General features: G+C 39.2%; 8 protein-coding genes across 13 annotated transcripts; 3 read left to right on the top strand and 5 right to left on the bottom strand.

Annotated features, from left to right (window-relative positions):
- Nucleotides 1-489: 489 nt before the first annotated feature.
- ppp1r3g (protein phosphatase 1 regulatory subunit 3G) lies at nt 490-2,923 on the bottom strand. Its single transcript, XM_035942206.2, has one exon. The coding sequence runs from the start codon at nt 2,838-2,840 to the stop codon at nt 2,025-2,027; it is 816 nt and encodes a 271-aa protein (XP_035798099.1). The 5' UTR covers nt 2,841-2,923; the 3' UTR covers nt 490-2,024.
- Nucleotides 2,924-6,985: 4,062 nt separating this feature from the next.
- LOC111585897 (cytochrome b5) lies at nt 6,986-13,946 on the bottom strand. The gene is made up of 5 exons (XM_023295531.3): nt 13,684-13,946; nt 9,166-9,294; nt 9,048-9,077; nt 8,607-8,641; nt 6,986-7,837 (listed from the first exon to the last, which is right to left on the bottom strand). Exons 1-5 carry the CDS (start codon nt 13,819-13,821, stop codon nt 7,759-7,761), a joined length of 411 nt encoding a protein of 136 aa, XP_023151299.1. The 5' UTR covers nt 13,822-13,946; the 3' UTR covers nt 6,986-7,758.
- Nucleotides 13,947-15,830: 1,884 nt separating this feature from the next.
- LOC111585898 (uncharacterized protein C18orf63) lies at nt 15,831-37,218 on the top strand. Of its 2 annotated transcripts, XM_023295533.3 has the most exons (14): nt 15,831-16,108; nt 17,198-17,326; nt 17,430-17,508; nt 18,978-19,034; nt 19,203-19,314; nt 23,615-23,656; nt 23,762-23,838; nt 24,060-24,172; nt 25,369-25,465; nt 26,579-26,664; nt 26,788-26,974; nt 31,246-31,971; nt 33,041-33,118; nt 36,399-37,218. In XM_023295533.3, exons 2-14 carry the CDS (start codon nt 17,199-17,201, stop codon nt 36,519-36,521), a joined length of 1,905 nt encoding a protein of 634 aa, XP_023151301.2. In that variant the 5' UTR covers nt 15,831-16,108; nt 17,198; the 3' UTR covers nt 36,522-37,218. The 2 variants fall into 2 exon arrangements, with proteins under 2 accessions (XP_023151301.2, XP_023151302.2); XM_023295534.3 differs by lacking the exons at nt 15,831-16,108; nt 17,198-17,326; nt 17,430-17,508; nt 18,978-19,034; nt 19,203-19,314 and adding an exon at nt 19,777-20,237 and having other exon boundaries at nt 36,399-37,217.
- An 18,824-nt stretch (nt 37,219-56,042) lies between these two features.
- dipk1c (divergent protein kinase domain 1C) lies at nt 56,043-97,777 on the bottom strand. The gene is made up of 9 exons (XM_055006949.1): nt 97,637-97,777; nt 95,952-96,555; nt 71,710-71,913; nt 70,242-70,295; nt 69,438-69,628; nt 67,497-67,806; nt 63,642-63,806; nt 58,208-58,282; nt 56,043-57,988 (listed from the first exon to the last, which is right to left on the bottom strand). Exons 2-9 carry the CDS (start codon nt 96,171-96,173, stop codon nt 57,785-57,787), a joined length of 1,425 nt encoding a protein of 474 aa, XP_054862924.1. The 5' UTR covers nt 96,174-96,555; nt 97,637-97,777; the 3' UTR covers nt 56,043-57,784.
- LOC118471154 (histidine-rich glycoprotein-like) lies at nt 74,269-115,174 on the top strand. 4 transcript variants are annotated; one of them, XM_055006953.1, is made up of 8 exons: nt 74,269-75,288; nt 75,418-75,529; nt 77,693-78,929; nt 79,403-79,593; nt 84,664-87,025; nt 97,434-98,015; nt 110,317-110,590; nt 114,347-115,174. In XM_055006953.1, the coding sequence occupies exon 3, from the start codon at nt 77,815-77,817 to the stop codon at nt 78,916-78,918; it is 1,104 nt and encodes a 367-aa protein (XP_054862928.1). In that variant the 5' UTR covers nt 74,269-75,288; nt 75,418-75,529; nt 77,693-77,814; the 3' UTR covers nt 78,919-78,929; nt 79,403-79,593; nt 84,664-87,025; nt 97,434-98,015; nt 110,317-110,590; nt 114,347-115,174. The 4 variants fall into 4 exon arrangements, with proteins under 4 accessions (XP_054862928.1, XP_054862925.1, XP_054862927.1 ...); XM_055006950.1 differs by having other exon boundaries at nt 110,317-114,498; nt 114,574-115,174; XM_055006952.1 differs by having other exon boundaries at nt 86,928-87,025; nt 110,317-115,174.
- tubb6 (tubulin, beta 6 class V) lies at nt 104,860-111,681 on the bottom strand. The gene is made up of 6 exons (XM_023282346.3): nt 111,550-111,681; nt 109,717-109,825; nt 109,531-109,641; nt 108,836-108,951; nt 107,821-107,949; nt 104,860-107,744 (listed from the first exon to the last, which is right to left on the bottom strand). The coding sequence occupies exons 1-6, from the start codon at nt 111,604-111,606 to the stop codon at nt 106,935-106,937; spliced, it is 1,332 nt and encodes a 443-aa protein (XP_023138114.2). The 5' UTR covers nt 111,607-111,681; the 3' UTR covers nt 104,860-106,934.
- A 501-nt stretch (nt 115,175-115,675) lies between the features above and the next one.
- Nucleotides 115,676-119,734, bottom strand: cidea (cell death inducing DFFA like effector a). Its single transcript, XM_023282403.3, has 5 exons — nt 119,543-119,734; nt 117,667-117,805; nt 117,403-117,555; nt 116,657-116,829; nt 115,676-116,039 (listed from the first exon to the last, which is right to left on the bottom strand). Exons 1-5 carry the CDS (start codon nt 119,608-119,610, stop codon nt 115,937-115,939), a joined length of 636 nt encoding a protein of 211 aa, XP_023138171.1. The 5' UTR covers nt 119,611-119,734; the 3' UTR covers nt 115,676-115,936.
- A 2,022-nt stretch (nt 119,735-121,756) lies between these two features.
- On the top strand, nt 121,757-129,725 carry hus1 (HUS1 checkpoint clamp component). Of its 2 annotated transcripts, none has more exons than XM_023282388.3 (8): nt 121,757-121,914; nt 123,443-123,570; nt 124,181-124,357; nt 125,542-125,649; nt 125,793-125,867; nt 126,526-126,625; nt 127,256-127,390; nt 128,575-129,725. In XM_023282388.3, exons 1-8 carry the CDS (start codon nt 121,863-121,865, stop codon nt 128,655-128,657), a joined length of 858 nt encoding a protein of 285 aa, XP_023138156.1. In that variant the 5' UTR covers nt 121,757-121,862; the 3' UTR covers nt 128,658-129,725. The 2 variants fall into 2 exon arrangements, with proteins under 2 accessions (XP_023138156.1, XP_054863290.1); XM_055007315.1 differs by lacking the exon at nt 121,757-121,914 and adding an exon at nt 121,949-122,056.
- Nucleotides 129,726-143,174: the final 13,449 nt, after the last annotated feature.

Raw genomic sequence — 143,174 nt, 5'->3', positions numbered from 1 at the left:
ACTTTTGTATGTTAATATCCAGATTTTAGACTCTGTTGTTCAGTAATATCCAGGTTTTAGACTCTTTTGTTCATTATTATCCAGGTTTTAGACTATTTTGTGCACTAATACAGAACTTGTTTACACTTTTGTATGTTAATATCCAGATTTTAGATTCTGTTGTTCATTAATATCAAAGTTTTGACACTTAATTGCATTAACATCTATTTTTTTGACATTTTTGTCCACTAATATGAAGTTTATTGATGCTTTTGTTCATTAATATCCAGGCTTTAGACATTTTTGTGTGTTAATATCCAAATTATTTACAGTTTTTATGTTGCACGCAGTAAACACAAGTCAGTCAGTGTTAACAATTTCCCATCAAAGACCAAAGAAACACAAATATAAAAAAAAAGACAACGAAAACGAGCTAGCAGGCCCTTTTTTTGGTTTAAAAATGAAAAAAAATTAAAACTGGGTCAACAAGAAACAAGCTTCATTTTCCACTTTGTTATGTTTGAATTTTAGCTTTAATGGATGAAATGACAAACTACATTTTTAAAGGCACATTTTTTTCTCTCTCTCTTTGGTTAAAACAACAAAAAAATGAAAAAAATAGAACAAGTCCATTTTTCATCAGTTTTTTTTTGTTTAAACAGAAAAAATAATAAGAGAGTTTCTTTAATATCTGACATTTCAGTTGAAAAATGGGGAAAATGTTTTGGTTTTTGACGACTCTTTTCTTCCTTCTTTGTTTCTGAACCAAACATGGATTTATTTATTCTTTTTAATTCAGAAATGAAAAATAAAATCCTGGTGGTTCCAAACAAACAATCAGGAAGCAGAATTCAAAACATCATTTTAATTTGTTTGAAAATCACTGAATACGAACAGCGAGCAGCTTTATGATGCTTAGTTTGAACAAAATCACAGCGATTTTTGTGTTTTTTTCTAGCAGTAAATCAGCAGAACCTCATGAAGGATTTAATGTTTTCATCAAACTAACCTTCAGCTCAAAGAAAAATTAAACCAACAGAGAAGAAACCAGGAGAAACATCTGCAGCATCTTCAGTCACAAAACCAACAAACCGACTTTGTTCTGAGCTTCCAATGAAGATGAAGGAACTTCACGTGATTTATTCCAGAACCTGAGAACATCTTTAACCTGCTGGTGAAGAAGTCCAGGATGAAGATCAGCTGAAACCTCTGAGAGGAACCAAGACGTCTACAGGACGTTCAGAGATCAGAGGAGAAGCTGAACCAGGAACCATGAAGCCAAAGGTTCCTCCAAGAACCTCCAGCTGCTTCCTTCACATCTTGTTCACAGAAACGGGTTCTTTAAGGAACGTTTTCCACCTGCTTCTGTTCGGAAACGTGATTATTCAGAATAAAAGTCAAAGAACCTACAGCGTTTCTGGTTCCTCACTTTAAAACCTGAACTCCTGGTGAAGAAACACAAAGTTATTCAGACAATTTAATTCATTCACAACCAGTTAAATTTAATTTAAACCAATTAACAGCAAATACTCAGTTTAATTTAAAACAACAAAGAGCTGATTGATGCTTGGTCACCAGCGAATCAGAACATTTATCTTCTTTAATGGCAACAAGTTCCTGAATCACTGCTCAGTTTGTGGTTCTCTTTGTTCTGTCAGGAACCCAGATTTATCACTGATGTTTGAAAGGAACAATTAGTGCAGCTGGGATTTTACACCAAACCACAAACCTCCAATAAAACGAAGACGAACCTTTCAAGAACCTCTAGATGAAGAGGACCTTCAGCTGCTGGGGAACTTTGAAGAACCTTTAAGGAACCATTATTTTCCTGAGTGTTGATCATTTCTTTCAGCTTAAGGAGAGATTTTACGCACGGATGGAACACTTTTACGCACGGATGGAACACTTTTACGCACGGATGGAACACTTTTACGCACGGATTGAACACTTTTACGCACGGATTGAACACTTTTACGCACGGATGGAACGCTTTTACGCACGGATGGAACGCTTTTACGCACGGATGGAACGCTTTTACGCGCGGCTCAGGTGGCGTGGGAGGCTGCGGTCCCGGGCATGCTCTGGTACCGGAGGCTGTAGTTTTGCCCCCCGTTGTTGTCCCAGAACTCCCCCTCGTCACTCTTCAGGTACACGGCCAGGTGCACGGCCGAGCCGGGCTCCATGAAGGGCGGCGTGTACACCGTGAACACGTAGCGCTCCCCCACCAGGTCCGGCTGCTCCGCGGCCACGGGCACGGCCTGCGCGTCCACGTAGGACAGCCAGTCGTTGAAGGTGTACCTGACTCCGACCTCCTTGTCCTCGCGGCCGTCCAGGACCCGGATCTGCCCGCGCACGTCAAACTGCGTGATGGTCACGCGCTCCAGACAGACCCGCAGCTGCCGCACGCGCCGCTCCGCGTCCCGGAGCTCCGGGAAGCAGGCGACCAGCCGGTCGGTGTCCCGGCCGGCCTGCAGGCGGTGGCGCAGGTCGGTCAGGAGTTCGTGCTGCTGCGGCGGGAAGCTCCGGTGTCGGGACAGAACCTTGGACGGGATCTGCGGCTCCTCCAGCGCGCTGAAGTGCTTCACGCTCTCCAGAGTCAGGCCCATGGAGTCGGCGAACTTCACGCGCTTCCCGCCGCCGGACTCCGGCTCCAGCAGCACCACCGGGTAGGCGGGCAGGGACCGGGCCCTCCTCCGGTCCTTCAGGAACCTCTCCAGCCGGGACGCGTCCTGCTCGTCGTCCAGGTCTTCCTCCTCCTCCTCCTCCTCCTCCTCCTGCGGCTCCTCCAGGCCGTTCTCCGGTAACCGGCCCGGGGGGAGCGACTCCCCGCCGGTGGGGCAGCGTGGCGGTGAGCGGGACATGGGGCCCGGGGCCGGTGTGCTGCGGGGCGGTGAGGAGCCGCTTCTATACACTCCCGCCCCTCCGGTGCTGGACGAGCAGCGCGTGCAGCGCGTGCAGCGCGTGCAGCGGGAACACGCGCACCGTCACAACAACCGTCACCTGTCCACGTGCAGCACGTCACTGCTGTCACACACACACACACACACACACACACACAGTAACACACTTCAGCTTCAACTAAAACAAGAAGAAACTTTTGAGTTCAAAATGTTCTGAAAAAGTAAATAAAAAAATCTTATTTTTTAAAAAGATTTTAGCTTTTTTGGAACCATTTGTTGTTGTTTTGTAGATTTTCTCTGTTTTGTTAAATTACAGATAATATAAAATAAAATCACAGAAAAAAGTTAATCTACATGTTGACTGTAATAATTTTTTTAAATAGACCAAAATCATGAATAAAATTTTATATTTTAATATTTTGCTCTGACAGAACGCAGTCATATAAATACACAGTTTCACTGCATTTAAATCAGAAAAAATACCATAATTTTTTCTATTTTCTCTTTATTTTAAAGAAAAACTGTTTATTCAAGACTGAAAAATGAGGAATAATTTTTTAAACTGTTAATTTGAAAGATTTTTCCCCTTTTTCTTAAATTACAGATAAAATCCTTAAAAATTACAGAAAAATATGAATTCTTTGACTATTAAAACAGAAAAGACAAGAGTTAATAAAGTCCACATAAAATATGCAATTTCTACAAATAATAACTTATACTTTTGCAAAGTTTGATCATAAAATTCCAATTTTTACTGTATTTAAATCAACAAAAAAATTAAATCATGCATATTAAACAATAGTTTAAAAAATTCATAAATGGATAAATTAACTGTTAATTTATAGATTTTGTTCTGTTTTGTTGAAGATAATTTCACCTACAATCACAGAAAATAGTATTAATTTACATGTTGACTGTCATTTTTTTTTTATAATTAATTCAACAGGTTCAAACTTTTCATTATGTCCACATAAAATAATCTGTATTTTCACAGATAATAATGTTTAAAATCGTTTTGCTGTATTTAAATCTACTAAAACATAATTATTTTACAGATATTTGTTTCTATTTTTACCTTTTTTTTGAATGAGACAGTTTAATCTTTTTGTGTTGTAATTTCATTGTATTTTTAGTGTCTTTAATGAATTTCTATTACAGGAAACGTTCCTTTTCGGTTGTTTTTCTGTTGAATGAAGGTTTGCTCTTAGGAAATCCTCGGCTCCGTGAAAAGCAGCGTGACGTCAGCACGGTGACGGCGGTGACGTCACGTGTTTGTTGACGGACGGCGGTGTGACGCATTCAGGGCCACGTGGGAAAAGTGATTTACATAAGAGCAGCTTCAGCTTCAGGGAGGATTTAGACATAAATAAAAACGCTCAACTAGTCTGAATAACAGCAACAACAACAACAATAATTACAATAATAATAATTAAAGGACTTTTATAGGAATTAATTAAAGGAACAGAACCACATCCAGGGAACCACTGATTGTTTCTAGGACTCTATATAGACATTACACTGTTTAAACTACTTTACATCCCATAATACTGATGCTTGGAATTGGTTATAAAGTCACTTTGTATCAGGTTCAGGATTGTTGGATCATTTTCAGTTGATTCTAGCCTTTTTTTAGTCATTTTTAGTGACTTTTGACTCATTTAACATGATTTAAAACGTTTGAATCATTTTGTAAATAAAAATAAAAAGATTCCAGTAATTTCAGAAACACTTTGAGGCATTTTGGTCAATTTTTATTGATTTTGGGCATTTTTGTAGTAATTTTGGATAAATTATGTAAAGTATGAACAAGATTTAGTCTTTTTTTTTTGGTTAAATTTGAGTATTTTCTTTTTAATGATGATTTTTGTTGTTTTGTTTTCATCGTTGTCATTATTCTGTCATTTGGCGTCAGTTTTGTGTTGTTTTGTGTCTATTTTTTGTCATTTTGCATCTCTTGTTCTGTTTTGTGTCTCATTTGTCTTGTTTTGTGTCCAGATTTAGGCATTTGTGTCTTGTTTTTCATCATTTATGTAGCGTTTCAATTGTTTAGTGTCTCTTTGTGACACTAAACTATGATCTATCCCATAATATATCTGCACAAAGCTGACTACAAAAAAATTAACAAAATTTAGTCCAGACTGAGACACCTGGATGGATGTAAAACTGATCTGGTGTCAGTTTTTACCAGAACTCAGATGTTATTTTTATAAAAAATTGGTCAAATTACATGAAACTTGGCTAAAATGACACAAAAATTGTCCCAGATTTTTCAATATTTGTCAAAAATGGTTCAAAAAACTGTTGAAAATGACAAAAGGTGTTCAACATTACACTACATTGCCCCAAAATTATTAAAATGTGGCCCAAAAATGACCCAAAAAACCTTCTAAAATGACTCCGTATTTCCCCAAATTATTCAAAAAATGTTCTAAAGGACCTGAAATTTGTCCAAAATGACTTGAAGATTCTCGATTATCCTCAGACTGAGACACCTGATGGATGTAAAACTGGTCTGGTTGGATGTAATCAGATGGAAATAGAAGAAAAACTGTTTATTCCAGTAACTTTGTTGGTTGTTTATTTAAATGAGCTCATATTTTCTGACCTGAAGCCTCATTTTCCTCTAAACGTGTCGTTCTGTGCAGCAGAACATTCAGTAGATTTATGATTTCCATCAGAAAGCAGAAAATCTTCAGGCTGCTGTTGAGACTTTCCACCACTAGATGGCGGCATTTCTGTGTTTTTCCTCTCAGATTCTCTGGAAATTCCATCAAAAAGCAGATTTTCATCCTAAATAACAACCAGGAGGATAAATTTGAATCGAAATGTTCTAAAATCAGAAACAAATCAAGATATAAATGATTTCAGTGTTTTTCTGCTGCATCGTTTAGTGTTTAGATTATTCATAAATCTTCTGTTTCATCCACTGGGTGGCGCTGCAGCTGCTCTGTGCTAAAGTTCACCTTTATTTATCTGCAGCTGATAACCTTCAGCATAATTTCCTCCCTGATTAAAGAGCAGCAGAACACGCCTTCAGCACCTTCAGCCCACAAGAAGAAAACCAGTTCATCAGCAGCTCAATAATAATAATAATAATAATAATAATAATAATAATGTAAGCACTTCTACCTGCAGAGACGCTCAGTTAGGAGCCAATCAGAGCCTCCGACCTCCTCAGAACCACCTGATCCTTCATCTGCAGCACCTTTAGTTTATTCATGCAGCGTTTTATCTTCAGACTGGGTGTATTTCCAGACTTACAGGAACTTAAAGGTCCACATTTATCACTTTTTAAGGACCTTTTCCACCATTTCTGAGCCTCATCAGTGCAGCAGAGAGACACATTAAAAACTGACACCAGATCAGTTTTCCATCCATCCAGGAGTCGCACTCTGATGATAATCGAGAATCTTTGAGTCATTTTGGATACAATTTTAGGTTCTTTTGAAAAAAAAAATGTAATAATTTGGGGAAATATGGAGTCATTTTCTAAGTTTTTTTTCTCATTTTTTGGCCAAATCTTAATAATTTTGGAACAATTTAGTGGAATATTGGATATCTTTTGTCATTTTGAGCAGTTTTGAACCCAAAATCACCACAAAAAGGACCAAACCTACCACAAAGTAGGTGAAATTACCCTGAGACATTCAAATATGCCAGCAAAAACATGCAAAATCACCATGAAACTGGCCAAAATCACCACAAAAAAGCCAAAACTACCTTTTTTTGTCGCAATTTCACCAGTTTTGTGGTAATTTTGTTACTTTTTGTGGTGATTTTGGGTCTTTTTCCTGGCATATTTGAGCCTTTCAAGGTAATTTTGGCCATTTTTGGGGTCATTTTGTGTCTATTTGTGGTAAATCTTGGCTGGTTATCTTGAATATTTTTTGTGCCAAATTTGAGTTTTTGTTGCAATTTCACCTGTTTTATGGTAGTTTGGGTCCTTTCCGTGTTAAATTTGGCTGTTCTTGTGGCGATTTTCTTCCTTTTTTGGGGTTTTTTTGCACCAATTTGTGGTGAAAATAAAATAAACGTGTGCACAATTCCTCAACATTTAGAGGTTTCTGTGTCAGTCTGGGCTGCAGACAAACATCTGGACACAAACAACAGATTCTGAATCATTTTTATTGCATAAACAAGCAGCAGCAGGGTTACAGGTGGTTCTGGATCTGGATCTGGTTCTGGTTCAAGGACTCAAACCGCCCCTGAAAAGGCACTTTTTTTGTTGAAAATCTAAAAACTTTACCAGCAGTTTCTGTCCGGTCTGTGTTTTATTTGCATTTTGAACCAGCGATCAGGACCTCCAGGCAGGATTTTGCAAATTCGGTGTGTTTTTCTGTGATTTTCGACTAAAATATCAAAATCCGGAGAACGTTTCTAAATATATTTCAGGTTTTATTAATCCATCAGCTGCAGCTTGTTGAGAAACAGAAAAGCTGGATTCTGGTTTGTTGTTAGATCATTTCTTTTGACTCTGCAGCTTCAAACCAATGTGTCTTTACTCAGATTTCATCTTTTTCCTGCTGATTCATGATTAATTTCCTTCAATCAGAGCTGCGTTTTACATTCACTAAGATAGAAAAACAACAAATTATACATCCACTGCATTCACACGACTCCAGCTCAGACAGATTCTATAAACATCAGTGTTTCAAAAGGCAACAGGGTAAATGACTTCGTTAGCAGAATGCCGTGTGATTGGTTACAGGCTGAAATGGATTGTGGGTGTTTGTGGAGTAGACGCCTCCTCTGGATCCTCGTCTGCTCCTCAAACACCTCCTACGCTGGGAGGAGCCTCCGCCGCCTTCGCTCCAATCAGACGCCGGGACACGGGACCATAGTGCCTGTTGATGACATCACAGCTGCACGTCTGATGATGTCATTCTGATGTGTAGATGCGGTACATCAGCGTGATGATGGCTGCCACCAGAGCAGGAATCACCAGGTTAGACCACCAGCTGGAAGACAGGACAGATAGTTAACTAACTAACTAACTAACTAACTAACTAACTAACTAACTAACTAACTAACTAACTAACTAACTAACTAACTAACTAACTAACTAACTAACTAACTAACTAACTAACTAACTAACTAACTAACTAACTAACTAACTAACTAACTAACTAACTAACTAGACCACCAGCTGGAAGACAGGACAGATAGTTAACTAACTAACTAACTAACTAACTAACTAACTAACTAACTAACTAACTAACTAACTAACTAACTAACTAACTAACTAACTAACTAACTAACTAACTAACTAACTAACTAACTAACTAACTGACTAACTAACTAACTAGACCACCAGCTGGAAGACAGGACAGATAGTTAACTAACCCATATTAATACCTGAGTTAACAAACTGACTCGACTACCAGCAGACGGATAGTTAGTTAAATATCAAACAAACTGACCAACTAGTCCACCCACAGCAAAAGAGAGGCAGTTCGTTAACTGACTAACTATAGTTAGTTGGTTACTTAGTTAACTAACTGTGGGTGGTCTGCTTAGTTAGTTTTCTAACCACAAACAGACAGACAGTTGGCTGCAAAATTGGTCAGTCGGTTGGTTAGTTGTTTTGTTAGTTGGTCAGTGGGTCAGTCAGTTAGTTGTTTGGTTGGTTGGTTGGTTGGTTAGTTGGTCAGTTAGCTACTTGGTTTTTAGTTGGTCGGTCGGTTAATCGGTCAGTTGGGTGGTTGGTCGGTTGGTGTTTATGTGTACCTGTTCTCGTCCTTCAGAGTCGTCACCATACTTTCCTGTAAAACAAACAGTCGACGTCAGATTCGCTCATTGACAGTAAAAAGGAAGATATGAAGAGAAACCAGATTCAGTGTTCAGACTGAGACACCTGGATGGATGTAAAACTGATCTGGTGTCAGTTTTTAATGTATTTTTCCTCCTAAAATGTCATGTGTCTATCTGCAGGCTCAGAAATGATAGAAAAGGTCCATAAAAAGTGATAAATCTGGATGTTTGAGGGCCTGAAAGTCTGGAAATACTCACAGAATGAAGGTAAAACTCTCATCATTAATAACGTTAATGTGGATAAAGAACTAGACAGTTCTGAGAGCAGCTTTGTTCAGACTTAATTGTTTTTATATGAAATGACCGAACTCTTTCCATCCTTTTCCGCCTCTGTTTCCCATCATGCATCAGACTCACCGGAGGTTTCACCAGCTTGTGTCGGTCGTCCTGCAGAACATAAACAGAAAAACACAGCGTCAGCGTTTGAACCTCAGCAGGTGAAGTTCACAGCGACGCCTCCAGCCTCCGTACTGACCGGGTGGACCTCTCCGATCACCATGCCGCTCGCCATCTCACGGGCGTCCGTCGAGTGTCCCACGTCCTCGAAGCTCTCGGTGGCGTCTCCTCCCGCCTGCTCCCTCAGGACCTCCTCTCCTCCGGGGTGCTGGAGGGAAAAAAACACAACAAGTATGTAGTTTCAGATTTTAACTGGGATGGATTCAGACCAAACTTCCACCATGTAGCAGCCACAAGCAGCAGGAATTGTCAGACTTTCAGATTTCCAACAGTCCTTGAACTAATCATCTGTCATGTGCCATCAACTCGGGAAAAGGCACCAAATCCAAGTCTGACATTTTATCAAAATCGTTTTCTTCTACGAGTTAAAGATATGCAGAAATTAACTGTTTCCTCACATCAAAATTTGGAAAAACAAAACTAAATTAAAAAAATTCTGCTCTCAAAAGCGTTGAGCTACAACAAACAGTCATAAAAGACACAAAATGACCACAAAAATACACAACATGAACACAAAACTACACAAAATGACCATAAAAACACAAAAAATGATTATCATAATCATTATTATCTGTAACTGAACACAACAATCCTTCTAAAGTCATGATTGTTCCGTTTCCGTAGAGAGAAAAACACTCAGAAAGTGAGGATTACTGATGTGTAAAATCTGGAGTGTAAATAAATGTTGATGTCGTCCAGAGTTGGAGCTGAACCAGGTTTTACTGAGTCTGGTCCCGTTTCACACACTTCCTGCTGATGACTGACAGAGTTTACAGCTCAGACTGTGACCTGCAGTGAACCATGAAAACATCTGGATCCAGCTGTGACGTCTTCAGGCTTCCTGTCCTGACCTGATCTGGTGTCACCTCTGAACACACAACCTGCCCTCTGAACACACAACCTGCCCTCTGAACACACAACCTGCCCTCTGAACACACAACCTGCCCCCTGAACACACAACCTGCCCCCTGAACACACAACCTGCCCCCTGAACACACAACCTGCCCCCTGAACACACAACCTGCCCCCTGAACACACAACCTGCCCTCTGAACACACAACCTGCCCCCTGAACACACAACCTGCCCCCTGAACACACAACCTGCCCCCTGAACACACAACCTGCCCCCTGAACACACAACCTGCCCTCTGAACACACAACCTGCCCCCTGAACACACAACCTGCCCCCTGAACACACAACCTGCCCCCTGAACACACAACCTGCCCCCTGAACACACAACCTGCCCCCTGAACACACAACCTGCCCCTGAACACACAACCTGCCCCCTGAACACACAACCTGCCCTCTGAACACACAACCTGCCCCCTGAACACACAACCTGCCCCCTGAACACACAACCTGCCCCCTGAACACACAACCTGCCCCCTGAACACACAACCTGCCCCCTGCACACACAACCTGCCCCCTGAACACACAACCTGCCCCCTGAACACACAACCTGCCCCCTGAACACACAACCTGCCCCCTGAACACACAACCTGCCCTCTGAACACACAACCTGCCCCCTGAACACACAACCTGCCCCCTGAACACACAACCTGCCCCCTGAACACACAACCTGCCCCCTGCACACACAACCTGCCCCCTGCACACACAACCTGCCCCCTGAACACACAACCTGCCCCCTGAACACACAACCTGCCCCCTGAACACACAACCTGCCCCCTGAACACACAACCTGCCCCTGAACACACAACCTGCCCCCTGAACACACAACCTGCCCCCTGAACACACAACCTGACCCCTGAACACACAACCTGCCCCCTGAACACACAACCTGCCCCCTGCACACACAACCTGCCCCCTGAACACACAACCTGCCCCCTGACCACACAACCTGCCCCCTGAACACACAACCTGACCCCTGAACACACAACCTGACCCCTGCACACACAACCTGCCCCCTGCACACACAACCTGCCCCCTGAACACACAACCTGCCCCCTGAACACACAACCTGCCCCCTGAACACACAACCTGCCCCCTGAACACACAACCTGCCCCCTGAACACACAACCTGCCCCCTGCACACACAACCTGCCCCCTGCACACACAACCTGCCCCCTGAACACACAACCTGCCCTCTGAACACACAACCTGCCCTCTGAACACACAACCTGCCCTCTGAACACACAACCTGCCCCCTGAACACACAACCTGCCCCCTGAACACACAACCTGCCCCCTGAACACACAACCTGCCCCCTGAACACACAACCTGCCCCCTGAACACACAACCTGCCCCCTGAACACACAACCTGCCCCCTGAACACACAACCTGCCCCCTGAACACACAACCTGCCCTCTGCACACACAACCTGCCCTCTGAACACACAACCTGCCCCCTGAACACACAACCTGCCCTCTGAACACACAACCTGCCCTCTGAACACACAACCTGCCCCCTGAACACACAACCTGCCCCCTGAACACACAACCTGCCCTCTGAACACACAACCTGCCCTCTGAACACACAACCTGCCCCTGAACACACAACCTGCCCCCTGAACACACAACCTGCCCCTGAACACACAACCTGCCCCCTGAACACACAACCTGCCCCCTGAACACACAACCTGCCCCCTGAACACACAACCTGCCCCCTGAACACACAACCTGCCCCTGAACACACAACCTGCCCCTGAACACACAACCTGCCCCCTGAACACACAACCTGCCCTCTGAACACACAACCTGCCCTCTGAACACACAACCTGCCCCCTGAACACACAACCTGCCCCCTGAACACACAACCTGCCCCCTGAACACACAACCTGCCCTCTGCACAGCCTGAACTCAGAAACCAGCTGATCGACTCTCAGCTCAAAGGTTCAAACCTTTTGTTTGTCTTTATGATCCCAGATTTCTACATTAGTTGCTCACAGTTTTCTGTTCCCGCCCAGAGACTGGTGTCATACAACAATTCAGACTTTGTCATTTTCTGACTCTTTGAGGACACAACAAGACATAAAAGAACACTAAAGGCACAAAACTAAAACTAAATGACCACAAAGAGAGACACAATTAACACAAAGAGACACAAAATTACCATAAAAGACAAACAATGACATGAAAAAAGACCCATAACAACCATAAAAACACACAAAATGATAACCGAAGAATTAAAAATGACCACAAAAAGACAAAATCACCATAAAATGACCACAAAAATACACAATATGTCAATAAAAAGTCATTAAATGACCACAAAAAGACACAAAACTACCATAAGATGTAAAATGAATACAAAAAAATACACAGAATTACCACAAAAGACATGAGATGACAACAAAAAGACACAAAACGAACACAAGGAGACGCAAAACAAATGTAAAGTCTCAAGAGACACCACAAAAACATGCAAAGCAACCACAAAAAGATGTAAAATGAACACAAATCCTCAACATGAAGGACAATTCATGATGTCAACCACCACTGATGGCGTCCAAAACCAAACAAAATAAAAAAACAGTGAAACACAGTGAATGCATCGTCCTGACGATGAAGAACGGAGGCTTTTTGTGGGACTTTGTGGTCATTTTGTGTCACTTTGTGGTGGTTGTGTGTCTTTTTGTGGTCATTTTGTGGTTATTTCACGTCTTTCATGACAGAACATACCATGATTTCTAATACATAATAATGAGCTAAGAAGACAATAAATACACAACATAACCCAAAAGAGACATTAATTAACAAGAAAGATACATGACAACAAAAGAACACAAAATTACCAAAACAGTTATACAAAATGACCTCAAAAGGACTGAAAATGACCACAAAAGACAAAAAACTACACAAAATTAGCACACCAACATCACAAAATGATGAGAAAAAGATCAAATAACCACAAAAAGAAATAAAATACACTAAAGAGCACAAAAATTTCACAAAATTTCCACAAAAAGGCAGAAATAGACAGAAACTAACCATAAAAGGACAAAATATGATCACAAAATTTCAAAAAAAGACCACAACAAGACGAAATCACAACACAAGGACATAAAAGCATGAGAAGAAGCTGGAAGAAGACAAATATTCCAGCATGAAAACGGTCCAGAGTTTCTACGGTCAGATTATTAGATCAGATTATTGAACTGAATTTAACTCCAGTGCTGGGAAATCTGACTTCATCTAGTTCTACTGCTTAGAAATTAATTTAATGAGTTCACTGGTTGTTCAGTCGACTCCTTATTTTAGGTCAAAATGACTCAGGAAATGTAAGTAAAAGACTGTTAGAAACTATAAAAGCTCATTCGACTGGATTCCTGAGACAGAAAGTTCATCTTAACTTTGTTGTTTTTGGTCTAAATGAACACATTAATAAAGAGTGAACTGGTTCCTGTATTAATCTGAGCTGAGCCTTCAGTATTTCTCAGCTGATCTGTTTGTTTCCACCAGAACCAGAACTCCTAGAAGTCCCTGTTGGACCAACTTTTCCTTATTTCCGGTCCCGGATGGTTCTCTCTGTTCGGACCGGTCCTTTAAGAGCCTTCTGGAACCGGACCGGGATACTCACCTCCTCCAGGAACTTGGTCACATCATAGACCTTGTGGTGGACGATGATCCAGGTGGACTTGAAGGAGTTCTGCTCCTCGATCTCCGACAGTCGGAAGTACTTCACTCCGGCGGGGCTCTGCTGCTGCTGTTCCCCCATCTGTGCGCCTGGAAGTCGGCCTGTGTGGACGCGAAGAGCCGCGGAGAGCAGACGGACGGACGGACGGACTCACAGTGCGGTTATATAATCCGCCAGGAACGTCGACATTTACTCCACTAACTATCTGTCAGCGCTGCTCGGCTTATCAGGTAAATCACCTGAGCTCAGCACGGTCTGCTGCTGCCGCCTTCAAAATAAAAGTCTCATTTACGGAAGGACAAAAAATGATCACAAAAACAAAAAATGTGACAATAAAAAGACAGAAAATGGCCACAAAAAAGACACAAAACTACCACAAAAGACAGAAAATGTTCACTGAAGACACAAAAATTATCAAAAAAATCAAAATGACCACAAAACGGACACAAAATGATAGAAAAAGACCAAAAATACACAATATGACCATAAAAGACAAAAAATTACCACAGAAGACACAAAAATGATCAAAAAAGACCAAAAAAATCAACAAAATGACCACATAACAGATGCAAAATGATCAAAAAAAGAACAAAATATACAAAATGGCCACAAAAGACCCAAAATTTGGACAGAAAGACATAAAATGACCACAAATATATACAATATCACACAAATTATGAATTCACCTGACTAATTTAGTGTTGATGTTAAGTGGTTGTGCAAATTTACTGAACAAATCAAGATCCCACAACATTAAATAAATCTGGCTTTACCCAACTAAAGACTATAAAAATAATTATAATTTGTTAATCTAATGAAGTTGAATATTTAGATTAAAACCCCACATATCATCCAAACACTCTGCAATATTATAAAAAATACAAATACACTAGACTAGTTTAAATATTAAATTAATTAAATAATTAAAGCCCAGCAATGCTATTTATTATATAAAGTACTGAAATACACTACAATATTCAATAAATTTGAAACACACCTGTCTAATTATTTATTCACATTTATCTAACTAAATGAAATCAAGGCCATACTACATTATATAATAATCAAATTTAGCTGAATAGCGTCATTATTAAAGCAAAGACCCTCTAATATTAAATTATTGCATAAAATATGAATTTACCTCATTAATTTAAATGTTGAAGTTAATGGTAAAGATCACAGCAATAAATAATAAATACATTAAAAATACATTAAATTAAAACCAGTTCATATTCACTTAAATAATTTCAATTTAATTTTATTTTTTCTGTCCGAAGGTAAGAGTTTTAGGAGTTGTGTTTTATTTTGAAATCCCGCTCTGCTCTTCCTGGTGTGAGCGGGTCGGTCTGCGTATGCTTCACGGCCTCTCCCAGCTCCTGGCACTGGCATTCTGAGCCCGCCCCCCTCCGTCCCGCCGCCGCTCCTATTGGCTGCCCCCTCCCTCACCGCTGGCTGTGGGGGTCTGTGATTGGTCGGCTGGCCGCCTGTCGTCATGTGAACTGTGGGCGAGGACGAGGCTAAAGTTCACCTGAGTCCAGCGTCCAGCTTTCAAGGAAAAACCGCTTCTCACACGAACCTGACTAATTTACATATTAATTATAAGGTCCTACATTACTATTTACTATAGAGATTAACCTGACTAATTTAAATATTAAGCCTAAGACTCTACAGTATTAATATTAATGATATTAATGGAGATTAACTAATTTACATATTGAGAGTTAAAAGTGCGTGTTATTGATGGTGATTGCTTTATTTTTTTCAGCAGTTGTAGATGTCAGTTTCATGTTAACAGTATTAAATCCTAGTTTAGCTTGATATGAATTAGTTTTATAATCTGTTAAATACTAATTTTCATGTATTTCTTTATCTTTATTAGTCTAAAAATGGTCAGATTTAGTGTAAAATACCCACATAGGCTTTTAAACAAGCAGCTATAGTCACTGCGAACTACATAAAAACAAGAAAAACACTTCTGGTATTCACATTTTAAAATAGTAATTAAAAATCGACACTTATAGTTGTGGCCATATTTGCATAAACAAGGAGGAGTGAGAGCTCACTATTTCTTCACCCATCTTTGGCTAAAGCTGCTTAAAAATCGATTTTTTTTTCTCTGAAATTGTCTCTTTTTTGTAATAATTACAGCCAAACTGAGAATCCTGACGGTAAAGAACACCTCTTACAGTCTAGTGTAATTGTAAATTTAAGGTTGGCGGCTTAGATATTAGTGTAAAATTTTAAATAAACGTATTTAGCTAGCCTAGCAGTTAGCCGACTTAGCATTAGCTGCCGCTAGCTTCTTGGTAGCGTTAGCTTGTTTTAGCTACTTGTTAAACTTTTTGTTGGATCAAGGAGGTACAAGGAGGTGAGTGAGACCTATCAAAAGCTTTAAAACCAGTTATTTTAAATAATTAGTACATTTTTGACTTTGTTGTTTGACTTGTAAGGTGTCAAAAATGTCATTTTGATAAGTTAGCTAAAAGTGCTATATTTATCATTCAACTCAATTATGAGTCAGTGACAATACAAAAAGGGATGCAAACAGTATTTTCATTATCATTCAGTCATTTTGCACTTTTTTGTGAGACTAACAGTCATAAATCCAAAGATATTCAGTCTATAGTTATACAAAACAAAGAAAACAATGAATTCTCACATGCAGACAGCTCGAGAATGTTATGAAAATATATCATTTTACAGATTGCTTCACACGTATTGTTTTACATACATACATTTTCTGTCATTCATTTTATGGATTAATTGAGGAAACATTTCAGCCCTAAGTCTTGTGTTTAAGAAGTTTATAACCACCAAATATTAATTATACTTGATATATATATTCATTAATGTTAATTACACCTGATATTTCAGTTGATAAAAGATCTTTAAAGTTCATTTAAACATTGGAAATGTTTTCATTTCGTCTTTGTTTTAGTGTAGATATCTGTTAAACTAAAATCTACCATCACTGAGACGCTTTAGTGTCTCACAGTTTATTTAATCTGTGTGGAATGTCTGAAAAATTCACAAAAATGACGTAGAAAGAGGCAAAAATGGCATAAAAAGAGGCAATAATTACATAAAAATGACAAAAGGAGGAAAAAACAACACAAAAATTACAGAAAGAGGTAAAAAAAATTCCACAAAAAGAGGCAATAATTCCACAAAAATAAAAACGAGACAAAAATGACATAAAATGACACAAAATGACACATAAAGAGGCAAAAATTACACAAAAATTTACACAGAAGTTACCAGTTATCTCTTAACTGGTTGTTTTGGTCTTGTACATTTTACTTAGTTGTTGTTATATTATTGATGTCTTCTACGTTTGGTGTTTTGTCTGCATGTATTTTAATGTTTTTGCTTCATGCTGCGTCCAGATACTATGAACCAGACTCAGTGTTTTGCTGGTAAAGCTGATGGTTGTGTGTCTATGTGTGTTTGTGAGCAGGATGAGTGGAGGCATCCAGCAGTCGCTGTTTTTCCTCGGACTTCCAGATCTGAAGAAGTTGGTCTGTGTCACTCTGAGTCTTCAGGATGAGGACGAGGAGCCGAGGAGCAAACAGATCAAGACCTGCAGGTGAACGACGCAGCGTTAGTTAGTGGTTTTCCAGCTCAGACTGAAGGACAGTGCCGTGTTTTCCCGGTTCCCCTGAATGCAGCGTTCTGATGTTTCCTCACAGGGAGCTGCTGCTGCTGTTCTCTGAGGTTCTGGCTTCTCCAGCTCTGGACTCCTTCACCGACATCACAGTGGTCATGGCTGTAAGAAACACAGACACACTTCAACTCTCAACACCGTTAACTCTGTCACACAAAAATCGGCAAAAATGACACAAATATAGGCAAAAATGACACAAAAATAGGCAAAAACAACACAAAAATAGGCAAAAACAACACAAAAATAGGCAAAAATTGCACAAAAAGATTCTAAACTGACACAAAAAGTCACAAAAATGACAAAAGAACATGCAAAAATGACACAATGAAACACAAAAATGACCCAAAAAGAGGCAAAAAGACACAAAATGACACAAAAACAGAAAAAAAAGACAAAATACACAAAAAGGCACAAAGATTACGCAAGAAGATGTAAAAATAAGACAACAATGATGCATAAAGTTGCAAAAAATGACACAAAATGACAAAGAACAATGTAAAAATAACACAAATAAGGCAAAAAATTACATAAAAATAGCAAAAAGAGGGAAAAATGATGCAGTAATTGACAAAAAATGACAAAAATGGGGCAAAAACGACACAAAAGAGGCAAAAATGACACAAAGGGAGACAGTAATTACACAATAAAGACAATAAAGATGTAAAAATGACAAAAACAGGTAAAAATGACTCAAAAAGAGGCAATCATTACACAAAAAGACACAAGAAGAGGAAAGAATTACACAAAAGCGGCAAAAATGACAGAAAACTGACATAAAGAGGCAGAAATTATGCAGAAATACACAAAAATACACAAAACAGGCAAAATAACATAAAAAGAGGCAATAATGACACAAAAATGACATAGAAAGAGGTAAAAAAAAAAAAAAAGCACAAAAAGACTTCTTCCACTATCAGACTGTGTGTTTGTGTTGCTAATGTGTGCGTTTGCGTGTCGACCCTTCCCTAGCGGAGACACGCAAACAAAATCGTTGGTCTGAATTCCAGACATTCCCGTTTAATCACACACACACACACACACACACACACACACACACACACACACACACACACACACACACATTGTGTAACATAAACATGTATCTGACTCTGCTCTCATTATCCTGCTGAGTGGGTCCAGGTCACAGAGAAAACCTAAAAAATAACACAAAAGGACAAACAAATGACACAAAAAGACAAAAGTGACACAAAAACAGCACAAAAATGTACAAAAACATTTACAAAATGAGAAAAAATGGCACAAAAATGTAAAAAGTTATGCAAGAATGGCACAAAAAGACAAAAATGACACAAAAAGACAAAAATTACACAAGGACGGCACAAAAAGATACAAAAAATTACACAAAAATCTCACAAAATGACAAAAATGGCTCGAAGGATAAAAAAAGTTTTTTATCCTGTTTTCCGTCTCGCTTTTTGGACATTTTTAGTTGTTTTAAAATGTTCTCCATAAATAAACAAATATCAGCTATCAGCTATAGAATGTTTGATTTTTAAAACACTAAACAGATGAAGGTTCTGCAAAAACTCCTCTCCTTCTTCTTCTTGTGCAGATTTCTTTTTTCCAGAGAGGAATCCTCCAGATGTTTGGAATCAGACACAGACTGCAGGTGGGATTAGAAGATTCATAGATTAATAGATTTATAGATTCATAGATTTATAGATTAAAGGATTAATAGATTTATAGATTAATAGATTAATACATGGACTAATGGTTGTGATTAAATCTGAGTCTGATGTGTGTATGTTGTGTCTCTGTGTATGTTGTGTGTGTGTAGCTGGGCTCTCCGCAGTGTGTGTCTCCAGGTGTCCTCCAGTGTTGTGTGTCCTTCTCTCTGGTCACCAGGTTGTCTCCCAGCTGGAACAAAGCAGGACGCTACCTGATCTCAGGTAACTCCTCTCTGATTGGTTAATCTAAAACTACCTGATCTCAGGTACCTCCTCTCTGATTGGCTAATCTGTTGGTTTCTTAACTTCCTCTCTGCTCACTTTTCTGTGTCGCTCCACGTTGGATCTAGAGAAGTTTCTATGTCACAAATCAGAACCGCATCATTTTTGTCGTTTCGTGGCGTTGTGTCATTTTTGTGTCTTTGAGACATTTTTTGTCATTTCCTGCCATTATTGAGTCGTTTTTGGGGGATTTTGGTGTCATTATTTTTGTGCAATTTTTGTGTCATTTTTATCTTTTTTGTGTCACTTTGTGCCATTTTGTCATCTTGGTGTTATGGGAAGTGTGATTTTTGAGAACCCCAGTGAGAATTCACAGAGAGGTAGACAGGTGGGTGTAATCAGATTCCTTTATTTTGAATCAACCAATAATTAGACACTACGGCCAGAAACTTACTAACGTAGGGGAGGAGGGCAGGAAGGCAGGAGGGCAGGAAGGCAGGAAGGCAGGAAGGCAGGAAGGCAGGATCCTGAGGCTCAGCAGTCCGGGACAGAGCTGGTCGGTACAGTCCGGGGGGGGCAGGTCTTCTATCTGGAGGCCTCCTGGAGTTCCTCAGTCCAGAGGCAACTTAGGAGGAGGTCCAGGACCTCTGTCTGGAGGTTTCCCTGAGACGTGGCATGCAGCTCCGTAGACCAGTCTGGCGACACGCTTGCATCGCAGTAACTCCCAGTGCAAACAGTGTTCCCTCCATGAAAACAGTACAATCCCACACCACATGCAGTGCAGCGTGAGGCTCACAATTAAAGCCCCGGTGATGGTGATTAACCACAGCTGTTCTCCCTCTGCACTGATCACCAGCCAACAGAAGCTCATGTACCAACAGCAGGAATGGGGGGGTCACATGCTGTCCATGACGCTCGGGCCGGTAATGTGTCGTTTGTCTGTTTTTGTGTCAGTTTTGTCTTTTCAAGCCATTCTTTGTGTCATTTCCTGCCATTATTGTGTCGTTTGTTTTTTCAGACTATTTTGTCTTAGTTTTTGTGTTTTTGTTCCATTATGCCATTTTTGTGCCATTTTTGTGTAATTTCATACCATTATTGTGTTGTTTTTGTGTCTTTTTGAGCCATTGTGAATTTTTTTGTGCTTTTTTTTGCTTTTTTGTTACATTTTTGTGTCATTTTTGTCTGTTCAAGCCATTCTTTGTGTCATTTTCTGCCATTATTGAGTCTTTTGTGTCTTTTTTGTGCCATTTTTTGTCATTTCGTGCCATTATTGTGTCATTTTGTGCTATTTTTTGTCACCTTTGTCATTTTTGTGCCATTATTCAGTTTTTCTGTGCCATTTTGGTGTGATTTTTGTCTTTTCAAGCCATTTTTTTGTTTCTTTTTGTGCCATTTTTGTGTCATTTTTTATCTTGTTGTCCTTTTTTTGGGTCACTTTGTGCCATTTTTGTGCAAATTTTTGTCATTTCCTGCCATTATTGTGTCTTTTTGTGTCACTTTTGTGTCAGTTTTGTCTTTCTGTGCCTTTTTTTTGTCATTTCATGTCATTATTGTGTCATTTTTATGTTTTTGTGCCATTTTTTGTCATTTCGTGCCATTATTGTGTCATTTTGGGCTATTTTTTGTCACCTTTGTCATTTTTGTGCCATTATTCAGTTTTTCTGTGCCATTTTGGTGTGATTTTTGTCTTTTCAAGCCATTTTTTGTTTCTTTTTGTGCCATTTTTGTGTCATTTTTTATCTTTTTGTCCTTTTTTTTGGGTCACTTTGTGCCATTTTTGTGCAAATTTTTGTCATTTCCTGCCATTATTGTGTCTTTTTGTGTCATTTTTGTGTCAGTTTTGTCTTTCTGTGCCATTTTTTTTGTCATTTCATGTCATTATTGTGTCATTTTTATGTTTTTGTGCCATTTTTTGTCATTTCGTGCCATTATTGTGTCATTTTGGGCTATTTTTTGTCACCTTTGTCATTTTTGTGCCATTATTCAGTTTTTCTATGCCATTTTGGTGTGATTTTTGTCTTTTCAAGCCATTTTTTGTTTCTTTTTGTGCCATTTTTGTGTCATTTTTTATCTTTTTGTCCTTTTTTTTGGGTCACTTTGTGCCATTTTTGTGCAAATTTTTGTCATTTCCTGCCATTATTGTGTCTTTTTGTGTCATTTTTGTGTCAGTTTTGTCTTTCTGTGCCATTTTTTTTGTCATTTCATGTCATTATTGTGTCATTTTTATGTTTTTGTGCCATTTTTTGTCATTTCGTGCCATTATTGTGTTGTTTTTCGGACTATTTTTGTGTCGTTTTTGTGTCATTTTGTGCAATTATTGTGTTGTTCGAACCGACCGTGTCATGCAAGATGTGCTCTTTTTGAGTAATATTTGGGAAAAGGAACCACTAAAGAGTAAAACCGTTTTAACAACACGACAGGTGGTGTTTCAGGTCGGTGTTGTGCTCTAACATACTTTATCTAAAGGCCTCAATACAGATGTTTTAGACTCGTTTCCAGCTTAAACAGACGCTGCTGTTTAGAGACGTCTAGTTGCTCGAGAAGAAAATCTCAGCTTTGGTTTTCTGTCTGTTTATTTGTTTAAGGAGGGCTTTAAGGACTTTACAGATTAGATAAATGGAGGAAGTGGTACAAAAGTATCCGTGTACAGATTTGCCACCAGTTTTATTGCCAGAAACAAAGACAAAAAAAACTTAACTGCCTTTAATATCACTGACGGACTCTTGGCGTTGGAATGACTGTGCTGTTTTCTGTCGGCCTCAGCTGCAAAGTCCAAGCCATAATCGCTGCTCTCATGCAGGATACCTGTAGTGTATCAGGGCCAAGGTTTGGCCGTCGTGTTTGTGTGTTTGATCAAAGTCGCAGCTGAGTGTTGCAACACCCGGTCGAGCCTTCACCTCGGACCAACTCTGACATAAAATAGATGTGTGTGTGTGTGTGTGCGTGTGTGCGTGTGTGCGTGTGTGCGCGTGTGCGTGCGTGCGTGTGTGTGGGCGTTTACAGCAGTGTGCCGAGTCAAACAGAAGAGCTTCTACAGAGTCTGAAGGAAATCTGTTGTCAAACCGAGTTCAAAGAAAAATTAAAAAATTAAACTTGTCGAAAAAATTATTTAGAATTAAAGACTAATAATTCTTTGTGTTGTTAACAAATAACTAATAGCAGCTAAAACTACAACGTCTCCTTTTTACATTTATATTTCTAATTGTGTTCACTAACTAAGATGCAACATGTACATAAATTAACCTGGACACGTTGGAATCACTGACCCGACTCATGACTTGGACTTGAGTGGGATTCAATTAATGAATGTCATGACTTTTTACAAATCAAAAAGAAAAACTTGCTAACTTGATCTGGACTTAACCTTCAATAACTGCACTTGAAATTTGACCTTAATTGGGACTAGACTTGAGACATGCTAGCCTTAACTGGAGACTTGATTTAAGGCTTGAGTGCAGACTTGACTTGGGACTTGTTAGTCTTCACTAGGGGCTTTGAACTGGGACATGACTTAGGACTTAGCCTAGGACCAGACTTGGGACTTTTGACACAGGTCTTGAATTTGGGCTTGACTTAGGACTGGACTTGGGAGTTGTTAGTCTTAACTTGGTGCTTGAATAGGAATAGGACTAGTGTTTTTATTCTTAACTTGGAGCTTGATGTAGGGTTCGAATTGGAACTTGATTTAGGACTTTTTAATCTTGTATCAAGTCTTAAATTGGGCTTTGACTTGTGATTGGACTTGAACTTAAAACATGTTGGCCTTGACTCAGGTCTGGATTTGGGACTGGACTTGGGGCTTGTTCGACTTGACAGGGGTCTTGATTTGGGACTGGACTTGGGACCTTTTACTCTTGACATGGTCTTGATTTGGGACTGGATTTAGATTAGGTAAGACTTGACTCAGGTCTTGATTTGGGTCTGGACTAAGATCATATTCGACTTGACCTGGGTGTTGATTTGGGACTGGACTTAGAGCATGTTAGTCTTGACTCAGGTCTTGATTGGGTACTGGACTTCAGACTCGTGGAACTGGACTTGGGATTTGACTCCTTTAAAGCATGACGATTGCTAACGCATCATGATGACAGTGTTTGATCACAATGCACTGACACGCTAACATGCTAACAGGTCAACGTGCTAACTTGCTAACAGGTTACTTGCTAACATGCTAACAGGTTAATGTGCTAACATGCTACCAGGTCAACGTGCTAACTTGCTAACAGGTTAATGTGCTAACTTGCTAACAGGTTACATGCTAGCAGGCTAACTTTAGCCTTCACTGTGTGTTTGTTGTTAGGAAAAGACTTCCTGACTGAAGGAGGGAGGCTCAACGCTGTCAGTAAGTTCATTCAACCAGTTTATATCTTTTACCTTCTGTTTTTTTTAAGTATTTCTCTGACGGTGATGAAATAACCTGATAAAATGATATAAATGTGCTTGTTAGGTCTGGAGCTGAGCACCAGCGAGGGTCAGCTGTGCATCAGTGTTGAAGCTAATGCTGTCCGACTGCCTCTGACTACAGTAGGAGAACAAAACACTGACCTGACTAATTAAAGTAGTTAATTAGACAACTATAAAGGCTAAGTTCAGACCGGTCATGAAACTAATTTACAGTCTAACAATAAAACTAGTTCTGGGTGATGGTGTACTGGGTGAGGAAACATAAAGTGAATGTGGGACAGAAAGTCGTAAACAGAAATCCTGCAGTGAGAACAATACCAGTGACGGTGTTCTGGTCCCAGCTGGAGGACTTCGACCTGCCCCCGCTGGTCCTGAGGAGGTTCTGCAGCGATCCGGACTCCGTCCTCGACCCCACTTCCACCGGAGGAGCCCTGTGGTGTCACGTCCTGCCCAGGTAGGATGGCGCCACCCGCTGGACGCGACACAAACAACACCAGACTAAGCTTTGAAATGGAGAAGACAAACCTCAGAACTTGACTTTTTAACCTTCTGAACCCAAGAACCCACTGCCACATTTGAATGGAGGGTTTTACTGGGAAAAAAATCACATAAATTACACCATTTATCAGCCAGAAACTGTTAAAAAAAAATAAAAAAACTCAGCTTAACATTGTGGTGTGGTGTGTGAGTCGTTTTGGAGAATTTTTGACTCATTTTAACCACGAGTCGTTTGGAGGATGTTTTTGACTTATTTTGACCATATTTTGGGGAATTCTTTACTTTTTTTGACAACATTTTTAGTCATTTTGGAGAATTTTTGACTTGTGTCCACATTTTAGTCATATCAGAGAATTTTTTTACTTATTCTCACCACTTTTTACATCAATTTGGAGAATTTTTAACTTACTTTGACCACATTTTTGGGAATTTTGGAGAAATTTGACTTATTTTGTCCACATTTTGAGTAATTTTGGAGAATTTCTTTGACTTATTTTGACCCCATTTTGAGCAATTTTGGAGACTTACTGACGTGTCCATATTGGAGAATTTTGTGACCTATTTTAATCAAATTTTGAGTCATTTTTGAGAATTTTTGACTTATTTTGACCACATTTTGAGTCATTTTGGACAGAATATTGTCAGTTTGGGCAATTTTTATGTATTTATTGTTACTTTTGCCCAATTTTAAATCATTTCTGGGCAATTTTTGGGTTGTTTTGGACATTTTAATCAGTTTTACTGCATTTAAATCTGCTAAAAACATCATCATTTACAGATGTTTGCTGTCATTTAGAAAGGATGTTCCTGGCTGTATTCTGACGGCTGACAGATGAAGTTCTGTTTTTTGGTTTTAAACTGTCTACAGTAGGTACAGACACTGATTTTTATTTAGATTTTTGGACACGTTGAGAACAATTTTTAACTGTGTCATACTACACTGGAGACATCTTTTATGTCCAGTCCTGGTTGTTCTGTTCCCATTGAGGAGCAGGACTTTAGATTGCAGTGAGAAATGAACCAATGTTGGTTAAAACTGTCAGGAAGCTGCTCAGGGTTCAGTAAATGGTTCAGTGTTATTCCGACTGTGAGCAGCAGGTGGAGCTGCAGGCCTGGTTGATTTGTGGTGCGTTTGTGTTTGTGTGTTTTCAGCATGAAGAAAGGTGAGATCATCAGCATCAGCCGCCAGCTGCCCAGAGATGGACCGTTCAGCAGCTACAGGGAGCTGCAGAACCACTGGAACCGCCTGGTATTCAGCCGTTCATCACCAAAGCTAGACCAGACAGAGCTAGAGCAGGTTGGCATGGCAACGGGAAACTCGACAGACTGGATCTGAGGCGACGTGAAGATAGAAGACAGAAATCACAAAATATCCGATTTAAAGCCTGGAAACTGACACCAGACTGTTTATTCTGTAATTAAATCAAACCTGACTAAAGTTGTAATTTGTTCATCTAAAGCCTCATTTATATTACACTCAAATTAATTATTTCATATTTCAAATGATGATGATTAATTCTTTCATGTTTGACAATAAAAAAAATAAAACTGAACATAATTATATATATTTACATTGGGTGGGGCTGTAAAATTGCAAATTTTTGCTGTCTTTAAATCATTATTGTAGACATAAAATAATAAAAAAATTAATGTTTTTAAAATCACAATAATAAAAAAAATTTAAGGTATTAAAATCACAGAAAAAATGAAATAATTTACATGTTGGCTGGAAAAAAGAAAAAAAAGGCCAATACTGTGAATACTGTCCACATCAAAAAACTGTATTTTTGAAAATAGTAATTTGTTCTTCTACAATGTGAGACAATAAAATTACACATTACATTGTAATTTTTTGTAATTTTTGACTGGCAGCTGTCATTTTCAACATGTTTTTCTCATTCAGGTCATTTTTGAGATATTGATGTTATTTTGACCAAAATTTTTGTAATTTTGGAGATTTTTTGACTTACTTTGACCAAATTTTGAGTCGTTCTGGAGAATTTTTTTTTTTTTTTTTTTACCAAATTTTGAGTCATTTCAAAGAATTTTTGACCTATTTTGGCAAAATTTTGTGGAATTTTTTACTTATTTTTACCACATTTTGAGTCATTTTAGAATGTTGTCAGTTTGGACAATTTGTATTTATTTATTTTTATTTTTACCCGACTTTAAATCATTTTTGGGAAAATTTTAGATTGTTTTGGACATTTTAATCAGTTTTACTGCATTTAAATCTGCTAAAAAATACCACTGTTTTAGAGGTTCGCTTTTGTTTTTGCAGTTTTTACAGTTTTTTAGTGATGGTCCTGGTAATATTCTGACAGCTGACTGATAAAGTTTTATTTTATTGCCTTTTTTCCAGTATGGTTACAGACTCCCGGAGCTGCCGGAGCAGGAGGTGGTTTACTGCAGCATCTACTTCAGGCTGGTGGGACAGAAACTCTTCACGTATCCTGAAGTTACTGATTGGATTAATCAGAAGCCTTAATGCCACTTTAACCCTCTGAACTCCAAGCAGCAGCTGCTTTTAGGCAGTTTTGGCCCATTTCCTTTAACCTCCATCCTGACCAGATACCCTCTGAGCTGCATCCGCCTGCAGCCGGTGCAGCGCTGCCCTGGGCTCGACCTGCAGGGGGCGCTGGCCTCCTTTCAGACCGACATCAGGGCTCGACTGCTGACTGTGTGCGGCTTCCCAGCAAGACTGAGCAGCAAACCCTGTTTCCACACAGTCGGCCTGAAGACGGCGGCATCTCTGCAGGTAAACTCAGAACCACGACGGAGGCAGAAGCATTTGGCTTTTCTCAGATATATCGGTTTTCTTCAGAAATATTTTTCTTGTGTAAAGAGACCACAAATTCATCCAGTCTTCAAGAAAATAACAAAAAACAACTATTCAGAGTCTTTACTTCATTCAAACAACAAATAAAAGTCGTGTTTTTTTCTCTGATTTTGTTCAGATTTGACTTATATTGTAATTTAGGACCAAAAAGTAACTTCTGACCTCATAAATTCCGGGATTTTGACCACATTTAGAGTCATTTTGGAGAATATTTGACCTAATTTGGTAAAATTTTGAGTTATTTTGGAGAATCTTTGACTTATTTTGATAAAATTGTGGAGAACTTTGACTTACTTTGACAAAATTTTGAGTCATTTAAAACATTTTGAGTCATTTTTGAGATTTTTTGACTTCTTTTGACCAAATTTTGAGTCATTTTGGAGAATTTTTGACTTACTTTCAACGATTTTTGATTCATTTTAAACATTTTTTGATGTATTTTGAATCATTTTTGATTCATTTTGAATTTTTTTTGATTAATTTTGATCGATTTTTGATTCTTTTGAATGATTTTTGATTAATTTTGAACTATTTTTGCTTTATTTTGAGCAATAGTTGACTAATTTTTACTGATTTTTGTTAGTGATACTCTGTGAAACTACAGTTCTATACCTTTAAAATGCGGAGTTTGCTTGACTACAGTTCTACTTCTTAGTCTGTTTTCTTTCTTTTCGGATTCACTCTCATGCTGTTAAATGCAGAATATTTTATAAAAGACATTTCCCACGTTGTAAAATCCTCACCAGCAGTTTTATGAGGGCAGCTTTGGAATTCATTTTCCAGATACAGATGTTTCTGTGTGTCCAGAGGTTATTTTTGATTAAAAAGAAAAGTGTTGGGGATGCATGTCTTTATCCTGGCAGCCAATGAAAAGCTCTGCCTCTATTTATTTCCCTCATAGAGAAAGCAGATTTCTCATAAAGACGATAACCAGAATATTACTCATCTTCTCAAGGCCTCGTTGTGAAGCCGCAGGTTGAAAGTCGTTCATCATTGTGTTAAGAAGCCTTGGAAAACACTTTCTGCAGATAAAATGCAGGTTATGAAAAACAGATGACTTTTTTCTCCATTCATTTCCATGTGTTTTTTCTCCCATGAGATCAGAGTAAAATATCTCTGTTAGCGTTTAATAGTTTTAATATATGTGTTCATTCACTTCCAGTTCCCTGAGCAGCTCTAAACCCTCGGTCAGGTCTACAGATGAAACCAGCCCTGCAGTGAAGCAGCTGGAATTAAAGTTATTTCTCATGTCAAGGGGAAAAAGGTGTTTCTTATTCACGAGGTGCAGCTGAAGAGTATTTTATCAGCCAGAGAAACTCACGGTGATAAAACATCCGCAGAGATCGATTCAGTTCTCACAGAATAAAACTAAAATATTTATGGTGTTCAGTAGAAAACGAGAAAAGCTGAAAAAGTCTCTGTAGACCAGTGGTTCTCAAATTTTTTCTGTCGGGCCCCCCTTCGGAGGACAAAAAACTTACGCGACCCCCCACCCATAACTTTGTGTGTGTATATATATATATATATATATATATATATATATATAAACTGTTTTAATATTAAAACATGAATATGCAGGGCTGTGTTATTTTATCTGATTCCATTTTGTTGTTTTTCACAGTAAAGATCAGGGGTGTCAAACTCATTTTAGTCCAGGGACCACATAAATCCAATCTGATCTCCAGTGGGCCCCACCAGTAAAATCACAGTATAATAACCTATAAATAACCACAACTCCAACTTTCCCCTTTGTTTTAGTTCAAAAATAGTACATTCTGAAAATATTCACATTTAATGAAGTATCTTTTTACAAAATATTATGAACCTGAAATTTCTTATGGAAAATACGTTCGGTTTCAACAGTAGCCTATTATGTCTCAGTTCATCATTTACACATGCATTCTAACTGCCAGATAACAGTTTATCTACAAAAACACAAAACATTCAGTCACAGGTATCTGGAACTGAACAATCTAGTATTTTACTTCATGATCAGAGCAACTTGTCAAGTTCTAGAAATTATTTTAAATTTACAGCTTTACAAATTTACAATTTACAGTTAATGTTGTTGTGATTTTTATCATTTGTAAAGTCGTCCCGTGGGCCGAAATGGACCGTCTGGTGGGCTGGTTTTGGCCCGCAGGCCGTATGTTTGACATTGCTGGTAAAAACAATCGGAGGAGATGAGCCGAGTACGTGACGTGATCAAGTACGCTGGTGTTCTGACTGCACATTAACGATGCATTCTCCCGTTCTCTGGAGTCTGTACTTCGGAGTCTGAACGGCCAGTGCATGTACCATAGGTATATACAGAAGATCATTATTATTCATATTTTTTATATCTATGGCATATACAGTCTATGGGGTCAGCACAATTTCAGTATTGTTGTACGCCGCGAAAAACAGGCCGACGTTAAAACAATAGTTCAGCTAAATAGTTCCGTGTTGAAGGACCTTTTCCTCCCAGTTGACCGTGCCCCCCCTGACATGCCTCTGCGCCCCCACAGGGGGGCGCGCCCCACTATTTGAGAAACACTGCTGTAGACTGAGCTGAATTTAAGCCTCTGGTAGGAGAAGCTGAAGTCTGTTAAACACTGAACGAAGGGAAGCTGGTTCTGTTTTTAGGTTGATAAAATATTGTGAGAGCCAGTTAGAAAACAGTTCCACATTATTTATATAGGACCTTTAAACCTCTTGGTCGACAATCCAACTTTCTCCAATGGTTATGAGTCCAAAGGAGTCAGCTGGGGTTGTTCAACATCTGATTAGGACGTCTCCTGGTCACATTTCTTTGGACAGTTTTTGGGTAACTAGGAGTAGACTCTGAGGCACACCCTGAAATCACTGGAGGGTTTACACGAGAAATGACACTAAACCTGTACAAAATGATTCAAACATGGTCCAGAATTACTGAAAATTTGTCCAGAATGACGCAAAAAAATTTCCCAAATGGCACAAAACCTGTGCACAATGATTCAAATATTAAACAAAACGACACAAAACTTTTCATAATTATCCAACAAGACACGAAACCTGTCCAAAAGGACTTAATAAGTGACTCAGAAATTGTCTAAAATGTCACAAAACCTTTACAGAATGTCTAAAAAAATATCCCAGTGACACAAAACCTGTGCAAAATTCTTCAAATATTGAACATAATGACATAAATTTTTTCAAAATAACTCAAAAAAATGCAAAAAATGTTGTGAAACTCATTCGAAATGACTGAAAATCATCCCAAATGTGATTAAAAAAAAACCTGTTCAAAATTACTCAGAAATGGTTCAAAATGACACAAACCTGTTCAAAGTGACTGAAAAATAGTTCCAAATGGCACGAAACCTGTGTAAAATTATTCAAATATTGTCCAAAAAGTGCTAAAACTTGTTCAAACTGTTACAAAAATCGTGCAAAATGTCCAGAATGGCTTAAAAAATGTCTGGAATGCTGCAAAAAATGTCCAAAATGTGATAAAACTTGTTCAAAATGACTCAAAAATTGTCCAAAATACAGTCAGAATCATGCAGAATAACTGAGACGTGGTCAGTGATGCTGTCAGGGAGTTTCTTTGTATCTGTTGCTGTTCTCCACCTGTCCACCAGGTGTCCTCAGTCCTCCTACTTCCTGTCATCTCGCCTGTTTCTGGTTCTCTGATCAGATCACCACCTGGTTCCTGTTCAGCCTCAAAGCTTCTGTTCTCACTCTCAGGTTAATCAGAACTAAATGTTTTGTTTTTCTGTTTTCGCTGCAGTGTTGTCGTTTATTTAATGATGAAATGCTTTCATTTCAACTGTAACTGAGAGTTTAATTCTGCTGCGTTTACTGCGAGTGAAATCAGAATTATTTAAAGGAACAACAAAGATTCAGGACTTCTGTTGGACAAATTGTTTGTTTTACGTAAATTTTTAGTGTCTTGTTTTTATGGCTGCACTGTTGGATGAAATGGAAAGAATCCTGCAATAACCGGAACCCTGCCTTTTACCAAAGTACAGATTTCTGATTTTGAAGTTATTTACAGTTTTCACCAGTGTTTTTATGGTTGATTTTTCTTTTCTTTCCTTTTTTTAAAACCTTTTTTCTGTGTTTTAATGGTTGATTCTCTTAAACAGGAAAAACTTGTAAAATATTCTAAATATTATAGCTAAAATCTTTTATTTTTTTTATTATTATTAATATTCTGGCCTCCTCAGGTGTTGGACGTTGGGCAGATCAACCTCTCCACCTCCACCAGGCCGGTCCTCTCCCAGCTCCCTGCTCCTCCTCCTGCCCAGCCCAGGAGGCCCTCCTTTGGATCGCAGCCGCCGGCCTGGACCCCCGTCTCCCAGCAGGGCGGAGCTGTGCGTCATGGAAGTGGATTTCAGAGCAGAGCGACGCAGGCTTTCCTGCCGCTCTTCCAGCCAGCTTCATCCCTCACCTCCTCCTCCTCCTCCTCGGGTCTCCCTCCTCCTCCTCCTCCCCCAGTAAACCCTCCTCCCAAACTGGTTCCCATCTTCAGGAACAAAACTCCATCGTGTCACGTCAATGTGGCCCTGCTGAGGCTCCAGGAGCAGAGGGAGCAGCTGAGCAGAGCAGCACCGAGGGTGACGCTACCGGCCGTCGGTAAGAAGACTCCCACCGCTCCTCCCCTTCCTCCTTCGTCCCTCCCGGTTCGTCCTCCACCAACCGTCCCAAACTTCAGCCGTCAGCCCAAAGTCAAACGCATCTCCAGCCTCAGTGCTGCTTCGAGGCCCAAACCGAGCCTCATCGTCGCTCTGAAGGCGGACGTCAAGATCAAACCCGAGTCTGGCTCCAGAACCAGCCAGCAGGTTGCCAAGGAAACGCAGGAAAAAGCAAAGGAACGACAACCAGCAACTCAACCTGTGACATCTGCTGACTCTACCCAAATTACCAGAAGGACCGAAACGACTGCAAAACAGGTGAAATTGCGACAAAAACTCAAATTTGGTACAAAAAGCTTGCAAAATTACCCCAAAAAAAGCCAGAATTACCCTGAAAAGTTTAAATATGCCAGCAAAAACATGCAAAATCACCACAAAAATGGCCAAATTTACCACAGAAAGGAGCAAAACTACCACAAAACAGGTGAAATTGCAAGTAAACTCAAATTTGGCACAAAAAATACACAAAATAACCGCAAAACCAGCCAAAATCACCTCAAAAAGCCTTGAAAAACTACCTTGAAAGCCATACAATTTTCCAAATTGACTCAAAATTTGTCCAAAATACCTCAAAAATGATCCTGCATTACTTCAAACAAGTTCAAAACAACTCGTGTTCAAAATTACAATTTATGAATAATTTTACCAAGTTTCAGTCCAGTTTTGAGTCTGTGTTTATCTGTAGAAAGATGTTTCACCATGCTTAATGTATCTCCAATAACTTGCTCCTCTGTTCACTGTTTCTGAGCCATGCTGCATTTATTTTATTCATTCAGGAGGTTATATTGTCATTTCAGTCTGAAATGGTCCAAAAATGGTTTGAAACTTGTCCAAACTAACATAAACTCGTCCAAATTGCCTCAAAATGTGTAAAAAGTAAGAAAAAATATCCAAACTGACTCAAAGATAGATTGAGAAAGAACTCAAAACCTGTCCCAAATTACTGTAAATGAGTTCAAAATGACTTAATATTTTGCCAAAATGATAATTTTTGCATAATTTTGAGTTATTTGAGTCATTTTGACAAACTTTAGTCCGGTTTGGAGTCTCTGCTCATCGTCAGTAGAAAGATGTTTCACCATGCTCAATGTATCTCCACCAACTTGCTGCTGTGTTCACTGTTTCTGAGCCATGCTGCTTTTATTTGACTGATCCAGTAGGTTTTATTTTCTTCATATGAACATTTTGAACTTGTTTTGAGTCATTTTGGACAAATGATCAATGAAAACCAGACTGTTATGTACCATCAGCAGCAACCTTCAGGTTTCCATCCCTACTCTGCTCTGCTCACTAAATAACTCTGTTTTGTTTCTGTGTCATTTTTAAGAAAGTCACTTTTGACGTCAAACCCAAGAAATCCAGATCTGCAGCACGAGACGTGGAGAAAATGGCCCGAAGCAACCAGGTGAGGAGACGAACTGAACTTCATTCTTCTTCATCTGCCTTCAGTCTCTTTCGTGTATTTAATGATCAGAGTTCTACCTTCAAAATGAATATTTCCAGAGTTCCAGGTCCTTGAAGTCCATAGAGGAGAACGTCCCCTGTAGAAAGTTCTAGAGTATACCTACCGACAACTGTAGAAAGTTCTAGAGTAGACCTACCGACAACTGTAGAGAGTTGTCTAGCACTTCCTACAGAGGACGTTCTCCTTTGTTGCTTCCAGTCTTTAAGTTTAGTCTCACTTGGAACATTCCAGGTCATTGACGTCCACAGAGGTGGGTCCAGATTTATCACTTTTAACGGACTTCTTGGATGGATGTAAACCTGATCTGGTGTCAGTTTTTAATGTGTTTCTCCTCCTAAATGTCATATGTCTATCTGCTGTACTGCATAACTACATAAAGGTGAGGCTGATTTTCAGTGGAATCCTCATTAAAGTTAAGTTTAAACCAAGTTGTCTCCTGGTGCAGCGATGCTCTGCTCCCAGTGCTCCTGCAGCTTTCCTCTGTGGACTTTAAAGGCCTGTAACTCTGGAAATACTCACAGTATGAAGGTAAATCTTGGTATAAATATACTAAAGCTAGTGTAGATTAAGGATCAGGTGATTTTGAGAAGGTCAGGTGGGATTTTTTAAAGATTTAGTTGGTTTTATATCTTGGTAAAGAGTGAAAGTTCTTCGTCCACGTCTTGTTTGGATGAAACCAGCAGTGTTCAAGAGGTGAAGCAGCCAAAGCTTTGTTTTAGAACAATGAATTTCCAGCGTTTCCACTTACTGTCCGTGCAGCCGCCTCATAAACGTCCTTCTGGAGGGCCGAGCGCGTTACCGTGATGCATGAGAGAGCGTTAGCGTGATGAATGGCGTACACAGCGTTCTGTCGGTTCCCCTGCAAATATCCATCCGGAGGAGGGCGAGGACCGTTAAAGTGATGGATAGTGAGGAGGAGGTGGGAGCCCACGAGGAGCAGAGCAGATTAATAACAACATTCATCAGTTTTACAGCTCCACTGTGTCTCGGTGCATCGCTGGACACTTTATTCTGCAGCTCCTCTTTCTTATTTTGTGCTCCGTGCAGCAGCCTTTTCTAGATAAATATCAACGTTTACACTCTGTTTTAATAAACGGAACAGATGTCAGGATGTTGAGTGAAGCTGAGAGAGAAGGGAATGAAAAGGATGTGATTATTTTTATTGTTGGGGGATATGTGGTGTTTTTGTCTGGTACATTTAGGGCCTTGTAGTTTTGGTTGGAACTCCACACAAAAGATCTTTACAAAATGATCTACTGTTAATCAATAACTTGGTAAATCCGAATCAGAAATATTTGTTGCTCCCACTCAAAGTCAGACATATAAACAGGACAAACTATATAGATAAGCATAAGTGGAAAATATGAACTAAAATATAAACAAGTTGAAAATTAGGTCTGAAACTATAAACAGAAGCAGAAACAGTATCAGCATAAATGTAAAATGTGTTTCTCCTAAGAAAATAAAGTGTAATATGCAGTCTAATAATTGGGGTAGTTGCATATATATATATATATATATATATATATATATATATATATATATATATATATATATATATATATATATATATAGTTTATAGCATAGCATAACAACATACCTTAGCATAACATAAGATAGCATAGCGTATCATAACATAACGGAGTATAACAGCATAACATAACATAGTTTAACATAACATAGCATAGCATAGCATAACATAACATAGCATATCAGCATAACATAACATAGCATATCATAACAGCATATCATAGCATAACATGACAGTATAAAATAGTGTGTCATAGCGTAACATAACATAGCATAACATAGCATGACATAGCATAGCATTGTGCATCATAGCATGATATGACATAGTATAACATAGGCTATGATAACATAGCATATCATAACATAACATAGTATAACGTGTTATAGGTCCTCGGTGTTACAGTTTTCACAAAGCTCTAAAAAAGCTAATGGAAGCGTTTGCTATGTTAGCAGCAAAATGGCACTAACAGTAATAATTTTGCTGTCGTTGTGGGGACATCCCCCTCAATAATAACCATGATCCACTGGGAGTGCATGAAGACTGTTGTGTTCACTCCTGCAGCCGTAAATAAACCTGGAGGAATGAGAGGCACCTGCTCATTCTCATTGATACACCTGGAAAATTTAGTTTCTAAAATCAGAAGGACAAGATAATCCTGGCAGTGAAAAACTACAGTTGTTATGTTCTGAGCTGCTGATTCAAAGACCAGCCACTGCTGGAATTAGGATTTTTACTGGTGTTCAGCCCAGACAGAAGTTTGTCCAGTCTTGCAGTTTTTCTCCTCTGTTATAACATGTAATTGTTCCTGATGCTCCTGCTGTCTTCTGCTGTTTGTTTCTCTTGTCGGTGGAGATGTGGGACTTGTTGTTGTTGTTGTGTGGGCCGGTGATGGAGGTGTGATGAAGGCCAGCTGGGAGTTTTGAATTCTCCTCCCACAGACTGATTTATCGCCTGTTGTGTTCAACATCTCAGATGATGCGTCTCATTCCAGCATGTCTAACCGACTGGCAGTAAATATGAGCATGTTGGCTTCTGCATGTTGACATTAATTAACTCATTAGGAACGGATTAAAGAAATGTTTCTGCATGGTTTTGATCATAGCGTGCATTCACATTAGAACATCCTAGCTTAGTGTCAGCATTAGAGAATCCTAGCTTAGTGTTAGCATTACAAATCCTAGTTTAGTTTTCGCATTACAAATTGTAGTTTAGTGTTAGTATTACAAATCCTAGCTTAGTGTTAGCATTACAAAATCTGAGTTTAGTGTTAGCATTACAAAATCTGAGTGTAGTGTTAGCATTAAAGAATCCTAGCATAGTGTTGGCATCAGAAAATCTCAGCGTAATGTTAGCATTAGGAAATCCTAGTCTAGTGTTAGCATTAGAAAATCCTAGATTAGTAAATCTCAGCGTAGTGTTAGCATTACAAATCCTAGCGTAGTGTTAGCATTACAAATCCTAGCGTAGTGTTAGCATTAGAAAATCCTAGTTTAGCATTAGTATCAGGTAGCTATATCTGTCAAAACTTGATGCTACAGTGTAGATGATTGCACTGTGGGTCTTAACCCTAATATTTGAATTATTCAGATGAATCTATATAATAATAATCCTGTACTTCTGCGTCTCTACTGTTTTTGTTGTCGTGTTTCTCAGATTTTCTGTCTGTTTTCTCCTCCTGTCGTCCTCCAGCTGTCCAGGCTGAACTGTGCCACTCTGCTGCTCTGGTTGAAGGAGAGACGAGTTTCTGTCGGAGCCAAATACAAGAAGGAGGACCTGATGCTGAAGGTTATGAGCTTCCTCGCCGAGGCCTAACTCACACTAACACACTAAAACACACACTAAAACACACACTAAACACATACTAACACACATTAACATACTAAAACACACTAAACACACGCTAACACACTCTAACACACCCTAATCTGTCTGTTTATCTCCTCTAACTGAGCAGTTTCTCCAGAGTTAATTCTGGCGTCAGATAAAGTCCAGCAGAGACTCAGAGAACCACAAAGTGAAATCTGAGCTGATGGAGGTTTTTTCTGGTTCACTGATGTCGCCTTGGTTCCATTTTTCTGGGTTGTGAAGTTTCAGACTGTTCATTAGTTTGTTCAAAGTGTGATTTCTCTTTCTCTTTAACGTCTCCTGATGTTTCTACGGCGACAGGTTCAAGGTTCTGCTGTAGAAATGAGTTTTATTCCTCTGAAGTTTTAAATTATTCCACGTTAAACAGTCGGTAAAATATGTGTTGTTCAAAAAATGTTAATGTTTTTTGTTCAGGAATGTGCAGTTCTATTTATTTACTGTAAAGATAATTTAAAAAATAACTGATTGATTAAAAGCTAAAATGTGCAGCTAGATGGTTTAATAAGTCTTCAGTTGTTTGTGTGTCTTACGTCTGCAGGGCTAACCAGAGGTGATCGATCACCTCAGAAGATGAACCTCGATCACCACTGAGGAGATCAGTGGTTCATCCTCATTTTATTCACAGGAATTAGGCTAATCTCGCTACATGAACCAGGTAGTGATGAATTCATGAGAAAATGGGAAATTTAGGTATTTTATTAAAACCTGAAAGATCATTTTAGTAAAAATTTCCTTTAGTGTACAATCAAGACTAGGGATGCTAATAGCTAGCGTATTGATGCTAGTAACTTGCCTATTGATGCTAGTGGCTAGCCTATTGATGCTAGTGGCTAGCCTCTTGATTCTAGTTACCAGCCTATTGATGCTCATGGCTAGCCTAGGGATGCTAATAACTGGCGTATTGATACTTGTAACTAGCCTATTGATGCTCATGGCTAGCCTAGGGATGCTAATGACTAGTGTACTGATACTAATAACCAGCCTATTGATGCTCATTGCTAGCCTAGGGATGCTAATAACTAGCCTATTGATACTAGTAACTAGCCTATTGATGCTAGTGACCAGTCTAGGGATGCTGCTGGCTAACCTATTTATGCTAGAGGCTAGTCTATCGATGGTAGTAGCTAGAATGTTGATGCTAGTGGCTAGCCTATTGTTCATAGTGATTAACTTTAGGATGTCAGAGACTAACATAGAAATCCTAATGACTAGCCTATGCATGCTAGTGACTAGCCTATAGATCCCAGTGATTTATGTAGGAATGCTAGTGATTAGCTGAAGAATTCTAGTGTTCAACCTAAGGATGCTAGTGGCTAGCCTATTGATACTAGTGGCTCGCCTGTTAATACTACTAACTAGCCTATTGATGCTAGTGGCTAGCCTATTGTTCATAGTGATTAACCTTGGGATGTTAGAGGCTAACCTAGAGATTGTAGTGACTAGACTATGCATGCTAGGGACTAGCCTATAGATCATAGTGTTTTATGTAGGAATGCTAGTGATTAGCTGAAGGATTATAGTGTTCACCCTAAGGATGCCAATGACTAGCCTTAGGATGCTAAATATTAGCCTAACATTGCTTACCACTAGCCTAGGACTAATAGTAACTATCCAAAGGATGGTGGTGATTAGCTGAGAGATGCTAGTGATTAGCCCATAGGTGCTAGTCAGAAGCCAAGGAAGGATAGCAACTAACCAGGGATGCTAGTCACTAGCAAAGAGATGCTAGTTAATAAGGATCGTACTGACTAACCAGTAGATGCTAGTCACTGTTCCAGGCATGTTAGCGATTAGCAGCCTCTTCAGTCTGTGTATTTACTGTAATCATGCTAATATCTGCACAGATGATTCATTGATGGAAAATCGTTTTAAGTATTTAAAATTAACTGAAAGTAGTTTCAGTAAATGTTTTCTTTGGTGTCCAGTTATTCAGGGACATGATGAAGGCAGGCTCTGCTCAGTGTTGACATGATGTGTGTGTGTTTTTGTTTGTGTAAACTCTACAAATCCATCTCTTCCTGGGAACAAGAGTAAAACAAATCAGTTTTTAAAACACACAGAGCTCAGATGATTGCTGATCCTGCTGTGTCTGGTGATTCTGACTGAGGGGAAATATTTGTTCAGAGTAAACATCTCAGTTCTCCACTTAATGAGACAGTCATGTAATCTGCTCTCGGTTTAGCTGAAAAAATAAAACACACCAACATTAGTTGTTGGACTACTGGAGGGAGATTTGTGACCGTTTGTGTTTTTCTTTGAAAGGAGGTTTTTCAAAATAAATCTTCATTTGTTAGTCGTCACATCAGTCAGACTGTAAGACGTGTTTCTGGAAATGCAGGACATGTGTTTTTTATCAGAGTGAAAAACTTATTTTTGCTGTTGTTGAGACGTTTTATAAAATATTCCTCCATTTGTTGACCAATGAGTTTCAGTTTGGTTCTCACATCAGTCAGAGTTCTTGGCTGCATTCACCAGATTTTCATGTTTTATTCGGAGAATTTATTATTTTTTTGAGCTGCAAACGGCAACAATCAACACGTTTCAACAGTTGTATTTACAGCATCGGTGGTTGTTGTAGCCTTGTGTTCTCTGATGTTACCTTTTTTATCCTGCTGGTTGTTTCCAGGTTTTCTTCTAATTAATTACTGACATCCTAACAGTTGCTAACCTTTAAATCCCACTGACTAGTCCATGGTTGCTAGTCCCGAACCTAGGAATACAGCGACTCACCATGGATACTAGCAATTAGCCCGTTGATGTTAGTGATTAGCTAAGGAATGCTAGTGATTAAATTAGTGACTAACCAAGAAATGCTAGCAACTGACCAAGGGATGTTAGCAACTAGACCATAGATGCTAATGGCTAACCTAGGGATGTTGGTGAGTAGCTTAGGAAAGCTACTGAATATCTCATTGATGTTAGTGACTAGCAAATGGAAGCTATCCACTAGCCTTGGGACGATAGTAACAAACAATAGGATGGTAGCGACTAGGCTTGTCACTAGCGTCCCCAGACCAGACCAGAAACAAACTGGGGAATGCTAGCAACTAACCTAGACCTGCTAGTGACTAGCCAATGGATGCTAGTCACTAATCTAGGGATACCAGCTGCTAGCCTAAGGATGCTAGCAACAACCAAGGGATGCTAGTGAATAGTCTAGAGATGCTAGTGACCCAACTATGGATGCTGTAAACTAACCTAAGGATGCTAGTAAGTAGCATATTGATGCCACTGACTAGTTGAGGGATGCTATTTACTATATAAGGAATACTAATGATTTCTACATCTAGTCTGCTACTGACTATCTCATTGATGTTAGTGACTAGCCCATGAAAGCTAGCCTCTAGCCTGGGGATGATAGCATCTAACAATAGGATGGTAGCAACTAGGCTCATCCCCTGGCCAGTGACGACCTTTGGAATCCTAGTGACTAACCTAGGGATGTTGGTGACCAGCCAATGGATGCTAGTCACTAACCTAGGGATACCAGTTGCTAGCCTATGGATGCTAAGAACCATCCAAGGGATGCTAGTGACTAACCTAGGAATGTTGGTAACTAACTTAGGGAAGCTACTGAATATCTCATTGATGTTAGTGATGCTAGTGACCCAACCATGGATGCTATAAACTAACCTAAGGATGCTAGTGAGCAGCGTATTGTTGCTACTGACTAGTTTAGTGATGCTGCTTACTAACTAATGAATGCTAATGATTTCTACATGTAGTCTGCTACGTAAATCAGCTTTGTATTTATTCCTGTGACTGTTTGGTTTGTCTCTGTGGCCTGCTGTTGGTTGTTTTGTGTTGTTTTATCGTCAGCACATCGTGTCCCATTCAGCTGAGCCTCCGAGTGGAGCCCAACGTTTCCCACCATGCATTTTGATAGCTTCCCCGTCAGGAAACTCTACCCTGAGTTATGGGACAGTTGGGACGCTGTGGAATTCCATTATTTCAGCCTTTCGCTGCATGTGTGCGTCCGGCCGGATTCCCTGCAGGTGAAATCACCGCGAGCTGTCGGGCATTTTATCATTTCACACACCGACACACTCTTTTGTTTACATATTGGCTGACGGCTTGGAGCGGAGTGTGAAAGAAAGCTCTCCAGAGTTGAGAGGCTCTTAAGGTGGAAAAACTAAACCAAAGCTGGGGTCTGTTCCAGCATTGGCTATAGATATATATACAGGTCAGAAACAGATTTAGTGCCTTCTGAACCCTCTGCACGGTTACATCACAGATCTGAGCCACGTTTCACACTCAAGGCTACGGCAGTTAAAGTTTAAGGTGCATTATGGTGACAAAGTAGTTTGTTCCAACTGTGTGCAAGCGGCAGGGAAGCTGTAGTACATAGTAAAAATGAAAAATATGCAACTTGGAAGGCAGCTCTAGAGTCTCCATGCAACAACGGAGACGTTTTGTGCTTTTTAATGACCCCTACTAGATGCAAAATGACTAAAAAGAGACAAATCAAGAAAAAAGACACAAAATAAACACAAAGAGATGATAAACTAATGCAAACAGAGACAAAACAACTGCACAGACACACATCACTCAAAACTAATACCAAAGGGCACAAAATGCAAAAAGATACAGCTACAAAGACGTACATTACCAAAGAAACACCAAACCAAATAAAAATGGATGCAAAATGAACACCAGGCATGTAAAGGGTTAAAATCCTGAAAATGAATGAATATTTGTATTTTATGATCAAGACTGATGAAAATAACTTTAATATCTACAATTTTTATGGCAGTTTTTAGTTGAGAACTATTTTGTCCCTAAGAATTAAGAGTTAAGGTTGAAGTTAAGGTATAGAGATAGATGGGGTGGATAGAGGTAGATAGAGAGAAAGATAAAGAGACAGACAGACGAAAACTAATGTGCAACAGGTTGAGAAATTGCGGTGCAAAAATTGTCAGTATTTACATTAAAGTTTCAAAACTGCTAATGTTCATAATAATTATAGTTTTTCTGAAATTGGTTTTGGTTTGTTCACCTATTTATCGTCACTGTTATTTCATTCGTTTGTCATTTTTGGAGTTAAATATTATCTTAAATCCAAACCGGCCTCTGAGCGCTCAGATTCCTTCTGGAGATATTTATCAGAAATTAAGCTGAAAAATTCTGCAGGAAGAGAAGAACATCTGGACGGCACAGATGTTGGAAGTAGTGAGTTGATTAATCTCCTGATAAACTACTTGTTGTTTACCTGTGAAAACAGTTTTCAGACTGAAATGGAACGATTTACATCCCGTATATGAGAGATTTAGGAGTCTGCAGCAGGAGTTTTCTCTACATGACTGCCATTCTTCAGCCTGATGAAACTCTGGAGTTTATTCAGAGCAAAACAAAACATTTAAAATGTCTCTGGGTGATGAACGAGGAGAACTGTGCTCCACTGTATACAACGCTGCAGTGTTTGATATTCAGTCCCACAGCTCCGACTGACGATTGATTCTTCTGGTGCAGAAAAAGAAGTCCTTCATGTTGAAATCATTGGATGCAGCACAGAAACCAACCAGGCCACGTTTAGTTCTTCTTTTTCCAAGAACTATGATGACTCACCTGCCTCAGACCTCGTTTTTACCAGGAAACCTTTAAAAAACCTTAAAGAAACAGAAAACAATCTTCAGGCTCCCAGAGCCCAAAAAATGATCTTTCTACACTAAACTGCATTTTCAGACAGAGATGTTGTAGAAAAGACTTGAGTTTGTCAGAAAGAGGCATGAAGCCGACAGGAAACTTAGTCTTACACTTTGTTTTCACTCACTGTTAGGTTGTTTCAGGCTCTAAAACCTCAGCTCTGGTGCAGATTCAGTTTTTCTACCTCAGTGGTAGAGGTAGGTAGAGGTAGATAGAGAGATACTGAGATAGAGGTAGATAGAGATGAATAGATAGATGGTATGTAGAAAACTAATGTGCAACAAGTCGAGAAAATAAGGTGCAAAAACTGTTGATATTTACAATAAGAGAGACGAGACAAATTAACACCAAAACATGCAAAATTACTAAAAAATAATGCGAAAAGGCACAAAATAGACACAAAGAGACGCAAAGACACCTGAAAGAAAGCAAATGGAGCAAAAAGAGACGGAACCAGTCACCTCCAAACAAATGTCAGAGAAATCTTCGGTGTTTCTGTATTTTGTTTAAACTGATGACCAAAAGTGGAACAAGTTGCAGCTCATAAACCAGCAACTAGATCCTGTAAGAAGAGTAGTCTGTGTTGTGTTGACATGAAGAGAATCTAAACCTCGGCTCTGTGCAGATTCAGTTCTATCCACCTCAGATCTTGATTCCTGAGACTCAATGTTCTGCTGCTGTGGTTCTGGTGAAGCGTTGCTGTGATTAACGATCGGATTTCTCTCCTTTTTTCTTTTTTACTGCCTGATTCCTGAATGCTCTCGAAGAGAATCTGGCGAAGCTGAGGAGAGACTCGGTCCAGATTGAACACAAAGACTCTTTTGTTTCTGCAGAAAGTCAGAGTGATGGATGTGCGGCAGCAGCGTGAGCGTAACGACGGTTTATTGGTTTTTATTGAGCGTTAGCAGTCCGTGAGTCCAAAAGGTGGAACGCTTCCAGCTGTAAATATCCATAAAGGTTAGCGGTGAGAAATCACAGTGTTAAAAGTGACTCTGACACAAGAACAACCTGCAAATCTGACAGTTAGCCGGTAAAACAGCTCTGAACTCAGGTTTATTGGTTTTAGCACCAAGTGGTTCAAAATTAGCAGAAATAGATGCCAAATGAACGTAAACAGAGACCAACACAACAGCAAAGACACTCAAAATGACTCAAAACTAACGAGAGAGAGAAAACTGAGACAAAAAGATTCAAACAGCTACAAAGACACACAAAATGACCATAAAGCTAAAGAACTAAATACAAATAGATGTACAATGAACACAACCAGATGTTAATTTAATGGAAAAAAAGATAAAACTACAACTTTGACCCACAAAATGACCAATACTGGATGTACAATGACTGCAAACTATATAGAAGTAGATAGAGATAGAAAGAGATGTAGATAGAGAGGTAGATAAAGATAGGTAGAGGTAGATAGAGGTAGAGAAGTAGGTAGATGGAGGTAGGTAGAGGTAAATAGAGATAGACATCGATAGAGATAGGTAGATAAAGATGGATAGAGTAGATAGAAATGGAGGTAGAGATAGATAGGTAGGTAGAAGTAAGCAGAGATGGAGGTAGATAGATTTAGAGGTAGACAGAGGTAGGTAGCGATAGAAAGAGAAAGAGAAGTAGGTAGATAGACAGATTGGTAGAGATCCAGAAAGAGGTAGGTAGAGATAGACAGAGGTAGAGGTAGAGAGAAAGATATAGAGAAAGGTGAGATAGACAGATGGAGGTGGAGGTAGATAGACATAGATGGTATGTAGGTCGACAAAATAAGGTGCAAAAATTGTTGATATTTACAATAAAATTGGAAAAACTGCTGCTGTTTACAATAAAGAGGATCGTAGAGTTTGTTTTCTGGAATCGGTTCTGGTTTGTTACTCATTTATCGTCACTTTTATTTCATTTGTTTCTCATTTTTGGGGTTAAATATCATCTTAAATCCAAACCGGCCTCTGAACGTTTAGATTACTCTGGAGATATTTATCAGAAACGAGGATTAAACATTCTGCAGGAAGAGGAGAACATCTGGATGGCTCAGATGTTGGAAGTAGTGAGTAGAAATATCCAGCTGATGATAGAATAGTGAGATTCCAGATATCATCCTGCAGCCACAAAGTGTTAAAAGCAGTAAAACGTGGTCGCTGTTGTGACCCAGAAACAGGAGGTGAACCGAGCCAACTCCAGGTTTCTTTTGTCCGCTGACATTTCACTGAGCTCCTTCCTCCCAGCCACGACTTCTCTGCTTCTTTTATCCAGAAACAGTTTTTTTTCTGGCCGAGACAGTCGAGTCCTCGGGCCTGAAATGGATTCGTCCTCGTCTTTTCTTCCCTACTGTTTATGCAGACAGATAAAAGGCCAACAAAGGGAACAAAAGAGTCGCTGACAGTCCAGGACAAAGACACAAATGTGTTGTTGTTGCTCAGAAGACAGTCTGGGGCTGCAGATTTCCTCCTGGAAGTTTCCATCAGACGTCCCACTCACTCATTTTTTATTCTTTTTACTGACAGGAGGCAACAAAAATTCAACAATTTCTTTACTAAACATTATCTTCTGACATCCTTCATCTTCTGCTTTATTGGTTTATATACTATTATCTTATTAATTAACCTCAGTGGAAACCATCCAGCTGGTTTGTTAAATTATAAATAATAAATACAATAATCTGAGAAAAATGTATTAATTTACATGTTTACTTTAAAATAAAACTAAATGTCAACATCAAGAATCTGTATTTTTACAAGTAGTTCTTTTCCAGTGTGTAATGTTTTGTTTTAACACTTTTGCTGCCAGATTTCCACTGTGTTTTCCCAGTATTATGGGATGTCGGTGGTGTAAACGGAGCGTGCTCAGTGAGTCTCCTCCTGTTTAAAATGGACTCGGAGTCTCTGACGCCTCTGAGGATTAAAAACATCTTTTTAATGGATGCGTGTTTTTCCAGAGCAGCAGAACGCCTCTAATGAGCGTCCAGCTCGTTATTATTCGTGTATCGATTCGCTCTCAGTGATCTTTCTTTAACTCCAAGCTGCTTCAGGGTTTTCATGTCTTCAGTTAAACTCTAAGACTTCACTGTTCTCAGCTCCACATTTATTTACATCTGCTCTCTGCTCCAGACTTTCCTCTAAATGTAGTTACTCTTGTAGAGGAGACCAGAAAACACTGCTTTATTATTAACCCCAAGACACAAAAACAGCACGAAAAGATGCAAAAATAAGTTAAAAGTCATAGAAAGGACACAAAAACAGGTTAAAATGACAGAAAGACACAAAGAGATGCAAAATTGACAAGTCACAGAAATAACACAAAAAGAGAAAACTGACACAAAACAGCCTGTTGTGTTGGTGTTGCTTTGTTGTAGAGTTGGTGTTGTGTTGTTGTTGTGTTGGTGCTGTTTCTGTGTTGTGTTGGTGGTGTTTCGGTGATGTGTTGGTGTTATTTTGGTGTTGTTTCGGTGTTGGTGTTGTTTTGGTGCTATGTTATTGTTGTGTTGTTGTGCTGGTGGTGTTTCGGTGTTGTTTTGGGGGTGTGTTGGTGTTATTTTGGTGTTGTTTTGGTGTTTTGCCTCTCGTGTGATTGTTGTGTTTTTCTGGTCTTTTTGGGTCACTTTTGTGTCGTTTTGTGTTTCTGGTGTTGGTCTTTTGGTTGTTGGATGTCATTTCTGTCATTTTGTGTCTCTTTGGTCTTTCTTTCTGACATTGACAACAGAAAGTGAAAATGTAGAATCTTAAAGTGTTTTCTGTCCTGTTGGACTGAATAAAATCTCTGAGCTTTATTCTGAACATTCCTGTAACAGAGCACTAGATCCTAGATTCAGTTTCTGTGTCTTTGTGGTGTTTAAAATCTCCCTCCTCCTCGGCTGCAGGACGTTTTATCTGCAACTTGATTCATTAGTTCTGGCTGTGATAATCCATCATGAGCCACTGGAAGCATGAAACCTCTCAGCAGAACATTTGTCTTTCTCAGCATTTTATCAGCAGACGATCCTCCGAGCTAAACTCATCCGTCTCCTTCCTCCTGTTCGCTGACCAAATAATCAACTCCGCCTTTCCACAAAAGATTTTCTTCTGCAAACTCCGTCTGCAGCAGAACGAGGACAGAAAGTCAAGAAACCTGGAGGCTGTTCTGGTTAATTCCAGATAATCTGATTCCAAGAGGTTTATCTTTTTAGCGTAACACAAAGAAAACTGAAAGGAAAACTGATCTGTTGAAGAACTGAGCAGAAACAGTCGATAAACCGGCTGATGGTCAAACAAACATCACAATGTTTGGTTTTTCTCTGCTTTTAAAAGCTTCACTTTGTTTATTTAAACCACCGTCATTTTGTTTTGTCTCATTTTGGTCCTTTTTCTGATTCTGATTGGTCCTGGACCTGGTTCCGGCTTTTGTCCCGGTTTTGGTCCTATGCTTGGTCTTCGTCCTGGCCTTTGATAGGTCTTGGTCTTGGTTCTTGTCTTGATATTGATATTGGTTGTGGACTTGGTATTTGTCCTGGTCCTGGCCTTGGTCTTTGTATTGGTGCTGGTGTTTTGCTCATTTGTGTCTTTTTGTTGTTTAGTGTCTGTGGGATTTTTTTGTGTCTTTTTGTGGCTGTTTGTGTCTTTTAGTTTCTCTTTTTTGTTTACTGTGTGTCAGTTTGGGGTCATTTCTGTGTCTTTGTGGCCTTTTTTGTCTTTTCTGTAGTCATTTTTGTGTTACTTTGTGGCTTTTTGTTGTTTTGGGTCTCTTTTTGTCTTTTTTCTGTCTGTTTTTGGGCATGTGTGTCTTTCTGGAGTTGTTTTTTGTCTTTGTGTGGTATTTTTTGTCTATTCTTGGTCATCTTTGTGTCTCTTTGTGATTGTTTTGTGTATTTATGTGGCTTTTTTTGGTCATTGGTACGTTTTTGGGTGGATGTTTTTATCTTTGTGTCTATTTTGTATCTCTTTGCGTCAGTTTTTGGTCATAAATTCTAAATCTTGTTCTGGTTCTCGGAGGCTCGGCTTCGGTTGTGAACTCTGTCAGGTGTGTGGAGGCCCGAGGCGACTGTAACTTTGCACCAACACTCGGTTTGACCTGCTGACCCTCTGGGGTCAGTAATTATCCCATGATGCTCCTCTGGTTCCTGGAGGCCTGTGGGAAAGTCCATCTGCTGTGATTCAGAAAGGAAAGCTGACTGGTGGTGAGGACATTCCAGCCTCCTTCCTGCTGAGTTAATCCTCCTTTACAGCTGCAAACATCTGTGAACTCGTCGCTCTTTATTCACTGGAAGCCTTCACTAGGGTTTGGAGAAACATCTGGACAGAACTGCCGCTCAGAGACTGTTTACTGCAGCAGAATGCATGGTAAAGGTTACAGTATGAAGTTTTTAACGAGAAGAATCGTGTTTAAATCCTGATTTACATTCGGCTGTAATAAATACAGGCTGCCTCTAAGAGTAGAATTCTGTTGATCCAAAATACGGTTAAATACTGGAGCCTGAAACAATGAAGCTCTGGTTAGAGCAGCAGCTTGATGTAGACAGCAAAGAATATTATCACATCATGATGCTGCCACCACAATACTTCACATCATGATGCTGCCACCACCATGCTTCACATCATGATGCTGCCACCGCCATGCTTCACATCATGATGCTGCCACCACCATGCTTCACATCATGATGCTGCCACCACCATGCTTCACATCATGATGCTGCCACCTCCATGCTTCACATCATGATGCTGCCACCACAATACTTCACATCATGATGCTGCCACCACCATGCTTCACATCATGATGCTGCCACCACCATGCTTCACATCATGATGCTGCCACCGCCATGCTTCACATCATGATGCTGCCACCACAATACTTCACATCATGATGCTGCCACCACCATGCTTCACATCATGATGCTGCCACCGCCATGCTTCACATCATGATGCTGCCACCACAATACTTCACGTCATGATGATGCCACCTCCGTGCTTCACATCATGATGCTGCCACCACCATGCTTCATATCATGATGCTGCCACCACCATGCTTCACATCATGATGCTGCCACCGCCATGCTTCACATCATGATGCTGCCACCGCCATGCTTCACATCATGATGCTGCCACCACCATGCTTCACATCATGATGCTGCCACCTCCGTGCTTCACATCATGATGCTGCCACCACCATGCTTCATATCATGATGCTGCCACCACCATGCTTCACATCATGATGCTGCCACCGCCATGCTTCACATCATGATGCTGCCACCACCATGCTTCACATCATGATGCTGCCACCGCCGTATTTCATATTACAATGCTGCCACTTTGTGATTATGTGCAGTGTTTTGTGTGAAAACAAACATAGCATCTATTCAAAATTTTCGCTTTCTCAGGCCAAAGATGCTTCTTAGGTTGACTTCTACCTTCTGGTGAACTCTAGTCCAGATTTAATTTGATTTTTTTCCAACAGAGTCTTTCTCTTTGTCTCCATAAAGCTTTGACTGGTGAAGAACAGACAACAGGTGTTGAATGAACAGTCTGAAGATGGAACTCCTTCAGAGGAGTCATAGGAGTCTTGGTGGCCTCCCTCTCTAGTCTCTTTCTCCTTCAGAGGAGTCATAGGAGTCTTGGTGGCCTCCCTCTCTAGTCTCTCAGGTCTTGAGGACGTCCTGCTCTAGTCAGATTTATTCATGTTCCATCTTCCTTCCATTTCTTAATGATGGATTTAACTGGACTCCAGGAGATCTTCAGGAACTTGGAAATGTTCTTGTATCGTCCTGACTGATGCTTTTCAACAACCTTTTCTCAGAGTTTCTTGGAGTGTTCTTCAGTCTTCATGGTGTAGTTCTATCCAGGAGGACTGATCCACCAGAGACTGGACCTTCTAGATCCAGGAGTCTTTATCCTCCAATCACTGAGACTCATTCACTGACCTTACATCATCATCATATACTTATTTTTACTTAATTAATATCATTGTGTAGAAATCTGTTTTCACCTTTATTTTTGCAACTAAAAGGGAAACTTCCAAAGGGGATGAAAACTTTTTATCACCACTGCACTGTTTCCAAGAATGAAGCTTTCAGTTTTCTGAGCATCGCTGATCGTTGCCTCACTGCAGCAGGAAACAAACTGTGTTTGTGAGGAGGTAAAATCTGCCTGCTCCGTTAAAGATGATGAAATGGTGTGTGTTTGGATGTGAATCTGAAAACAGAATGTCTTTATCCTCAAGCAGAACTTCCAGCTGGCATCGGACAGAGGCTCTGTCACGTCGTAGTGTTTTCACCGACGTATTCATGGATTCACCGGTCGGAGCTGAAATCGGACACCTGAGCAGGTCTCTGGTTCCAGTCAGCTGCAGGAAAATGGATTAGTGATGCATGTTTGAGCTTCACGGTGGATAGACTCTGAATAATGTACTTCAGCTGAGGTCGTGATGTTTGCTGCACTGTGAGATTTTCTACATGAGTCCTGAATGTTGTACAACTCTAGTGTTGAGTTCTTCACACAACCTTTATCTTTTTTATTCACACCTTTTTACTCATTTTCTTCCCTGTAGTCAAACATCAAACATACAAATATTAAATGTATTGTCACCTTAATATGCAGGTGTGTTTGTTTGGTGAGCGCTGTGGTGAGTATGTTGAGGTTGTTTTGAGTTGTTTTGTTACCTGTAGAGACACAAAATGACCACAAAGAGACGCAAAATGAACACAAAGACACAAAATGACTTAAAAGAGATGCAAAATGACCACAAAGAGACGCAAAATGAACACAAAGAGACACAAAATGACTTAAAAGAGACGCAAAATGACCACAAAGAGACGCAACATGACCACATGGAGACACAAAATCACTTAAAAGAGACGCAAAATGACCACAGAGACGCAAAATGCCCACAAAGAGATGCAAAATGACCACATAGAGACACAAAATGACCACAGAGGCACAAAATGACGATAAAGGGACACTAAATGACCATAAAAACGTGATTGCGATTCTACTACATATCGACCGCTGTGGACCACAGAATTTTTTAAAGATTTCACCCGTCAGAAACTAGACAAGGACTGAGCAGCCTTGGTGGACTTCAGCTCTCTGAGTGCTTTTCTAGTTTTTTATTATTATGGGCATTTTTTTCATTTTCAAACCCCACTGGAGAAGCTGAATGAACTACTTATTCTTGAAGGTAAACTCTGCAGCAGCTCCTATAAATATTCATCTTCATGTTCTCACACTTTAACTTTCTGTCCAGCTGTGACTCTGGTCCTGAAGGAACAGGAAGCAGGACAATCCGTTTTAATCCCGTCAAATTCAACGATAGACCCGAGGTCGCTGAGGAAACCATCTGTGAGCTTCACGGCGTTGCATGAAGACACTCGGCCTGCGGTCTGGATGGTATCGGGTGGTGGAAACACATCTGCAGTTCAGCCGGGAACACGTGAGAGTGTTTATCCAGATCATGACTTACATCAGCACCGCAGCCTCGAGGTCGACTCGATAATAACTTCAGGTTACATTAAACCAAACACAGAAAACCCAACAACGAGGAGCGTGGAGCTGGTTCACCTTCACTGGAGCAAAGATGAGCAGCTGGTTGGGTTTCTAATGTTTGGTTAAATATACTTTAACCCTTTGATGCACAACATGGGTCAAAAGATACCCATGTTCAATGGAATATGGGTATGTTGTGACCCATGTTGTGCATCAAAGGGTTAAATAACAAAAAGTACATGTTGGATAAACGGAAACACGTTTAGGTGTTTTTACATATTTTTGTTCATGTTTTTTCATCCTCTAAACCCCCCAAAAAGACCTTTTATCTTTTAAAAATATCACCAAGCCCTACTGTTTATCAGAGCCAGACACTGTAAAAGAAGAATCCTGAAAGAGTCCTTGAACTACTCATCCATGTCGTCCCGTACCGTTGGGAAAATTAACTAGATCACTTTATTCTTCATTTGTCATTCCGAATTTTGCCCAAAACAAATCCTTTGCTCAAACCAAGGTACAAAGATTTAGCACTAACGTCACCCAATGTCATCACACTCCCACCTCCATGCTTCACTGTCAGGACGATGCATTCACTGTGGTAGAGGCAAGAAAAAAAAATAACAACCACAGAGACACAAAATGACTATAAGGAGACACAAAATCACTATAAAAAGACACAAAATGACCATAGAGACACAAAATGACCACAAAAAGACATTAAATGACCATAAAGACACACAAAATGATCACAGAGACACAAAATGACCACGAGACAAAATGACTACAAAGACACAAAATGACTATAAAGACACACAAATTACTACAAAGTGAGACAAAATGACTATAAAGATACATAAAATGACAACAAAAAAGCCACAAAATGACCACAAAGAGACACAAAATGACCACAAAAAGATGCAAAATGACCATAAAGAGACACAAAATGACCACAAATAGACAAGAAGTGAACACAAATACACAAAATTACCACTAAGAGGCACAAATTGGCCATAAACAGACACAAAAAGACTACAAAGAGACACAAAATGACAACAAACGGACATAAAATGACAATAAAGAGACAAAGAGACACAAAGACCAAATGAGTCATCAGGTTGCTTCAGAACTCAAACTTCATTTTATTGAAGGGGTTTCGGTTCTAAAATCACTTGGAAAAACTGCTGCCGTGTATAAAAAGCTTGATTCTTGTTTTGTTTCCGTCGTATTTTTGTTCAGTTCACCGTTAAAAACCCGACGGTGAGCCTCGGGCTGCAGGTTTGTGTGTTCAGATCACGATGTGTTGAGATTTATGAACCGCCACACCCAGAGGTCTGCTTCAGGTGGTCCCGACGCCCACACAGATGGTGCTGGAACGTAATCGCTCTAACATCTGATTAAAGCGTCGTCTGAAGCTCAGCGCTCAGGGAGGGATGTGTGGTGGCATCGCTCCAGCCCAGGTTTTATTTATGTCACCGTTCGCCTCGACTCAAACCGAAGACGTTTAAAGTGTTCTGAGGCTCCCAGCGGTGATAATGAACTCCAGTCTGATGCTGCCAGTCGCTGCTGGAAACCTTGGATATCCACAAAGTAGATGCAGATGACTTCCCTGGTTCTCGGTCCAGGAAAACGTCGACGCTTGTTTCGGGCCAAACTGGCTTCGGTTTTTATTTCCACTCAAGTGAAATCTCATCCGAGGCTGCGGTTAAACCTCCTGTCATCTTGCGGGTCAAAATTGACTCGTTTTAAAGTTTGAAAATGTGGAAAAAATACATATTTTCACGGTGAAACTTCTGTTGTCCACATTTTCAACATTTTTGGGAAATCTGTGAACATTTTTTGGTGGACAAAAGAAATGTTAAAAATGTTTCTTAAGAACATTCACAAAAAAATCAACCAAAATCCAACAATTCGCTGGATTTTGGTTGATTTTTTTGTGAATGTTCTTGAAGAAAATATTAGAAGTTTTACTGATATATATGGAATCACTTTAGATATTTTTAGGATTTTTTTTGGAAGATTTTTACTTATTTTTTGAAAATATTTACAAGAATTTTCTTGCCAAATTTGGGGGATTTTTTTCTTAAATAAAACTTTTAAGAAAATTGGGGAATTTTTTTGCAGAATTTTTTTCAGACAAGGAAACAATATTTTTTGCTGCTCGTAAATGAGGACAACAGGAGGGTTAAGGAGCGAACCTCTGCTTTAGAACCAGACTGCTGTGTTTGACCAGCCTGAGGCCTACACCACCAACTGGCTCGTTCCCTTGAAATGTGATTGATCGATTTTCTGGCTGAAGCATCTCGCTAAGAAACAAACACCAAACAAACACGAGTCTGTAGCGACGTCAACCTAAAGAGGAATGAAGTCAAACAGTGACTCAACTTGTCTCTTCCTGCATGAAAGGCTGCGAGTTCGGACTGGAAATTGATTTAACGTTATAAATTGTACTCGGTTTAATGAAAGGGTGTGGATTTGGTTTTTATGGCCAGGCTACATGACAACCATTTAAATGTTTGTTTTGAGGGATGAAAGCGTCTCAAGCAGTTGATGATTGGTGATGCCAGTTTAACAACGTTCTGGTGGTATATCTACAGGTAGAAACTAATGCAGCCCCAGATCATCACACTCCCAACTATGTTCTTCAGTGTCAGGACTGTGCATTCACTGTGGTTCATTCCAAGCATACTGGACTCCATCTGAGGCCAACTAATTTATCTCCATTTGTCTTTTTTGGTTCATTTTGCATCTTTTTGTTGTTACTTTACATGTTATTGTGGTCATTTCATGTATTTTTGTGTACCTCTTTGGGGGTCATATTTTGCCTGTTTTGCATCTTTATGTCATCATTCTGAGTCTTTGTGGCTGTGTTGTGTCTTTTGTATCCACAGACATTCATGGTGCATCTATAAACGTCACCTCCCAAACACCTTTTACACTCATACATCCCCATATCATCCCACTCCCACCTCCGTTCTTCACTGTCAGGACTATACATTCACTCCATTTGAGCCCAACAAGTTTCTATTATCTGACCAAAGAATGTTCCCCAACATTTATCAGGCGTCTTTTCATGTTCTTAGGCATAATTTAGCCTTTTAGTTTGGTAACAAAAAGCAACTAGGTTTTTTGTTCTTGTCCTCCATCCAGGTTGATGTTCTGAAGTGTCTGAGCTTCACACTAACTCTGGTTTCCATTGATAACTCCTGGACCAAGTCTGAAGTGTAGTTGTTTGTAGTTGTTTGTAGTTGATCTTCCTGAATCCTTTTCCGTCTTTGTGAAGTCTCACAATCAGATCTTTCTATCAATTCTTTTCCATGTGGAGCCATGATGCAGACATAGATAGTCCATTGGTCTATTAGTTGTAACGTTTTGATTACTAGTTGTAGAGGTCTTCAGGCTAGTTGTATAGGTCTGACAACTAGTTGCAAAGGTCTGAGAAGTAGTTATAGAGATCTGGGGACTAGTTGTAAAGGTCTAAGAAGCCATTGCAAGGCTCTGAAGACTAGTAGATGTCTGAAACTAGCTGTAGAGGTTTTAGGACTAGTTGCAGATGTGTGATGGCTAGTAAAGTTTTTAGGACTAGTCGTAGAGGTGTGAGGACTAGTTTTAGAGGTCTGCAGGAAGTTGTACATGACTAGTCATAGAGGTGTGAGGACTAGTCGTAGAGGTCTGCAGCAAGTTGTACATGACTAGTTGGAGCCGTGTGAGGGCTGGCGGACATCTGGAAGTAGCTATAAAGGTCTTGTGGTGTGTTGACATGTGTGAAGGAACCTGCTCTTTCTAAGCTGATTTACTATAAGAGAGAATAAACAGCAGTGGAAACAGTAATTATCTCACCTTCACTGGCGGAGGAACAATGAGGATTTAAAGCAGCGCTGCATGCTAGCAGCAGCATGAGGTAACTGTTAAAGTCACTGCTCTGCTGTGTTTTATTTCACCACAAACCGAGCCTACAGCAGACGTTCTGTCCTCAGCTGTCCACTATAGTCCCACGGGTGTTGGGCTTTCGGTTGGAGTTTGAGGTTTTACTTTATGGAAGCAGTGGAGCGACGCCAGCAGAGCTCTGGAGGACTTCCAGGTAAAACTTTCCTCCCAAAAAAAATGTTCTTTCTGTCTCAGTTTCTGTCTTAAAAGTCAAGGAATCAGCCTTAAGTGGAACTAATGCACATCAGGGCCTCCTTCACGTTTCTGCAGCAGTAATAAGAGTCCTCAGCAGACTCGGTTACACAAACAGCCGTCCAGTTTTTACTAAGAAATCCCCTCTGGATTCAAATACAAGTTTTACAGCAAAGAGTTTGACTTGTTAGTTTCCTTTTTTTTCTTCTTTTGTTGCCATGTTTTTGCTTCCAAGTTGTTTCTGACCCATTCTTTTCAAAAACATCGTCCTGTTAACCCTTTGAACTCCTAGCAGCAGTTTCTGGGTGTTTTTAGCTCCCGACTGATTTTTCCTCACTGTGGCTTCGTTTTTTACTGCAACATAAAATCCTGCAGCTCTACGGAAACAGACTAGACGGAGAAAACTCCAAATGAACCGAGAAAAGGAAAATAAAAGTTAATTTTCTTTATTGATTTTACAAAAATTGAAAAATCCTGGAGTCAACATGTTTTTCCAAGCACTCACATGTGTTCTAACAATGGAAAATAAAATGACTACACGCTATAAATACAAATTTTTTAGTTTTTTACACAATTTACTTAAATCAAACAGCTCATTTTTGGGTAAATATTTAAACGACATGCAGATTATAATGGTTTTCATAAAATATCGCGGTTTTAAGCTCAGACTTGTTTAATTTTTCTGATGGAACATGACAAAACAGATCAGGACCAGTGAAAAGTTGACATTTTTGGTGACTTTGTTTCTGCTTTTATAGTTTGTCTAAATGGAAAAAGTGTAATTTTTGTGATCTTTTAATTAGGGATTTAGCACCAGAACGTTCAAAGAAAATGAAATCTAAAACCAGCGTCTCGTCCACTTTGCTGCTATAATCTCTCTGTGGTATTGATAGTTTGGGTTAAAACAGCCTTTTCCACTCTGCTCACATCAGCTCTGAGGCCAGGAATCTCATTCTCAACTGGTGAATGTTAGATTTAAACTTCCAGTGTCACATTTCTCAGGTCATTGTTGTAGAAAGAGAAGCTTCAGGTGTTTTCCTGCACTTCTAACCTGGACGACGTCTCGTTCAGACATGTTGTGTCTACATTCAGCCTCCTGCTGTTGCTTCTCAGTTTTCTTCTTCGTTTCTGCAGAAGCACTGAAACTCGATCTTGGCAGATGTGGAAATGCAGATGTAGGGAAAAAACCCTCGGAGCTGGAATCTTTCCTTCTGCTCAATTAAATGTGACAGATCTAAGAGTGACATCAACCAAACCATCGGCATGAAGGCAAATGTCTTTATTTTCCAAAACTTTTCCATGAGTCAGTACATTGTGTTTTACTGGACAAATAATTAAATACGGTTTGAGGGAATTAAATGAAATTTTCAAAAACAGATGAGATTAGCCTTCACAGTCTAGAATGACTAAATAGAGGGAGTCATTTATAAACCAAACATTTCAGTCATTCATACAGTTAATTATGCTCGTTACCAGATGTGTAGTGTGAAGGTGGCCTGGTCCATTGGTTGGTCAATATGTTCTCACTTCCTGTGAACACTCCCGCATGTTTACAACTGTGGACTGGTCCAACCTAATGGAGAGTGATAGTTTGACTAAACGTTTACCCTCATCAGACGTGTGAGAACTAGTTGTTCAGGTCTGGAACTAGTTGTGCAAATCTGAGGATTAATTGCAGATTTCTGGAACTAGCTATAAAGTTCTGAGGACGAGTTGCAGAGGTCTGCAATGAGTTGTATATGTCTGAAGACTACTTGTAGATGTCTGAAACTATTTGTAGATGTCTGAGGACTAATTGCAGATGTGTGATTGTTGGTAGAGATCTGAAAGTAACTACTGGTACTGTTACAGTTGTGGAGGTCTACATCTAGCTGAAGACGTCTGAGAACTAGTCGTAGAGGTCTGCAACGAGTTGCACAGTTCTAAGGACGAGCTGTAGATGTGTGAGACCTAATAGAGGTCTGAAAGTAGCTGTAAAAGCCTATGGAAAAGTTGTAGAGGTCTTGGAATTAGACATAGAAGTCTAAGGACTAGTTGTAGAGATCTGGAACTAGTGAACCAGTTGTTAAGGTCTGAGAACTAGTTATACGTCTGGAACTAATTGTAGAGGTCTGTACACCAGTTATAGATGACTAGAACTAGTTGTAGAGGTCGGATGACTAGTTGTAGATGTCTGGAAAGAGTTATAAAAGTCTGAGGACCTGTTGTATAAGTCTAGAACTAACCATAGAGGTCAAAGGTTTAGTTGTCGAGGTCTGGAATACACTGTAAAGGTCTAGAGACTAGTTATACAGACCTGAGCACTAGTTGTGCAGGTCTCAAGATTAGTTCTAGAGATCTGAAACTAGCTGTAGAGATCTGAGAACTAGTTGTATAGTTGTGGAACTAGTTGTACAGGTTTGAATACTACTTGTAGTTGTCTGAAAGACGCATTACAGGTCGGAGGACCTGTTGTATAAGTCTAGAACTAATCATAGAGGTTCAAACATAGCCTAAAATTTTGATGAGGTTAGCTTGTTAAGGGGCACTATGACAAAGTTTCTGTGATTCTTAATGACTGCCGACAAATAATAAGTGAATCAGCCATTGTTTATTTATTGGGAAAGTCATTCCAAGTTACAAAACTTGTTTGACGTGATGAATAGTGGAAGGTTTTTTATATATCAACCTGAAATTTCAGAATTATCTTTAAAAATATCAATATTTTCTGCCATTAAAATTACAGTTGAATCACTGATGGTTGAGTTGGAATGATACTTTTGACGAAGAAGTCTATATTTACTTTGGAATCTCTCTGTGGATTGAGAATCTGTTTGCTGAGTGGCTCAAACTGTGGCTGTGGACCTTAAAATGAGTCACTGGATGAACAGTTTTCCATCGTTCAGAGCGTCTCAACGCTTGTTTCCCAGCTTTCAGTGGAAAACCTGCCCTCGAAGAAGGACCTGGTGATGCACGAACATCAGAGTTTTGGTCCGGTCTGGAGAAGCTTCCTGAGGTCTTCGTGGGTCAGAAGTTCAGCGCCGTGTGGACGTGGCCTTTTCCCTCCCAGGCTCCGCCCCCTTCTGCTGAACCCCCGCCCTCCTGGACGAGGCGGTTCAAGATGCTGAGGAGACGCTGGTGGATGTCCCTACCTCCTCTTCCTCCTCCTCCATCCTCCTCCTCGCTCCGGTCTGTTTCTGAACACTCCTGCACAGCTCGCTGCAGCTCCACCTGGTAGGACGAGTTTAACGTTACTGAAGAATCCTCACTTTAAACCCACAACACCGAAGCTTCTGGAACATTTCTCTGCTGCTTTTGTGATTTTGGTTTATCCACAGACATTCATGGTGCATCTATAAATGTCACTTTTTGCACTCATACATCTCCATATCATCCCACTCCCACCCACGTTCTTCGCTGTCAGGTCTATGCGTTCACTGTGAGTCGTACCTGCAGAGGAAGTCCTGCTTTGGCTCCGAGCAGAGTGGGAGAAAACCACGGCCTGAAAATCTTCTCACAAATCACCTGCAGAGAAGAAGAAGAAGAAACAAGAGAAAGGATCAGTGAAGACTAGGAAAAAATTAGATTTAAGATTTGAGATGGACAAAAAGATGAGTCGATGAAAGTTCTGCAGTATAAACAAGCGACAAACACTTTATCAATAACGGTAAGAATAACAGTTTGACAGAATGTCAATAAAAACAAGATGTAAAAATGACACAAAAACAACACAAAAATGACACAAAAAGCTGTGAAATGATTCAAAAAGACACAAAAATTGGACGCACAACACAAACAAAAATTATGAAAAGACACAAAGCTGACACAAAAGATGTAAAAATAACACGAAGACACAAAACTGATACAAAAATGAAGCAAAACATGTAAAAATGAATCAAAAAGACACACAAATGAGACAAAAAGGCACAAAGCTGACAAAAGATGTAAAAATTACTCAAAAAAACACAAAAATGTAGAAATGACAAAAAATTGTGAAAAGACATGAAACTGGCACAAAAGATTTAAAAATTACACTAAAAGCGACAAAACAACAAAAAAAGAAACAAAAACATACAAAAACAAATAAACACACAAAACTGATTACAAAAAAGTTGCAAAAATGACACAAAAAGACACAAAACTGATACAAAAAATACCCAAAAACGAGACAAATGGTTGCAAAAAGGCACAAAAACAGGTAAAAAGACACAAAATTGACACAAAAGTTGCAAAAATGACACAAAAAGACCCAAAACACCCAAAACTCATATAAAAATTACACAAAAAGACACAGAAATGACACAAAAGCTTTGAAAATGGCTCAAAAAGACACAAAACTGATACAAAAGTTGCACAAATTACCCTTTTTTCAGAATATGGTTACTATAAACGATTTATTTTTTGCAAATGTTTGCATGTGGAAAAAATGTTTTTCATTAAATATTGATTGATTGATTGATTTTAGGCTCAGATTTATGTAATTTTCTTGATAAAACACTGCATTATATATGATTAGTTCAAAGATTGTTGGATGATCTATTTTTGGTTTTTGCAGCTTGATGCTTTCATTTTGCTGATTTTTTTTAAAGAAAACATAGTGTTCCTCTCAGAGCTGCCGGCGGTTCTGGGTTCAGGCGGAGGTGAAACGGATGAAGAACATGAGAAACGGCGGAAACCTGAGGGAACACGACGTCTGCTGACATGTCAGTGTGTCATTATGCAGACGACGCCTCGTTTTTCATCGCTCATCTCCAGACAATGGCTTCTTTCTCTGAGCAGCTGATTGGCAGGCAGAGGGTCGTCGCGGGTCAGGCCTCGGAACGACCAATGGGAGCGCGGCGTGTCATCGAAATGTCATCGGCTCCGGCGCTCTTCACTCAGCTGCTTTTTCCTGCTTCCTCCCTTTTGTTCTTCACCTCCTTTGTTCTCCATCTTCTCCTTTTTCCAGCTCGTCGGACTCGTTTCTGATGCACGTCTGACTTTTTCTTTCTTTTTATTCTGGTCGTCTTTTTGTTTTCTCTTTCTGCATTTGTTCATTGTGACTTAATTCCTCTTTTTATTTTTTAAACTTCAGTTCATCTTCATTTTATCCCCACTTTCTCATCTAATTTCGTTTTGTCTTCCACCTTTTCCCATCTTTATTTCTCTTTTTAGCTCGTCTTTTGTTGTGGTTTTCTGTTGTTTTCTTGCTTTTCTTTAAATCTCTCTTGTTTATCTTGAAAAATGACACAAAATTGACATAAAATATTGAAAAACTGGACATGAAGAAGGCACAAAAGGACGCAAACTGGCATAAAAGATTAAAAAAATGGCATTAATATGACACGAAAAGAAATAAAAATGACATTAAAGATCAAAAAATGGCACAAAATTGACATAAATATTGAAGAAATGACAAAAAGATGCAAAATTGACATAAAAGATTAAGAAGATATAAAACTGACATAAAAGGTTTTAAAAAGTTAAAATAAATGTGAATAAAAATGTTCAGTTCCAGTATTCTGACTCATATTTGAGTATTTTAAACAGATCTGTAATTAAGTCTGTAATAATTATTAAAATATGTTTCTAAAAAGTATTTTAATTTAGTTTTTAAAATGACTTGATTAAAATGAGATAATTACCAAATAAATGTAATAATTAAACTAATTCTGCTGCTCAGAAAACATCCCATCATGACGCTAAATGTAAAATGAAAACTTGAAATCAGTATTTATTCTGATCAGTGTGAAAAGAATCCAGTAAATTCTTCGAGTTGTTGGTTTTTGTTTATATTTATGTATAGTTTAGATTTTTAAATGAGTCGGTTTAGTATTTAATATTAATAAAACTAATTAAACTCAAGTAAAATTGTTGTTTCAGATCATTTTTGCCGGGTTTTAATCCTTAATATTTAAATTATTCAACTTTTATTTTCACTCCCACATTAGTTGATGAGTTTATTTTGTAAAAACTGCTTTTATTTCCTCCTGATTTAATTTAACTGTAAACTTCTTCAGTTATTAATTTAAAGTTCCTTTTTATACACAGAAAATTCAGCATAATTAATGTTAGAAATGTTCTGAACTTCAGCGAATCAGTTTCTCTGTGGAGTAAATGAACCTTTCAAAGTAAAACACCGTTATTATATTAATACAACTGAAGTAGAAAAATACACAAAACAACATAGAAATGAAGCTAACAGGTAAATTCTCACCATAAATCCATCTGTCTGAGTTTTATTTAATTATTTCTAACTTTGGTCGGTTCGTGTTTGTTCTGATTTATAGTTTTTATCTTTTTAAATTAATTTCTTTCCATTTTATTTCATCTTTTTCTGAACTTTCTCTGTTTAAATCTAATTGTCTCCAGTTTCTCTGCCGCTCAACATTTCAGGTTTCTGGTGTCACGAGACGTCCGATCCCACGGTCGGCACGGCGATGAGAGTCTCCGGCCTGTTGTCACGGCGATGAGAGTCTCCGGCCTGTTGTCACGGCGATGAGAGTCTCCGGCCTGTTGTCACGGCGATGATGTCGGGTTTGGACTTTTTAGTTTCCTCAGAGTCTGACAGGCCGAATTCTTCTTTCAACAATAATGATAATAATAATAAATTATTGTGGTAGTAATTATAATAATATACTATTTTTATTGTTATTATCATTAGAAGTACAACTTTACTTGAGTTGAATTAGTTTTATTAATTCTAAATATTGAACCGACTCATTTAAAAATTTAAAATATCCAGAAATGTAAACAAAAACCAACAAATCCAAGAATTCACTGAATCCTCAGGGAGTTTATCTAATTATTTCCTATTTTTGGTGCACTAGTTGGTGTGTTTTTAATTAAAATCACTCATTTATCTTCTTTTGATTATTATTCTGTTCACGCTAAATCTGATTTTGATTTTGCTTTTAGAATGCCCTGATGAGACACAAAATGGAAAAAAAAACTATCTACTATTTTACTTTATGATCCAAACAACTTGTCATGGTCTAGAAAATATTTTAAATTTATAGTTTTACTAATTTATAATCTGCAGTTAATGTCTTCTCTGGAGTTTTTACAAAGTCGTCCTGCGTTTGACGGCCCTGATTTAATGGATTATTTCTGCCGACTGACTGAAAATAAATGATTGTTTTCGGTCAATCGGCAGTAAAAATGAATTAAAATCGATGACAGATTAATCATGTTCATCATAATAATTATTCTGTCATCGACTTTAATTCATAATAAACTTAAAACCAACAATTTTATGGCTTCGGTAGAAACCCTCGTTCAGTTTTAGCCACAAACCAAACTTGTCTTCAGGAGAGTTGAACCTTTAAATGATCCGTTAGGAGAAAAATTAAAGAGTTTTCTGCTAAAAACAACCTGTCAGCAGCTCAGTAATTATCCCTCATTTTCATTCCACAATAATTGAAAGTTGTGGAAGATCGATCGCTGCAGATTCCTGAGAGTCTGAAGAAGCAGGAATCTGTGGAGTGACGAGGCCTCGAGGCTTCGCTGGAAATAAAACTACGCTTTGGTTTTAAATAAAGACGCTATAAAGTCATTAAACTTCAATTTTTTACACCGAAACTTCAACATAATTAATGTTTAAATGTGAAGAAATTTCTCTACAATATAAATGAATCCTTTAAAATGAAAATATGTTAATATATTCTGACAAACTTTTTAGATTTTAATAGTTATTGTATATTAGGATCATTTTAACTGTATTATATTTGTAATTATTTATATTTAACTCCTATTTAGTTATTAGAATTATTATTATGTAGTATTTATTTATTATGGACTTTAAATATCTATAATAAGTAACATTGGTAGCACATGGAATTATGTATATTAATTAATTAATATAATTCAATATATATATAATAATTGTTAAGTAAATTGTTTTAAAATTAATTATAGTTTATATATATATATAGTTTTTATATTTAATTATTATAATTCTATAATATTTATCTTTGACTATTGTAATTATTACAACTTTATTTTAGTTGAATATTATTAATCACTTATTGTAATTTATTATTTTTATTAAATGACAGTGTGTGTTTTTAATATAATTCAATGTATATAAAAATTATTTTAAAAATTTTTTTCAATAAATTGTAATTTATTAAAACAGATAAATGCATGCTGTAGAATTTAACTATAATTTAAGACTAAATTATTCTAATTCCATAATATTTATCTTTGATAATTATAGTTATTACAACTTTATTTTTGTTAAATATTATTTATTATTTATTTCTATATAATATTTGTCTTTAGTAACATTTAGTGGCATCATGTGTTAAAAAAGCAATAAAGTAAATATTGAATGCTTTAAATTTTAATTGTATTTTAACAGAATTTAGTATCATTAAATAATTATATATATTAATTTTTATATTTGATAATTATTAGAATGATCACAACTTAATTTATTCATAAATAATTATTTTATTTATATTTAGTGAGCTTTAGTTGCATTGTGTGTGTTTGTGTGTGAACAAAATCAATAAAACAAGTAAAATATAAAGATATTTTTGCATAATTTCATATTATTAAATTGTTAGGTAGTAATTATAATTAATATTTCTATTTTAATAATAATTATTGTCATTGTGTGTGTGAATGAAGTCAATTAAAACATTGGTTTGCCTGAAAACTGTAAAATGTGTTTTTTTCCAGCATATTTCTAAAAAGTGACAGTAATAAACTACAAAAAAAAGTTATATTAAAATGATTTATCGTGAATTATTCCTGCTTTTTTAGTCAAACTTAGATGTATTTTATTTATTCTGCTGTTTAACTCAGTCTGTTCTTTACATTTGGAGTGTTTTGATTTTAAAAGTTGAATCTAAACGGGTGAAACTTGAGTCCATGTCAGTGTTTTTTTGTTTTTTCTGACCTGCAGGTTTGTGTTTCGTCGTGTCGGGCTGCAGCGGCGTTTCATCGGGTCACATCTGGACGAACAGTCGAAGAAGTTGCAGTCGTCGTCGCTGCTGCAGTTCTGGTCCAGGATGTCCCTCATCTTGGGCTCGAAGAACGCCATGTCCACGTCGATGGCGACCACCTGACGCAGGTACAGCAGCGTTTAGGCTTCGATTTCATTTAACGACGACAATACGATCACAGCTGAGGGACTACAATGACATTCAGACATAAAAAGACAACATTTTGAGATAACTCCAAATTCATGGGGTGGCAAAAGTCAAGATTTGGAGTTGAAAAATTTAAATTTAGGGGTTAAAAGTCCAAAATTTTGAGATAAAAATATGAAATTCAGGGATAAGATGTCAAAATACAGAAAAAAAGCCAAACTTTTGAGAGAAAAACTTGAAATGTGGAGATAAACAGCCAATTTTTTAAAATAAAAACTCAAAATTTAGAGACAAAAAGACAGCATTTTGAGATAAAATCTCAAAATTCAGGTGTAGAAGTCAATGTTTTTAAATAAAAAGTCCAAATTCATGGAAAAAATTTCCAAATTTTGAGATGGAAATTCAAACTTAAGAGACAAGAAGTCAACATTCTTGAGATAAAATTTCGAAATTCGGGATAAAAACTCAAAATTTTGAGATAAAAAGCAACAAATTTTAAATAAAAACTTGAAGCATTGAGATAAAATGCCAACATTTCCCATTTCAGGACTAGGAAGTCAAGATTTTGAGAGAAAAATTAAAAATGCAGGAACAAAAAGTCAAAATTCAGCGATTAGAAAAAGAGAGAAAAACTGAAATGAATGTTTTTGCTTTATTTATTTATGTCAACATGAAATGCTGACATAAATAGTGAAAAAAGCCAAAAATTTTCAATAAAAACTCGAAGTTCATTGATAAGAAATTAAAGTTTAGAGATAAAAATTTGAAATTCAGAGATAAAATTTGTGAATTTGGGGATAAAGCCAGAGGTTTAAGATAAAATCTTGAAAATCAGGTATAGAAGTCAAAATTTAGAGATAAAAGTTTAAAATTCAGCAATTTTACATGTTTTGTTCATTTCATATCTTTTTATGGTTGTTTTGCATCATATTTTCTTCATTTTAGATCTGTTTGTTGCGTTTTTTTATCTTTTAAGGTGTTTTTTTGTCATTTGTGTTTGATTTTTTTTGACATTTTGGTGGTTTACATCTCTTTCTTGACATAATTCTTCTCTTTGTGGTCTTTTATGTCTCTTTATAGTTGTTTTGAGTCACATTTTGGTTTTTTTTTCTCTCTTTTCTGGTATTTTGTGTCTCTTTGAGGTCATTTATGTCTCTTTTTAGGTTTTTTTTGTTACATTTTAGTCGTTTTGTTTGTGTTTGTTGCCATTTTATCTGGTTGTCGAACCTTTCCAGAGTCAGCCCTTCATGTTTTTTTTCACTGTTTTGTTTTCTTGAAACATCAGAGTTTTTCTTCCTTCTGTTTTCACCGAGGACTTGATGGGAGCTCTCCTTTAATTTTCCACGTTTTACGGTGTTGGCATTATAAACGGAGTGATCCTGCTAATCCAACATAATGAGGTTTCCTTGACATTCTGTGGAGCCACGTTGAGCCGTTGTTTCCTCTTTTCCCAGTAATCGTTGGGCTGAGCAGCCGGAGATAAAATATCTGAGGTTGTGATTGTTGGCTGGAGCTGAATTATCGACCGTCTCAAACCGGCCGATAACGCTGGAAAAACAAACCGGCAGCTCAGGTTCTCAGCGCTGCTCTGCTTTGATTCCCAACTGAAGGAAAGTCAGCGTTTTGTTTGGCTTTCCTCTTACAGCTAAAATAAGCAGCTTGTAATTCTAATACTGCAGAAAGTCAGAATGAAGGATGAGGAGTCCAAGAGCAGAGAGATTTCCCACGAGAACAACTAGTTTCTATCAGATTTGGCCATTTTATATTTCTTTGTTGCCATTTTATGGATCTTTAGGGTGGTTCGGTGTCAGTTTTTGCTTGTTTTACGTCCCTTTGTGGACATTTTTCCATATTATAGAAACATCCTGCAGTTCAGCCAAGAACTTCCCATTTCTGGTCTTTTATGACTCTTTATGGTTATTTTTAGTCATATTTTGATCATTTTGCATCTCTTTGATGCCATTTTTTGTCTCTTTGTGGTTGTTTTGTGTCACATTTTGGTAAAACAGCAGTTTGTTTACACCGAGAAACTTGATTTTTGTCATATTTTGGTGATTTTGCATCTCTTTGTTGCCTTTTTTGTCACTTTAAGATAATTTATGTCTTTTTCTGGTCTATTTATGTCACTTTATGGTTGGTTTTGCCATATATTGGTCATTTTGGATCTTTTTGTTTCCTGTTTTTGTCACTTTAAGATAATTTTCTGTCTCTTTCTGGTATTTTTATGGCTCTTTGTGGTTGTTTTTTGTCATATTTTGTGTAAAACAGCAGTTTGTTTATACCGAGAAACTTAATTTTTGGCATATTTTCGTCATTTTGCTCCTCTTTGTTACCATTTTGCATCTCTTTGTGTTATTTTAAGGCTCTTAATAGTTATTTTGTGTCACATTTTGGTAAACCATCAGTTTGTTTCTGTCATATGCAGACACATCCTGCAGTTCAACCGAGAACTCCCTGAATCTTGGTGATTTTGCATTTCTTTCTTGTCATTTTATGTCTCTTTTAGGTCTTTTTATGTCAATTTATGGTTATTTTTAGTCATATTTTTATAATTTTGCCTCTCTTTTTTGGCATTTTTTGTCTCTTTATGGTTGCTTTGTGTCACATTTTCATAAACATCAGTTTTTTGTATACGGTGTAAACACAGCCTGCAGTTCAACAGAGAAAATTCATTTTTGTCATGTTTGGGTATTTTTGCATCTCTTCGTTTCCTTTTTTCGTCTTTTTGTGGGGTTTTTTGTGTCACGCTTTGTGTAAAACACCAGTTTGTTTATACTGAGAAACTTCATTTTGGTCACATTTCTCTTTGTTGCTGTTTTAATTCTCTTTTACGCTCCTTTAAGGTTGCTTCGTGTCATATTTTGATCATTTTGCATTTTTTCATGTCTCTTTGTGGCCTTTATATGGCTCTTGATGGTTGTTTTATTATCGTATGTTGGTCATTTTGCATTTCTTTGTTGTCATTTTGCATTTCTTTGTTGTCATTTTGCATTTCTTTGTTGTCATTTTGCATTTCTTTGTTGTCATTTCATTTCTTGTCATTTTAATTCTTTGTGGTTCCTGTGGTCAGAATCTCCTGTTTTTTACATAATCTGGTTATAGCTAGCAGTTTATTTTGGCTGAATTTCTAAATTAAACATGTAGAATGAAGTGATTTTAAGCCCAGATTTGCTAAAGTTTCCCAGCAGAATGACCAGTCACAGATGAGGAGTTCAAGGACCTTTGGAAACTTGACTATTCTTTCTGTTTTTACGGTTTCTGGTTCTGGTAAATGGTGTCATTCTGGCTGTTTTTTGAAGGCAACATGTCTTTTCAAATGCAGGGTTCAGAGGATTAAGGCTTTGACTTCCTGTCTGGGTGTTTTCGGTGAATGAATGTCCTCACAGAGATAGAAACAGACCGGTGTTTTTGCATAGTGACCTTCTCCTCCAGCAGCTTCTGCTTTCAACTTAAAAAACATCTCTTCAACAAAAAGCTCACGTAATCCATTGTCCACCGTCTGATTTCCATCTCTGCTCTAATAGCTCTTTAAAACACGTCCTTTTTATCTCTTTCCTGCCTTTTATCTCTTCCTGCCCGCTCTGCTTTCATCCTGCTGCTGGTCTTTATGTCCTCTGAGGACGTTCTGAGTCACTGCGGAGGAGAGAAGAACTCAAACTCACCGTCAGGTCCTTCCTGATGGCGAAGTTCTCCGGCTTGATGTCGCAGAGGTGCAGCTTGTGGGTGAAGTCGTTGTCGAAGTGCCACACCATGTCCAGGAAGCTCAGAGCGATGCGATGCACCATCTCCCTGGAGGTCCACCTGCCCCGAGCCCCGGCCCCGTTCTGCTCCTGCAGCCCAGGAACGGCCACATCGTCCAGGGAGAAGATGTTCTGGTCCCAGGCGTGTCCGGCCGACAGATACTCCACGGCGTAGAAGTGACCGCAGGAGCCCAACACTCTGGCCACGTGGCTGCTGAGGTCCTGCAGGACTCTGGAGGACAGATGGAGGCTTTAGGTACCAAAGAAGAACTCATCCTCAGAGTGTTAATATCAAATCTGACTCCTGGCACACGTTTCCTCACAGTCAGCTCATTTTTCAATTTAACGTCCTGCATGCTCAAAAAGAACAACATTCTGAGATAAACGTCCTCATTTTGAGATAAAATCTTGAAATTCAGCTATAAGAAGTCAAAATTTCAAGAAAAAGTATTGAAACTCCGAGATAAAAAATCAAAATGTTGAGATAGAAGCTTGAAAGTCAGGAATAAGAAACCAAAATTTTAAGATTAAGATTTTAAATTCATAGATTAAAAAAAAGTCAAAATCTCAAGATCGAAATGTGAAATTCAGTAATAAGAAGTCAAAATTTTTAGATAAAGACTTGAAATTCAGAGATAAAAAGTCAAAATCTTGAGCTCGAAACTAGAAATTTTGAGGTAAAGACAATTTTTAGACAAAACATGAAATTCAAAGATATGAAGTGAAACTTTTGAGTTTTTGAATTTCAGAAATAAGAATTCCAAATCTTGAGACTAAAGCTTGAAATTCAGGGATAAGAAGTCAATAATTTAAAATACAAACATGAAACTCAGAAAAAAGCAAAACTTCCAGTTCAGAGTTTCACCAAAACGTCCCTGAATGTTTTGTGATGTGACTGCTGGTGTTTTATTTAGAATCCTGCGAGCAAATGTTTAATAAGACATGTCCTGAATTTCAGCTTAGATTTGCATCATTTCAGCAACACGTCACAGATGATTAGTTCAAGGACCATCAGAAAGTGGAAAATCTTTTGACTGTTTCTACTCTGATAAACGACATGTTTTGCTGACTTTTTTCTAAAAGACAAACCTGCTGGTGGGTTTAGGGGTTCAAAGATTTAAACTTTAGTCTCACAGAACTCTTCATAAGTCAGCAGCACATTTTTAAGGCTAATAATGAATAATAATCTCCATTTTGAAGGTAAGAAAAGAACATGCGTCAGAGAGAATCAGGGGGTTAACATCAGCTGCAGGTTGTTGTGGAGTTTCTATGAGCTCATGTCTCGTCTTCTACAGATCAGAGATGATTCCTCAGGAGTGTTATTTTCTGTCTGACCTCTTATCGAGCGGCAACAACAGACTCATCTCGTTGTGTATTCAGTCTGCAGACATCAGGATAAACAGCAGCAGCGCAGGTCGACTTTATTTCTGGACTCGGTGGAGTTTTGGCTTCCAGCCGGCTGCTGTCTGAAGGTAAACCTTTTGTCTTGTTGCTCAGAACTCAAAACTTCTCACACTTTCAAGGTGAAATGATCTTATTTCATCAAACCGCAGAACAAAGTTACATTTTTAATAACAGATCTCAGATGTATGCTATATGATGCACTGTCAGTAAATGTTTTAAATAGTTTTAACAATTTGCTGATAATGATGAGATAAAATCTTAAAATTCAGAGACTAAAAGTCCAGCTTTTGAGATAGAAATCTTCTTCTTCATTGTTTAAATTCCTAACAGTTACTAATTAATGATTAATCATTAACCTTTCCTGGTATTGATCAGATAAAAATAGACAATAAATTGACATTAGGGTTCTACTAATGTGCTGCCCTCCATATTTAAGGTGGTGTAATGCAGCAGCTTTACCTGAGGAAGGTGAACTCCTCCTGCTGCAGCAGCGACCACAGCGAGGCCAGCTCTGCTCTGGAGTAGCTCTTATCTCTGCTCTTCAGCTTCTTCCCCCAGAGTCTGGCCAGAGAGCCGTTCCCTCCTCCTCCTCCTCCTCCTCCTCCGTCCTCGTCCTCGTCCTCCCCGGCCAGCCCCAGGGAGTTCCGTACCTGAGGCCAGAAGAAGAAGAAGAAGAAGAAGAAGAAGAAGAAGAAGAAGAAGAAGAAGAAGAAGAAGAAGAAGAAGAAGAAGAAGAAGAAGAAGAAGAAGAAGAAGAAGAAGAAGAAGAAGAAGAAGAAGAAGAAGAAGAAGAAGAAGAAGCAGCAGCAGCAGCAGCAGCAGCAGCAGCAGCAGCAGCAGCAGCAGCAGCAGCAGCAGCAGCAGCAGCAGCAGCAGCAGCAGCAGCAGCAGCAGCAGCAGCAGCAGCAGCAGCAGCAGCAGCAGCAGCAGCAGCAGCAGCAGCAGCAGCAGCAGCAGCAGCAGCAGCAGCAGCAGCAGCAGCAGCAGCAGCAGCAGCAGCAGCAGCAGCAGCAGCAGCAGCAGCAGCAGCAGCAGCAGCAGCAGCAGCAGCAGCAGCAGCAGCAGCAGCAGCAGCAGCAGCAGCAGCAGCAGCAGCAGCAGCAGCAGCAGCAGCAGCAGCAGCAGCAGCAGCAGCAGCAGCAGCAGCAGCAGCAGCAGCAGCAGCAGCAGCAGCAGCAGCAGCAGCAGCAGCAGCAGCAGCAGCAGCGTGAGGTTTGACTCCACAGAACGGTTCTTTATCAGCTGGAACCTGACGTGACTCACCTCCAGAGTAGCGTAGAAGACCACATCCAGAGGGGAGAGCTCCTCCGCCGTGTCCTGTGGAGCAGAAAGCAGCTTTAGAAACCAGCCGAGCTCCTGCACTGCAAAAACTCTAAACCTGACCACGTCTGTTTGTCTTATTTCTAGTCAGAACGTCTCATCCCACTCCATTTAAGATAAATTCACTAAACAAGAGACATTTCAGCAGATGGAGGGACTTGTTTTAACCCTGGTGTCGTCCTGCAGGTCACATTGACTCGTTTTAAAGTTTGAAAATGTGGAAAAAAACTAATATTTTCACAGTGAAACTTCTGATGTCCACATTTTCACCATTTTTGGGAAATCTTTGAACATTTTTTGGTGGAAAAAAAAGAAATGTTAAAAATGTTTCTTAAGAACATTCACAAAAAAATCAACCAAACTCCAGTGAATTGTAAATTTTCAAAATTTCAAAATTTCAAAATCCAGTGAATTTCACTGGATTTTGTTTTTTTTATCTGAATGTTAGTTTTACTGATATATATGGAATCACTTTAGATATTTTCAGCATTTTTTTTGAAAATATTACAAGAATTTTCTTGCCAAATTTGGGGGATTTTTCAACATTTCTGGGAAATCTTTGAACATTTTTTGGTGGAAAAAAAAAGAAATGTTAAAATGTTTCTTAAGAACATTCGCAAACAAATAACCAAAATCCAGCAAATTTCGCTGGATTTTGGTTGATTTTTATGAATTTGTGAATGTTCTTAAGAAAACAGTAAAAGTTTTACTGATATATATGGAATCACTTTAGATATTTTTAGGATTTTTTTGGAAGATTTTTAGGATTTTTTTGAAAATATTTACAAGAATTTTCTTGCCAAATTTGGAGGATTTTTTTTTAAAATAAAACTTTTAAGGAATTATTGGAATTTTCTTCCAGAAGGTTTTGCAAATTTTCAGAAATTTGGGGAATTTTTTTGCTGAATTTTTGGATTTTTCTCAGACAAGGAAACAATATTTTTGGGTGCCTGTAAATGAGGATAACAGGAGGGTTAAAACAATGCATCTTAAATATCTTGTTAAGTCAAAGAATCTTGAAATTATCTTGTTTTGAGTTGTATGTTACAAGAAAACTCAAAATAAGTTTAATACATCTCAACTTAGGAGGTTACATGAAAGCGAAAATCTATTTTTGAGAGAAAAAGTGCTGTTTTTTTTTAGCATATCTGGCTTATTTTAAGACACCTAAGCTTGACAATCCTGGTAAAATAGAGCTTAAAATAAGTTTTCCCAGCTAATATTAAGATCTCAATATTCTAAATATCATATGTTATTTCTAGAAATCTTACCAAGCCATTTTTCACTTGTTCTATTGGCAGATTTTTTTCACTTATTTCAAGGTAAAATTTCCTTGGAATAATTTTTTTTTCTTGTTTTGACAGGAGCATTTTTTCCAGTGTAAAGGACGGACATGAAGACCAGACGTCACCTGGTAGTCCAGGATCCCCAGCGGCTCGTACGAGGAGAAGTTCTCCAGCTTGGACTTGAGGATGACGGGGTTTCCTCTCCAGCGAGCCTCGATCACCTTCTTCCCGTTCTCGTAGTAGAGGCAGCGTTTGTACTCGACCAGGCGCAGAACACAAAGATCCTCGCACATGTCGCCGGTCACCGAACCCTCGCCGAACTCCAGACACTGTGGGAAGCAGGCAGCATCACTGAGACCAGAGCACAACCTCCAACATGTTTCTGGGCCTTTATTTCCTGCCTCCGTCACAGTTTTATTCACTGTGGCTCATTTTTCACTGCAACACGAAGACCTGCACCTCCAGATGGAAACAGAACAAACACGACCAGTTTACAAAACAAAACTGGAACCAATGTGTTCCCGAGGTCATCGACAGTGTTTTGGGTTTTTAAGGTTTTTTTGTTAATGACAGTATCTGAAAAGTCAGCATTCTGAAATAGTCACAATTACATGAAAACTGGAATTTTAGAGATAAAAGGAAAAATTTAGATTTGAAAACTCAAAAGTTAGACAGAAAAGTTTTAAGGTAGAAAGTCAAAATTCAGGGATAAAAAGTTAAAATTTTACAATGAAAACTTGAAATTCAGAGATAAAAGTTAAGATTTTACAATGGAAATGTGAGATTCAGAGATAAAAAGTCAGCATTTGGAATTGTAAATTCAACATTCAGAGGTGCATTTCTGGTGAGTTTCTAAATGTGGACATTTAGAACTAAGTGTTTCTAATGAAATGTCAGGATTTGAAGGTGAGATTTGGTTATTTTTCAGATAGAATGTGGCGTATAATGACTGTTCTCTGTCAGCGCAGCTATCATCTAATGCTGCGTTTATCCTTTATCCTCCACAGCTGTTTTTCTTCATCCTAATCCGTGAAGGAGATGAACCGACGTGTGAGTGAACACGCTAATGGCCGTCTGAATCGCTCAGTGTCTGCAGGTGCCGAGGTTCTGGATCAGCGGCGTTTCGGTCGGAGATTAGCCGGCTAATCCTCGCTCTGCCCACATTCCAACACAAACATCAGTCAGCGAGGAGCTCAGAGGCTCCAACACCTGCTGGACGGTCGCTGCTGCCTCGTACCGGCTGGAAAGCAGTTTTTAGCTCTTTATCGAGGCACCGAGATCCTAAAACTTCCACTGTTGTTTCTCAGCAGAGCATTGATTCAGAATCTGTAGTAGATCTGAACGTAGATCAAAAAATCTCCAGCTACGGCAGGGTTGAGATATGAAAAAATAATTAAACCCACCCATCTTTGAGGACACATTAACCCTCCTGTTGTCTTCATTTACAGGCACCAAAAATACCGTTTCCTTGTCTGAAAAAAATTCAAAAATTCAGCAAAAAAATTCCCCAAATTTCTGAAAATTTCCAAAACTTTCAGGAAGAAAATTCCAATAATTCCTTAAAAGTTTCCCTTAAAAGTTTTTTTTTTTTAATCCACCAAATTTGGCAAGAAAATTCTTGTAAATATTTTCAAAAAATGAGTAAAAATCTTCTAAAAAAAATCCTAAAAATATCTAAAGTGATTCCATATATATCAGTAAAACTTCTAGTATTTTCTTTAAGAACATTCACATAAAAATCAACCAAAATCCAGCGAAATTTGCTGGATTTTCATTGATTTTTTTGTGAATGTTCTTAAGAAACATTTTTAACATTTCTTTTTTTTTCCACAAAAAAGATGTTCAAAAATTTCCCAAAAATATTGAAAATGTGGACATCAGAAGTTTCACTGTGAAAATATATATATTTTTCCACATCTTCAAACTTTAGAACAGGTTAATTTGACCTGCAGGACGACATGAAGGTTAAAGAGAAAAACAGCAGCTGAACAATTTAACTGAAAACTCTACAGCTGTTCTAGACGAAAGTAACCCGAGTCAGGAAGCGCAGCAGACGGACAGACGAAGAGGACGGACAGACGAAGAGGACGGACAGACGAAGAGGACGGGAGGACGAAGAGGACGGGAGGACGAAGAGGACGGGAGGACGAAGAGGACGGACAGACGAAGAGGACGGGAGGACGAAGAGGACGGACAGACGAAGAGGACGGGAGGACGGACGTGTGTGTGTGTGTGTGTGTGTGTCTGTGTCTGTGTGTGTGTGTGTGTGTCTGTGTCTGTGTCTGTGTCTGTGTGTGTCTGTGTGTGTGTGTGTGTGTGTGTGTGTGTGTGTCTGTGTCTGTGTCTGTGTCTGTGTGTGTCTGTGTGTGTGTGTGTGTGTGTGTGTGTGTGTGTGTGTGTGTGTGTGTGTGTGTGTGTGTGTGTGTGTGTGTGTGTGTGTGTGTGTCTGTGTGTGTGTGTGTGTGTCTGTGTGTGTCTGTGTCTGTGTGTGTGTGTCTGTGTGTGTCTGTGTGTGTGTGTGTGTGTGTCTGTGTGTGTGTGTGTGTGTCTGTGTGTGTCTGTGTCTGTGTGTGTGTGTCTGTGTGTGTCTGTGTGTGTGTGTGTGTGTGTCTGTGTCTGTGTGTGTCTGTGTGTGTGTGTGTGTGTGTCTGTGTCTGTGTCTGTGTCTGTGTGTGTGTGTGTGTGTGTGTGTGTGTGTGTGTGTGTGTCTGTGTGTGTGTGTGTGTGTCTGTGTGTGTCTGTGTCTGTGTGTGTGTGTCTGTGTGTGTCTGTGTGTGTGTGTGTGTGTGTGTGTGTGTGTGTGTGTGTGTGTGTGTGTCTGTGTGTGTGTGTGTGTGTCTGTGTGTGTCTGTGTCTGTGTGTGTGTGTCTGTGTGTGTCTGTGTGTGTGTGTGTGTGTCTGTGTCTGTGTGTGTCTGTGTGTGTGTGTGTGTGTGTGTGTGTGTGTGTGTCTGTGTCTGTGTCTGTGTCTGTGTCTGTGTCTGTGTGTGTGTGTGTGTGTGTGTGTGTGTGTGTGTGTGTGTGTGTGTGTCTGTGTGTGCTGATGGACTCAACAGGTGTGGGAGGGGAAGTGTTGAGAGTCAAAGGAATCTCTGAAATTATCGTCTCTTGATTCTCTAATAGCCCCTGATGTCTCTCATCACACTGTCGTTTTGTGTCTTTTTAGTCCTTTTGTACCTTCTCTTAGTTGTTTTGTGTCTGTTTGTGGTTGTTTTGTGTCTTTGAGGTAATTTTGTGTCTCATTTTGGTTGTTTTGTGTCTTTGAGGTAATTTTGTGTCTCATTTTGGTTGTTTTGTGTCTATTTTCAGTCATTCTGTTTGTGGTCGTGGGTGTTTTGTGTCTCTTTAAAGATGTTTTGTGTCGTGATTGCACACCAAGACACAAACATCCACAGTTATGTTTTCAGGCATCTTTTGATTTCTATGTTTTTACATTAAGACTCGTCTTTTTTCTGATCGTGGCTCCAACTTGTGCAGGAAAATCTCTGAAATGTTTTTGTTTCTTCTTCTATCTTTAGCTCCTCGTCCTTTGGGACCAGACGAGTCCTTCTGCGTTTGTCCCGGTGGACTGGGACATCTGCAGCCTGTTCTCCAGCGCTGCCTCCACATATCCGCTGTAATTCCCTGGATTTCCTCCGTCTTGCATCACGTCAGGCCATGCAGCTGCTGTAAACTGTGTGGACAGATGAGCTCTGTGCCTTTAATGTGTGTTCGTGAGGTTATTTGTGTCCTTCCAGAGGTCTCACATAGCTCCAGTTTGACACATTTCTTGCAGTTTGTTTGATATTTTCTGAGGTATCGGTCTGTGACCTTATTTACCACGTTGTTGTACAGTCCAGGAACATGAACAGACCTGCAGAGATTCTACTGTTTCCTCCTCGTTTCTCATCCAACTGAAGTCAAACTTCACCCTCAGAACTATGAAACTTCCATCCATCGTCCATCGGTTTGTTCCAGGTTTCACAGCAACTCTCTGTTGTCTTTGTGTCTCTTTAATGTCACTTTATGTCTTTATGTGGTCATTTTGTGTCTCTTTTCAGTCATTTTGTGTTTATTTGAGGTCATTTTGTGTTTATTTGAAGTCATTTTGTATATTTTTTTGTCCTTTTGTGTCTCTTTGTGGTGGTTTTGTGTCTTGCTGTCATTTTGTGCCTTTTTAAGGTCATTCTGTGTCGCTTTTCATGCATTTTGTGTTTCTTTGTGGTTGTTTTCTGCTTCTTTATAGCTATTTCGTCAGGTTTTTTATGGCTTTGTCATCATTTTGTGTCTCTTTTCAGCCATTTTCTCTCTCTTTGTGGTTGTTTTGTGTCGTTTTAGGGTCATTTTGCATGTATTTTTCAGGTCATTTTGTGTCTCTGTGTGGATATTTTTTTATTCTGTTTTGTCATTTTGTGTCTGTATGTGGTGGTTTTGTGTCTCTTTTTGGCTGTAATGTGTGTTTCTGCTGTTGTTTTGTGTCTCTTTGCTTGTTAAGTGCATCAGTGTGGATGTAGTGTTAGGTCTCAGTGTGTGTTGGTCCGTTCTGACGTATTCTTGTGGAAATGTTGCATCCAGCTGCTGATTTAAGACGCAGCAGGTGTGTGTCCGCAGATGTTCACGTCCGTCCAGTTGCAGATTCAGAGCTTTTCTCAGCGTGGATCTGATCAACGGCAACAAGCGGCGAATGGGTTCGATTAAGGAGCTGCTGCAGTCTGAGAGCAGCCGACTGATGCCAGCAAACAGCAGAAAGCCTCGGTGTTTATGTGGCCCGGGAGCTTCCAGCTAACAGCACAAACAAATAGCTACAAGTAAATGAGCTCCAGACTGGAGTGCTAGTGTCTGGTAATGAACTCTGGCTGCCAGGCTGCAGTGTGAAGGATTGGGCTTTAAACCAACGTTTTTAACTTGCTGTGGACTCAGTTTTTCAACATGAAGTCTTGCAGCTCTGTAGAAGCACAATGAAGGAGGAGAGAGGACTCAGAGATGTGTTCTGTGCAGGACGACACAGTTAGAATGACAGAAATCATCAAAAACTGGAACCAACATGGACGTTTTTCAAAGTGTCCACAGCTGTTACCAACACTGGAAAACACAGAGGCTCCACATGCTGTAAATATTCAACTATTTCCATGTTTCCAGCCTCGACAAACTTTATCTCTCTAGTCTGTTCATCACCTGTAGAAAGATGTTTCACCATGCTGAGTGCATCTCCAGCAACCTGCTCCTCTGTTCACTGTTTCTGAGCCATGCTGCTTTTATTTTAGTGATCCAGGAGGTTGGTTTGTCTTTTCAGTCTGAAAATGGTCCAAAATGATTTTAAACTTGTCAAAAGTAACTTAAAATTGTCCAAAATGTGTCTAAAGTCAGAAAAACATCCAAACTGAAACAAGAATTTTGTAAAAATAACTCAGAAACTGTCCTGAAATACTCTAAACAAGTTCAAAAATGACAACAGATTTGTTCAAAATGACATTTTTTTTAATCATTTTGGACAAGTTTAGTCTTTTTGGGTAAGTTTTAGTCCAGTTTTCAGTCTCTGTTCACCATCAGTAGAAAGATGTTTCACCATGCTGAATGTATCTCCAACAACTAGCTGCTCTGTTCACTGTTTCTGAACCATGCTGCTTTTACTTAGTGATCCAGTAGCTTTGATGTTCCTCTACGTGTAGCTAAAAGAGGCTTCAGAGTGTTGTGTAGTCCTTGTTGTGTAGTCCTTGCTGTGTAGTCCTTGTTGTGTATTCCTTGTTGTGTAGTCCTTGTTGTGTAGTTGGTGAGCAGAAAGCTGAGCCTCTCAGTGTGTTTCTCCGTCAAAGAGCTTCTTTGTTGTCTCCATTACATTCCATAATGGTAAAGCCAACATTAAAACGCCTTAATGACATTCCTGAGAGCCTGAAGCTGCAGCAGCGAGACTGAAAGGAGAAAGACTGAAACTTCTGGTTGTTTTGTGTCTCTTGTGGTTGTTTTGTGTGTCTTTGTGGTCATTTTGTGTCTCTTTGGGGTTATTTTACATCTCTGTTTATTGTTTTGTATCTTTTAACAGTTGTTTTTTGTCTCTGTTGTTGTTCTGCATGTTTTGGTCATTATTTTTTGTCTTTATTGTGTATCTCAACAGTTGTTTTGTGTTTTGCAGTGTGTTGTGCGACTGGATGCAGCAGGTTAATCTGCACTGAGCGATGTTGTCGACGACAACTGGAGGCTGAACTCCTGTCCAGGAAGTTGACACCTCCGAAGTTTCCCAGAACACCAGACTGAATGAGCTGCTCTCACACAGACACACACAGACTCACACAGACTCACACAGACACACACGGACTCACACAGACTCACACAGACACACACGGACTCACACAGACTCACACAGACTCACACAGACTCACACAGACACACACAGACTCACACAGACTCACACAGACTCACACAGACACACACGGACTCACACAGACTCACACAGACACACACGGACTCACACAGACTCACACAGACTCACACAGACACACACGGACTCACACAGACTCACACAGACTCACACAGACACACACGGACTCACACAGACTCACACGGACACACACGGACACACACGGACTCACACACAGACTCACACAGACTCACACAGACTCACACAGACACACACGGACTCACACAGACTCACACGGACACACACGGACACACACGGACTCACACACGGACTCACACAGACTCACACGGACTCACACAGACACACACAGACTCACACACGGACTCACACGGACACACACACGGACACACACACACGGATACACACACGGACACACACACACGGATACACACACGGACTCACACAGACTCACACAGACTCACACAGACACACACAGACTCACACACGGACACACACACGGACACACACACACGGACACACACACGGACACACACAGACTCACACAGACACACACAGACACACACAGACTCACACACGGACACACACACACAGACACACACACGGACACACACAGACTCACACAGACACACACAGACACACACAGACTCACACACAGACACACACAGACTCACACACGGACACACACGGACACACACACGGACACACACAGACTCACACAGACTCACACAGACTCACACAGACTCACACGGACACACACAGACTCACACAGACACACACAGACTCACACAGACACACACAGACTCACACAGACTCACACAGACTCACACAGACTCACACGGACACACACAGACTCACACAGACACACACAGACTCACACAGACTCACACAGACACACACAGACTCACACAGACACACACGGACACACACAGCGTGGGCGGACCGGTCGACCTCGGGGTCGGTTGTCTGGAAGTGTGGGCTGATCTCACAGCTGGTGAGTCCACAACACTCCACTGTTCCACTCCACCACCAGGTTCAGTAGCTGTACGACTAATGAGGCTCTAAAACACTCGACAACAGCGAACACACACAACGTTGTGTCCTTATTTATGTTGTACAGTTCAGATCCTTCACACAGCAGCAAAATACAACGGAAACATTCACTGCAAGCTGAAGCAGCTTTTATTGTGGTCAGTTTGTGTCTCTTTTTTCTTCTGTGGTTGTTTTGTGTGTCTTTGTGGTGGTTTTCTGTCTCTGTTTGTGGTCATTTTGTGCCTCTTTGTGGTCATCTTGTGTCTCTTTGTGGTTGTTTTGCGTCTCTTTGTGGTTGTTTTGTGTCTCTTTGTTTTAATTTTGTGTGTCTGTGGTCATTTTATGTCTCTTTGTGGTGGTGTTGTGTGTCTTTGTGGTGTTTTTGTGTCTCTGTGGTCCAAACTCTTGTCCTGCAGCTACCTTTACTGTGTGCAGACAGAAACCTTCATGCTGCTTCCTGCTCTGACTGATAAACCAGCGACTCGACTCCCAGCGAGGCGTGTGATTGGCTGCTCTGACTCTCCTGTGGTCAAACGGCGTGTCCAGACTCTTGGCGTTCTGAATCATGAACTCGAAGGCAGAAGCTCGCTGCGGACATCCAGCCAACAAAACCGACACACCTGCATGTGAGTAAAATCCCATTGATTACCCAGAGCACGTCTGAGCTGCCGCCTCTCCCTGCAGGCATCGCCACAAATATGTACGACGAGCAAACAGAGTTAGGAAGCGTGTCTGAAGGCAGGGAAGTTGTACAAAACCAACTGAGGGCCGTTCATAGGTGACAGAAACTCACTGATCAGACAAGAATGACGGCGGCTTGGCTCGGTGGAAGAGTGGCCGTCTTGTAACCTGAGGGTCGCCGGTTCGATCCTGGCCTGGAGAGCTCATGTCCAGGTGTCCCTGAGCAAGACACCGAACCCCTAACTGCTCCTGATGGGTCCTGGTTGGCGCCTTGCATGGTGTGTGAATGGGTGAAGGTGATATATAATGTAAAGCTTTGGGTATCATTTCAGGTACAGTAAAGCGCTATATAAATACAGACCATTTACACAAAATATGCCCAAAATGACACAAATGTTTAAATGTCGTAAAAAGATGCTAAAATGACACAAAAAATTAGCATCTTTTTGTGAGGTTTTTGTGACATTTTAGTGTGCAATTTTTGTGTCTTTGTGTCATTTTAGCATCTTTTAGTGTCATTTTCCTCATTTTAGCGTCATTTTGTTTCATTTTTGTGTCATTTTTGTGTCTTTTCTGTCATTTTTTGTCATTTTACCATGTTTTTGTTGTCTTTTTCTGTCAATTTCAAGTTATTAGAGCATCTTTTTGTAACCTTAGTTAAAGCAAACACTTTATTTTCATGAATTTTTATGAATAAATAAAACTAGAATCAAAAAGTCCAACATTTTCAAGTGTCCACAGCTGCTAGAAACCCTGGAAAAACAAATAGTAACTTTACAAACTACAGATATTTAACATTTTACGTCTTATTTCATTTCCTGCTCTGTAAAAAAAAAAAAAAAAAAAAAAAAGCACTTAAATTTTGGTCACATTAACATTAGTCGCTGCTGAGCCACTAAAGGCTTCTCAGCTGCACAGAAAGGTGCAAAATTTTTATTTTTTACAGAATCTAATTCAGTTTATTTTTGGTGATTTTTTTAAGTGAGTCTTGATTTAGAGCTCAAAGACGTCAGAAGGTTGAATTATTAACTGTTATTTCTGTTTTTGTAGTTTCTGTCGCTGACAAACGGTGAGATTTTTGTGTTTTTTTTAATATCCGACTTGTCTTTCAGAGGGTTAAAGGACTGTGAAGGTGACTTTGTGTGTTTCCCTTGCTGGCTACAGACCAGATCAGATCTGAATCTGTTGTTTTGGATTCGTTTCCTCTTTTTAAGCTCGTCTTTCCTCCAGGCAGCAGCTGGCTTCACTTCACCGCTTTCTGTGAAAACAAACTTGCAGAGACTTGAGATTTCTGTGGAAGGTAATCTGCCTGTTTTTTTTTTTTTTGCCACGTTTATCTTCGCAGTTACATGTAGCTGCAAGTGACTGTTTTTGAAAAGTGGTTTAACCTTTTTTTCTCTCTCAGCGCTGCTTTTATCAACAGCTCTCTAGGGTTTGGAGACGTGTGTGGTGTAAAAACCCCACATCCAATGCAGTGAAACTGGCCCGATAAATCTGAACGTTATCACCTAATTACAGCACTTTACTGACAAAAATGACACAAAAAGATGCTAAAATTACATGAAATTTATGCAAAAATACAAGGATGACAGAAAAATATGCCAACATGTCACAAAAAAACAAGAATGACACAAAAAGACACTAAAAATGCACAAAAGGATATTAAAATGACACAAAAAGATACTGAAATGACACAAAAATGACATGAAACTGACCAAAAGATACTGAAATGACACAAAAAGACAGTAAAATGACACAAAAAGGCACTATAATGACATAAAATGATGCTAAAATGACACAGAAATACGCTAAAATATCACAAAATGGCACTAAAAATACACAAAAATATGCTAAAATTATCCAAAAAGTTGCTAAAATTACACAGAATTGACACATAAGACAAGAATGACACAAATATATGCTAAAATGTCACAAAAAGACACAAGAATGACATAAAAAGACAAAAATTGCACAAAAAGATGCTAAAATTACACAATGACATAAAATTGACACAAAAAGACAAAAGTTACACAAAAAGGTGCTGAAGTGATACAGAAAGACTCAAGGATGTCACAAAATGATAAAATGACACATAAAGAACACAAACAGATGGTAAAATTTCCCAAAAAGACACAAGAACAGCACAAAAAGATGCTAAAATGACACAAAAATGACATGAAATTGACACAAAAAGACGCTAAAATGAAATTTACATGAAGACAAAAATGACACTAAAAGATGGTAAAATGACAGAAAAAGATGCTACAATGATAATAAAAAAAGTTGCTATATGAGACAAATTCACACAAAAAGACACAAAAAGATGTCATAAAAAGATGCTAAAATGACACAAAAATGAACCAAAAATGACATGAAAGAATGGTAAAATGACACTAAAACACTTCCTCCATTACTGTTTTTAGCGAACCGTGTCCTTTAGCAGGATCAGGTGCAGTCAGACTATTCTACACAGCAGCATGTAGAATGGTCTGACTTTCAAAAGTGCTAAAACAAAGTGGATGTTCAGAGGAACCGTAGCAGAATTAGCATGAATGTCACCCAAATCTCCTGCAGGCTGATAATCCTGAAAACAAACTAAAACCAGCAGCCGCCGGGAAGACGGGAAATCGATGAAAAGCCGATGAGCCGAGTGAGAAAATGAATCAGGAATCCCAAACATGTCCTCTAACACCCAGCAGCATGAGCAGAAAACCAAAATGGAGAGTCGCTATTGATCCGGAGACGAGCAGAAATTTGATCCATTATAAATGAACCGTGTTGGCAGGTGGCCTACATGTTCCTCCTCCTTAACGAAAACAGAGCGACTGCTCATCAGTCCATCACACATCAGTTCTTCTTCTGCATCCTCAGAGCCAATGGATGCTGTCAACCAACATGAAGCTCACACAAACTACATGTTTTGTGTTATTCTGACATCTTTTTGTGTCATTTTAGCATCTGTTTGTGTCAATTTCATGCCGTAGCAAATTTTTGTGTTGTTTTAGCATCTTTTCATGTCATTTTGTGTCAGTTCTGTGTCTTTTGTGTCCTTTTATCTCATTTTAGCATCTTTTTGTGTTATTTTATAACTTCTTTTCATTTTAGCTTCTTTTTGTCTTTTTTTGTCATTTTAGCATCTTTTTGTATCATTTGTATCATTTGAGCATCTTTTTGTGGCATTTTTGTAATTTTAGCATCTTTTTGTGTCATTTTAGCGTCTTTGTGTCAATTTTGCGTCAATTTCGTGTCATAGCATCTTTTTGTTCTTTCTGTCAATTTAGCATCTTTTCATGTCATTTTGTGTCAATTCTGTGTCTTTTGTTTCTTTTTGTGTCATTTTAGCATCTTTTTGTGTTATTTTATAATCATTTCTTGGCATTTTAGCTTCTTTTTTGTCATTTTTTTGTGCCATTTTAGGATCCTTTGTGTCGTTTTGTAGCATTTTGTGTCATTTTAGCATATTTTTGTGTTATTTTTGCAACCTTTTGTGCTATTTTTGTCTCTTGTCATTGACATTTCTGAGTTGTGTCTCCTTCTTCATGTTGTTCTGGTTCCACAGAGGTGCAGGACTTTATGTTGCAGCGAGTGAAAGTGTGTCAGGAGCAAATAAAACACCCTGAGGCTCAGACGGTTAATGAGCTGATAACAGTGGAAGCAGGAAACTTTGCCAAAAACGAATACCTGCTTGATGACAGCTGTTTTTCTGTCGGCCGGCTTGAGCGCTGTGATGTTGCAACGCAAACATTCGGCAGAAACTGTGTCAGGATCAAGTGTCGAAGGATCAAAACTCTGTTCAAACACCAATATCCAATAAATCAGAGTCAGGATAGTTTCCCCTGAGCAAAAGATTTATGTCCTGGCAAACTGGTTTCCATACCTTCTAGCACTGAAATAAATAAAACACAACAGGAGCGTCGTTTCAGACACCGAGACACGATCACAGAGCTGAACTGGACACGATTTACGTGCCTCAGGATGAATTCGACCTCGCAGCATCAATCTGATGTGATAAGGAAAGCCGATGTTCAGGCTTCCTGTTCGGCTCAGCGCAGACTTTAACCTTCAGGTAGCAGGAATGATCGCTGCAGGTTTACAACTCTACAGTTTCTACTGCAGTTACAGGACAGAGTTCTCAGAGGGATTCGTCGCATTGAAATGGATCTCAGTGGTCTCGACACACCAAACTGAGAGTCCACCAGAAACACGGACACAAAGAGATGCTAAAATGACACAAAAAGACAAAGGTAGACACAAAAAGGACACCAAAACTGTGCTAAAATGACAGAAAAAGATGCTAAATTGGCACAGAGAGATGTTAAAATGAGTGTTGTGAACCTTGTTTTTGTAAAAGCAGCAGCCTGTTGTTGATGTTTACTGATGTTTCAGTGCAGGTGAAGCAACGTTCATGCTAATGACTGTGTCTCTGTGCAGCCCGAGGGCCTTTAAAAGCTGCTGTTCCATAACGACAACAAGCCCAGCGTCCCACTTCACGTTAATCACTGCATCTGAGACCTGGTTTCATTCCACTTAAACTCAGCGCCGAAAATAACGATGTGTGTCTGGTGTAAAAACCTCACGTCTAACGCAGTGAAACTGGTCTGGTAAACCTGAACGTTATCACCTAATTATAGCACTTTAATTGGCAAAATGACTCAAAAAGATGCTAAAATGACACAAAAACATACTAAAATGATGCTAAAATGACACAGAAATAAGCTACAAAGACAAAAATTACACAAAAATATACTAAAATGACAGAAAAAGACTCAAAAATGACACGAAAAGATGCTGAAATAATCTATAAAGATTTGAATGTCACAAAAAGAACCAAAAAATTGCACATAAAGATGCTAAAATGACACAAGAAGACACAAAAACTGCACAAAAAGATGCCTAAATACCATGGTGAGACTAGAATGACACAAAAGGAACTAATGCCGTGGAACTATTGCGGTAAACCTGAACGTTGTTGTGTAATTGCTCTCTTTGTCGGCGTTTTCCTCCGCTCTCTTCAGCTGCTATCGGAGGAATCGTCCAAACGCCGCCACGCTTCCTTGATCTGTATTCAGCCGTGGAAGGAGGTCAGAGAGGGGGAAGATAAGACGGAGGGATAAAAGAGACGAGCGCCGCATACCAACGACGAGGCCTGCAGGGTCGCAACAAAGAGCCGAGTCGTCTGAATCTGACCCCGAACCAGCCTCTAATGAAGCTCCACATCCTGCCGACGACTTCCTCTGATGTGCAGCTCCACAGCAGCACGTTCTGAACCAGGCCGTTAGAGAAAACCCCTCTGCTTGTTGTCGGGACAACCAGAGGCGTTTTCTCTCTGGGCCGGCTGCAGATCAAACGGCCTAAAATGCCACAAAACACACAAAAAGACCCTAAAATTATGTAAAAGACACAAAAATGACACAAAAAGATGCTAAAATGACATAAAAATGACACAAGGAGATGCTAAAATGACACAAAAAGACCCTAAAATTATGTAAAAGACACATAAAGACACTAAAATGCCACAAAAAGATGCTGAAATGACACAAAAATATGCTGAAATGACACAAGAGACCCTGAAATTACACAAAGACACAAAAAAGACTAATTAGCCAACATGTTCAAGCAGTTTCATATTTTTGTGTCATTTTAGGATCTTTTTGTGTCATTTTTGTCTTTTTGTGTCATTTTAGGATCTTTTTGTGTCATTTAGGATCTTTTTGTGTCATTTTAGAGTCTTGTGTCATTTTTGTGTCATTGTTGTGTCTTTTTGTGTTTTGTTGCCTTTTTGTGTCATTTTAGTATCTTTTTGCATCATTTTAGCATCTTTTTGTGTCATTTTAGTATCTTTTTGCATCATTTTAGCATCTTTTTGTGTCATTTTAGGGTCTTTTGTGTCATTTTTTGTCTTTTTCTGTTATTTTAGGATCTTTTTGTGTCTTTTTGTGTCCTTTTAGCATCTTTTTGTGTATTTTGTGTCTTTCTGTCATTTTACAATCTTTTTGTGTCGTTTTAGAGTCTTCATGTGTCATTTTTGTGTCATTGCTGTGTCTTTTTGTGTCATTTTAGCATCTTTTTGTTGTCTTTTTGCATCATTTTAGCATCCTTTTGTGTCATTTTTGTGTCTTTGTATGTCATTTTAACATATCTTCGTGTCATTTTTGCATCTTTTTGTATCATTCTAGCATCTTTTTGTGTCATTCTTGCATGCTTTCCTGCTATTTTTGTCTCTTTAGTGTTGTTCTGTGTTACAGTGACGTGTTTCTGAGTTGTCTCTCCTTCTTCATGGTTGTTGTGTTTTCTAAAAGTGACCCACAGTGAGTGAAAGTGAGACGGGAGCTAACAAACGGCTGCTCAGAGGGTTTGTTTGAGCCTGGTGGACTTCTTCATGTGTGACAGTTTGATGATTTGGACTTTTCTCTGCTCTCTGATTGCATCATTCTGTTAAACTCTTCTAGGAGCTCATGAAATATTCAGAGCGGCTGCAGGACGCACAAAAACAACAAACGGCAGCCGCTCTGTGTGCAGCAGCTTCGGCTTTTTCTGAACAACGTCGTTTTCCTGCAGCTAAACACGCCTAAACCAGCAGAATTAGCTTCAAAATCTGCAAAACTCAATAATAATTCTGGAAACTAGCATAAAAATGAAGCCACTGAAAGAAAACTACTTTTTCTGCTTGTGTTGGAATATCTGAGGTGTTTAAAGATCAAAGATTGTTATTTTTTAATTCGGACTGAACCCAGAACAGATCAGTTTCAGTCTAAACAAACATCTCTGTTTCTGTGTGTAAAGTTTATCTGAATAACAACCACAAAAAGACAACCAGAAAGAGAAACAAAACAACCAGAAAGAAAAATAAAATGACTACAAAGCCACACACAAAAAAGTCAGAGACAAAAGACAAAAGTCATTCCAGAGGGTTAAGTTTAATATCCATCGTCTTTTCTTGGTTTCAGTGATGATACTGAAGTTCCTGTAGATCCAGAGTCAGCTGATTCTAGGAGGATCTGATGGATTGTTCATGCAATAATCCACAGTACTAGTTACAGTAGTAGTACTTTTACTGCAGTATGACTGTTCCTCCATCTCTCATTCATTTCTGTCTCTGCTGGGATCAGAGCTGCAGCTGTAGATCTACCAGAGACACGTCCTCCACCGTCCATCTCCACTTTCACATCTGCTCAGGCTCAGCCGTAAACCTGCCAGGACCAGCATTCACTGATTTACCGTCCACTAGGAGTCCGTTCATGTCGTCTAAAGCTGTTCTCATCATCTCTGTCATTCATAGATCCACCTGATTTATCGGATGTTTGTTGGCAGCAGCTCCATGAGTCCTGCACGAGACAACTGAGAGCTCCACAAACATCAGGAAAGTCTGGATTACAGGTAAAACGATCAACAGGTAAACCACCTCTCACACTGAAATACATCTGATGACATCTCTGATCAGGAAACGACCATGAAGAGACACAAAACGACCACCAAGAGACACAAAACGACCACAAAGAGACAGAAACAACCACAAAGCAACACAAAATGACCAGAGGGAGACATAAAATAACCACAAAAAGAGATAAAATAACCACAAAAAGACGCAAAACAACCACAAAAAGATAAGTCATGTCCACACCACAACCACCAGCCAGTTCGTTTCAAAGGTCTGTTATCTTTTTTTAAAAATCACCAAATTTCTCCATTTAATAGACAGAAACTGTGAAACAAAAACAAATAGATGAATGGATGTTCAGCTTTCCAACAGTCCTTGAACTGCTCATGTGTGACAACATCAGAAAAACGAACCAGAACTCAGCCTAAAGTGGTGCTATTTAATCAAAGTAACTTTATTCTGTCTTATTTGAAAATTTACCAAAGCCAAAATGTTTGCTCCGACCAGATTCTGTGAACTGAATGAAATAGTTTCTGTCCTGGTGGATCTGAGCTGAGTATCTTCAGACGGTCAGCAGACGTATCTCAGCAGGTTCTAGCTGCTCCGAGCTTCACTCAGCTCAGTCAGGACAGGAAACACTCGGTAAACTTGACTTGAAGTCAGCATGTGTGGTCTGTTTCTCCCTAAATCAGAGACAGCAGAGAGTCGGGTCAGCTGACCTCACCGTCGTCACGGCAACATGTTTGTTTTGAGTGTCAGGACCTTGAAGGAGGAGAAGGTAATGATGTGTCAGCCACAGATTCCTCGTCAGATTGGAGTCTGACTTCCGACTCTCCAGAAGTTCCACCTTGTCGTCTTCAAACCATTTCTGTATCTTTGTTTGCTTCAACTCATCGTCTTGATGGAAAATAAATCTTCTCAAAGTCTCAGTTCTCCTCCAGGATTATTTTACCCTCAACCTTTACCAGCCTTCCAGGACCTGCTGCTGAGGAACATCATGATGCTGCCACCACCATGCTTCACGTCATGATGCTGCCACCACCATGCTTCATGTCATGATGCTGCCACCACCGTGCTTCTCAGTGGGGATGGTGTGTTTGTGATGATGTTCAGTGTTTGATGTCCAACAAACACAACATCTATTCTGATGGACTAAAAGCTCCATTCTGGTCTCCTCAGACCAAAGAACCTTCTTCCAGGTGTCTTCAGAGTCTCCACATGTCTTCTGGTGAACTCTAGTCCAGATTTAATTGGAGCTTTTTCCATCAGAGTCTTTCTCTTTGTCTCCATAAAGCTTTGACTGGTGAAGAACAGACAACAGTTGTTGGATGAGCAGTCTGAAGATGGAACTCCTTCAGAGGAATCATAGGAGTCTTGGTGGCCTCCCTCTCTAGTCTCTTTCTCCTTCAGAGGAGTCATAGGAGTCTTGGTGGCCTCCCTCTCTAGTCTCTTTCTCCTTCAGAGGAGTCATAGGAGTCTTGGTGGCCTCCCTCTCTAGTCTCTCAGGTCTTGAGGACGTCCTGCTCTAGTCAGATTTATTCATATTCCAGCTTCCTTCCATTTCTTAATGATGGATTTAACTGGACTCCAGGAGATGTTCAGGAACTTTAAATGTTCTTGTATCGTCCTGACTGATACTTTTCAACAAGCTTTTCTCAGAGTTTCTTGGTTCTTCAGTCTTCATGGTGTAGTTCTATCCAGGAGTTCTGATCCACCAGAGGATGGACCTTCCAGATACACGAGTCTTTAGACATTCACTGACCTCAGATCATTTTTATTTCACTGTTGAACTTTTAGCACCAACTGGCTGCTCCTGTGTTGAATTAGTCACTTTACAGGGGGTGAATATTTATGCAATCACTTCTTTTATGTTTTGCATTTTTAATTATTTCACATGACTTTGCAAAAATCTGTCTCCTCTTTGACATGAAAGAGTTTTTTTTTAAATTCTTGTCAAGAGAGCTAATATAAATTGATCATGAATACTTTATATGGGCTGTTTATGTTCAGCAGAGAAGCTGTCTTTCATCAACAGCTGACTTTATAACCTCCGTGGTACAAATTCAGCTGCAGTGGACAAATTCTTCATAGAAAATCACAACAGACGCCTCAACGGCCACAACATCATCATACAGCGGCTGGTTTGTAATGCAGCAGAGTCCTGGACCACAACATAAACCTCCTCTCTGTTGATTCCCGGTTCAAGAACAAACCAGGCTGCATTAAAAAACTGAGTTAGGCCATAAAAGTGTCGGCCATAAATAGTCAGAGGAATGCCAGAGACATGCAGGGACAGGGTGAGACCAGCTACCGACTATAAATAGTCAGAACTTACAGATTTCTCTTTCAACACAAACCATGTGTGCAGAGCAAAGACAGCACTGATGGAAGGATAGACGAAGGCGGTGGGATTTGTCGGATATGAATTACACAAGTGAATTATCCATCCAGATGCTTTATATCAGACTAGAGTCGATTCATTAATTAGTTAAAGAAACAGCTGTATCTGTTTCCAGCTCCTCAGTTTGAGGATTGTGACGTTTTTCTTCCTCCAACTTGAAGCACTTTGGGTTTTGGATTATTGATCGAACAAAACAAGGCATTTAAAGACGTCACTTCGGTCTGTAACTCATTATACTTCCTTCAAGTTGTGGCTATTTTCTGGCATTTCAGAGACAAAACGATCATCCGAGTGACCGCATAAACCCTAAGACCCGCTGGTTGGTTTGAAAGGCATGCTGTCTTTAAAAAAATCACCAAAATTATACCATTTATGAGAGGAAGAAACTGTAAAAACAGAAAGAATCAACAGATTTTCAGCTTCCCGACAATACTTGAACTAATCATCTGTGACTGTCGGTTCCAAATATAATCAGATATAAGTATTAGCTATAAGAACAATAGTTATTTCAAAGAAGTAAGAAGTGAACCACCAGCAACCTTCAAAGCTGTGAAGTGCCAAAAGCTGCAACTCCTCAGATGTCCACTAGAGGCTGACTCAAAAAGCGAGTCAATCCTCATAGACCTCCATGTTAAAACGTCCAACTCTGCAAGGCCAAAAGCAGTTAAAACATTTCAAACCAATTCAAAGCCAGTCCATTATCAAGTCTGAAACCAGTCTAGAAGCGAGCCCAAAATTAGTCCAAAGCCAAATGTACAACTGATTAAAAACCAATCTAAAATCCAGTCCAAAACCAGTCCAAAATAAACACCAAAAGCTCGTCCAAAACCAGTCTAAAACCAGACCCAAACTAGTCAATAAACAAATACAAAACGATGTCCAAAACCAGTTCAAAACCAGTCCACATGCAAGTCTGAAACCAGTCCAAACCAGAAAAGAAGTACCAAAAGCTGCAGTTCCTCAGATGTCCACTGGAGGCTGCCTCCAAAAGTGAGTCAATCCTCATAGACCTCCATGTTAAAACGTTCAACTTTGCAGCAGAAAGAAACATATTTACAGCCTGGAACAAACCTGGTTTTAGTTTCTGTAGCTGATTTTCCCTGATCATGACGTCTGTGCAGGGTTGGATGTTTATACAACTCATCTGTTTAATTTGTATTACTGCTTAAAATTAAGTCTTCTCCACTCACACTCCATCTCTTTGCTCATTTTTGAATTATCCTGGAGATCGGAGGCGTCACGTTTCCCCCATTAGGATAACTTCAAAGATCTGTGGATATTTTTTAACTTTACCCACCAAATTCCAACCCAACCAGGAGATTAGTCTCTTCCTCAGAAGCAGCTTTATGCTTTTAGATGTCTGTTTTATCAATATCACTCTCTCAGAAACCTGACATGAATAAATAATGTGCAGAAGGAACAGAGGCTGCAGGGTTTTTCCACCGTGGAGGAATTTTTGAAGGCGATTTAACCAGCCTCAAAGGGAGCGCCATAAGAACGGAGAATAAATTACATTATTGCTCCAGTTTTTTTTTTTAAATCAGGCTCTCATTTACTCAAAAATAATTGACATTTTACTCATCAAATGTTCAGAAATAATTATGAAAACATAAATATAAGCTAACACAGACTGTTGGTTGAAGTCGCCCCCTAGAGGCCCATTCTGAGCCTGGAAAAAGCCCGACTTAACAGGGAATTTTACATCATAACTCTGATGTTGTAATATTGACATTCGGGCGGAGAGGAGGAACAGCAGAGGGAATACTGCTCCTCTTTGATGTGTGTTTCCTCACAAAGATAGAACTTTTTAGTTGTTTATCCTGCAGCAGGAGGAAACAGGAGGAAGACGGAGCACAGAAAGGTGTGATGGAACTGATAATAACTGCAGTTTTATCTTTCAATTTAGCAGAGGTGAAGTCAGTCAGTGTTTCTAGTCGGCAGGAGCTTTGAGTTTGTTTTAGGCAATAAAACTAATTTATCGGCGACGTGAACACATCGATTTGCTCTGCAGGATCTTAAAATAATTAGTTTTTACACTTGAGCTTCATGTTTTCAGCCAAGAGTTATTGTCTCGGAGATAAACGAGCTCCGACTAGAGATTCCCAGGAGTGTATTTTTATCTTTATCCCACGACATCACTCCTACACTCAGCGGACCAATAGTATAAACGCTGTTAAAGAGGGGATGAGTTACCCTTTAAGGCTGTTTCATGATCATTTAATCGTTTCAAATTCAGAGATATTCAGCATTTTCAGGATAACTTTACATCAACTTTCCATCTGAGTCATCACTGCAACATGTTTTGTTTTCTGCTGGTTAACCATGTGAGGACTACGTGGCTGTTCTTTGGTTGTAAACATACCATTACCAAGTCCAAAACCAGTCCAAAATCAAGACCAAAAGCTAGTCCAAAACCATTCTAAAAACAAAGACCAATACCAGTCCAAAACCAGTCCAAAATCAAGTCTACAACCAGTCAAAAACCAGTCCTAAACCAAATCTACAACTGATTAAAAACCAGTCCAAACTACTCCATAAGCAAGGGGCCAAATCCAAAACCATTCATCAAAACTGGAGCCTGCTTTGGTTGTTTGATGTTTTTCTCGTTGTTCCTCTGAAAATAAAAGTTGAATGACCCACAGAATTCCAGTTTTGTGACCAATAAAACATGACTGCAGCCTTTGGTTTCTGTTAATTTGATCCTGAACCCTGGTGGCTGAGAGTCAGGATGAGTCAGTCTGTCCTGAATCACTGAAGGAATCCAGAGACATTAAAGCTGCTACTGTGGTCGATGTTCAGTTTGTTGACTTTCTGTGTTTGTTTGGGATTTCATCAGAAGGAAGCATCGCTGTCTGCGTGATGGATAAAGTATTTCCTCTGATTAATCTGTTACAGCAGCGTTTGTACGATGCTGGATTTCATCAGCGGATAAAAAACAAAAGGAGGAGAAACCGACTTAACCTGTTAAATCCAAACAGTTTGTTGAACTATTTAATGTTTCCAGCTTCTACAAACTTTATCTCTCTGTTCATCATCAGTAGATAGATGTTCCACCATGCTGGATGGATCTCCAACTACTAGAAGATGTTACACCATGCTGGATGGATCTCCAGCTACTAGATAGATGTTCCACCATGCTGGATGGATCTCCAACTACTAGAAGATGTTCCACCATGCTGGATGGATCTCCAGCTACTAGATAGATGTTACACCATGCTGGATGGATCTCCAGCTACTAGAAGATGTTCCACCATGCTGGATGGATCTCCAGCTACTAGATAGATGTTACACCATGCTGGATGGATCTCCAGCTACTAGAAGATGTTCCACCATGCTGGATGGATCTCCAACTACTAGATAGATGTTACACCATGCTGGATGGATCTCCAGCTACTAGAAGATGTTCCACCATGCTGGATGGATCTCCAACTACTAGAAGATGTTCCACCATGCTGGATGGATCTCCAGCTACTAGATAGATGTTCCACCATGCTGGATGGATCTCCAGCTACTAGAAGATGTTCCACCATGCTGGATGGATCTCCAGCTACTAGATAGATGTTACACCATGCTGGATGGATCTCCAGCTACTAGATAGATGTTCCACCATGCTGGATGGATCTCCAGCTACTAGAAGATGTTCCACCATGCTGGATGGATCTCCAACTACTACATAGATGTTACACCATGCTGGATGGATCTCCAACTACTAGATAGATGTTACACCATGCTGGATGGATCTCCAACTACTAGATAGATGTTACACCATGCTGGATGGATCTCCAGCTACTAGAAGATGTTACACCATGCTGGATGGATCTCCAGCTAATAGCTAGATATTCCACCATGCTGGATGGATCTCCAGCTACTAGATAGATGTTACACCATGCTGGATGGATCTCCAACTACTAGATAGATGTTACACCATGCTGGATGGATCTCCAGCTACTAGAAGATGTTACACCATGCTGGATGGATCTCCAGCTAATAGCTAGATATTCCACCATGCTGGATGGATCTCCAACTACTAGATAGATGTTACACCATGCTGGATGGATCTCCAACTACTAGATAGATGTTACACCATGCTGGATGGATCTCCAGCTACTAGAAGATGTTACACCATGCTGGATGGATCTCCAGCTAATAGCTAGATATTCCACCATGCTGGATGGATCTCCAGCTACTAGATTGATGTTACACCATGCTGGATGGATCTCCAGCTACTAGAAGATGTTCCACCATGCTGGATGGATCTCCAACTACTAGAAGATGTTCCACCATGCTAGATGGATCTCCAACTACTAGATAGATGTTCCACCATGCTGGATGGATCTCCAGCTACTAGAAGATGTTCCACCATGCTGGATGGATCTCCAGCTACTAGATAGATGTTACACCATGCTGGATGGATCTCCAGCTACTAGATAGATGTTCCACCATGCTGGATGGATCTCCAGCTACTAGAAGATGTTCCACCATGCTGGATGGATCTCCAACTACTACATAGATGTTACACCATGCTGGATGGATCTCCAACTACTAGATAGATGTTACACCATGCTGGATGGATCTCCAACTACTAGATAGATGTTACACCATGCTGGATGGATCTCCAGCTACTAGATTGATGTTACACCATGCTGGATGGATCTCCAGCTACTAGATTGATGTTACACCATGCTGGATGGATCTCCAGCTACTAGAAGATGTTCCACCATGCTGGATGGATCTCCAGCTACTAGATTGATGTTACACCATGCTGGATGGATCTCCAGCTACTAGAAGATGTTCCACCATGCTGGATGGATCTCCAGCTACTAGATTGATGTTACACCATGCTGGATGGATCTCCAGCTACTAGATTGATGTTACACCATGCTGGATGGATCTCCAACTACTAGATAGATGTTACACCATGCTGGATGGATCTCCAGCTACTAGAAGATGTTCCACCATGCTGGATGGATCTCCAACTACTAGATAGATGTTACACCATGCTGGATGGATCTCCAACTACTAGATAGATGTTACACCATGCTGGATGGATCTCCAGCTACTAGAAGATGTTACACCATGCTGGATGGATCTCCAGCTAATAGCTAGATATTCCACCATGCTGGATGGATCTCCAGCTACTAGATTGATGTTACACCATGCTGGATGGATCTCCAGCTACTAGAAGATGTTCCACCATGCTGGATGGATCTCCAACTACTAGAAGATGTTCCACCATGCTGGATGGATCTCCAACTACTAGATAGATGTTCCACCATGCTGGATGGATCTCCAGCTACTAGAAGATGTTCCACCATGCTGGATGGATCTCCAGCTACTAGATAGATGTTACACCATGCTGGATGGATCTCCAGCTACTAGATAGATGTTCCACCATGCTGGATGGATCTCCAGCTACTAGAAGATGTTCCACCATGCTGGATGGATCTCCAACTACTACATAGATGTTACACCATGCTGGATGGATCTCCAACTACTAGATAGATGTTACACCATGCTGGATGGATCTCCAACTACTAGATAGATGTTACACCATGCTGGATGGATCTCCAGCTACTAGAAGATGTTCCACCATGCTGGATGGATCTCCAACTACTAGATAGATGTTACACCATGCTGGATGGATCTCCAGCTACTAGAAGATGTTCCACCATGCTGGATGGATCTCCAGCTACTAGATAGATGTTCCACCATGCTGGATGGATCTCCAGCTACTAGAAGATGTTACACCATGCTGGATGGATCTCCAGCTACTAGAAGATGTTCCACCATGCTGGATGGATCTCCAACTACTAGAAGATGTTCCACCATGCTGGATGGATCTCCAGCTACTAGAAGATGTTACACCATGCTGGATGGATCTCCAGCTACTGGCTGCTCTGTTCACCGTTTCTGAGCCATGCTGCTTTTATTTGATTCATCCAGTGTTTTGTTGTTGTTGTTGTTGTCATCTCCTCTTTGCTGTTTACATCAAACTTTATTTTTTGTGCTTTTTGATTTTCATTTCGTGTCTTTTAATGCCTTTTCATGTCATTTTTGTGTATTTTAGTGTCATTTGTCATTTTTTCAACATTTGTGTTATTTTATCATCTTTTGTGTCAATTTTGTCTTTTCATGTATTTTTCATGCCGTTTTAGCATATTTTTAGCGTAATTTTGTGCATTTTTGTGCTATTTTTGTGTTATGTTCGAATCTTTTGTGTCAGTTTTGTATCTTTTTAGGTATTTTTCATGTAATTTTAGCATATTATTGTGTCATTTTTGCAACTTTGTGTCATTTTTGTGTCTTTTTTTCTGTCTTCTGTCATTCTAACTGTGTCGTACTGCTACAGGAGACATTTCTGAGTTCTGTCTTCATGGTTGTTGTGTTTCCATGGAGCTGCAGGACTTTAGATTGAACTCAGAAACTTATCGGTCAAATTAAAAATTCCCCATAAATCAGATAATTTGAGCTTAACTGTCGACCAAAACTCTAAAACCCTAAGCAGAGTGAAGTGTGCGACTCACCAGCCTCTGCAGGATCCTCTTGCTCTTGTCGTCGGTGCAGTAGTCGGACAGGATGCTTCGGTGGACCAGAACCAGGCCGTTCAGGAACAACCAGGACCCGAACCAGAGCAGAGCGAAGACCAGGGTCCCCCGGCGGGACCACAGCCGGAGGCCCAGCCACTGGAGCAGGCAGAGGCCGCCGCCTCGACCCCCTCCTCCGGACGCCAGCCCTCCAGGGAGCATGGCGGCAGAAACTCCTGAAGTTCAACTGGAGACGAGCTTCAGGCCCTCGAACATCTGCAGAAGCTTCAATAATCCACCAGGAAGGAACTCTCAGCGGTTCAAAAAGTCTCAACAAACTCCAGTGTCATCGAGGGCTTTCATTGGCTGCCTTCATGTCTCCCATGATGCTCGGCGGTCGGTAATCCACAACCCAAGAATGTGATGAAAAATATCCTCATGAACAAACTCTGCTGACAACCAGAAACAGGAGAAGAAGAAGAAGAGCGCCGTCTGGAATCATCCAATCAGAGCAGCAGATTCCAGCTTCCACCACAAACATCTCGAGCTCCGATTCGTCCACGAAGACATCGGCTGCTTTCATACCCGCCGCTCAGCTGATGCACTGTAAGAAATGAACAGTTTTTATCCTTTATACCTTCAACATTTTAATCTTATGTTACAGATTTCTCCTGTTTTGTTTCACTGATGTCAGGAAAGCAGAACGTAGATTCATACAGAGAGACTTCCTGCTCTGATCTGAGGAAGAAAGACATCAAAGATCTGCTTTAGATCCTCTTTTGTTCCCGTAAAACAATTAAAAACTCGTTAATCGGCTCGTCGTCGGCTACAAACCTGGATTCCAGCTTTAGAGCTTCGTTTCTTTTGCAGCTTTGAAGTCAAGTTTCTCTGCAGTTTAAAAGGATAAAAGCTCGGTGGAGGGTTCAGGAGAGGAGAGGAATCTAATTATTTCTCCTTTCTGTGGGGTCGGTGGAGCTTTAGAAGATCTAAGTAACTAAATATCTGACGGGGAGAAGCTGCTTCAAAGACTCGCTTCCTCGTGTGGTCGTTGTTTCTCCTGAAAACATCAGCCTCTACTTTCTGCTGACAGGATTTTCAACCAATTTCAAGTCTTTTGGGACATTTTTCTAGTTATTTTGGAAAAATCTTGACTCAGTTTGTAGATTTGATGTAACTTTAGACACGTTTAAAATAATTTTGGACAAAAAACCCTTCTGGATGAATAAATTAAAGTCAGCATGGCTCAGAAACAGTGAACAGAGCAGCTAGTTGTTGGAGATCCATCCAGCATGGTGAAACATCTTTCTACTGATGATAAGCAGACTAGAGAGACAATCGCATTTGTTGAGGCTGTAAAAATGTAAACTCCAGAATATCTGCAGTGTGTGGAGCCTATAGATTGCAGGAACTTTTGTAAAATAACTAATCAGAGTAATTTAAGCTTGTTTTTTTTGTTTCTTCTGATTTGTGTCGTTCCAACAGAATCTGGAGGTTGAACTGGTTTTACTTTGAAGTGACGCCCAGAAGAAGAAGAACATGCAGCAGGTGTCAGACCTGCAGTCTTCTCTCCTCAAAGGGTTAAACTAGTTTTCCTGGATACCGGAAAAGTTGATCTGAGCGGTCGGTCGCCTGCAGGTCTGTCAGCGGCTCCTGGATTAGAAGCACGTCTAGAAAAGCAAACTCACCTCTCCTGCTGCGGTGACGAGAAGATCAACCGCTGAGATCACCGGGAACGTTTCCTGCAGGTCGTCCAGAAGCTCCTCTGCTGTCTGGAGAATGAGAGGAAGCTGCTACCTGTAGAGCCAGGACCAGCTCAGGCTCTCCTGAAGGTCCCGGCCTAGACCACCTCGTCCAGATGTGTGTGGAGCAGAGCAGAGCAGCAGGTCTTCAGGGGGAACCGGAGGACTTTTCCTCCCGGCAGCAGCTGCTCTGAGCCCAGAGTCTGGACTGGCAGGAGGCTGCAGCTGCAACCCTAAGCTGTCTGGATCCTCCTCTGCTGCTGCTGCTGCTGCTGCTGCTGCTGCTGCTGCTGCTCCGACTGCACGACTGGAGCTCCAACGCAAGGTCTGTGTGTGTGTGAGGCAGAGTGTGTGTGAAATGTGTGTGTGTGAGGCAGAGTGAGTGTGTTGCGCTCAGGCTTGTTCGTTCAGCTCCATTCCTCTTCCTTCTCCCTTCAGTCGGCTTCCCTTTTCTTTACTTTCCTACCAGCTCTGTGTGTGTGTGTGTGTGTGTGTGTGTGTGTGTGTGTGTGTGTGTGTGTGTGTGTGTGTGTGTGTGTGTGTGTGTGTGTGTGTGTGTGTGTCTACATGTATTACTAATGTTGTGGGGACATTACTTTTTTAAAGTCATATTTTGCAGGAAAATCCTCACTTAAGAGGACTTAAGTAAAAGGTTAAATCTACAGAAAATGTAAGTTAATGTAAAGTCAGTGTGTGTGTGTGTGTGTGTGTGTGTGTGTGTGTGTGTGTGTGTTGAGGGAGGAAACCCCCTCCCCCTCTCTCCTCCCCGTCACCCTCTCCTCACCCCTTTCTTTTACCCCGTTTCCACGGCAGCGAGCCTCTGCTGAGGTCCAGTCTCCACACTGAGCTCCTCCGAGTCTCGCCAGATTAAAACTCCTCCCTCCACCTCCACCTCCACCGTTTATCTCACTTTTCCTCCCCTCTTCCTCCCCCCCCACCCCCTTGGCACACACAGCGAGCGCTTCCATAAAAACGGCTCAGAGGCCCGTGGCTTGTCGGTAATTGGCCTATTTGTAAAAATGCCAATAAAGTTCAGCAAACATAAGGAAAGGGCGGCTGTTGTGCAGCAGTTTGATGCCTTCAGGGGCGAGAACATTGGAGGAGGTTATGATTTTAATTGCGCTGGTGTGTCTATGTGTGTGTGTTTGTGTGTGTGACTTCTGTAGCAGCACATACCAGGCTACTAATTACTGCGGTTGTAACAGAAAATGAAGCTGTGTTTTGTCATTTTTAGCCATTAGAGGGCAGAAAAGACCAGAAAAATGTTTGACATCAATGACATGCGTCCTTTTCTTTGGATTCTGGCTCCAGATCCAATCAAGCATCTAAAGTTTTTATTTTCCATTGGAGCTCAAAAGTGCCCAACATGACTCTGAAACTGTCCAAAATTAATCAAAAATAGACCAGATTGACTAGAAATTTGGACAAATTGAATGAAAATCTAAAAAAATAACTCAAACTTGGCTCAGAAACTGTCCAAAATGAATCTGGATCATTCATGATGGGTTTTGTAATGGAGCTAGACAGTATCAGTGATCAGTAAATATGGTGGAAATACCCAAAACGGATTCCTCTGGATTCAGGTTGTTTCCATCCTCTGCAGCCTCTCACCTCCAAATCCTGTTCCTAAACTAAATAATGACTCAACCCTGAGACCCACTCAGCAGCACCAACAGCACACTTACACACAATCACACTCCTATAATAAAAGTAAATATGAAATAAGGATGGCAGCGGGACGTCGTTTTGAAAGTCGTCTTCTTGACTTCATATGGTTGAATCAGAATCGGAGCTCATTAGCAGTCCTGCAGCAGATTAAATATGTTTCTTTGTGCACAGCAAGAGATCCAACCAAAGAGTACAGGAGACAGTGATGAGTCCTACGACGACAAATGTTCACACGCTGATGTCCACAGACTTTCGATGCTCTCGTCTCTTGTCTTCTGAAGCTTCTCACGTCTGAGAGAATCTTTTGAGTTCTGGAGAAAGCTGCTTGGACATTAAAGCTAGATCAATGTTTTGATGTTAATCTTATATTGATCTCTGCTGTGGAAAGTCAATCTAAGGGGTCACAAGATGATTAAAGGAGATTTCTAGTGTATTTCAACCTGACCTGTTTCCCAAGAACCCTCTGAGCTCTCAGCAGTTTCTGGCTGTTGGATAGTTTTTTGTTCCTGTTCCATTTTTACTGTGTTTATACTCTATTTATGGAAACTTTGGCTAGAAATAGACAGAACTCAAAACTCAATCTGTACCATATGACACCCCTAGAATGCCATAAATCCTAAAAGAGACTGAAAAAAGCAACTTTCGTTTGGATATTTACTTTACAAAAATTGACGCAACGTCTAATCAACAGTATCACAAATTTTGAGCCCAGATTTGGTATTTGGTTAAATTACAGGAAGTTAGAAATCCGAGAGTTCTTTCTGTTTCTACAGTTTCTGGCTCTAATAAATGGTGTAACTTTGGTGAGTTTTAAAGGTAACATGTCTTTTAAATTTACTGGACAATTCTGGACAAAATTACTCCAAATTTTGTGACTCTAAACTTGTCATGATATCAGTAATTGGAATATCATACATATATAATCGTATATTTCTTTGTCTACATTGCACAGACAGTTTGTCAGCAAAGATTTACAAGAAGCACAAGTAAGATCTAATCCTGTAGAATATAGAAACACAAGATAACTTTCAGGGACATGAAGTCTTTCTAATGGAACGTTGGACTAAAACGAAGGAACCCGAGTTTTAAACTTCCAGGATGAGTTTTGTTCAGACTTTCTAGAGAGGAGCAGCAGCGCTTCACATCCCCGTAATTACCAATTAAACCTCCCTGCTGTGCAGCGTTCTGGCCGTCGATCACTGAGCAGCTCTCCTTAACATTCCCCACTCATCTGAGGCGCCATGTTGCAGCGGCCACACATTACAGCCTCCTCGTTAGCCGCAGCCAATCATCCGAGGTCGCTTGTTAGGGGCAGCTACTAAACTGGCAGGTTTGTTAAAGCACTAAAACGCCCTCTCAGAAGCTGCTGAGTCTCACAGTCATGCTTCCTCAAGTTCTGTTTTATGGGGTTCATTTGTTTTGCCGGAGACAAGAAAGACAGCAAGGCTTTAATCGGATGGAATAATTTATAGGAATACCTGCATTCATTTGCATTGGTAGAATTTACACATGCAAGAGTTCACGTGTGACATTAATGCACATTATTACTCAAAATATAAACAAAATAACTCAAAATGTACTCAGAATCAGTCCAAAATGAATCAAAAATACTCCTGAATGACTAAAGATCTGGACGAATCGACTCAAAATTTAGACAAAATGACTCAAAAATGCCCAAAACTAATCAAAAATTATTACAAATGACTAAAAATTTGGACAAAATGAGTCAAAGTTTGAAGAAAATACCTCAAACATGATTCAGAAACTGTCCAAATGAATATGGATCATTTAAAATTAATTTTACAATCAAACATGTCCAAAAGAATGAGACGGAATGACAAACAATTTGGACAAAACTTTACAGATTAATGTGAAATGTTTGACAGGCCACTCACTCAGAATGTTTTATTCACCCCAGATAGACAAGTGGTGTTGCAGCACCCCCTGGTGGTCAACAGTGGAGGAGAGAGGAAAAAAGAAATCAAGAATAACAACAAATTCAGACAAATGAGTCAAAATTTAGACAAAATGACTCCAAATGACTCAGAAATACTCTAAAATTAATCAAAAATAGCCACTGAATGACTAAAAGTCTGGACAAATCGACTCAGAATTTGGACATAATAACTCAAAGGTGCCCAAAATGTATTAAAAAAATTATTCAAAATGACTAAAAATCTAGACAAAATGAGTCAAAATTTGGACAAAATAACTCAAATGTGCTCAAAATGACTCGGAAATTGTCCAAAAGGAATCAAGAATAACAACAAATTTGGACAAAATGAGTCAAAAATTTGAAAAAAATATCTCCAATTTTCTGCAAATTACTCAAAAATTGTCCAAAATTCATCAAGAAATGTTCCAGAACAACTAAAAAATTGGACAGATTTGGACAAAATGATTCAAACGTGACCCAGAAACTGACAGAAGGAGGAAAATAAGCAAAGAGAGTGAGTTAAAGTTGCTGTAAATGAGTTAAAGTTGCTGTTCTAAAGTAACTGTCCTGTAAATGTAAACATCTTCTGTTGAACTCAGAAGTGTTCGGTCCCTGTGAGGTCATGTGACCAGTGTTGTGTTTCTGTAGTTCCTCTCACTGCCAGCAGGGGGAGACAGATGTCAATCACTGCAGGTCCTACTAAACTGTGCTGTTTCAGCGTCTAACTGGATGGTTTTTGCTGATTTAAATACAATTAAACATCGTCATTTTGCGGCCAAACATTGTAAAAGAGTATATATTGATATGGACATTATTTGTAAATATATAAATATTTATGTATTTATAAATATTAGTCAAATAATTAGATTTTTTTTCTAGCTTAATGCAGTTAAACAGTCTAGTGTTGTGTTAAAGCATTGTTTTAAAAAAAAAGTGTAAAAATACAGATTTTTGATGTGGACATTTTTTGCTTTTATTATTTACTTTTTATTGACAGTCAACATGTAAATTAATACTTTCCTCTGTGAAAGTTATTTTATGTTATTTTATTTTTTTAACAAAACCAAAATTAGTTTTTAAAAGAAAAGTACCTTTAGATAGATGGTTTTTATTTCAATGGAATATACCTGTTAAATTAAGATTTTTTTAAATTTATATTTTTGTTGATTACAATGACAACGGAGGAATCTCTAAAATAATATTTTAAAAATTATTAACTTTTTATCATTAATTTGCATAGTTAATACTTTAAATAACAGGAAATAATTAAATAATTAGATTTTTTGTGGCTAAATTAATGCAGTTAAACAGTGTAACATTGTGATCAAACATTGTAAAAATAAAAGCAAACAATATTTTTTTTAAAAATGCAAATTTTAAAATGGACTTTTTTTAAATTTTTCATTTACTTTTTAAAATTTTTAATTAATGCTTTCTTCTGTGAAAATTTTCTTATCTAATTCAACAAAACCGGAAAAATCTCTTTAAAAAACAAACAAACAAACAAACAAAACAAAATCAACTTCCAGATACATCATTTATATTTTAATGGTAAATATCTGTAAAATAATATACTTTTTTGATTTCTGGATATTTTTTTTTTGTTTTTGGTGGTTAAAAACAAAACTGTGAAAATCTGTAAAATAACAGTAAATCACCATTTAAAACTGTAAAAACAACATTATTTTTGTTTACAGTGCAGAGAAACCCTCGTCTGGTCACCGTTTAATGGCACAAATGCCCTAAAATGCAACCAGAACATGTGGAATAAGTTGGGGTTGATCCAGAGGAGTGGTAACCATGCCAACGCTGCGTGACTCTGCTGAACGCTGCAGATGGAGAATAGATCTGCAGACATGAGCCCAGCACTTCAGCCTCCATGTAATCCTCTGCACAAACAGAACTGCTGGGAAATCAACTCTGACACACAGGAGATTAACAGCCTGTTGACCGGTTCAATCTTTTCAATCTGTCTTTGTGAACACAGAGAGGTGAGCTGAACAAACCTGCATTTACTGTTCCACCCCCGAGTCCCAAAACTCACCGGCAGCTTTGAAAGGTATTTTAGATTTTTAAAACATCACCAAAACGACACCGTTTATCAGAGCCAGAAACTATGAAAACAGAAAAATCACTGAATTTTTAACCCTCGTGTCGTCCTGCGGGTCAAAACTGATCCGTTTTAAAGTTTGAAAATGTGGAAAAAAATATATTTTCACAGTGAAACTTCTGATGTCCACATTTTCAACATTTTTGGGAAATCTTTGAACATTTTTTGGTGGCTAAAAAAGAAATGTTAAAAATGTTTCTTAAGAACAAAAACATCTACCAAAATCCAGCGAATTTCGCTCCCCCCAAAAAGAAAAAATTTTTGTCTCATTTCATTAACAGTTTCAGAGCAAATAAGCCATCAGAAGGTGGCGCTATGAGAGGGAACCTGAAGAGAAACCTTCTGAAATGATTTCCAGTCAGCAAAGTTGTAACTAGAAAAGCAGTCAGAGAGCAGTACTTCACCAAGACTGCTCGGTCATTTGGTGGTCATTTTGTGTCTTTCTGTGGTCATTTTGTGTCTCTTTGTGGTCATTTTGTGTCTCTTTGTGGTCATTTTGTGTCTTTCTGTGGTCATTTTGTGTCTCTTTGTGGTCATTTTGTGTCTCTTTGTGGTCATTTTGTGTCTTTCTGTGGTCATTTTGTGTCTCTTTGTGGTCATTTTGTGTCTTTCTGTGGTCATTTTGTGTCTCTTTGTGGTCATTTTGTGTCTTTCTGTGGTCATTTTGTGTCTCTTTGTGGTCATTTTGTGTCTCTTTGTGGTCATTTTGTGTCTTTCTGTGGTCATTTTGTGTCTCTGTGGTCATTTTGTGTCTTTCTGTGGTCATTTTGTGTCTCTTTGTGGTCATTTTGTGTCTTTCTGTGGTCATTTTGTGTCTCTTTGTGGTCATTTTGTGTCTTTCTGTGGTCATTTTGTGTCTTTCTGTGGTCATTTTGTGTATTTCTGTGGTCATTTTGTGTCTTTCTGTGGTCATTTTGTGTATTTCTGTGGTCATTTTGTGTCTTTCTGTGGTCATTTTGTGTCTCTTTGTGGTCATTTTGTGTCTCTTTGTGGTCATTTTGTGTCTTTCTGTGGTCATTTTGTGTCTCTTTGTGGTCATTTTGTGTCTTTCTGTGGTCATTTTGTGTCTCTTTGTGGTCATTTTGTGTCTCTTTGTGGTCATTTTGTGTCTTTCTGTGGTCATTTTGTGTCTCTGTGGTCATTTTGTGTCTTTCTGTGGTCATTTTGTGTATTTCTGTGGTCATTTTGTGTCTTTCTGTGGACATTTTGTGTCTCTTGGTGGTTATTTTGTGTGTTTTTGTGTGTTTGTGGCCACTTTTAGTCATTTTATGGTCATTTGTTGTCTTTTTGTGATCATTTTGTGTCTTGTGGTCATTTTGTGTCTTTTGTGGTCAATTTATGTCTTTGTGTTGTCATTTTTAGTCATTTTGTGTCTTTTTGTGGTCATTTGTTGTCTTATTGTGGTCATGTTGTGTCTTTTTTTAACTTTTCCATCCACCTACTGAACACACCGAGGCCTTTATAGAAGCTTTTATTTCTCAGCCAGTAGAGATGTGCTCATGAGTACAAAAATCACAGCTTGAAAACAACAAACACACCAAAACACAGTACAGTACAAAAAGGGAAACAGTCTGTTGTCGTTCATTCCTGACGCCTGCTGCATGAACTCGACTTATTTTAACCAAACACATTCTGTTCTCTACATTCCTGAAACAAGACAAGGTTTGAACAAGTTTAGAAACTTTTTGTGGTCATTTTATGTCTCTTTTTGGTTATTTTATGTCTTTTTGTGGTCGTTTTGTGTCTCTTCTTGGTTATTTTATGTCTTTTTGTCGTCATTTTGTGTCTTTCTGTGGACATTTTGTGCCTCTTTGTAAGAATTTTTGTTTCTTTGTGGTTGTTTTGTCTGTTTTTCGTCTGCAGTCACTATCCTGTAAGGTCTTAAAATGAAATGTCCAAAATTCTTTAAATTAAGTTAAATAAAAGGGTCTGTCATTAGAGTTAAGAAGTTTATCTTGAATGACACATTTAGTCACTAAACAGAAAACAGAAACCTAGACGATGTTCGGGATTTAAGGACACAGCTGGTGAAAGCTTTCACTTTGGATCAACTAGTTGATTAATTCTTCAAATATTCTGTTAGTAGATAAAGACCAGAAATAAAAACAACAACAAAAAAAAACTAGGCCGAGGTCTTCTTTAAGATTTACAATAAACACCAGTTCTCCTGTCTATTTAACCCTCCTAATCCCAAAACCTGCTGTCTATCTAAACTTTTTGATGGAAAAAACTTCATTTGGTTGGAAAAACTTTACCAGATCCATTTTAGAATATGATGATATGTCATCAGAATCGCTTTATTCTACCTGTTTGTTCTGAGCGTTTCTGTAAAAAAAAACTTGACTCAGCTGCCACTAACGATCACATGATATAAATGCAGCCACTTTTAGGTTGAACTGCAGGCAGTGTTCACACAAAGCAGACAGAAGAACCTTTTTCCACAGTTCATCTGTCTTTAGATTGCAGAGAAAAATTAACCAACAGTGAGGAAAAATGAGACAGGAGCAAAAACAGCCAGGGATTCAGAGGGTTAATGTTTGTAGTCACTTGTTTATGTCATTTTAAGGAGAAGAAACCTTATTGGTAAAATTAACAATTCACAATTCTGGTCATTTATTTAGTTTTGTGGTCAATTTGTGTCAATTTGTGGTCATTCTGCATCTTTTTGTTGTTATTTTGTGTCACTTTATGATCATTTTGTATCTTTTTGTAATAATTTTCTGTCTCTTTGTGGTCATTTTGTGGGAAATTTTCACCTTTTTACAGTCATTTTGTGTCTCTGTTGTAATTTTGTATCTTTTTGTGATAATTTTGTGTCTTTCTGTGGTAATTTTGTGTCTTTTTGTGGACATTTTGGGTCTTTTTATGGTCATATTGTGCATTTTTGTGGTCATTTTATGTCTGTTTGTGGTCATTTTTAGTCTTTTTGTGGTAATTTTGTGCCTTTTTTCTGGTCATTTTGAGTCTTTTTGTGGTTATTTTGGGTCTTTCTATGGTCAGTTTCAGTCTTTTTGTCATAATTTTGTGTCTCTTGTGGTCATTTTGAGCCTTTCTGTGATTCATTTTATGCCTGTTTATGGTCATTTTGTGCCTTTTTGATAATTTTGTGGTCAATTTGTGTCTCCTCGTGTTCATGCTACATCTTTTTGTAATAACTTTGCATCGCTTTAAGATCATTTTGGGTCTTTTTAATCATTATGTGGTCATTTTGTGTCTCTTTGTGGTCATTCTGTGTCTTTTTATAGTAATTTTGCATCGCTTTATGATCATTTTGTGTGTTTTTGTGGTCATTTTGGGTCTTTTTAATCATTATGTGGTCATTTTGTGTATGTTTCTGGTAATTTTTAAAAAATATTTTTAATTAAATGCATCCAATTTTATTTTTCTAAAAACGTCACAGGAGCACGAGGTGCCCCGAAGCTGTTTGGAGTTAAGAGGGTTACGGAAGAGACGATTGTCAAATCAAAATATTTTTGCCATCTAAATGTTTCAGAGTGTCTCGACTCCTCCTCCAGCGTTCTCCCAGAGCTTCACTCGTTGATCTCGTCCTCGAAGTTCTCCTCGCCGTCGTTGGCGGTGGCGTCCTGGTACTGCTGGTACTCGGACACCAGGTCGTTCATGTTGCTCTCCGCCTCTGTGAACTCCATCTCGTCCATGCCCTCGCCCGTGAACCAGTGCAGGAAGGCCTTTCGCCGGAACATGGCCGAGAACTGCTCGGAGATCCGCTTGAACAGCTCCTGGATGGCCGTGCTGTTGCCGATGAAGGTGGCGGCCATCTTGAGCCCCCGCGGCGCGATGTCGCAGACGGCCACCTTCACGTTGTTGGGGATCCACTCCACGAAGTAGCTGCTGTTCTTGTTCTGGACGTTCAGCATCTGCTCGTCCACCTCCTTCATGGACATGGGTCCGCGGAAGACGGTGGCGACGGTCAGGTAGCGTCCGTGGCGCGGGTCGCAGGCCGCCATCATGTTCCTGGCGTCGAACATCTGCTGGGTGAGCTCCGGGACGGTGAGCGCCCGGTACTGCTGGCTGCCCCTCGCCGTCAGCGGAGCGAAGCCTGGCATGAAGAAGTGCAGCCTGGGGAAGGGCACCATGTTGACGGCCAGCTTGCGGAGATCGGCGTTGAGCTGTCCGGGGAAGCGCAGCGAGGTGGTGACGCCGCTCATGGTGGCCGACACCAGGTGGTTGAGGTCGCCGTAGGTCGGCGTCGTCAGCTTCAGAGTGCGGAAGCAGATGTCGTAGAGGGCCTCGTTGTCGATGCAGTAGGTCTCGTCGGTGTTTTCCACCAGCTGGTGGACCGACAGGGTGGCATTGTAGGGCTCCACCACGGTGTCCGACACCTGGAAACCAAAGGAAGGACGGTGAAGTCTCAGAAATAAGAGCTGAAAAGGGACTCTGCTGATTCCCTCCTGCTACCTTGGGTGAGGGCATGACGCTGAAGGTGTTCATGATGCGGTCGGGGTACTCCTCCCGGATCTTGCTGATCAGCAGGGTGCCCATACCGGAGCCGGTGCCGCCGCCCAGGGAGTGAGTCAGCTGGAAGCCCTGCCGTGAAGAGGAGGCGTTGGGGGTAAATATCATTAGGTCTGCAGGTGTTTGGTCAAAACCCAACATAGTGGACAGGTTAAAGTAAAACCAAAGGTTAAAGTGTTGACCTGATGGTGGCGCTAGACGACAAGTTAAGAAATCACTCACTTTTTGGTCATTTTGTGTGTCTATTTTGAGTCTCTTTGCGGTATTTTTGTATCTTTTTGAGGTTATTTCATGTCTTTTTGTGGTCGTTTTGTGTCTTACTGTGGTAATTTCATGTCTGTGGTTGTTTTGAATTACTTTTGGGTCGTTTTCTGTAAGAATTTTCTATTTCTTTGCAGTTATTTTGTCTCTTTTTGGTCAAGTTTCCTCTCTTTTGATAATTCTTTGTCTTTTTGTCTCTGTGGTTGTTTTGTGTCTCTTCGGTCATTTTGTGTCTCTGGTCTTTTTACTGTCTCTTTGTGGTCACTTTCTGCCCATCTGTCCGAATTTTTAGTTTGTTTGCAGTTGTTTTGTCTCTTCTTTGTCACTTTGTATCTCTTTTCAGTCAACTTTTCTCTCTTTTTGTGGTCATTTTGTGTCTCTTTGGGGTTGTTTTGTGTCTCTTTGTGGTCATTTTTATGTCTCTTTGTTGTTGTTTTGTGTCTCTCTGTGGTCATTTGTTTCTCTCTTTGGTCACTTTGACTTTCTGCAGACATTTCGTGCCTCTCTGTGGTCAGTTTTAGTGATTTTGTAGTCAGACTAGTTGATGACTCCAGTCAGCAGGGTTCATCCTGTGGGGACTTTATGGTACAAACTCGTAAATAAATGATCACAAACCCGGGTGTTAGTTGATCTTTTCGAAGCACAGTTAAGGAATGCCTCCAGATATGAACAGAAGGAAGACGGTGGGTGTGTTTACCTGCAGACAGTCGCAGTGTTCGCACTCCTTCCTCACCACGTCCAGCACCGAGTCCACCAGCTCCGCCCCCTCGGTGTAGTGGCCTTTAGCCCAGTTGTTGCCGGCACCTGTCTGACCTGCAGGCCACCAATCAGAGCAAGCATGAGTGAAATGTAATCACCGGAGCTGCTTCACGTCGTGTTTACAAGAGAGACAGAGTGCATAAAACAAACGCCGCCGTGGTTCCAGTGAGTTTACTGTACGGATTTAAGGCTGGAAAGTTTCAGCTGCTGCACGTCTGTCCTCTGTGGACACACAAACAGCAGCAGAGCAGATTAGAGTGGAATCACAGTTTGTAGGCTCCAGTTTTGGTTTTACTGTCTCAGCTCAGTGTTGACAACAAGATAAAGAGACACAAAGTGTGTGTTTCTGCTCATTCTGCTTCTCTTTCTACTAGTTTTTTGTGGATTTATGGTCATTTTATGTCTTTTTGTGGTACTTTAGTGTCACTTTGTGGCCTGTTTGTGTCTCTTTCTGGTTATTTTATGTCTTTTGTAGAAGTTTGTGTTTATTTTGTGGTCATCTTACATCTCTTTTGTGTCTTTTTTAGTACTTTGTGTCTTTATATGCCACTTTATATGTCACTTTGTGGTCTGTTTGTGTCCAGCTGAACAAAAAGACAATTCTGAGCAAAGCAAAATCCAAACTTTAGTTACCAAAGATGAAGTTGTCCGGTCTGAAAAGTTGTCCGAAGGCTCCTGAGCGAACGCTGTCCATGGTTCCTGGTTCCAGGTCCACCAGCACAGACCGGGGGACGTATTTATGCGCTGCACCAACAGAGGACAGTTTTCAGCGCGGCGCAGCAACATTTAAAGCCAAAGTCAGACTGAGATTGTACCTACAGGACGCCTCGTTGTAGTAGACGTTGACCCGGTCCAGCTGGAGAGACGAGTCGCCAACGTAGTTCCCAGCCGGGTCGATGCCGTGTTCATCACTGATCACCTCCCAGAACTGAAGAGGAAGAGGAAGGAGGAGAAGAGGAAGGAGAGGAAGGAGAGGAAGGAGAGGAGGAGGAAGACGACGGAGGTGGAAGAAAAGTAAGAAGAAGAGGAGGAAGGAGAAGAACATGAAAAGGAAGATGAAGAAGAGGAGGAAGAAGGAGGAGAAGAAGAGGAAGAGGAGGAAGAAGAGGAAGAAAAGTAATAAAAGGAAGAAGAAGAGGAAGAGGAAAAAGGAGAAAAAATGGGAATAAAGAAGAAAAAGAGAAGAAGAATGATGCGTTCACTGACTCTCCTCCACCAGCTGGAAATCAGGACTAAATCTGTCCCTGCTTCATCTGTGGTCAATTTGTGTGTCTTTTTGTATGTTTTTAGTCTTATGGTGTGTCTTTGTGTTAATATTGTGTCTGTTTGTAGTAATTTTGTGTTTCTTTTTGTGTCTCTTTGTTGTTTTTGTGTGAATTTCTCACGTCTCTTTTCATGTTTCACTTCCTTCCCTGACAGAAACCCACACTGGAATAGTTGTGTGATTGTTCAGAGTGTGTGTGTGTGTGTGTGTGTGTGTGTGTGTGTGTGTGTGTGTGTGTGTGTGTGTGTGTGTGTGTGTGTGTGTGTGTGTGTGTGTGTGTATGTGTGTGTGTGTGTGTGTGTGTTCTCCCAGATTCCTCGAATAGTGAGTCGGCAGCTCACATGGCTTCACTCCTCCTCACTACAGCTACACAACTGCACAACTCCTGACCCACTGGACTCTACGTGCACCGACACACTTCACTTTGTGGTCAGTTTGTGTGTTCTTGTAATGATTTTGTGTTTCCTTGCAGTCATTTTGTGTCTCTTTCTGTTACTTTGTAGTACATTTTGTGTATCTTTGTGTCTTCTGTTGGTCATTTTGTGTTTCCTTATTGTAATTTTGTGTATCTCTGTGGTCATTTTATGTTATTTTGTGTCACTTAATGTTACTTTGTAGTAATTTTGTACCTCTTTTTATGTTGTTGTATGGTTGTTTCTGTGTGTTTTTGCTCGACTTGTGTCTTTTTGTGTCTCTCTGTGGCCAATTTGTGTTATTTTGTGTTAGTTGGTAGTCATTTTTGTCTGTGTTTGTGGTAGTTTTGTGTGTCCTTGAGTCTTTTGGTGGTCATTTTGTGTTTCCTTGTTGTAATTTTGTCTATCTTTGTGATCATTTTGTGTTATTTTGTGTCTTTTCTGGGTCACTTTATGTTACTTTGTTGTAATTTTGTGTCTCTTTGTGATGGGATTGTGTTTTTTGTTTCATTTTTGTGGTCATTTTGTGTCTTTTTTGTGTTACTTTATGTTACTTTGTAGTAATTTTTGTTTCTGTTTGTGACAGTTTTGTGTCTCCTTGTGTCTTCTGGTGATCAGTTTGTGTTTCCTTGTTGTAATTTTGTGTTTATTTGTGGTTGTTTTGTCGCTTTTTGTGGCCCTTTGTGTCACTTTCTGTCTCTTTGTAATCACTTTGTGTATCTTTGTGGTCATATTGCATCGCTTTCACTCTGTGTGTTTTGGTTTTGTGTCTCTATTTGTGGTCATTCTGTAAATAATCTCTTCTTGGACACCTGTAGTATTTCAGTTTCTCCAAAGTGAAATATTAAAATATTCGCATCATTTCCCTAAAAGTCTGACATGTTTGGGATTGTAAATAAAGTTTGGGAAGTTTTTTTAAGGCTGAAGCAGCAGAGGAAAGTTATAATAATAATAATAATAATAATCCGGACATACCTTCGTCCCGATCTGGTTCCCGCACTGACCCGCCTGGATGTGAACGATTTCCCGCATCCTGACCTCCGGTGTGTCCGTCCTCCTGTCGGTGCTGCTCGGTTCCGGTATCCGTCCTCCGGTGCTGCTCGCCGGTGCGCGTCTGTTCAGCGGGAGCGCGCCGCCTGCTTCTTGTCCTCTCGTCGAGCGCGTCCCCGCGGCCCCGCAGCCCCGCCCTGCTGGGAGGCCCCCAGTCAGCATTCAGCTCCTGTGCTGGGTTTACTGGGTTTACTGGGTTTACTGGGTTTACTGGGTTTACTGGGTTTACTGGGTTTACTGGTCCCAGCTGGAGCCGCTGGTCTCCTGATGGACTCATACTGGTAATACTGACACACAATGTGAATAAACCGCTAACAAATGTTTAAAAACCGCCAATAATCCCCAAATGTTCTGTAAAATACCGAAAAATAATCATGTCACGAGAGTACAGAAGTTTTCCAGAATTAAAATTCTCTTTCCAGCTTCAGTTGGAATCATGTGTATTTATCAGATTTTGAATGTTTAATGAAGGATATTTACATAATGACCAGAATGTAATGTGTCTCTGTGGTTGTTATGAATCTTTATATAGCTGTTTTGTGCTTCTTTGTGGTTGTTTTCTATCTTTTAATTGTCCCTTTGCATGCATTAACCTCCTGCTGGGTTTACTATTACTACTATTGGTCATTTTGTGATAACTTTATGTGTCTTTGTCATCATTTTGTGTCTCTTAATGGTCTCTTTACGTCATTTTGGCCATTTTGTGCATTTTTGTTGTCATTCTCTGTGTATTTGACAATATTTTGTGTGTATTTAAGGTCATTTTTTGTCTCTTAATGGTCTTTTTGTCTCATTTTTGACATTTTGTGTCTCTGTTGTGGTTGTTTGTGTCTCTTTTGGTAATTTCATGTGTCCTTGTCATTTTGTGCACATTTGTGGTCTATTAGTCTCACTTTGGTCATTTTGTGTTGCTTTGTGGTCATTTTGTGTGTATTTGAGAACATTTTGAGTTGTTATCTTTTCGTTAAACACGTCCTGCTGTTCACCTGCAGTGTGTTTCCCTACAGGAAGTGAGAGTTTCTCCTCCAGATATGTAACGAGTCATCTAAACTAAACTGAGAGGGATGTCTCTGTCGGGGGACACGTGCCAGACATTCCCTCATGATGATGATGATGATGATGATGATGATGATGATGATGATGATGATGATGATGATGATGATGATGATGATGATGATGATGAAGCCTGGGTCAGCTGCTGCTTGCCTCAGCAGTGTCGGCTTACAGCCCAGTGTGAGCTGTAAACCAGGAATGTGTCGCTGTCCTGCTCGTCTTCATCAGCTGATCCCAAGCTCAAGTTGCTTTGTAGAGAAAAAAACACACAAATGCATGAAAAATGTAAAATATGTGCTTAAAAGCTGGTAATAGTCCAGCAGATGGAGCCACAAACACACACACATGTTGTTTAACCCTCAAGTCGTCCTGTGGGTCAAACTGATCCGTTTTAAACTTTGAAAATGCGAAGAAAAAATATTTTCACAGTGAAAACTACCACATTTTCAACATTTGGGGAAATTTTTGAAAATTTTTTGGTGGAAAAAAGAAATGTTAAAAAAATGTTTCTTTAAAAACATTCGGGAAGAAAATGTTCTTAAAGTATTAGAACTTGTACTTACATATATGGAATCACTTTAGATATTTTTAGGATTTTTTTTGGAAGATTTTTATTCATTTTTGAAAGTATTTACAATTTTAATTTTTAAAATTTTTATTTCTTGCCAAATTTGAGGATTTATTATTTTTTTTAAATAAAACTTTTCAGGGAAATTTTTAAGGAATTTTCTTCCTGAAGGTTTTGCACATTTTTAAAAATTTGGGGAATTTTTTGCTGAATTTTTGGATTTTTTTTCAGACAAAGGAACAATATTGTTTTGCGCCGTAAATGAGGACAACAGGAGGGTTAATTACCAGGAAAGAACCATGAGGTGAAATTACAGAACTCCTCCCTATTTAAGATTCACTTTCCAGCCTAAATATCACATGAGCTCATTTAGTTTTATATTTATGCACCAATAATATAAAACGAGTCTCTTTGTCATCATTTTGTGTCTTTTTGGACATTTTACATGTTTGTGGGGGTTTTTTTTGTCTCATCAGGTCATATTGTGTGTCTTTTTGATTGGTTTTGTATTTTTGGCTGGTAATTCTTGTATTTGTGGACATTTTTGAGATTTTTTTTTGCCTAGTTGTGTTTTTTTGTTTCAATTGTGACATTTTGTGTCTCTTTGGTGGTTTATTTAGTCTCTTTTTGGTAATTTCATGTCACTTTGAGGTCAGTTTGTGTCTCTGTGGTCATTGTGTGTCTCTTTGTGGTTATTTTGTCTCATCTGGTCATTTTGTCTCACTTTGTCGTCATTTTATGTCTCTTTGTCGTCATTTTGTGTCTGTTTGTTGTCAATTTCTGTCTCTTTGTGGTCATTTTGTGTCTCTTTTTAGACGTTTTTGTGTCTGTGGTGATTTTCTGTCTCTTTGTGGTCATTCTCTGTGTATTTATAGACATTTTGTGTGTATTTGTGTTCATATTGTGAGTATTTGTGGTCTTTTTGTCTCATTTTGGTCATTTTTGTGTCTGTTTGTGGTCATTTTGTTTCATTGTGGACACTTTGCGTTTCTTTTTGGTAATTTTTTTCTCTTTGTGGTCTGTCCTGGTCATTTTGTGGTACTTTTCTGTATCTTTGTCATCATTTGTGTGAGCTGTGGCAGGACTCTCTCTCCCCTACAGGTGTGTGATGCTGATGAGAGGTGCAGGTGTTTCCCATCTGCAATCAGCAGATGGTGTGCAGGTGGATGGAGGGCAGCTAATCAGCTTCTGTTGTGTCTCTATAAAGACTGCGCTCAGTCGTGGGTTGATGCTGGACCGTCTTCGTCCCTCCAGTCAGTGCTGTGAGCTGAACTGTCTGAGCCACGGTCTTTTTTGTTCAACCAGTAATTCTGTTTTCTTGTGTTTAGTGCTGACCTCTGCCTGCTGTTGGTTCCTGATTCCTCTGGTTCGCCATCTAGTCCTCCGTTCTTCTCCGTGGATTCTGTTGGATTGAGGAAACTGGCCGTCGTCAGAACCACCAGGATAACACCAACCACAGCACCTGGAGTGTCTGGATCCATCTTACCTCCCTCTCCTCCTGCCATATCTACCATCCTCGTGTCCCCTTAGTGAAAGGAGGCTCCTAGGAAGAACCAAGAGGAGATGAATTCACCCTCCTTCTCTTCTAGAGTCAGTAAGGTTCTCCAGCCCTAGAGTCACCAGACGTAGATTATACCAACCTGTTTTTGTCGGCTCTTAACCTTTGGGGTTTTTTAGGTTAGAGCTTTTGGGGGTTTCACTACAGTTACTGGTTGTTTTGAGTTTTAGTTGGGTTTCCTTAGTTGTTTTCCTGCTTGGTTTTACCAATAGTGGGTTAATTGTAGTTTTGGGTTTTGTTTTTAGTCCTCCTTACCTCTAGAGGCGTTTATGTTCAGTTCTTTCTTAGTGACCTCTGGCTCGGATTTGTAGTTCTGGTTTTTCTTATGCGTGTATTCCTTGAGTCTGTAAATAAAGCATTTTAAAACACAACTCTTTCTGCTCTCTCATTTCCTGCTATTGAGCCTCTGGCACCTGCTGTAACAATTTTGTGTCTCTTAGTGGTTGTTTTTGTCTCTTTTTGGTAATTTCATGTGTGCTTCTTGTCATTTTGTCTTATTTTGGTCATCCTCTGTATTTGTGCACATTTTGCGTCCGTTTGTGGTTAAATTCTATGTATTTGTGGACGTCTGGTGCATATTTGTGGTCGTTTTGTCTCATTGTGGTCATTCTGTGTGTATTTGTTGTTGTTCTGTGTATTTGAGAACATTTTGTGTGTCTTTGTGGTCTTTATTTGTCTCTGTGGGCTTTTTATCTTGCTGTGGACATTTCTACTCTTTGTGGTCTCTTCTTCTGGTAATTTTGTGGCAATTTTAAATATCTTTGTGATCATTTTGTGTCTTTTTGGTCATTTCATGTCTCTTTTGTCTCAGTTATTTCAATAAGATGGTTCAAGGTGCTAAGAAAACACAACTGGCAACACAGAACCGAGAACAGCTTTAGAAAACTCCTCTTTATTTATACAATTATTAATTTTTTGATCACATTTTAATCAAATCCAAAGCTCACGACTTTTTCATGTCGGCTTTTAAGTAGAAATCCTCAAATTGAAAGTAAAACATCCAGAAAAAACAGTGACAGAAAAGCTTTCCTCTTTGCATCTAAGCATCAAATACAGAAACACAAAGATCACTCAGTTTGTTGCTGCACAGACACACAAACTGCTGCTATAAATCCACACAACAGACACACAATCTAGCTGTCGTCGTTGCCAGTGAACTGCAGTAAAGACGAAGACGTGCAGAGCAGCAACTGTCCACTCAGTCTGGTCACAAAGGTGATGCAGCGCAGCACTGACCTGCAAACACACAATCACACAATACAGATGCACAGACGCACAAACTGTCAGTGCAGAGTGTGAACAGAAAGGCTGTTAAACCATCACACTGCAACACACAACAGACCCAGCAGAGTTGTGACATCTCAGTTCAGGATCATCATATTTAATCCTTCTGAATTTAAATGTTACAACTTTGATGAACTTTTGATGCACATTTGAAGAGGATCTGAAAAACTGTTGTATGTTCCAGCAGCTGCATGTTGCCATAATGCCGTCTTAGTATGTACTTTTTAGACACTGTGTTGTGCACCAGACAGTGTGCTGTTTGTTGGTCAGTGTGTTGTTTGTTGTAAGACACTCTGTTGTCATTGTGTTGCTGATGTTGTCATTGTGTTGCTGATGTTGTCATTCTGTTGCTGATGTTGTCATTGTGCAGCTGATGTTGTCATTGTGTTGCTGATGTTGTCGTTGTGCAGCTGATGTCGTTGTGCAGCTGATGTTGTCATTGCATTGCTGATGTTGTTGTGCAGCTGATGTTGTCGTTGCGTTGCTGATGTTGTCGTTGTGCAGCTGATGTTGTCGTTGTGCAGCTGATGTTGTCCTTATGTTGCTGTGTGCAGCAGAGCTCCACCTACTTGAGGACGTGTTTGATGCGGCTGCACCTGAAGTCGTAGCTCAGTGTGTACATCTCGTACAGCGTGGCCCTGATGGAGAGGCAACACAGGAAGTCCTTCGGGTGCAGCTTGTAGAGCTCAAAGCTCAGCCTGGCGAGTCCCTTCCTCTTGGTCTGACGGAAGCTGGGGAAGACCTGAAACATGCAGGAAAGAAACATGGAACTCTGAAGGCGTCTGACCATCAGTTAGATAGATAGATAGACTATAGACAGATAGATAGATAGATGGATAGATAGATAGATAGATAGATAGACTATAGATAGATAGATAGATAGATAGATAGATAGATAGACTATAGACAGATAGATAGATGGATAGATAGATAGATAGATAGATAGACTATAGATAGATAGATAGATAGATAGACTAAACCTTTATTGATCCCAAAGCGGGGAAATTTACAATGTAACAGCAGCAGATGGAACAGAATAAAAAGGAGAGCAGCAGTACTGATCATCTCAGTATGTCTTGGTACATGTTAATAAAGGTTTAAAATCTGACAAAAACTATAGAAAACACATCTTTACTGGATTATAATGAGTATGAAGGATTTAAAACTTTACAAAAATCAAAGAAAAATACAACTTTAGCGGACTTTAATGAATAACAAGACCAAGACCCGACAGTGTTATTCCTTACGGAGACTGAAGTGATTCATTTAGAACTAAAGTTACGACCCTGAACAGTGTAAAAGTGACTCCCAGCACCTTGTTCTGCGTCCACACCTCGCCCTTCTCCAGCACCATCAGCGGCGTGTTGTTGGGCAGCGACTGGAAGAACTCCTCCGAGTCCACCGGCGTCCCGTCCTCCTCCAGCACCAGACTCAGGAAGTGGCAGGACAGCATGAACACTCTGGCCGCCTGAGACGCAAAAACCAGGAAGCAGAGTGAAGCACCAGGAGGAGAAAGCTGTCCAGGTTCCCTCTAAAGAATGTGGCTTTTTACAGTTGGGACAAACACCCTCTACTTCACCTGCTCCAGCAGCTCGTTCAGGGACGCCGCCGCCAGGCCTCGACGCCGCTTCCGGCTGGAGCTGCACACCTTAAAGCAGCGACAGTGAGCTGACGGCAGGATGTGGCGAGAGATGCTGGTCTGGACCGACGACACGGACCTGCCACGTCCACAAATAAAGGATTTAGAGACTTAGTTTAGATCTTTGTGTGTCTTCAGGGAATCTAGAACATCTTAATGTGTGTTAGTATGTCTTGGTAGACCTTAGCTTGTCTTAGTGCGTCTGAATGTGTCTTAGTGTGTCTTAGTACAGGTTAGCTTTTGTTCTCCCGTTATTAAAAGGAAGCGACCCAGTGATTTTAACTAAATATAGTCCTGTCAAAATTCTTGAAGTTCCTGTGAGTGAGCAAGTGAAGGAGTTTTTATATTCCAATGTCGTCTTATTGATATATCAATCAGGCTTCAGGAGAAAACAGCACCATCACACATTATTGTTGCACTTTTACGCGCAGCTGGTTTTGGGGGAAACAGTTGCGCTAAATTAACCCTCAGATTAAAAAAAACCGAAGCATTACACGGTGGAAACCTGTGTGAGCAAATTCTGTACCTTTAGTTGTGATTTTGCGCACAGATTTTGATCATTTTCAAAGATCCTCGGAAAGTTGAAAATCAACATTTTTTTATCTAGCTCCGAGCCGTCCATATATATATATACACTTATAGGAATTTTATGGAAACACAACACCTCCTTCACTTGAAAACGTGTATCCGAAATGGCTCAAAATAGTTCAGTGACTCAAAAATGGTCCAAAGTGACTCAAAAATGTCCCAAATGAACTTATAATGGCATTGTGACATGTCAAATTCAACAAAATTCCTCTAAAATGTCCAAAAGGACTCAAAAGTTGTCCAACATAAAACAAAAGGAGTCCAACATGACAAGAAATTTGTGCAAGATGACTCAGAAATTGCCTACAATCATTTAAAAATGGTCCAAACTAACTCTCAATGGCATTTTGACATGTCCAAATTACCAAAATGACTCTGAACTGTCCAAAGTGATTAAACGTGTGCAAACTGATTTACAATTTGTCCAAAGCAACTCAAAAATGGTCCAAAATTACACAAAAATGATCCAAAATTACTCAAAAATGACATATAAACATGTTCAGATTGACTCATATTACCAGTCTGACAACAAGGTTTTTTGAAAGGAACTTTATCTTGCCAAACTCTCCACACATTAGATTCTATTAATGTGTAAGAGCCTCAAAAGTTGCTGAAATGTCGAAGAAAGACTGTATTTTAGTGGAAATATGGATCCATCCACTTATATACACTTACAGGAACTTTATGGACACACTATACCAGCCTGGATTGAAAACTTGTATCTGAAATGGCTCAAAATGGTCCAAAATGAATCCAAAAATGGTCCCAGATGGCTCTAAAATGGTCCACAGTGACTCAAAAATGGACCAAATGAGCTTATAATGGCATTTTGAAATGTCAATTTTACCTAAATTACTCTAAAATGTCCAAAAGGACTCAAAATCTGTCGAAAATGAATCGAAAGGAGTCCAACATGACAAGAAATTTGTGCAAGATGACTCACAAATGGTCCAAATTAACTCTCAGTGGCATTTTGACATGTCCAAATTACCAGAATGACTCTAAATTGTCCAAAGTGATTAAATATGTGTGCAAACTGAGTCACAATTTGTACAAAGCAGCTCAAAAATTGTCAAAAATGACTCAGAAATTGTCCAAAATGACACGTAAACACGCCCAAATTCAATCATAGACGCATTCTGACATCAGTTTTTTTGAAAGAACAGCGTCTTGCCAAACTCTCCACACATCAGATTGTACTTCTAGCCTGAGAAGCTGGTTGCCTCACCTCATCAGAGCCTCCGGCAGCAGAGTTTTGGCATATTTCACCCCAGACTGGATGGACAGAGGAGCCATGGTGCTGCTGAGACTGAAGCAGCTGCTCAGAGGGAAAACTCCAGATGAAGTTTACTAGCAGCGAGGCCTCTGATTGGTCAGCGATCAGCGGGGAGCCAGTGATTGGACGAAGCTGGGTCCAATCATCCACACAGAAAAAAAAATAAATCTGAAAAACAACAGAATAAAACACAAGAAGCAGGAAGAAAACTGATTAAAATGGAAAAATCACCTCCAGAAAATATCGAGTTCCGTTTTATTATATTATATTATATTTATATTATATATATTAATTAATTTGCTGTGAGGTTGACTTCTGCTAATCAGACGGAGAATAAAAAGACCAGTGAAGTCACTCTGAAGTGTCTCAACCTGGATCCGCTTTGTTTTGTGCTGAAAGTAAATCTGTAACCTGAAGCCGCTCCAGACATTTAAGAGGCTTAAATCCTGCTGGTATTCTTTTGTTTCAAAATAAATAAGCCTGGAGATTAGGGAGAACATTTTCATTAGGTGAGCAATAAATAATCAGGCCTTTATTTGTAAGGAATGACCTCAAGTTCACCGGAGAAACTGGGTCTGTTTGTTTCTATTTTTGCTCTGCAGCCTCCAAGAACGACTCGGTTGTTTTTCACTCGGATGATTTTATTGTTTCCAGCAAGATGCTACAGAAAAAAAGATGGATTATGGATGGATTGTGAGTTCTTAAAAAGTAAAAAAGTGAGTGCATTAAACAAGGAGGGATGAAGATGTCAAACAAATATCAGAATAACCACGAATTATTGGTGAAAACAGTCAAACACAAGATAGACACACTTTCTGATAATAAAAACACATTATTTTAACTTCATCCAGCCTGTAAATTCTCCTGCTGTCTTTAAATCCTCTCATGACTTGTACAAGTTTAAACCAGTTCAGTTAAATTAACTTTCTTTTTATTTTTTCCAAGGTTAAAGAGTTTCTTATGGCTGTTGAAGCCATTTTTTTCACCAGAGTCAGTCGGAATTGGTTGAATTCAGTCACAGTTTGAACAGTTCTGATCATTCTGAAAACAGATATGCAGAAACAGATTAGAAAATAAAATGAAAAAAAACTCCAAAATGACTCCAAAATGGTTAAAATGACTCAAAACTATATCAAAATGGAAAAAAATAAAATTTATCCAAATCTGTTCAACAATTCTCCAAAATGACAGAAAAATTGTCAAGAATGACTCAAAACTGAATTAAAATCACAAAAAATACCTAATATTGTTTAACAATTCTCCAAATATGACAGAAAAATGTCAAAAATGATTCAAATCTAAATCAAAATGGCAAAAAATACCTAAAATTGTTTAATGACTCTTCAAAATGACTGAAAATTGATCAAAAATAATTCTAAACTGAATTAATATGGCAAAAAATACCTAAAGTGATTTAACAATTCTCCAAAATGACTGAAAATTGTCAAAAATGACTCAAAACTGAATCAAAATGGCAAAAAAACTAAAATTTGTCCAAAATTGTTAAACAATTTCCCAAAATGACAGAAAATTTGTCAAAAATGATGCAAATCTGAATCAAAATGGCAAACAAAAACCCTAAAATTGTTTAATAATTCTCCAAAATGACTGAAAAAATCTTAAAGAAAGAGTTGCTGTGTTGGATTATTTCTTATGTTTCTTCTTTATTGTAGTAAGACGATTGATTTTAATAAAAATATGTCAAGATTGGAGCTAAAAAGATTCTGTAATTGCTCAGGACATCAATCATCAGGTTTTCAGAATGACTGATTGACATTTGGCAACATTTTCTGATATTTTATAAATCAAATAACTACAGGATTAATTTATCTGACAGTTTTTTTAAGGAAAAAAGTTCAAAGTCTCTGCAGCTTCTTAAATATGAATATTTTCAGGTTTATTTCCTCGTCTATGACATTAAACTGAATCTCTTCGGCATGTGGGGCAAAACAAGACGTCTGAGGATGTGATTTTTGGACATTTGATGGACATTTTTATGCAATTTTCTGACATTTTAGGAACCATTTTAATTAATAAATCGAGAAAATAAATAAATAAAAATGGGCGGAAATAAATAAACTACGATGATCATTAATGTATTAACCAATCCTAAAAACAAGCCCACATTTCCCCTTTTTCCTCCTCGACCTGCTGGCCGGAACTATCGAGGCTCGCTGCGGTTCCCGTCGGACCCTTGAAGCGGACGGACCAAACAAAAAGTGTCCCGCCGGAAGCTCGTCCAGGCTCCGGAGGGAAGAAGTCCGAGTTTAAGATGAAGTTTCGGGGGAAGATCGTGGACGTCGCCTGCCTGAACCACTTCAGCCGTGAGTCCGTCCGTTTCCCCGCAGAGCGACGCTGCTCAGCCCGCCAGCCTCCTGCCGAAGCTCCGCTCCAGCACCAGCGGAGGAAAACAGCACCTGACAGCCCATAATAAGCAGTCTGAGTAGCCTTTAACTACTGAGACATGTTGGTCTTATTTCAGTCTTCGGTTCGGCTTACACATGCCCTGAAATAAGTCGCTAACTTTAACACATTTACAGCAAGTTGCTGCTAAATTCTATTATTAAAATATCGAAAAATGAAAATGGAGTTTGGTGCAGAAATAAACTTCAAAATGTGGGCTTGTTTTTAAGATTGGTGAACACATCTTGGGCTGTTTGGTGATTAATTATCACTGTAGTTTATTTATTTTAGCCCAATTTTTATTTAGTTAGTTGAGAACATATCCAGTGTGGGGCTGTAGCTATTTTCTCTATTAATTAATTAGTTGTTTTGGTTCATAAAATGTAAAAAAAAAATGCGTAAAATATCCATCAAATCCAAAAATCACATCCTCAAATGTCTTGTTTTGCCCCACATGCCAAAGATATTCAGTTTAATGTCACAGACGAGGAAATAAACCAGAAAATATTCATATTTAAGAAGCCGCAATCAGAGATTTTGGACTTTTTTCTTTTTAAAAACACTCTGACAGATTAATCCTGTAGTTACTTGATTTATAAAATGTCAGAAAGTGGTGACAAATGTCAATCAGTCATTCTGAAAGCAAGATAACATCCTAAAATGTCTTGTTGTATATTCTGTGTATACATTTAAATTTGAAAATATTAAAATCTGCAGAGAATTTAGATATTTTTTGGATAAAAGTCTCTGAAACTAATTAACCAGTTTGTTCCTTGATCTATAAAATGTCAAAAAAAATGAGTAAAATGTCCATCAAGTGTCTAAAAATGACATCCTCTAATGTCTTGTTTTGCCCCACATATACCCTATGCCCCTACAAATTACTTTTTGAAAAAATACATATTTTTACGTGGACATTATTTACGGTTTTGGCCTGTTTCTATTTTTTTTTTTTTATTACGCTTAATGTGTAAATAATTTTTTTTTTTAACAAATATTTTTACGTGATGCTATCTATGATTTATCAGAATGGAAAAAAATGGGTGAAATAATAGCTACACAATTCTATAACATCTGTCACTTCTTGATATACACAATCAGTTATCTGTAAAAGAATGCCATTTTTGCTGATTTAAATACAGTAAAACTGTATAATTTTATGGTCAAACACTGTAAAAGAATGAATTTCTTTTTGAAACACTGCGAACATTATTTACACTGTTTTTATTTGTAATTATTTTTATTCATTTTTTATGCTTAATGTGTAAATCATTTATTTTTTAACAAAGATTTTTTACTAGATATCTGTAATTTATGAAAATGAAAAAAAGTAGCTTGAAAATTCTTTCTCATTTTCTAGTTCTTGATATAGACAATCTTTCTTTCAAATAAAGTAATTTAGATTGTGACATCTTCAGGACTGACTTTGTTCTTCTTCATCCTCTGCAGGAGTCATCACCACCATCTCCAAGCTGACGAAGATGTGCGTCCTGCGGCTAACTCCAGACAACCTGTTCTTCGTTTTGTCTGAGAAAGTGGCCAACGGAGGAGTCAGCATGTGGTGCGAACTGTCGCAGGCGAGTTAGGATAAGATGTAGTTGATGGTTCCTGAAGAGAACTTTGCCTCTGTTGCAGCTGCAGACAGCACAATAACGAAACAAAATGTAAACTCTAAAAACCAAAGTTAAGGCTCAAGAAAAGAAATTAGACAAGTTATGACAACTTCTATTGAAATTCTGAGGAGAAAGTACCGATTGATTATCAAAATAGCTGACAATCAATGTAACAGTTGACAGATTATTGATTAATTGATCAATCATTGCCACTTTAACCAAACCTTAATATTGTTGGAGCCGAGTTGAGCCATACAATGCATGATGGCGCTGCTAATTTTTCATAACTTTAAGCCTTAATTCACTTTAAACAGTTGAATTGTAAAAATATTCACCACCTGCACAGTTGTTATAAATGAACAAATTAGCTCTAGAGACCAAAATAGTGTTCAGCTCAAGGCTGTAAACAGGTTTATTTCTGCTGTAAAGTTGGACATTTTAATATGGAGCTCTATGGGGATTGACTCGTCTGTGGAGGCCGCCTCTGGTGGACATTTGAGGAACTGCAGATTTTGGGGCTAAAGCTGTATTTGTATTGTGTTGGATCCTGTCAGCGTTTCCTTCCTTCCCGCAGGCCAACTTCTTCGATGAGTACCAGATGGAGGGCGTGTCCCCCGAGGACAATGAGATTTGTCTGGAAGTGACTCCAGAGAACCTGTCCAGAGCTCTGAAGACGGTCCAGAGCGCCAAGTCGGTCAAAGTCAAACTGACCAAGAAGCACTGCCCCTGCCTCACCATCGCTGCCGAGCTGGTGAGACTGTCTCTGCTGCTGCCTCCACTCAACACCAGTGAATATATTTGATTCTTTGTGTCTCAGTAGGCAGATTTCTACTGCAGGAACTCAGACCAGTTTACAGGAATTAACCTTTCTGTTTCCATCCAACAGCTTCAACCACAACGTTGACTACGAGTGCACCAAAACAAATAGCAGTTAGCAAATGCAACTGCAGTTCTGTGTAGGAAATGAAGCCACGCATGGTTCTGCCAATTAACTAATCCAAACCATTAATTTTCTTTCAAATATAGCTAAATAACTGTTAAAGTTGTTTTTAATTTGCCAAACTTTACACTGTCGTTTTGTAATGAGCACAGTATGAAATGTAAACAAAGATTTTCACATTAAAGAGCAGAGGTGTACAGTTAAACTCCAACATGACAAAAATAAATTATAAAGGAAAGTATAATATCATATTTTCTATTAAGACACGTAACAAAGCGAAAAGGTTCAGTCTTGTATATTGAAGTGAAACGTGGCTTTTCTCCTTGTTGTGAGTTTGTAGCTGGTTGTAGTTTCGAATTCTATGGAAATGTTGCCAGACAACGTTTAAAACAATCTGGATTTTAGCTGGTGGAAGACAGGAAGTGGAAGGTACCACTTCCTGTCTTCCAGCATGAAAGGCTGCCTTACACTCAGCTTTCCCCTTCATCCAGGAACCCAGCAGCATGTAGAGCATCAAACACAAAGGTGCACCATATTAACAATTCCAAACCGGTTTGATAAACTTCTGGCCAATATGCGTGCACTCAAATTGAAATCAAAGAAATTAGATAAAGACTGTTCACCAAACATTATTGGAGGTTATTTGTCTGAAATGAAAGGGAACATTACTAACCCTGCATGGTGCCAAACGTCAATGGGTCCTTCAGAAGGTCTTAAAGTGACCCACATTCCTGCAGCAGAAAGCTGCTTCTAGACATACCTGCTACTAAAAGATGATCTGCTGAAGGCACAACGTGGAATCAGTGAGACTCTGTTAGAGCTGGTTAGTGCAGCAGAACATCAGCAGCTGAAGAGCCAAGTGTTTGGTGAAACAGAGCTGAATGTTGGACTTAGATGTGTGTGGTAAACAAACTGCAGATGAATGATGGCGTTACTCTGTAACTCCTGTCCTGCTGCTTTAAATATCGTCTGATGTCTTCCCTCTGTCTGTCCAGCCCACCCTGTCCAGCATCAGTCGAGTCGTCACTCATGACGTCCCGGTCGACGTCATCCCCCGGAGACTCTGGCATGAATTCATAGAACCGAGCGTTCCGGACTTTGATGTAAGTGACATCTCTGTGAGCCTCTTCAACTCTTCAGCTTTCAGATCAGGACAAATCCTCCTCCGCATCTGGTGAAGTGATGCTTGTTGAGTTTTTCCAGCGCAGTGCCGAAGCTTTGTCATTCTACCTGTGTGTCCTCGCAGGTCAGCATCTACCTGCCGCCTCTGAAGACCATGAAGAACGTCGTGGACAGAATGAAGAACCTCTCCAACTTCCTGGTAGGGTCACATGTCTCCAAACTTCACCCAAGTTAAGAGGTTGCTCATTAAAATCAACATTAACATCGTTCTCTGAACCCGGGTTGAAAAAACATGTTCATTTTTTAAAAAATCCCACAAATTACACCATTTTTCAGAGCCAGAAACTGTAAAAACAGAAACAGTCTTTAGACTTTCAACTTGTTTTTCCATGTCGTGTGCCATTTCATTTAGAAAATGATTCAAATCCAAGCTTCAAATTGTTATGTTTCATCAAAACTGCTTTATTCTACACATCTTATTTTAAAAATTGTAAAGAATGAATAGTTTGTACTAATCAGATTTTTTTGAAAATGAAAAATTCTGCACTCCTTTGGCACAACTATGAACCAACTAGTGACTCACTCAACTGACACAAAACTCAGGGACTTTTCAGCTGAACTGTCATAAAATCTTTATAGAGAGAAAAATGAGCCACAGTGAGGAAAAAAATGTGACGGGAGAAAATGAAAAACAGGAGCCGCTTGAAGTTCAGAGGATTAAATTGGGCCAAAAGTCGAAAAGCTTAGAAATCCCTCATAAATTAATCTTCCTGAAACCTGCCTCATGTTTGTAGGTGTGTGAACGAAGGTGAAGCTTCACTTTGTTGGATTTAAATGAACCTTTGTGTGTGTTTCAGGTGATTGAAGCCAACCTGAACGGAGAGATGAACCTGAAGATCGAGACAGATCTGGTTTCTGTGACCACTCACTTCAAAGACCTGGGAAACCCTCCGTGGGGTAAAAACAATGTTGCCTGCTTTTTAGCCGCATGAATAAAACAGATGTTGGACTGAATTCAGGGCAGATGTTTGAGTTTCTCTAACGCCGCCATTGTTGTGAGTGAAAGTACCAGCATCAACATGTACGTCAGCATTAGCTTCTTGCTTTTTAAGATTTTGTGGGATTTTTTGCCTTTGTCTCTGTTGTGCACAGAACATCGGAATGGCATAATAGAAAATGTTGTATATATGATGGTTAGTCAGTATATAACAAATGAAATATCACTCAGTGTCAACCTGCTGTAAATACATCACTTCTAAGTTGAACAGTACAGTTTTTGCTCTGGTGTCAAATTAAAAACAAACACTACCATTCAAATGTTTGGGGTCACACAGACAATTTCATGTTTTCCTTAAAAACTTACGCTTTTATTCATCTGCTACCGTAATTGCAAAAGGGTTTTCTAACCAGACTCAGTTTAGTTTCAGTGATCACAACTGTTTTATTTCTTGCACATAATATATATTTTGAAATCTTAGCCTCACATTTTGTTGCCGGTAGTGTCAGGACCTGGTATGAAGTTATGCTGACGTTTGTCTTTGTCCTCCTGTCTCCATTTGACCCTCCCTCATCTCCATGACCCTCCAGGTGATGACTCCTCTCAGGACGGTGGTCCATCTCAGGGCAGAGACCCAGACAGCATGGCGGAGGCCAGGGTGGACATCAGGAGGCTGCAGCAGTTCCTCATGGGACAGCAGGTCAACCCCAGCAAGGCCATGTGCAGTAAGTCCAGCCACAGCTCCTCATCCAGCCACAGACACTTTCCTTACATGGAAGAGGCAAGACGACAAGTGATGCACAGTTTGGGGAGAACTTTTCCCACATTTCAGCACCATTATTGATCCAAAAACATCACGGAGAAGAAAAGACAGTTTGAAAAACATCAACCACCTTTCTCATTCACAGTTGTACTACAAACTAAACAAGAAAAGCACTCAGAGAGCGCTTTCCTCCTCCAAGGCTGCTCAGTCAGATCATTTCCAACGGATAAGTCCAATAAGTCCTCAGTGGTGGATTTGTAGTAGGATCACAATCATGTGATCATCAGCAGGCAGCTGATGTAGTGTTCACTTGTTGTCATGGTTACAGTGACGCTATCTGGCAATGATACAGAAATCTTTAACAAATCCATGGATCCAGACTATAAGCTGCATCACTGCCAAAATCTAATCACTTGGTCCTTGTGTCATTTCTGACCTTCTCTGAAAATTTCATCCAAATCCGTTAGTCTGTTTTTGAGTAATGTTGCTAACAGACAGACAGACAAACGCATCCCGATTGTCACAGAACTCCACCGCGTTCCTTGGCAAAGTAGAAATCCTAATTAAATTAAATTTAGATTAATGAGACTCGTTAGTAAGGAATGTCGTCCAGGAGCTGCTATTTAGTTTGTTGCTTCCAGCTGTTGAGGAGTCTTTCCTCCGAGACAGCAGCAGCATCTATACGAGCGTCTCCAACAGCAGAAGTAGCTTCATTAGTGCTTAGAATACATAGATACCTTTAACTTAAAGTAGTAGTTAGATTACTAACTAAGGCTTTAGTTTATTATGTATTATATATCACTAGATGTGCTGTTAAGTCTCGAGTGAATGAAAATGTGGTACCTCGACTGTGGTTGAAAATCCTTTACTGGACCACTTGTTGCTTTTTCCACTTAATTAACCGAGAAAAGAAAAAAAAAAAAACTGTGACAGATTTGGGATGAACATGTCCTGATGCCTTATTTGCTGCAAACCTTTGCATCCAGCGTATGAACATCCAGATTCCACAGAATCCGTGAGGAAAAGCAGAAATAACTTGGCATAAGTAGATGGCAGTTGAAGTTTTCACTGTGATTCTGATTTGACAGTTTGTTCCGTCTCTCTTTAGATTGCATTTTCCTTGATGTTGCCCTCTTGTCTCCTCAGATATTGTCCATCAGAGGATCCTCCACCTGATTCTGCTGCATGAGGACGTGTCCCTGCAGTATTTCATCCCTGCAGTGGCGTAGGAGCGTCTACGCCACTAGGGTTCGCTGTGGGTTTGAGGTAAAGAAAAAGCGGATGTGAACTGGTTTTGAGTAAACCCCACATGCCAAAGGAATCCTCTGAAACTCAACATGTCTGGGAAGTCTGACCTGCATTTCAGTGACAATGTAAAGTTCGTTCGAGGCGTCACCGCAGGAAGACTTTACCCTCTGACTTGTGGTTGGAGCAAAGTCATGCTGATAAGCCCACATTTATCAGAACAGGAGTGACATTTGGACAGTTGAGACAGAAGTTGCACATTTATTGTTTGTGAGTTTCAGGTTGTTGCTTTTTTGCATTAAAAATGTTTTTTTCAGCTGCTGCAACACAATGTGTTTACTTGGATTATCTATGTCTGATATTTACATTTGATGATCTTAACCCTCGTGTCGTCCTGCAGGTCAAAACTGACCCGTTTTAAAGTTTGAAAATGTGGGAAAAAATATATTTTCACAGTGAAACTTCTGATGTCCACATTTCCAACATTTTTGGGAAATCTTTGAACATTTTTTGGTGGAAAAAAATGCTAAAAAAAGTTTCTTAAGAACATTCACAAAAAAAAATCAACTAAAATCCAGCGAGTTTCACTTAGAATTTTTTTGGAAGATTTTTACTATTTTTTTGAAAATATTTACAAGAATTTTCTTGCCAAATTTGGGGGATTTTTTAAAAATAAAACTTTTAAGGGAAGCTGTAAAGCAATTATTGGAATTTTCTTCCTGAAGGTTTTGCAAATTTCAGAAATTTGGGGATTTTTTTTGCTGAATTTTTGGAAAGGAAACAATATTTTTTGGTGCCCATAAATGAAGACAACAGGAGGGTTAAAGACGAAGGCGTCCTCATGCAGGTTTTCTGCTCTGACTAATTAGTGCTGAGTTTATTTCTGTGATTTACAGGGAGTCAACTCACTGTTTTTTATTCGGCACATTTAAAAGCACCAAAGTGTAAAAAACCACATGAATGTTAACCATGAACACAAGTAGAACTATTCCATCCTGCAGTGCTATCTATGGTGTAATAAACACATAAAGGATTAAAACCTGACTAATATATTTCTATCTGTTGTCTCTCATTCAGTGTGGATGTAAATCTGTGGCTCTTTTTTCCTTCACCAGGATTGATGATGTAAACGTGTAGAATGATTCCAGAATACGTTTCATTCCAGACAGAAATACGTTCCAAATGCATCTGTCAGAATTTTATGGGTCCAACGTGACGACCTGGCTGACGCACACAAAGGAGGCATCTCTGTTGTGTGTTTGGTCGCTAACACACGCCTCCCTGCCTGGCGAGGTTACCGTGGCAACAGGCAAACATCCCTCTCTGCTGACTGACGGCGGTTTGGGTGCGACTCGCTGTGTTTGTTCCAGCGTGTTGGAGAGCAGCAGGAATCTTCAGCAGACAGGTGAGTCCAGCTGTGGACACTTTCCAGTTCCAGTGGTGGTGGATGATGATTCCAGCAGCAGCTCAGATCAACGTGTTGGAAGGTTGAAACTTTAACTCTCTTTCTACATTTACATTCTTTTCACACACACAGTCATTTGCTGCCAACTCTTGTGCTTTTGTAAAGTCTCTTCTGGGACACTTGGCTGCATATTGCAGGATTTTCAGCTCCATCAGTGACCAGCTGATGGTTTCCAGAGAAATCAGTGTTTTCTGTGAGGAAACTGTAGATGACATGTAGCAGCAGGATCCACTGATGATCAGCTGGTTGCTTCTGGCCTCTGATACTGAGTGTTTTTCTAGTTGTGGCTCTGATCAGCCTCCTCTCTGTGTGTGAAGTCACTCTGTGGTCTCAGCAACGTTTATCTCCTTGATCACTGATAATCAGCTTCACTATCAAAGACAAATCAATGGAGGCCTTTATAGGAGCTGAGTTTCAGACCCCTGCAGCTCCGTTTGGAGAACAGCAAGTCACACATTTCCCTGAATTAGTGTTTTTCAGATGCATATGAGTGCAGCTGGAATAGCTGTGTGGTCCCCAGACTTTATTCCTTCACAGATTGTTGCATCTGAACGCTGAGAGAATCCTGAAGGAATCAAAGTGTGCAGTTTGTCAGCTGTCAAAGAGGACGCTGTGATTTTGTCTTATTTTCTGTCCACTTCATCACCTGTGCAGCCTCAGGTTTACCTGCTGACCCCTTGTTGTGTCCCAAGCCCCCGTAGAAACTGAGCCGAGCCTCATTCCAACATTTCCACTCATTTCATCACGTTGCCGGTCAGGAATCAGCCAGCAGGACGTGTTGGTCGGCGTCACGGCGTCACGGCGTCACGGCGTCTCAGTACGTTCTAGTCTAAGGTGACGCTCAGCCTGAGACTTAAAGTGCTGCTAATGCTAACAGACAGCAGCAGAACTTATTATGGGCTGCTGCAGCTCCAACACACCAACTCCATTATTTGTAGCCCAGAAAGAGGACAGTAAGACCACAGCTGCAGCCACTAGTGGATTCATGAATGCGCTGTCAGCTTTCAAACCAACCTCCAGCTATTTGGATCATTCATTCATTCATTCATCAGTTTGAATAGTTTAATAGAAAAACACATCAATTCTGTGATTGCAGCTTCTCCAGTGTGAACATTTTCTGGTTTCTTTGCTCCTCTGTGACAGTAAACTGAGAATCTTTGTACAAAACAAGACATTTGAGGAAACTCTGATCCACATTTTAACCATTAAACACATCTGAGAGACCAAAAGATTGGTGGAGAAAATAACACAAAAAGCTGATTAAAAGTAAATCTAAAAGAGAAAAAGCAACTTCAATGTAAAACAGTAAAATAAAAAACAAGGAGCAAAAATAGAACAATTAACAGGCAGCAACACTAATTAGAGCAGGGTGGAAAATTGGAATTTGATTTTACTGTAGTTACAAAGTTCACACAGTTTTAAATTCTAATGTAAAAAATACTGTTAATGTCAAAAAACTGAAAATGAACTCATGTTTGACCTTTAAATTTCAAATCTTGGGTCATTCTGAAGGAACTTGTCATAGTTTCTCTGATGTTCGCGATGTGCAGGTGGAGAAGAAACGCCCGTTGACACTGACTTTCTTAATAAAGCCTTTTATTAGAAAGAACAGTATCGATACAGACAGAAATTGCCTGGGAGAATGTTGCCCAATGATCCTCAGAGAACAAAGGCCAGCAGTCAGGTTTTATACTATCTAGTACAGGATGGAGCCACAACCTATGGCCTTTGTTAAAACTTGGTAAAAACAGGATACAGGATACCCCCTGCCAACCAGACCCCTCAATTCTATAGGACCATCCATCAATACAAGGACAGGGACCCCTGCATGAACATTACCTCAGCCTGTTTACGCCGGGAGAGAGGAAACATATGTTCTCCCACAAGTTGCTGGTCAGCTAATAGAACAGACAGAACAGATTCCATTCCACTAACATATCAATTAATGCATATCTCAGATTAGATACTACAAACTCTCAGAGATTTTGGACAAGTCTGGAATCATTTTTCCACTTCTGGGGCCGTTTTGACTTGTTCTGGAGCTGCTTTGTCATTCTGGGTCTTTTCTGAGTCCTTTCAGACAAATTGAGTCGTTTTGAAGAAATTTTCACTGATTTCTAATTCAGACTTTGATCACTGGAAGCTCCCGCCTGATTCAAAGTGTTTTTATGCTGCCGGCAGCATCGATAAGCTGGAAATAGCTCTTTTTAATCCAAAGACTTGGACAGCTTTGGATTGATCAGGTTTTACTGCATTTAGAAGGTTGGTAGATGAGTTCTGTTGCCAGAGTTTAATTCTGAGGTTGAAAAATGGACAAAATAATGTGAAGATCCTAAAATTAGGAACTAAAAGATGTTTTCAAAGTGTAAAAATGTCCATCGCTCTGAGTTTTCCTGTGGCTGAAGTATGTTTTGTGAACAGTGACGGCGAAGGAGCCTCTCATTTAAATGCAGCTGCTGTTTTCTGACTCCACTTTCTTGCTTCTTGTCCTGTCACACATTTTCTTCCAGATGTGGCAGCTGGACCACACCAGCCAATAGGAGGCCAGAGCCTGGTGGCCGTTAGTCACATGACTGCTGCTGCTTCCTGTCCGACCATGGCCTCCTCAGTGAGGAAACAAACAGAGACAACATCAGAGACGGCCCCACCTACCTGCATGATGATCACTGAAGTGGAGTTTCCAGTCTGAAAGCAGGATTCCACACAAAGTACTGCTTTAACTTCAAAGGTTATTTCAGACAAAACTCCATTTATCAGGACTAAATGTGACTTTATGTTCAGCTACTGACACTTCTCAAGGTTTATTCCACCCAAACAGTCTGAGTGATTAAACTACGCAGCCAGTTTGTGTTATATTTTTGTATTCCTTTTGACATCCTTGTGAAGATGTTTATCAGACTGATCAGTGGCACGATGAGTCACACTGTGGTTTGTAATTTTATCTCTGGATTCCATCGTTTCCTCTCAGCGTTCAGAAAAATACGTGTTTTTATTTATTTCTCCAGCACGTTTCTTTTTACTGTCTGCAGATGATATTTACATGGATATAGACTTTATTAAGTAGTGATACCGATGTTTTTCTGCAGGTTTTCTTTATCTAGTATCTTTATTTCACACACAGTCAGGTCTGGTCTGGACGAATCTGAGGACGAAACATCTGGAGATGGAAACTATCACCAGTGAACCTGATAACCAGTGAACCTGATCACCAGTTAAACTGGAACAGCGGCACCAATAGATGACCAGTATCACTGAAAACAACATCTGTGGTTAACAGGACAAATTCCAGCTCTCTCCAAATCAGCATCAGACACATGATTGATCTTCTTAAACTGTTCTCCAGCAGAACCTCCTGACTCTCATTATAGAACAATGTGGAGCTCCATGATTTCTGTGTGGGGTTTTCACTCTCAAAAACAGAATAAAATAGGAAAAGGGCTCGAGGACAGCCATTCTAGATGTGTTCACGGTCCAGACCAGCTCTAAACTGTTCTTCCTCGGTGACTTCCGGTGTTGCTACAAAATAAAACAACAGCCGTATTTTGTATTTCGGGTTTAAAAGCTCGACCAAAAAAGAATTACAGACAAACTTTAACAAAAGCTGCCTGGGAGTTTACAGGTTTTTATGTTAAATTTCTTCAGTAATTTAATGAGAGTTATTAGCAAAAATCAAGTGTTCATTTGATGAACTTCATTTCCTAAAAACATCCAGAATTGGAGCTCATATCTTTGACAGCTGTAAAGTTTCTGCTCCTTCAAAGTTCACAACACAATGAATGAATTCCTAAAACACTCTCAATGCTGGAGAGCATTTGATGCTGAAGCAGTGAGCAGTTTTTCTGTTTCTTCTCTGGAGATGCACAATGAGGGACGTCTGCAGCGACTGAGAAAGAGTCTCACCACATCCTGACATGAGGAAAAAGACTTTATTGAAGACTACAATGAGAAAAACTATCAGACAGCAGACGGCTGCATTCAAGGTGAGCTCTGAACATTTGATCTGGAACAGGAATTCAATAACTGCAGCATGAGCTTCATTTCAGTCTGTAGCTGCTGAATTCATGGATGAATCATCTGGCACTAGAGAGGAAGACCATCAAACATCCACGTCAGCTGATGGAGGTCCAAGAGTCTCACCCAACAAACAACCTACAGAGTGAAGACCTCCAATCTGATTGGACGGCCTCCTATTCAGCCACATGTGTGAACAAATGCCTCTAAGTTGATTTGTTTTCTAAAATAAATCTAGTTTGTGTCCTAATCTATGCCTGTGTGTTTGCTTCTTTACACCGCTGTTAACAGTTTAGGCTGTTAGATTGTTCCAGATAAGACAAGTACAAGATTCTTCAGAGCCTTTCTACCACGAGCCTGACAGGAAGAACTCCAACAGCTACTGAATGTTCCTGTGGTTCCCTCAAGGCTACAGGAGGAGTCCTACGAGGACGAGCTGGTCCACCTGATGGTGGCCAGTCACTGCGGTTCAAAGCCAACACCGACTACGTGGACTTCTACTGGACCACATGGAGGCCTTCAAACCGGACCAACAAGTTCAGCGACTCCCCGACTCGTGGGTCTGAGGACGCCGCCGAGCCTCGGTCCAGCCGGCCTCCTGTCTGTGGGTGTTTGAGTGCTGAGAGGTTTGTGGATGCATGTGAACGTTCTGTGTTGAAACAGCAGCTTTGGACTCAGTAACGCCGGGAAAAACCAAGAGCTCCTTTATTTGTGACTTCCACTAAAAAAACTGAAGAAAATAAGTTTGCCAGGGTTCTGACTGATAACAGATTATTAAATAATGAAAATAATCCTTTAAATGTTCCTTTAAACAATCCTTTTAGGTCTACATTTCCTTTACACTGACTTCTTGGTGCATGTACAAGTATTTTGGGTGGAATATACCAATAAGCCCAATGTTCAAGGGTTCTTCTGGGAATATATCATTAAACCAACCTTTTAGGTAAATGTTCCAGGATGTTGGGTAGAATATACCATCAGATCAACCTTTTAGGTCTACATTGGAAGATTTTAGAGTAGAATATTGCTCCAAACCATCCTTTAGGTCTACATTTAAGGTGGAATACTCCTTTACACCAAGATTTTCTGGTCTACATTGAAGGACTTTAGGTGTAATATTCCTTTGAACGAACTTTTTAAGTTTATGTTCAAGGATGTTGGGTGGAATATACCATCAGACCAACCTCCAAGGTCTACAGTAGTGAATTTTAGGTGGAATATACCATTAAACTCACCTTTTAGGTCTACATTGGAGGATTTTAGGTGGAATTTTCTTCCAAACCATCTTTTAGTCTACATTTAAGGATGTTTAGGATGGTATATTCTTCCAAACCAACTTCTCAGGTCTACATTTCAGGTGGAATATTCCTCCATACTAACTTTTTTGGTCTACATTGAAGGATTTTTTCTAAACCACCATTTCGGGTCTACATCTGAGGTTTAAGGTGGAATATTCCTTTTAACCAGCCCCTCAGGTCTCTTTGAGGATTTTGGATGGAATACTTGGTTAAACCAACATTTTAGGTGCATGTCCAAGGATTTTTGGGGGAATGTTCCTTTAAGGTGGATGTTTGAGGACCTTGTAGGTGGAATACTTCCTGAAACCAACCTTTTAGGTCAACATTCAAAGATTTAAGGTGGAATATTCCTTTAAACCAAGCTAAATTTCATGTTTTGATCATTATCAAGTGAGAAACCTCAATCCAGACTCCTCATAATGACAGCTCAAAAACGTTCATCATGTCTTCTTGTTGATACTTTTAGTTTCTGATTCTTTTGTTCAGACATTAGGTGAATGGATAGATGTTATTTACCTTTCCTGAGGAAATAGGACGGCGGGGGATGCGGCATGCCTGGTGGCATGGTCGGGTCCGTTGGGCTCACCACGACATGCCATTACGGTGTGGGCGTGGTTGGTCCGGCGCATCTGGCGACTCTACTGGGCCGCAAATGCCGGCTGTCAAAACCTGCCGGCTGCCACGTCACACTGTCAGTGAGACGCTTCTGAGGAAGGCGAGAGTGTTCGCTGAAACTGTCAAGCAGGTAAATAACATCCATCCATTCACCTAATGTCCGAACAAAAGAATCAGAAACTAAAATCCTCATAATGACGTTTGAGATTTATGCTGCTGTTATTTGTTTAGTCCAGACTAAATGACAGAAATCCACAACTGTAATTTTATTTCAGGACTCGGTTATTAAATATCAAAACAATCCATGTGACTCTAAAAACTCAACAGCTTTACAAACTCTAAGATTAAACTTTCCACAAGGATCCAAAATAAGTTGGACTTCTACATGAGAGCTTTAATTATTCTTCATCTACTTCCTGAAAAGTTTGGTCCAAAAAAAAGACAAAAACTAGTATTTTCAGCTGAACTATAGACAGACTTTGTGATTTTTCTGCTCACATGTTGTGTTGTTGTAAACTTACTCTTTCAAATAAATATCCTCCTAACCCCCTGGAAACCAGCGTTTGTCCTGTTTTTGTGTTGCTCCTCGGCGACCGTAGACAGCCGGGTCCTAATGTTTTTTGAGCAACACACCATACTATGACGTTTTTACAATGATGGTTCTACTATGGAACCAGTTTGACATGTTCAGGTGTTCTCTGTGTGAAAACTCAGAGATTTCAGGTATCAGAAGGTGGTTTTCAACTTTCTTTGTTAACTTTCTGCTTCAACTTTAAACTAAATTTCCTTCACTAAGCCAGCCCTCTGGACTTCCAGGAAGCTGTGTTCCTATTGGCTGTCCAGGTGGCAGCTTGGTGTTATCAGGAACACCTGAGCAGCTCAGTGTCTTCCTGCTTTATTTAGCTGCAGACAAACATTTCCTCTGCTTCTCTTCACCACAGAACTGGGTTTGGCTCCATTGCTTTAGTTTGTTCTTTAGACGTTGGCTTGCAGCTTCCAGCAGTAAAATCATCTTTAATGTGTTTCTTGGTGTTTTTTAGGGCTTTGTACTGGATAGTTGTCTTGGTAAATGTGGTTCTTTAGCCACAGTTAGCACATGGTGCTAATGTGTGCAGTGATTAGTGGATTTGGTGCAGCTGAGTTGTGTCTTTATCTTGGCTGTAGTGAGTCTTCAGAGGTTTTTGCTCAGACACATTCTGTATTCTTGTTTGTTGGTTGTCCAGAAGGTAAGAGTTCCTGTCCTAATTCTTTGTTTAAAGAGGTTCTCTGGTAGGCTGCAGGAGACTTTAGCGTTTGGGTTGTGCTAGTTTGGTTTTTGTATGGTTTCATTTGGACGACTATCTTGAGGACCCTCCATGTGGTTTAGTGAGGTTTTCTGGAACAGTTCTACAAAGCAACCTGCAGCAGCAGAGACTTTGAGAGTTTTTAGGAAGTTCTGGAGACCAGACTTTAGAGCAGCAGAAACATTTGTCAGCAGTTTGAGCAGGAGAAGGTGAGCTTCAGAGTAGAAATGAGATGGAAACCTTCTTGACCCGTGTGGTGAGGTCCTGTACCAAGAGTTTGAGCAGGTTGTGAAGAGTCTGTAGTTCTTTGGTCTGAAAGCACAAGAAGATTCGACTCATTAAAGGAGAAAACAGGAGATATTGTTGGTTCTTCTGTCGCTCTGCAGTTTCCAGTTTCCTTAGACTGAATATCAAGTTTATATTTTAAATGATTTACCATGTGAGGCCAAGAAGACTTCAATAAACTCCCTCCATCCCCTGAACACAACACATTTTATTACCATGTTAAATCTTTCTCTTTTTTTTAAGTTTTTGAGATTTAATCAAAGTTTTAGCAGTTTTTTCTCTTTGCTTGTTTAGTTTTGTCATCTGTGTAAAAGGTGCTAAACAAATAAAGTTGAATTGATAAACTGAATAATTGACTAACTCATGATTGTGACAACAGAAGTATTTTCATTGTGATTTAAGGATTTGTTTCATTTTTAAGGTTGGGGTTAAAATCTTGACAGAAAAAGAAGATGAAAGAAATTAACTACATAACAAAAAGCAGTTAGATCAAATGAAAAAAGCATTTAATACAATAAAACTTTAAAAAAATATATTTTTGTTAAAAAGTATTTTTTTTAAATGTTTAATATTATTCTTGTTTAAAAAGTATTTTTTAAAAATGTTTAATATTATTCTTATTTAAAAAGTGGTTTTGTTAAATGTTTAGTATTATTCTTGTTTAAAAAGTATTTTTTAAAATGTTTAATATTATTATTTACAAAGTGGTTTTGTTAAATGTTTAATATTATTCTGTAAAAAGTATTTTCTTTTAAATGTTTAATATTATTCTTATTTAAAAAGTGTTTTTTTTAATGTTTAATATCATTCTTGTTTAGAAAGTACTTTTTTTTTTTTAAATGTTCAATATTATCCTTGTTTAAAAAGTGGGTTTCTTTAAATGTTTAACTATCTGAAATATTTTCTCTGTAATTTGTAATAATTGTATTTTAAAAATTTTGTTTAATTTCATACTTACATGTTTTGTATCGTGATTAATTTTCTAATTCAATATTTTGGCAGTTTAATGAACTTAAACATTAAATATAATTAACTGACATTAAACTGCCAAAATATTGAATTAGAAAATTAATCACGATACAAAACATGTAAGTATGAAATTAAACAAAATTTTAAAAATACAATTATTACAAATTACAGAGAAAATATTTCAGATAGTTAAACATTTAAAGAAACCCACTTTTTAAACAAGGATAATATTGAACATTTTTTTAAAAAAAAATACTTTTTAAACAAGAATAATATTAAACATTTTAAAGAAAATACTTTTTAAATAAACATTTTAAAAAAACACTTTTTAAACAAGAATAATATTAAACATTTAAAAAGATACTTTTTAAACAAGAATAATATTAAACATTTAACAAAACCACTTTTTAAATAAGAATAATATTAAACATTTTAAAAGAATACTTTTTAAACAAGAATATTAAACATTTAAAAAAATAATTTTTAAACAAGAATAATATTAAACATTTTAAAAAAATACTTTTTAAACAAGAATAAGATTAAATATTTAAAAAAAAATACAAAAGATTAAATTACATTATCAAACCTTTAAAAAGAAAAAACATTTAATTAAAAAATTTAATGATTAATTACAAAATTACATCTTAAAGACAATACAACTTTAAATAGGATTTAAACAGAAAATACAATGAAGCATTTAAAAAGGAAATTAAACATTAAAAAGTGGTAAAACATTTAAAAAGAAAAACCTTAAAGATTTAATTGAAAAATTAAATATTGGGAAAGAAAAAAAATTCAAACAAGCCGATAAAACATTTGAAAAAACAATTAAACATTAAAAAGATTTTGGACGACATACTAAACTACGACGTTTTTCTCATATTTTGGACGACATACTAAACTATGACGTTTCAGTCCAATTTTTGACATCTTCAGGACAGGATGTCTCCTCATCTGTCATCATTCATCTGTAAAATATTCTTTAAGACCATTCACATAAAAATCAGTGAAGTTTTACTGGTATACACATGTGGACAAAATTGTTGGTACCCCTCAGTTAATGAAAGAAAAGCCCACAATGGTGACAGAAATAATTTGAATCTGACAAAAGTAATAATAAAAATTCTATGAAAACTAACCAATGAAAATCAGACATTGCCTTTGAACTGTGGTTCAAAAGAATTATTTAAAAAAAATAAACTCATGAAACAGGCCTGGACAAAAATGATGGTACCCTTAACTTAATATTTTATTGCACAACCTTTTGAGGCAATCACTGCAATCAAACCATTTCTGTAACTGTAAGAAAAGAAAAGAAAAAAGACAAAAACTAATATTTTCAGCTGAACTAAAGACAGACTTTGTGATTTTTCTGCTCACATGTTGTGTTGTTGTAAACTTACTCTTTCAAATAAATAGCCTCCTAACCCCCTGGAAACCAGCGTTTGTCCTGTTTTTGTGTTGCTCCTCTGCAACCCTAGACAGCCGGGTCCTAATGTTTTTTGAGCAACACACCATACTATGATGTTTTTACAATGATGGTTCTACTATGGAACCAGTTTGACATGTTCAGGTGTTCTCTGTGTGAAAACTCAGAGATTTCAGGGATCAGAAGGTGGTTTTCAACTTTCTTTGTTAACTTTCTGCCTCAACTTTAAATTTCCTTGACTAAACCAGCCCTCTGGACTTCCAGGAAGCTGTGTTCCTATTGGCTGTCCAGGTGGCTGCTTGGTGTTATCAGGAACACCTGAGCAGCTCAGTGTCTTCCTGCTTTATTTAGCTGCAGACAAACATTTCCTCTGTTTCTCTTCACCAGTGAACCGGGTTTGGTTCTGTTGCTGTAGTTTGTTCTTTAGGCGTTGGCTTGCAGCTTCCAGCAGTAAAATCATGTTTAATGTGTTTCTTGGTGTGTTTTAGGGCTTTGTACTGGATAGTTGTCTTGGTAAATGTGGTTCTTTAGCCACAGTTAGCACATGGTGCTAATGTGTGCAGTGATTAGTGGATTTGGTGCAGGTGAGTTGTGTCTTTATCTTGGCTGTAGTGAGTCTTTAGAGGTTTTTGGTCAGACACATTCTGTATTCTTGTTTGAGAACCCACGTTGGTTGTCCAGAAGGTAAGAGTTCCTGTCCTGATTCTCTGTTCTCAGAGGTTCTCTGGTAGGCTGCAGGAGACTTTAGCGTTTGGGTTGTGCTAGTTTGGTTTTTGTATGGTTTCATTTGGACGACTATCTTGAGGCTCCTCCATGTGGTTTAGTGAGGTTTTCTGGAACAGTTCTACAAAGCAACTTACAGCAGAAGAGACTTTGAGAGTTTTTAGGAAGTTCTGGAGGCCAGACTTTAGAGCAGCAGAAACATTTGTCAGCAGTTTGAGCAGGAGAAGGTGAGCTTCAGAGTAGAAATGAGACAGAAACCTTCTTGATCCGTGTGGTGAGGTCCTGTACCAAGAGTTTGAGCAGGTTGTGAAGAGTCTGTAGTTCTTTGGTCTGAAAGCACAAGAAGAGTCGACTCATTAAAGGAGAAAACAGGAGATATTGTTGGTTCTTCTGTCACTCTGCAGTTTCCTTAGACTGAATATCAAGTTTATATTTTAAATGATTTCCCATGTGAGCCCAAGAAGACTTCAATAAACTCCATCCATCCCCTGGACACAACACATTTTATTACCATGTTAAATCTTTCTTTTTTAAGTTTTTGAGATTTAATCATAGTTTTAGCATAGTTTTTTCTCTTTGCTTGTTTAGTTTTGTCATCTGTGTGAAATCTGCTAAACAAATAAAGTTGAATTGATAAAGTGAATAATTGACTAACTCATGATTGTGACAACAGAAGTATTTTTATTGTGATTTAAGGATTTGTTTCATTTTTAAGGTTGGGGTTAAAATCTTGACAAAAAAAGATTAAAGAAATAAACTACATTAAAAAAGCAATTAAAGGAAAAAAACATTTAATTCAATAAAACTTTTAAAAAGAAAATTAAATATTAAATACAATTAAATTATATTAAACATACAAAATATTTAATTAGATAATTAAACAGAAGATACAAAACATGTAATTATGAAAATAAACAAAATTTTAAAACAAAAATATTAAACATTAAAGATGAAATATTTTAGATAATTAAATGTTTAAAAAATACAAAACATTTAATTAGATTATTAAACCTTTAAAAGGACAAAACATTTAATTAAAAAATTTAATGTTTAATTGGAAAATTAAATCTTAAAGACAAAAAAACTTTAAATAGGAATTAAACAGAAAATACAATGAAGCATTTAAAAAGAAAATTAAACATTAAAAGATGGTAAGACATTTAAAAAGAAAAACCTTAAAGATTTAATCGAAAAATTAAACATTGGGAAAGAAAACGAAATTTTTCAAACAAGCAGATAAAACATTTGAAAACACAACAATTAAACATTAAAAAGACAACAATTGGAAATCAAATCAGACATTAAAAAAGAATAAAAGGTGAGAAAAGAGCAAAACTAAACATTTAAGAAGAATCAAACTAAAGACAAAATATTTGAAAAGACACCAGTTAGACTTTAGAAGATCAAATTAAACAGAAGAGACAATAAAATGATGAAAAGGAGCAAAAACAGATCAAGATCTTAAAGCGTTTTCTAGTCTGAAATGAAAACATCAAGTTGTTTCTTCAAACATTTCCTCTTTCTATGTTCTTGGTTTGATTGTGGACAGATTTACTAAGAACTCATTTCAGAAAACTGCTTTCCAGATAAAGTCTACTAGTAGTTGAAGGCATGGATCAAACTAATGTTACCTTCTGATCTCCACAAACTTTACTGTTCAGTGAAGAGAATCAAAGTTTGTTGAGGATTTCTAAAAAACCCACAGGTGAAGGTCTGAGAAGAACTCAGATGGATGATCTAAATGTGAAATCAAGACCCATGGTCACAAGTTTTAAGGCTTTTGTTCACCAGAAAGTTCAAACTAACAGAGAAGTACTGGGAAACTTTTAAAACTTCAGTCCTCAGACTGTCTGAAGGTTCAAACTAAGAGAGAAGTACTGTGGGACTTCGAAGATATCAGTCCTTGGACTGTCTGAAGGTTCAAACTAACAGAGAACTACTCAGGAACTTAGAGGATATCAGTCCTTGGACTGTCTGAAAGTTCAATCTAACAGAGAACTACTGTGGGACTTAGAAAATTTCAGCCCTCAGACTGTGTGAAAGCTCAGGTCCTGAGGACTCGGGAGGTGTGGAGGCTTTGGAAAGTCTTGAAACTGAGGGTTCCACCCTCCAGCACAAAGGCTGAAGTCCAACCTCCTGAGAAAAACGGTCGAGTCGAGACTCGAGTTAAAAAAAAACTCGAAAATGACAAAAAATAGATGACAAATGCGCAAAAAAAAGAAGAATTAGTATCTGAGCGAATAGCTCAGGGGGATAAGAAGAGGACTACAGAGTGGAGGGTCGCAGGTTCAAGACCCGCCACTGGCAGTTTTCTTTCTTTGTCTTTGTCAGGATTTTGAGAAAATTTAAGAAGTGTCTGGTCTTGAACCAGCGACCTGCAGCTCCATAGGCAAATCCTTAACTCACTGAGCTACAGATCAGAT

Source organism: Amphiprion ocellaris, chromosome 22, assembly GCF_022539595.1.
Source record: "Amphiprion ocellaris isolate individual 3 ecotype Okinawa chromosome 22, ASM2253959v1, whole genome shotgun sequence".
NCBI lineage: Eukaryota > Metazoa > Chordata > Actinopteri > Pomacentridae > Amphiprion > Amphiprion ocellaris.
This window is presented reverse-complemented; position numbering and strand designations above follow the sequence as displayed.

Coding starts and splice junctions, on each gene's coding strand:
- ppp1r3g (XM_035942206.2), bottom strand. CDS start 2,840: ATGTCCCGCTCACCGCCACGCTGCCCCACCGGCGGGGAGTCGCTCCCC.
- LOC111585897 (XM_023295531.3), bottom strand. CDS start 13,821: ATGGGGGAACAGCAGCAGCAGAGCCCCGCCGGAGTGAAGTACTTCCGA. Junction 9,295..13,683: donor TGACCAAGTTCCTGGAGGAG/GTGAGTATCCCG, acceptor TTTTCCCTCCAG/CACCCCGGAGGAGAGGAGGT. Junction 7,838..8,606: donor ACTCTGAAGGACGAGAACAG/GTACACATAAAC, acceptor CCTGTCTTCCAG/CTGGTGGTCTAACCTGGTGA.
- LOC111585898 (XM_023295533.3), top strand. CDS start 17,199: ATGAGTGGAGGCATCCAGCAGTCGCTGTTTTTCCTCGGACTTCCAGAT. Junction 19,315..23,614: donor AGGACGCTACCTGATCTCAG/GTAACTCCTCTC, acceptor GTTTGTTGTTAG/GAAAAGACTTCCTGACTGAA. Junction 23,839..24,059: donor TCCGACTGCCTCTGACTACA/GTAGGAGAACAA, acceptor TTCTGGTCCCAG/CTGGAGGACTTCGACCTGCC.
- LOC118471154 (XM_055006952.1), top strand. CDS start 77,815: ATGAGCTGCTCTCACACAGACACACACAGACTCACACAGACTCACACA.
- dipk1c (XM_055006949.1), bottom strand. CDS start 96,173: ATGCTCCCTGGAGGGCTGGCGTCCGGAGGAGGGGGTCGAGGCGGCGGC. Junction 67,807..69,437: donor GAGGAGTTCACCTTCCTCAG/GTAAAGCTGCTG, acceptor TCTGTCCTCCAG/AGTCCTGCAGGACCTCAGCA. Junction 57,989..58,207: donor AAGCAGGACTTCCTCTGCAG/GTACGACTCACA, acceptor TCGTCCTACCAG/GTGGAGCTGCAGCGAGCTGT.
- tubb6 (XM_023282346.3), bottom strand. CDS start 111,606: ATGCGGGAAATCGTTCACATCCAGGCGGGTCAGTGCGGGAACCAGATC. Junction 108,952..109,530: donor ACCGGACAACTTCATCTTTG/GTAACTAAAGTT, acceptor GGTGGCCTGCAG/GTCAGACAGGTGCCGGCAAC. Junction 107,745..107,820: donor GCGTCATGCCCTCACCCAAG/GTAGCAGGAGGG, acceptor TTTGGTTTCCAG/GTGTCGGACACCGTGGTGGA.
- cidea (XM_023282403.3), bottom strand. CDS start 119,610: ATGGCTCCTCTGTCCATCCAGTCTGGGGTGAAATATGCCAAAACTCTG. Junction 117,806..119,542: donor CTGCCGGAGGCTCTGATGAG/GTGAGGCAACCA, acceptor TGGACGTGGCAG/GTCCGTGTCGTCGGTCCAGA. Junction 117,556..117,666: donor TGAACGAGCTGCTGGAGCAG/GTGAAGTAGAGG, acceptor TTTGCGTCTCAG/GCGGCCAGAGTGTTCATGCT.
- hus1 (XM_023282388.3), top strand. CDS start 121,863: ATGAAGTTTCGGGGGAAGATCGTGGACGTCGCCTGCCTGAACCACTTC. Junction 121,915..123,442: donor CTGCCTGAACCACTTCAGCC/GTGAGTCCGTCC, acceptor CATCCTCTGCAG/GAGTCATCACCACCATCTCC. Junction 125,868..126,525: donor AGAACCTCTCCAACTTCCTG/GTAGGGTCACAT, acceptor TGTGTGTTTCAG/GTGATTGAAGCCAACCTGAA.